This window comes from Esox lucius, chromosome 2 (assembly GCF_011004845.1).
Source record: "Esox lucius isolate fEsoLuc1 chromosome 2, fEsoLuc1.pri, whole genome shotgun sequence".
NCBI lineage: Eukaryota > Metazoa > Chordata > Actinopteri > Esociformes > Esocidae > Esox > Esox lucius.
This window is the reverse complement of record NC_047570.1, coordinates 38,964,088-39,108,266: the sequence shown is the minus strand read 5'-3', so window position 1 is coordinate 39,108,266 and position 144,179 is coordinate 38,964,088. Positions and strand designations below refer to the sequence as shown.

General features: G+C 41.9%; 3 protein-coding genes across 8 annotated transcripts; 1 reads left to right on the top strand and 2 right to left on the bottom strand.

Moving 5' to 3' along the window:
- Nucleotides 1-39,445: 39,445 nt before the first annotated feature.
- Nucleotides 39,446-67,526, bottom strand: wnt7aa (wingless-type MMTV integration site family, member 7Aa). Of its 5 annotated transcripts, XM_020051233.3 has the most exons (7): nt 66,843-67,526; nt 63,135-63,812; nt 62,659-63,028; nt 60,771-60,978; nt 60,005-60,231; nt 50,602-50,873; nt 39,446-40,819 (listed from the first exon to the last, which is right to left on the bottom strand). In XM_020051233.3, the coding sequence occupies exons 4-7, from the start codon at nt 60,839-60,841 to the stop codon at nt 40,340-40,342; spliced, it is 1,050 nt and encodes a 349-aa protein (XP_019906792.1). In that variant the 5' UTR covers nt 60,842-60,978; nt 62,659-63,028; nt 63,135-63,812; nt 66,843-67,526; the 3' UTR covers nt 39,446-40,339. The 5 variants fall into 5 exon arrangements, with proteins under 5 accessions (XP_019906792.1, XP_019906785.1, XP_034143651.1 ...); XM_020051226.3 differs by having other exon boundaries at nt 62,637-63,812; XM_034287760.1 differs by having other exon boundaries at nt 62,659-63,812.
- A 2,661-nt stretch (nt 67,527-70,187) lies between these two features.
- ptpdc1a (protein tyrosine phosphatase domain containing 1a) lies at nt 70,188-94,638 on the bottom strand. Of its 2 annotated transcripts, XM_034297174.1 has the most exons (12): nt 94,447-94,638; nt 85,972-86,073; nt 82,346-82,517; nt 79,313-79,393; nt 78,434-78,552; nt 76,836-76,973; nt 74,980-75,299; nt 74,078-74,864; nt 72,948-74,029; nt 72,138-72,323; nt 71,493-71,603; nt 70,188-71,048 (listed from the first exon to the last, which is right to left on the bottom strand). In XM_034297174.1, exons 2-12 carry the CDS (start codon nt 86,063-86,065, stop codon nt 70,929-70,931), a joined length of 3,210 nt encoding a protein of 1,069 aa, XP_034153065.1. In that variant the 5' UTR covers nt 86,066-86,073; nt 94,447-94,638; the 3' UTR covers nt 70,188-70,928. The 2 variants fall into 2 exon arrangements, with proteins under 2 accessions (XP_034153065.1, XP_028970633.2); XM_029114800.2 differs by having other exon boundaries at nt 72,948-74,864; nt 94,447-94,636.
- Nucleotides 94,639-97,973: 3,335 nt separating this feature from the next.
- On the top strand, nt 97,974-102,057 carry barx1 (BARX homeobox 1). The gene is made up of 4 exons (XM_010906114.2): nt 97,974-98,597; nt 99,967-100,258; nt 100,546-100,630; nt 100,798-102,057. Exons 1-4 carry the CDS (start codon nt 98,390-98,392, stop codon nt 100,963-100,965), a joined length of 753 nt encoding a protein of 250 aa, XP_010904416.1. The 5' UTR covers nt 97,974-98,389; the 3' UTR covers nt 100,966-102,057.
- The last annotated feature ends 42,122 nt before the right edge of the window (nt 102,058-144,179 follow it).

Below are 144,179 nucleotides of genomic sequence, written 5' to 3'. Positions count from 1 at the left end.
AGGGAGGGAGGGGCCCCATATTCACACAGGAGCAAGAGAGAGAGATCATAAACCTCGTTTTGGCCAATAATGCAATCAGACTTTGAGAAATTTAAGCCCATAATGTGAATGATCACCCAAGTTTATGTCGATCTAAAATTCATCCAAGTTTCAATAATGTCCAACAGGTCTCTCTGTCAACAATAACCGTATCCTTAAAAAACATCCAGTTTTGATGAAACAACTGTATAAAGTGCAGTTTGAAAGAAATTCAGACAGGGTGAAAGTCCTGCGGCGTGAAAATGTGGTGGTACGTTTTTGCTGTAGTTCAGAGTTTTGCAAATGGATCGGGAGGAATTCCCACATGAGTTTAAATACATTGATGAGGCTGGATTTAACCTGACAACAGTGAGAAGGGGAAGAAACATCATTGGCCACAGGGCTGTTGTCATTGTACCAGGGCAACATTACCCTTTGTGCTGCCATTAAACAGAATGGGGTCCTCCACCGCCATGCCAACTTGGGTCCTTACTACACTGACCTCATTCTTACATTTTTAGACAGATTACACAATATTGTCACCGTAGCAAACCAAAGGGACCAGATTAAATACATTGTCATTGGGGACAATGTAGCTTTCCATCGTTCTGCTCTGGTCCAAAACTGGTTTCATCAACACCCACAATTTACAGTTCAATACCTTCCACCATACTCCCCCTTCCTAAACCCCTTCGAGGAGTTCTTCTCAGCATAGCGGTGGAAGGTTGATGATCTCCGGCCCGATGTCCAGATGGCCCTCATTCAAGCTATGGAGGAAGCATGTGATAAGATTGAAACAGCATCCATACAAGGGTGGATTCGTCACTCCAAAATATTCTTCCCATGTTGCCTTGCAAATGAAAATATAGCCTATGTTGTTGACGAGGCCCTGTGGTCAGATCTAGCTAGGCGGAGATGTATTATTATTTTTTGGGTACTGAACTGAATATGTAATTTATGTTACGGTATTACTGTAGGCTTACAGTATAATGGTATGTTCAGTAATACTGTATGAAAACTGGAAAATGTTGTGTTATTAATGTTTTGTTGAAATGTTCAGTTTTGACTGACTTGAGTACATGAAAATAAATAAATATTTTCATTAGTCTGCCCAATTGATGTCATGTGGTGTTGGTGAATTTATTTTTCCACTTTCTCTGTATAAATGCTAGAAGTGTTTTAAGTTGAGCACAGGAGTGTTCAAACAGAATCAGACCATATGATGGTTGGGTTTATGTTATGAAAACAAAATAAGGATTTTATAAGACATTGTATAGTTTTGACAAAAGTGATCCATTTTGCAAATGATCTGAGGTGTTGTGCTACTTTGGTGTAGTTTTGTGCTAATTGTGTTAAGGGGTTTGAAAAACTGGTCCCTGTTTTCAAAATTGTGCTTAAGCAATAAAAAAAAACTGTAAATGAAAAGCAACAAAAGAGTTTTGCGTTTTAAAACAAATCAGTATTTTCTGTGGCATCCTTTACAATGAAAATCCAAAGCTATGGTGGATAGTTGTGTAATTTAGTCCTGTGGTAAATTATTTCAAGTTTGCTGGATTTGTAATAACTTCAGTGAGGTTTTTGTTAGTTTCCCTGTTTGAATGAATCCACAAAGCTTCACTTATGTTAAAGTTGTGGCTTTCAGGCATCCAATCTAATGCTGTGAGTGTTCACATCTGCAAAATTCCTCTCCAAGTATGCCTGAATTGTTTTTGCGAAGTGTAAAAGGTGGTTATCTTACAAGGAAGATTTGCTCTTGCTCATCCCAGACAGGGCTGTGTTTTGAAGACAATTCCAGGTATAAGCATTTTCTTGGCCTCCCTAAGGAATCTGTTCCTATTCTTTGGCTCCACCTTGGAGCTCCTATTTTTTGGCTCTATAGTTAATGGCCTGCATTCTCTCAAGGGTGTCGCAGCTGTGTGAATAGTGTTTAGAAATGGCAACAACCATTGATCTGTTATGGCAGTAGGCAAATATGAGGAGATCCAGTGATCCTGGAAATCTACCTTTGATGTGAGCCATGACAATCCTCTGGAAGCATGATGACAGGGGTGAGTGCTTTGGGGTAATAGTCACTGGGACATGACTTGGATTTCTTGGGCTCTTGAACCATGATGGTTTACTTGGAGCAGGTGGTAACTACAACCTTGGATAAGATGTCCATACAGGAGGTGTCCATACAGGAGGTGTCCATAAGGAGGTGTCCATAAGTAGGAAGACACAACCTCTGATGATGCAACACGATGCAATCTTGAATGTAGGGGTGTCTTACGCTGTGTTTAAGGGTGTGGTTCAGTGTGCACTAAATTAGTCCTTTCCCCACTCATTCTGTTGTGTTGTCTGTAAGAGTGTGTTTTGTCTGTGCATGTTTGTGTGTGTTGTTTTCTGTAGGAGTGTGTGTCTGTGTGTTTTGTTGTTTTTAGGAGAGTGTTTCTGTGTGTTTGTGTGTGTTGTCTGTGGGAGTGAATGTGTCTCAGATATCTGGCTTTTATCTCACCTGTTGATGGATAGACTCTACCTGCCAGGAAATTCAAGAGCTATTAATGTCTCATCGTCTTGGTTCGAATCTACAGAAGCAACACTAACCCAACACAGCCCCAAACCTAACCCTACTACCACCCCAAAACCAACCCTACAACCACCCCAAAACAAACACTAAAACAGCCCCAACAACAATCCTACAACCACCCCAAAACCAACCCTACTACCACCCCAAAACCAACCCTACTAGCTACCCCACAACCAACCACACTACCACCCCAAAACCAACCCAACGCCCACAGCCCTCCAACACTAATCCTTCAACAGCCCTTCAACACTAACTCTACAACAGCCCTCCAACGCTAAATCTAAAACAGCAAACCTATAGTGCTGCAAATCCCTCAATATTCTGACTGTCCCGCTTAATTAACATATTCAAACATTTAATGCCTTCCCATTCCATTTCATCTTCCTTAATCTCTCACTCGTTTTCCCTCTCAAATTTTTTATTTCTACTTTGTATGTGTTTTTTGTTGTAATATATGTCTCAACTGTAAGAGAGACCTTGATATCAATTGATTTCTCTTTATGAATGTAAAATAAATACAAATGTTTCAATGTAAGAGTAACCATAGTAAGAAATTGAATGATGCATAAATTACAATTGATAGATGCAATGAATTTAGAACAGATGTGTGCATTGCTATCTCAACCAAAAATCACATATTTTAGGACCTATTACACATGTTTATCTCAACTGTAGAGATAATCCTGGAAGATTTTTTATCTAGACTGGGAAGCACATGTAGGACATGGCATAAAGGAGTTCTGTGTTGAGCTAAATCCAGCTAATCACTAAGCCAATATGTGAGGATAAGAGTAAAGAACAGATCCAACCCCCATGGTGATGCTATTCATAAAAGAAATGTGGTGTGGGCAAAGGCTGATTCAAGCTTGGACTGGCAAACTTAGAAAAAACTGAGAAATATACACTACCGTTTAAAAGTTTGGAGTCTCTTAGCAATGACCTCGTTTTTTGAAAGAAAAGCAAATTTTTTGTCCATTAAAATAATATCAAGTTCACCACAAGTACAATGTAGACATTGTTAATGTTGTAAATGAGTGTTGTAGCTCAAAACTGCTGATATCGACACAGGCATACAGAGAACCCATTATCAGAAATGATTTGCATTTTTAACAGATTTCTGGGCACAGTAGTACTAAAGTAACTAATTTGATTCTTAATTAACTGAACTTAACTAAAGTTGTGTTGCTCTATTTGTATATTTGTCATATGCAGAGTGAACGGACAATGATGGATTTATATTTAAAAAAAAATTACAGCAGGAATATAAAGCAGACAGGCTGGACACACACAAAACACACTCAATAACTCAACAAGGGCTGAACAGAGCTGGGCAGGCTAAATAGGAGACTAACAAGACACAGGTGAAGACAATAATGACAGGAGAAGCTACATTCAAGAACAAAGGACAAAAACTAAACAGAACAGGCTACATTCTAGGACAATGGCAACTACAAAACGGAATAAAACCGAATTTAAGAGGACCCTGTCGCCATCAATATTTTTCTCTGCCTTCCACAAAACACTTGACGTTTTTAAAAAGCATTCTTCAAGGTAATGGAGGTTGAGTTTTGTAGACTTTACTAATTTTGTATTAAATCATATGTTCTATAAAGGTCAAAACCAGATTTTTTTATAGTTAATTTTTGTGGTGTGTGTGTGTCTGAGAAGCTGAGAGGTAGTGTGTGAGTGGTGTGTGTTTGAGAAGATGAGAGGTAGTGTGTGAGTGGTGTGTGTTTGAGAAGATGAGAGGTAGTGTGTGAGTGGTGTGTGTTTGAGGGGTTGAGAGGTAGTGTGTGAGTGGTGTGTGTTTGAGAAGATGAGAGGTAGTGTGTGAGTGGTGTGTGTTTGAGAAGATGAGAGGTAGTGTGTGAGTGGTGTGTGTTTGAGGGGTTGAGAGGTAGTGTGTGAGTGGTGTGTGTGTGTGTGAGTAGTGTGTGAGTCTGAGTAGTGTGTGAGAGGTGTGTGTGTGTGTGAGTAGTGTGTGAGTCTGAGTAGTGTGTGAGAGGTGTGTGTGTGTGTGTGTGAGTAGTGTGTGAGTAGTGTGTGAGTCTGAGTAGTGTGTGAGAGGTGTGTGAGTCTGAGTAGTGTGTGAGAGGTGTGTGTGTGTGTGTGAGTAGTGTGTGAGTCTGAGTAGTGTGTGAGAGGTGTGTGTGTGTGTGAGTAGTGTGTGAGTAGTGTGTGAGTCTGAGTAGTGTGTGAGAGGTGTGTGAGTCTGAGTAGTGTGTGAGAGGTGTGTGTGTGTGAGTAGTGTGTGAGTCTGAGTAGTGTGTGAGAGGTGTGTGTGTGTGTGTGTGTGTGTGTGTGTGTGTGTGTGAGTAGTGTGTGAGTCTGAGTAGTGTGTGAGAGGTGTGTGTGAGTAGTGTGTGAGTCTGAGTAGTGTGTGAGAGGTGTGTGTATCTGAGTAGTGTGTGAGTCTGAGTAGTGTGTGAGAGGTGTGTGTATCTGAGTAGTGGTGTGTGTGTCTGAGTAGTGTGTGAGTCTGAGTAGTGTGTGAGAGGTGTGTGTGAGTAGTGTGTGAGTCTGAGTAGTGTGTGAGAGGTGTGTGTATCTGAGTAGTGTGTGAGTCTGAGTAGTGTGTGAGAGGTGTGTGTATCTGAGTAGTGGTGTGTGTGTCTGAGTAGTGTGTGAGAGGTGTTTATCTGAGTAGTGTATGAGAGGTGTGTGTGTGTGTGTGTGTGTCTGTGAGAGAGCTGTGAGTGATGACAAGGATACACACAGCTGAGACAGCTGAAGTTTGGGATCTGACTCTTCTTTGAGGTGGTAACATTACAAACAACAGCCATAAACAGTTTATCTATCTGAACTTCTTCAAAGAGTGTCTCACCTTGACCCCATCAAACCCAAACCTTTCTGAGTAAAGACCAGAAGCCAGTTAAATGTGTCTTCTCTTGTTCCATTATCCTTCCCAGTCAGTAACAGTTTTCAACTGATATATTAGTAGAATAGCACTTGATGTTCCACAGATTCACACAAACATGTTGGTGTGAAACAGATTATTATTATATTTTTGACTCCCACTGAGCAAGGACTCAGGTCCTGGGATCTGTTATTAATGGCGTTGAACCCTGAAGGCATTGGGATGAAGTGTCTTGCTCAATGGCTGGTGGGTTTCAACATGACTAGCCCAATGCTCCACCCCTCCTCTACCTTTTGTGGAGCCCAGAAAATGGTGGTGGTTATCCCCAGGAAATATGCTAATGTTGTTTTTTGCAATACGTGACATGTTTGTGAATGGAACCACAGAAGCCAATAGTAACAATGTTTCATTGAATTTGTATAATGAATTCTAACGCCCTGAATTCCCACTTCTTTTACATCTGAATAACAGAAGCAGCTTGGGGATCCAAAGTGATTCTGAAAGAATTGTGAAATTGCATTGGTTTTCCACAAATGTGTACTGTTTTGTACCTGTTAAACCTGTGAATTTAACATGTTCAGTATCTTTTAAGTTCCCTTTGGAACATATTCGTCATCAAAAACGTCTTATAATATTTTCTTAAGTATATTCAACAGCCGTGAGAGACTCAAATGGTAGAAGGTGTAAAGGGAGATATGTTGTTTAATTTGCTATTTGACTGTCCAGCTACCGATTTCTGGTGGTTTTATCGGCTATGAAAGCCAGATCTGAAGCAAGAATCCACCAGACCTTCCACAAATTTGTGCAGAATATCTGGGAAATAAATTAATAAACACTGATAGAAATCTGAGCACAAATCAGATCCTGATGCATTACACCTGTCACAAAATGTGGACACAATTTGAATGTGGAAAGGATCTGCACAGCGGACACATGCTGGCGGCGGGTATACATGGGGCTAGAGTGTTGTAAGAATGCATGGTAATGTATGTGAATGGGATCTGTCTGTGTTTTTGTTCTAATAGGAGCATCCTGTCTTTTGCTGTCTTTAAAGCCAACGTCAACACAGAGACGACCCCTGATTAGAGGCATGTCTATCTCAGCCACCACAGAACAGCCCAGCAGAGTGGAGCCAGGGGTGAAAGGTCAGCAGCTGCTCAGGGAGGAGGGAACTGAAGCTAAAGAGAGGAATGCGCCAACAGTGTCACTCTGGTTTTCATCATGTCTCTTTTTAAATAAATCTTTGTAGGTTGATTCTATGGATATATTCAGCTCCTCATACGGCCATATCAACCGGAAAAAAAATAGGTCAAGTCTGTCTTCTAGCCTCTGCTAACTGAAAAGAGGATCGTATTTGAAGCAGGAGGAGAATTGAGGGGAACCAACATTAACAATGTATTCCTGGGCCACCAAATGTCCAACCATCTGAGAGCAGGTCACCGTGGCTGGCTGGTTGCCGCTGGGAACACCGCTCTCTACTGGGAGCTGAAAGGGACAACTAAGAATGCTGGGGGGCTGGATGGGATTGTAATTGTCCCCTCTACCATGCTTTATGGCCAAGACACTTAGTGAAGCCCTCCACTCCTCTGTTCTCCTCTCATCCTCCCTTCTCCTCTCCTCTCTTCTCATTGTACTTCCTCTCCTCTTATCTCTTTCCTCTACCTTTACTCCGCTCATCTCCTATTTACCTTTATCCTCCTCTGCTTATTTCTGCTATTTCTTAGCTCTTTTCCTTACCGCCGATCTCCTCCATACTGCTCCTCTCTGCTCTCCTTTCCATAGACTCCACCCCTCTCCCTAGACCAAGTATAGCTGAAGATTTGTAGCAGTGATAACACGCAAGGCAGAGACATAGACTGCATTCAGAGATTTGAGTACAGAAGCGGAGGCATGCATATATAGTGTATCACCATAATCTAATAGAGAAATTAACATTGATTGCACAATATATTTTCTATGCTGATGTGACATACATGATTTCTTTATTTATTCATGCAAAGGATCCAATTTTATTCTTTTGCTTTTTCACCAACTCACTAAACCCCAGTCTGTCAGGTTAGACAACTCCACCTCCTCCACCCTGATCCTGAACACTGGTGTTCCACAGAGGCATCGCTAGGATCACAATACATTCGGGGCTTAACACACCCTCCCGCCCCACCCAGGACAGAAAGTACAGGGTTTTGAATGTACATGCGGAAAATTTCGATGTACACTCTAGCGGCCTACACGTCCTCATCATCATAATGTGTGATCGTAATAATAAATGAATAGATCAGGGCCTATTTTTTTCTTATTATTTTTTTTGTTCCATTTGAGATCCAGGGCTATAGCCCCGGACACCCAGGGCTAACAACGCCACTGGTGTTCCAAAAAGGCTGTGTGCAGAGCCCCCTCCACCCTGATCCTGAACACTGGTGTTCCACAAGGCTGTGTGCTGAGCCCTTTCCACCCTGATCCTGAACACTGGTGTTCCACAAGGCTGTGTGCTGAGCCCCCTCCACCCTGATCCTGAACACTGGTGTTCCACAGGGCTGTGTGCTGAACCCCCTCCACCCTGATCCTGAACACTGGTGTTCCACAAGGCTGTGTGCTGAGCCCTTTCCACCCTGATCCTGAACACTGGTGTTCCACAAGGCTGTGTGCTGAGCCCCCTCCACCCTGATCCTGAACACTGGTGTTCCACAGGGCTGTGTGCTGAACCCCCTCCACCCTGATCCTGAACACTGGTGTTCCACAAGGCTGTGTGCTGAGCCCTTTCCACCCTGATCCTGAACACTGGTGTTCCACAAGGCTGTGTGCTGAGCCCCCTCCACCCTGATCCTGAACACTGGTGTTCCACAGGGCTGTGTGCTGAGCCCTTTCCAACCTGATCCTGAACACTGGTGTTCCACAAGGCTGTGTGCTGAGCCCCCTCCACCCTGATCCTGAACACTGATGTTCCACAAGGCTGTGTTCTGAGCCCCCTCCACCCTGATCCTGAACACTGGTGTTCAACAAGGCTGTGTGCTGAGCCCCCTCTTGTACTCCTTCTTTACCCATGACTGCGTTCCTTGTACACAGTTCCAACACCACAGTGGTAGGCCTGATCAGTGACAATGTCAAGTCAGCCTACAGGGAGGAGGTCAAGTGCCTGGCAACATGGTGTGCTGCCAACAACCTGGGACTCAATGCAAAGAAAACCATTGTGGATTACAGGAAGTCTAAAGGCTGCAGTGACCCCCCAGTTCTCCACGATGGCACTGTGATGGAGCGTGTACTCAGCTTCAAATTTCTGGGTGTCCACATCTCTGAGGACTTCTCCTGAACCCTCAACACTTCACCCCTGGTCAAAAAGGCACAGCAGCAGCAACTTTTTGAGGAGTCTGAATAAGGCCCACCTGTTTCCGAAGATCCTTTTACCAAACTTTTACCCCAGCACAATCGAGTGCATTCTCACTAACTGTGCCACAGTGTGGTTTGGCGGATGCTTCGTGGCCAACCGGAAGGCCCTGCGACAGGTGGTGAAAACCGGCCAGCACATCCCTGGTGCCCAGCTTCCTGCCATCATAGACCTCCAGTGCAAGCGGTTTCTACCAAAGCACGTGGCATCATCAGGAACCCTTTACATCCATACCAAAAACTGTTTGTCCTTCTACCATCAGGCAGGCAATACAGGTCTCTTTGTTCCCACACTTGCAGGCTCAGGAACAGTTTCTTTCCATCTACTGTAACCCTGCTGAACTCTGTGACGCATCACTTACCATACCCACCTGCCCACTGCTTAGTACTGCCTCTCAGGGACCTTGTTGCACTACTCTCTTTGTACTACTTGCCTTCAATGTACATTTAGAATTGCCATTTGTACGTGCATTTGCCTTCATTGCACATTCCATCCATAACCAGAGTTGGTGAGAAACGGATTACAAGTAATCTGTTACAAAACAACAGTAACTGTAATCCATTATGTTACCAATCCATTATTTTATGTTTATGTTTCATGAGTTCTTTTTTTATTTAATATTTTAAAAACATAGTTATTTGAACCCAAATAACAATTGCGCGCCTCGGGTGTTGTGTGTGTGATCATCATGCACGCAAAGGTGGGTGCACATAACCAGATTACTGACCGATGAAGTGCTTGTTTCATTTTCTCCAGTTTTGGTTGTTTGGTTGGCTCGAGTATATCTACGATAATATTAGACCCATATTAAATGTGATTTAGTTATCTACTATTGATGCATCTTTCTCAGAACAGTGGTAGGCAATAGGCTTACCTGGTGTTATATATTTTTGAGACAGGAATTGTTTAAAAGATTAGGCAACTATTTGTTAGATAACTTTAACATGGCGCTGGCTTCAAGACAAAACATGATATGGAATTCATCACAATATTTGAGGAGAAAAGCGACAAATAATAATCTGTGAGGTGCGTTGGGTTAACAACAGAATAGTGATTGGAAACGTGCGTCCTCAGGATACGCTGCTGCCGTCACTCTCCTGTAGGTGGTTAGTACACCGCCGAGGTGGAGCACCGGAGAGGAAGGGGAGCCGCTGTGCCACGCCAAAAGCAAAAGCAACATTACAATTTATTTTATGTACCCAGTTGTGGAATTTCTGGACAGTATTTTTAAATCATAAATATACAAAATATCAATCCAATGTTAAGTAGCTTGAAATATATTAATGATGAATTAGTACACTGTGATGCGAGTGCTTCAGTTAAACATCATGTCAAAGTATTTTATTTGTCAAGTGCACCGAATAATATGCGTCATTCTGAACAATGAAATTCTGGTGACATGGCACACGACATCTACGTAGTAATTAAGAGATATATAAAGCAAAAATAATAAGATAAAATCCAAAATATACATAACAATAGTGATTAGAAGCAATTTCATATAGGGTAGAAATGCTAATATGGACTGTATGAATAGACATCTTGAATATTATACATGTAAGTGTAGTAGTGCCTATAAATGGATACATTAAAATGTGCTAAAGTACATGAATGTACATAGAAAGTGACCACAGCATATGAAGTGTTCATGTGATCCATAGATCAGTGTTGCTGGTTTTGGAGCCTTTATTGTCTGGGGGTAAAAACTTTTTGTGAGTCTGGTAGTGTGTGTCCTGACACTCCGGTATCGTCTACCAGACGGCAGCAGTGTGAACAGACCACAACCTGGGTGGCTGTAGTCCTTGATGATGTTCTGTGTTTTCCTAAGGCATTGTGTGTGGTAGATGCCTTGCACGGAAGAGAGATGGCAGCCAGTGACGTCCTCCACTGTCTTCATCACCCTCTGGAGGGCCTTGCTGTTGTTGGCACATTCACTTACAATGAAACGTACATTCACATTGTAATTGTTAATGCTCAGATTCCACACTGTCAGCAGCAGAGCACCTGCTGTACCAGGCAGTAATGCAGCCTGACAGGATGCTCTCAGTGGTGCACCTGTAGAAGTTGGTGAGAGTTTTTACAGACATGCCAAACATCTTGAGTCGTTTTCACTTCCAAATTCGCTTGTTGGATCAAGTAAGTTCATCTTTGATGAACTTTGGAGACTCTCTCCACTGCAGCTCCATCGATGTGTATCAATCAAATGTATTTATAAAGCCCTTTTTACAACAGCAGTTGTCACAAAGTGCTTTTACAGAGACACCCGGCCTTAAACCCCAAGGAGCAAACAACAATAGTGTTGAATTTCAGTGGCTAGGAAAAACTCCCTAAGAATGCCAACATTGTGGAAGAAACCTAGAGAGGACCAAGGCTCAGAGGGGTGACCAGTCCTCTTCTGGCTGTGCCAGGTGAACATACTAAGATTACAATTGTAATAATTAATAAATGCATGTGGGCTGAGTCTAGAGTCTATTTAAATTGAGTCCAGGTTGGAAGCATGACCAGATGGACAAGGACAGGGACAACAACGGGGAGGGAGGAGGTGTATGGGGACATGACCCCCCCCGCCACTTCCTGAAGTTCATGATCAACCCCTTAGTCTGGCAGATGTTAAGAGAGAGGTTGTTGTCCTGGCACCATGTAGCCAGATTCTTTACCTCCTCTCTGTATTCGGTCTCATCGAATACAGATGAGACCTAGGATTGTGGTGTCATCCGTAAACTTAAGGATGATGTTAGAGCTGTGTGTTACCCGGGCCAGATGGTATTCCAGGCGATGTCCTCAAGGGGTGCACCGTCCAATTAGCGGATGTTTTCACCTCTATATTAACTCAGTCAGCAGTCACCACCTGCTTCAAACAGACCACCATCGTCCCTGTACCGAAGAAACCTTCCATCACCTGCCTGAATGACTACCGCCCTGTAACACTGACCTCCACCATCATGAAGTGCTTTGAGTGGCTGGTCAGAACCCACATCTGCTCCACCCTTCCTGACACCTCTTTCAATTTGCATACCAGCCCAACAGATCTACAGATGATGCCATCACCCTGACGACACACACCGCCCTCTCCCTCCTGGAAAAAGGCAACACATACGTGAGGATGCTGTTTGTGGACTACAGCTCTGCATTCAACACTGTTGTGCCCACCAAGCTTGCTCCTGAGTTCAGGACCCTGGGACTTAACACCTCCCTTTGCATTTGGATCCTGGACTTCCTGATGGGCATCAGGGCACGCACGTCCAGACTCACAAACAACTTTTACCCTCAGACCATAAAGGCTCCAAAACCAGCAACACTGATCTATAGATCACATGAACACTTCATATGCTCTGGTCACTTTCTATGTACATTCATTTACTTTAGGACATTTTAATGTATCCATTTATAGGCACTACATCACATATACTCACCTAAAGGATTATTAGGGACACCATAGTAATACTGTGTTTGACCCCCTTTCACCTTCAGAACTGCCTTAATTCTACGTGGCATTGATTCAACAAGGTGCTGAAAGCATTCTTTAGAAATGTTGGCCCATATTGATAGGATAGCATCTTGGAGTTGATGGAGATTTGTGGGATGCACATCCAGGGCACGAAGCTCCCGGTCCACCACATCCCAAATATGCTCTATTGGGTTGAGATCTGGTGACTGTGGGGGCCATTTCAGTATAGTGAACTCATTGTCATGTTCAAGAAACCAATTTGAAATGATTCAAGCTTTGTGACATGGTGCATTATCCTGCTGGAAGTAGCCATCAGAGGATGGGTACACGGTGGTCATAAAGGGACGGACATGGTCAGAAACAATGCTCAGGTAGGCCGTGGCATGCCCAATTGGCACTAAGGGGCCTAAATTGTGCCAAGAAAACATCCCCCACACCATTACACCACCACCACCAGCCTGCACAGTGGTAACAAGGCATGATGGATCCATGTTCTCATTCCGTTTATGCCAAATTCTGACTCTGACCTCTAGCATCAACAAGGCATTTTCGCCCACAGGACTGCCGCATACTGGATGTTTTTCCCTTTTCACACCATTCTTTGTAAACCCTAGAAATGGTTGTGCGTGAAAATCCCAGTAACTGAGCAGATTGTGAAATACTCAGACCGGCCCGTCTGACACCAACAACCATGCCTCACTCAAAATTGCTTAAATCACCTTTCTTTCCCATTCTGACATTCAGTTTGGAGTTCAGGAGATTGTCTTGACCAGGACCACACCCCTAAATGCATTGAAGCAACTGCCATGTGATTGGTTGATTAGATAATTGCATTAATGAGAAATTGAACAGGTGTTCCTAATAATCCTTTAGGTGAGTGTATATTTATAATATCTAAGATTTCTATTCATACTGTCCATATTCCAATGTCTACATTATTTGAAATTGCTTCTAGTCACTATTGTTATGTATAGTTTGTATTTTCCGCTATTAGTTTTTCTTTATATATTTCTTAATTACTACGTAGATGTCGTGTGCCATGTCACAAGAATTTCGTTGTTCAGAATGACACATTTCAATCGGTGCACTTGACAAATATAAGACTTTGACTTTTTTGACTTTGACTTTCTAATACATTTTACATTGTGGTCTTCAGGACCTGTTGTAAATGACACCTTGTCCACAATGTAAAGGCACTGTAGCTCCTCTGTCCATCTCCGTCTCACCCAGCTGCTGTGGGAGGGGAGGAGGGGTGTTAGGGAGATGAGAGGGGAGGGGTTAAGGGAGATGAGAGAGGAGGGGAGGGGTTAGGGAGATGAGAGGGGAGGGGTTAGGGAGATGAGAGGGGAGGGGTTAAGGGAGATGAGAGAGGAGGGGAGGGGTTAGGGAGATGAGAGGGGAGGGGAGGGGTTAATGGAGTGCAAGGTCTGAGTGTTGAATGGGAGACTGTCACCAGGCAGAAAAATGTGACAGGCTGCTTTATCACTGCTAGCTGCTTCAACACACAATCTGGTAATGATGGGTCTTTATGTGCTGGTCTGAATGTGGAGGCCTAACCCAATACACACACCAAACACACAGACACACACAGAAGCCAACAGACAGACACCAAACACAAACACACAGACTGACAGACAAACAAACAGACATCAAACAGACACACATAGACCGACAGACAGACAGACACCAAACACACACACAGACCGATAGACAAACAAACAGACACAAAACAGACATGCACAGACCGTCAGATAGACAGACCGACACCAAACACACACACACACACAGCATTGTGACTGGGACCTCCTTGCCTTTATTCTGGATAAACGCTTCTATAGGATAAGAGGATTAGGTTGGGTCGTCCAGGGAGAAATCTACACAATCTTTTCATATTGATTCTATTCACCATAAGTCTCCTGCCCCTGGGAAGAAATATCCTCTAGTTCTGAAAAACTCTTTCAACACAGACTTTATAATTAAACACTTTAATATAGATTTCTTTATAAATGTTTAGGACTTTCATATGGACATCTTCATAAACGTTAAATGCTTCAGTACATATTTCTTTATGAATGTTAAACGGTTTAACATTGGTTTCTTTATAAAGGTTAAACACTTTTGTCACGTTCTGGCATGGCAGCCAGTCCAACACCTTCTCTCTTTCTCTCTCTCTCTCTCTCTTTCTCTCTCTCTCTCTCTCCCTCTCTCCCTCACTTCATCACAGAAACCTGTTTTCAGTGATTATTTCCCGCACCTGTTTACCCTGATTACCGACCCTGTTTAAGTACCTGCTTCCCCATTGTGTCCTCTCAGTCTTTGTTTTGGTTTACTTTACGTAGTGTTGGTCTGTCCTGTGTTTTATTTTTCCCAGTTTGGGTTATCCAGGTTTCTGTGTTTTGGCACATATGTGTATTTTCCCAAAATTTTTATGACATGGAATGTTTGTAATATCTGCTAAATCGGAAAATTACCTGCCAGGTGACATAGTAATGAAATAGGAACCACCAGGAGATTTTTCCCTCAGCAAGGGAGAACATAAGATGTGATGTTGAAGTCCACCAAGAAGAGAAGGGAACTTAATAAGAAGAACTTTATTTGTACAGCGCTTTTCTAGTACAATTACACAAAGTGCTTTACGCACAATAAAAAAAGAAATACAATAAAATAACAATAAAAAAATATATAAAAATACACAATTAAATTTTTTTTTTAGGTGAGATTTAACAGAATGCACTGATGTAGCATCTCTGACATTCTCTGATAGGCTGTTCCAGAGTCTAGGGGCCGTATAACAAAGGCCTGGTTCCCTTTAGCTTTCAGTCTAGACTCCAGAACAGCCAGAAGCCCTTTCTGAGCTCATCTGAGAAGCCTAACAGTGCAGCATGGGCTGAACATGTCACTAATATAATCAGGTACCAGACCATGCACAGTGATGGAAAAAAGTATTTGATCCCCTGCAGATTTTGTACGTTTTCCCAATGACAAAGAAATTATCAGTATATCATTTTAATGGTAGGTTTATTTGAACAGTGAGAGACAAAATGACAACAAAAAATCCAGAAAATGCATGTCAAAAATGTTATAAATTGATTTCCATTCTTCATTTGCATTTTAATGAGTGAAATAAGTATTTGATCCCCTCTCAATCAGAAAGATTTCTGGCTCCCAGGTGTCTTTTATACAGGTAATGAGGTGAGATTAGGAGCACACTCTTAAAGTGTTTGTAATCTCAGCTTGTTACCTGTATAAAGGACACCTATCCACAGAAGCAATCAATCAATCAGATTCCAAACTCTCCACAATGGCCAAGACCAAAGAGCTGTCCAAGGATGTCAGGGACAAGATTGTAGACCTACACAAGGCTGGAATGGACTACAAGACCATCGCCAAGCAGCTTGGTGGGAAGGTGACAACAGTTGGTGCGATTATTCGCAAATGGAAGAAACACAAAAGAACTGTCAATCTCCCTCAGTCTGGGGCTCCATGCAAGATCTCACCTTGTGGAGTTGCAATGATCATGAGAACGGTGAGGAATCAGCCCAGAACTACACAGGTGGATGTTGTCAATGATGGGACCATAGTCACCAAGAAAACAATTGGTAACACACTACGCCGTGAAGGACTGAAATCCTGCAGCGCCCGCAAGGTCTCCCTGCTCAAGAAAGCACATGTACAGGCCTGTCTGAAGTTTGCCAATTATCATCTGAATGATTCAGAGGAGAACTGGGTGAAAGTGTTTTGGTGAGATGAGACCAAAATTCAGCTTTTTGGCATCAACTCAACTCATTTTGTTTGGAGGAGGAGGAATGCTGCCTATGACCCCAAGAACACCATCCCCACCGTCAAACATGGAGGTGGAAACATTATGCTTTGGGGATGTTACTCTGCTAAGGGGACAGGACAACTTCACCGCATCAAAGGGACGATGGGCGGGGCCATGTACCATCAAATCTTGGGTGAGAACCTCCTTCCCTCAGCTAGGGCATTGAAAATGGGTCGTGGGTGGGTAATCCAGCATGACAGTGACCCAAAACACACAGCCAAGGCAACAAAGGAGTGGCTCAAGAAAAAGCACATTAAGGTCCTGGAGTGGCCTAGCCAGTCTCCAGACCTTAATCCCATAGAAAATCTGTGGGGGGAGCTGAAGGTTTGAGTTGCCAAACGTCAGCCTCAAAACCTAAATGAGTTGGAGAAGATCTGCAAAGAGGTTGGGGACAAAATCCCTCCTGAGATGTGTGCAAACCTGGTGGCCAACTACAAGAAATATCTGACCTCTGTGATTGCCAACAAGGGTTTTGCCACCAAGTACTAAGTCATGTTTTGCAGAGGGGTCAATTAATTATTTCACTTATTAAAATGCAAATCAATTTATAGCATTTTTGACATTCATTTGTTATTCTGTCTCTCACTGTTCAAATAAACCTACCATTAAAATTATAGACTGATCAATTTCTTTGTCAGTGGGCAAACGTACAAAATCAGCAGGGGATAAAATATATTTTCCCTCACTGTAGTGCCTTAAAAGTGCCTTAAAAGTGAATAAAAATCTACTCTGAAATTCACTGGTAACCAATGTAGAGCTGCCAACACTTGGGTTATCTGAGACCTTGATTTAGTCCTTGTAAGAAGTTTGGCAGCTGAATTCTTTATAACTTGGAGTTTACATAGTTTATTGTTGAGGCTTGTAAACATTGTTTTCATCAATGTCATGGTGAATTTATGGTGAATTTTCCGCTCACTTTTTATGTAAGAAATTTTACTGGCAACACATTGCTAAATTTACTGCATACATACAAATGTGCATATCCTTATTCTGTGCACAACTATATTGCACAGTCATTTCCCACTAAACCTTTACCTACTGTTGGTATGGAAAAGGCTCAGAGTGATACACAATAGCATTCAACTAGACAAAACTGACATTCTTGTGTAGTACAGTCAGTGTCAACAAAAAGTAGAACGAAACTGAAATGTATATAACAAACATTTCCAGTGCTGACTGCCCTGGTGAAAAAACACAGATACTGCTCGCACAACGACAAATAAAAATCTCATTTTGGTGGCGACAAAAAAAACCTCTCACTGGCCAACACTAGGTTTTGAGGCATGGATTAAATATTCTGGGTGAGTTACTACATTTTGCAGACATGCCATAGAGTGATGACCCATGAAACTGTTGTGACGATTGCACTCACTGTTTAGAGAATGTTAAGACTTTTTCAAAACATTTGCCAAAGCAATAGATAGATAGACAGACAGACGGACGGTCAGATAGATGGATACAACTCTGGAAAAATGAAGAGACCACTGCACCTTTTTCTTTCCAACACAGTCGGAATTATAAAGTGCTTTCATTCAGAACAATAAAAAACAGAAAATTAGTTTCTTAATTTTAACCCTTCTGTTTCTCACTCAAAACCTTCCTTTTCAACTTTTTTGGAAAGGAAAGAAAAAGGTGCAGTGGTCTCTTCATTTTTTCCGGAGTATAGATAAATGTATCAGTAGATGGATGGATGGACAGACAGAGTCACTGACCACCATGATAGACAGACAGAGTCACTGACCACCATGATAGACATACAGAGTCACTGACCTCCATGATAGACAGACAGTCACTGACCTCCATGATAGACAGACAGAGTCACTGACCACCATGATAGACAGACAGTCACTGACCTCCATGATAGACAGACAGTCACTGACCTCCATGATAGACAGACAGAGTCACTGACCTCCATGATAGACAGAGTCACTGACCTCCATGATAGACAGACAGTCACTGACCTCCATGATAGACAGACAGAGTCACTGACCTCCATGATAGACAGACAGAGTCACTGACCTCCATGATAGACAGACAGAATCAATGACTTCCATGATAGACAGACAGAGTCACTGACCACCATGATAGACAGACAGAGTCACTGACCACCATGATAGACAGACAGAGTCACTGACCTCCATGATAGACAGACAGTCACTGACCTCCATGATAGACAGACAGAGTCACTGACCACCATGATAGACAGACAGAGTCACTGACCTCCATGATAGACAGACAGTCACTGACCTCCATGATAGACAGACAGTCACTGACCTCCATGATAGACAGACAGAGTCACTGACCTCCATGATAGACAGACAGTCACTGACCTCCATGATAGACAGACAGAATCAATGACTTCCATGATAGACAGACAGAGTCACTGACCACCATGATAGACAGACAGTCACTGACCTCCATGATAGACAGACACAGTCACTGACCTCCATGATAGACAGACAGAGTCACTGACCTCCATGATAGACAGACAGAGTCACTGACCTCCATGATAGACAGACAGAATCAATGACTTCCATGATAGACAGACAGAATCAATGACTTCCATGATAGACAGACAGAGTCACTGACCTCCATGATAGACAGACAGAGTCACTGACCTCCATGATAGACAGACAGAATCAATGACTTCCATGATAGACAGACAGAGTCACTGACCTCCATGATAGACAGACAGAGTCACTGACCTCCATGAAGCTAAATTCAGTTCAGTCTGTACTGATCAGAAACAGTTTGTTATTGAGAGGATGTCTACTTCCTAAATGTATACCTACATACTTCTGACACCAACATGGCCAGGTCCAAAACAGTGCACTACAGGGTGAAGGGAGGAATTTATATGAGATATCTGTGCTGTTCTCCCGGAGGCCTGGCTGTGCAGATGAGTCATGATGTCATCATGATGTCATTATTTAATTAGGAGTTAATTGGTCCAGATGGAAGTGAGGTCCAGAAGTCCAGACAGACCGTGTTGGTGGAAACTACTGGTGCCCATTTTCCTTCCATATGGAAAAGAAACCCCAACCATTGAGGAAATCATTGTTTCCATTCTTATGTAGCCATTCCCATAATTAGAAAATAGTATTTGGAACTAATAAATGCAATTTAAAAGACTGGTTCATGTTACAACACGATTGAAATGTAAAGGCTACATTCCTGCTGTAGTCAAGGTTGCTACTGTGTGTGTATCTTCTCAATATGAAATTACCTTTAGATTTCTAATATTTAAGCTGTTATGATTGTGATGTACATTAATAGAACACCATATTAATTAATAGAACAATCCAAAAAATGTATTCTGCTGAAGACTGGAAAACACATAAATAAAATAAATACGATTATCATTGTTAATGTTCAACCGTCAAACCTGTTTCCATGCCTCAATATGTTTTGAGTTTGTTGATTAAATATGGTGAAAAAGGTTCTGGTTTTCTGGGATACACAAGAGAATAAAATAGAAATAATATACATAAAAAAATAGAAATTAATATGAATGCATTCAAATACCAATATTTTCACCATATTTTCATTCAAAGTGCATATAAAGGAAAATGTCCCATATTTTTTCACTAACAAAATGTTTATTTTGTTGGTAATGTTTCCAGTAAGTATTGAGCGTCACCAATACACTTATATTTAATGAATTATGGGGCAAACCTCGTTTCTGGACGGAGCCGTTCCCATTTTCTAGTATTTCAAATAGATATAATTGTTTGCTAACTGAATCTCACTATTTGCTATGACTACTGTAGAATACATCCTGGATTTCATGCAGGAAAGATTGCCTGCCATTGGGAGACTTTTATTGTGGGACTCTTTATTTTGATAGCTACTTGAGTGACTGCAAAAATAGCCTTAATGAAGTGACAGGAGTAACAGTAGATGCAGTTTTACTCAGTTAATAAACAGTGAAGTCTACTAGGTCATACAAAGTGCTGCTGTATATTTTAGTGTTCACTTCACCCATAGGTTTTATTTCTCTGTTATTCATTTTTCAGCATTCAGTTCTCTCTCCCCAGCCTTTGTCAAACAGAGTACTGAACACAAACCGTCTGAAAGTGAGCTCTAGATGCTGAAAGAAAAACATCTATCCAAAAAAGTACAATATAGAGCAATAATAGTATCTAACTAGGTTTAGTTTGGGAATAGATGTTTACTAATGTCTGACCGCATACTCCATTGTTTTATACATTGTCAGCCCAAAAATGGCTGAAAAATAAGTCTTGATAGGGTTTACTAAATTACTTCCGTGTAAATTAAGTCTTGGAGTGTTTTCTAAATTACTGTCATATAAAATAAGCCTTGGAGTGTTTAGTAAATTACTTCCATGTAAATTAAGTCTTGGAATGTTTATTAAATAACTTCCATGTATATTACGTTTTGATAGGGTTTATTAAATTACATCCATATAAATTAAGTCTTGATAGGGTTTATTAAATTACATCCATATAAATTAAGTCTTGATAGAGTTTACTAAATGACTTCCATATAAATTAAGTCTGGATAGGGTTTACTAAATTACTTCCATGTAAATTAGGTCTTGGAGTGTTTATTAAATACCTTCCATGTAAATTAAGTCTTGATAGGGTTTATTAAATTACATCCATATAAATTAAGTCTTGATAGGGTTTACTAAATTACTTGCATATAAATTAAGTCATGATATGGTTTTCTAAATTACTTCCATATAAATTAAGTCTGGATGGGGCTTACTAAATTGCATCCATATAAATTAAGTCTTTATAGGGTTTACTAAATTACTTCTATATAAATGAAGTCTTTATAGGGTTTACTAAATTACTTCCATGTAAATTAAGTCTTTATAGGGTTTACTAAATTACTTCCATATAAATTAAGTCTTTATAGGGTTTACTAAATTACTTCCATGTAAATTAAGCCTTGGAGTGTTGGCCCATCAGAGTGCATTAACTATAGAAGCTGGTTTGCGGCACAACTATTCAACCAGGTTTGTACAAATCCAAGAATTCATACCCCTTCACGTTTTGTTACATTAAAACTACATTCTAAAATGTATTGCATACATTTTTCCATCATCAATATACATTCAATATCTCATTATAACAAAGCAAAAACTGTCCTTTTTTATTTTGTAGGTGTTTCTGCAACTTTATTGGAGACAACTTTATTGGACATGATTTGGAAAGGCACCCACCAGTCTAGAAAGGGTCCTACCAGTCTAAAAAGGGTCCTACCAGTCTAGAAAGGCTCCCACCAGTCTAGAAAGGCTCCCACCAGTCTAGAAAGGGTCCCACAAGTCTAGAAAGGGTCCCACCAGTCTAGAAAGAGTCCCACCAGTCTAGAAAGGGTCCCACAAGTCTAGAAAGGGTCCCACCAGTCTAGAAAGGGTCCCACAGTAGACAGTGGATATCAGAGAAAAAAAAAAGTCTGGAGGTCCAATTATTCCAAATTGTTTGTAGAACTTACAAATACCGTGATAGAAGTGTGCAGTTCATACCAGTATACCAGTTCATGATCATACTAGTATTTTGTGTTGAGCCACAGTCAGTTTCAAAGTAATAATCCTATGTTTTTCCCCTCAGGGTATCAGTCAATGACATCTGTAAGCACCATCTACTCTCCGCTGGGCGTCGCTCAAACCACCAACATCACAGACTTCATTAGCTAACATGGTGGACTGGCTTTGACTGACTGACTGGCTGTCTAAACTGACTGACTGACTGATTGGCTGTCTAAACTGATTGACTGACTGATTGGCTGTCGAAACTGACTGACTGATTGGCTGTCTAAACTGACTGACTGATTGGCTGCCTATACTGACTGACTGACTGATTGGCTGCCTAGACTGACTGATTGGCTGTCTAGACTGACTGACTGACTGATTGGCTGTCTATACTGACAGACTGATTGGCTGTCTAAACTGACTGACTGATTGACTGACTGGCTGACTACACAGCCTCTTGGAATGATGAAGTTTCACCTGCTCTGGAGGAAGGTGTGTAATGACAATTGTCTCTCTCAGTCTGTCTCTCTTCCTCTCTCTGTCTCTCTTCCTCTCTCTGTCCTTCCTCTCTGTCTCTCTTCCTCTCTCTCTGTCTCTCTTCCTCTCTCTGTCTATCTCTCACTCTCTGTCTCTCTTCTTCTCTTTGTCTCTCTTCCTCTCTCTCAGTCTCTTTTTCTCTTTGTCTCTCTTCCTCTCTCTGTCTATCTCTCGCTCTCTGTCTATCTTCTTCTCTTTGTCTCTCTTCCTCTCTCTGTCTATCTCTCGCTCTCTGTCTCTCTTCTTCTCTCTGTCTCTCTTCCTCTCTCTCTGTCTCTCTTTCTCTGTCTCTCTTCCTCTCTCTGTCTGTCTCTCGCTCTCTGTCTCTCTTCCTCTCTCTGTCTTTCTTCCTCTCTCTCTGTCTCTCTTCTTCTCTTTGTCTTTCTTCCTCTCTCTGTCTCTCTTCCTCTCTCTGTCTTTCTTCCTCTCTCTCTCTCTCTCTCTCTCTCTTCCTCTCTCTGTCTGTCTCTCTTCTTCTCTCTGTCTCTCTTCTTCTCTTTGTCTCTCTTCCTCTCTCTCTGTCTGGAATCAGAGACTATTTCATAACCTGGCCAGTGTTCCGTTGTGACATCATCGTTGTCATCATGGCAGCTGTGTTTGTCAGAGAGGAAATGACATCGCTACGACCCTCTCACCTCACCCTGAACTGACCTTTCAGCCAATCAGATTATAGCACCAACCGGCTCCTACAGCTGACCGTGACTTGAAGACATAGACGAACACACGGAGACATGTACACATAAACACACTGAAACACACATGGTACAGAGGGTAAAGGGTATGTCATTTCCTGCTTCATCTTTGAGACGTTTAGGAATTCTGATGTCCTCTGACTCTCAGTGGGACATGTTTATGGGTGGGGGGGTGTTTGAAATGCATAGGCCAATGACAACAATATAGTGTTTTCTCTGTTGTGTCTGGTACACATGGACAGCACTGCCTGTCAAAGTTGGGGTCCTCAATTTTATTACAGTTTTTCTCAATTGCTTAGACTCTAACACTGGAACTTGAGACACAATGACCAAAATCTGAAACTCACGTTACTTGAATTACACCAGTTCTTCATAAATACTAACACTTTTTAAAATGTTCAATCGGTTTGCAGTTCTAAACCACATGTTTTGCAAAACACTACACACAACTTTCTACATTTGGCCCAATCTTCATTGATAAAATCTGCCATTCAGAATGCTAAACTCAAACCCCCAATCACACCACTGACTCGTCGTAAGGGCAAACACCTGCTGCTTTTCATTTAGCAAACATAGCTTCAGCTATGGGACCAAAAAGGACCAAAAGTGAGCTCTCCTGTATTGGAGAACAACAGATTCCAAAGACAGAATGCACCTTAATTGTCTTTATAATACAGCTCCGGAAAACATTAAGAGACCACTGCACCTTTTTCTTTCCCTTCCAAAAATGTAGAAATGGAAGGTTTTGAGTGAGGAACAGAAGGGTTAAAATTAAGAGACCACTGCAAATTGAACACTTCTGTTACTCACTCAAAACTTTCCTTTTCAACTTTTTTGGAAAGGAAAGAAAAAGGCGCAGTGGTCTCTTAATTTTTTCTGGAGCTAAATATGAAGACTCATTTTCTATTTGTTATTGTTCTGAATGAAAACCACTTTATAAATCCAACTGTGTTTCAGAAAAAATAAATGTTATTTTCATGTATTTGTGTGTTTTATATTTGAGTATAAAAACATAATAGTTTACAATAGGCTGAAATACATACAGTATGTAGTGTAACACTGAAAATGCAAAAGGCCTACTGATAAGACGATCATCAAAGTGCTTTCCATTGAGAACATTAGAGTTCAGTTGGTTCTTAGAATGTCTATTAATTTGATGTTCTCATTTGAAGACAAAAAATGTTTCATTGTTTTACGACTTAATATTGTTTTCAATGCGAGTTTGTGAGTTTTGAAAAAATGTGTAAGCAATTGAGAAAAACTGTAAGAGAATATTAGCATTGCTGGATGTTTTTCATGTGTCTGTTTTGATGTGTGTTTGGGTGCATAATTAAATGTTTCTATATGTGTTGTGCATGTTATTTTCTTTGTTATTTTGGTCCTGTAGTTGCATCCAAGCTAGCATCTGTCTATTTTCTCCAGTTATTGGTCTATTCATACCAGTTATTGGTCATGGAAATCTAGTTAAAAGTCATGAAATTCCATCTGTCAAAGTGTGTTTGTAACCCTTAACAGTGAATTATCAGAAGTCTATAGCATAATGTCATTTATGCATTTCTATTTACATAGTCTTCTACTAACCCCCTTCCCAGACTCCCCCAGGCTTTTTCAAATGTTGGTTTTAACCTTTAACCTGGCACACTTGAGAGGCTTAGTCAAGGGCTTCATGATTAGTTGATGAGGCTAATTTAATCAGGTGTGCCAGTTCATTTTAAGAGTAGAGGGTTGGTCAAATAGATCGACTTGGAACAAGAAGTCCAGCACCAGAACAGCCGATGACCTCGGCTGTCATCAAGACATTCATGTCAGCGCATGGAGTTTGCTAAAATCCATTAGAACTTTGATTGGAAACAGGTTTTACAGTCACATGTCTTCTATGGTGAAAGTAGAGTCTTTCTTCTGCCAAGCAATAGCATCTTGGTATATTTTGGTGCTAAATGTCAACAGGCTTGGCTCCACTCTGGGCAAGCAGGTCGAGGTAGACTGATTTAATAGTATATATATATAAAAAAAATTTTTTTTATCAATGAGTAAATGAAGGCCTTAGCAAAAAGGTTTCTGTTATATTACCACGGTCTCTTTCAAATAAAATACCAACATGCCCCCCAAGCTGCTGCATACAGAATAATGCATACAGAATGATGCATATGCAGAATAAGCAGAATAATGCATACAGAATAATGCCGGCAGTTTAAAGGTGAATGAGTGAATATCAGCAGTGAACTTAACATCAGCAGTTTACTCAGAGAATTGGCTTAATCTAAAATTGAGGAACTCACATAGCTACGGCCAGAGGTTTAGACAGCAGGCCCTCAGATTTGACCCATCCAGGCCTGTCCTCTCAATGTCTTTTCTCTGTGTCCACTACCTACGCAAAGACATGGGGAGCTTGTGATGTTCGGCCAGGGTGAAAACCTCAACATAAATATAAACTCTCCCTTTTTCCAGTAAGAAACCTTCAAGCTGTCCAAACAAGGAAAAGGGGACAAAACAGCAACAAGCAACATGAGGCAGCCATGTGAATGGAGAATGTGTGAGAGATAGAGAGAACAAAGGAAAGAGAAAAGGAGACAGATTAGACAAAGAAAGGGTGATGGTGAGAAAGAGAAAGAGGGAAAAAGGGAAATAAAGTGAGAAAGAAGGAACAAGATAGATGGAGAGAGACAGATTAAAGAAAGAGAACAAGAGATAGATGGAGAGAGACAGATTAAAGAGAGAGAACAAGAGATAGATGGAGAGAGACAGATTCAAGAGAGAGAACAAGAGATAGATGTAGAGAGACAGATTAAAGAGAGAACAAGAGATAGATGTACAGAGACATATTCAAGAGAGAGAACAAGAGATAGATGGAGAGAGACAGATTAAAGAGAGAACAAGAGATAGATGGAGAGAGACAGATTAAAGAGAGAACAAGAGATAGATGGAGAGAGACAGATTAAAGAGAGAACAAGAGATAGATGGAGAGAGAAAGATTAAAGAGAGAGAACAAGAGATAGATGGAGAGAGACATGAAAAGATGGAAGAGAATTTCCTTTTTATTTGCCTGAATAATGAGATCTCTTTTTTACTCTTTTTGCTTGACTTGTGGAATGACCATATGATGTGTTACACAACGTTCACAGGATGGAAGTAGAAGATAGCAAGTTTACAACCCTGAAAACACCAGAGGCATAAGATCTTTAGGTGGCTGTCTAGTATTAGCATGTTGTATATCCTCTCTCACTCTTTCTTTCTCGCTCTCTCTCTTTCACACACATCACACCCACACACAGACACACACACACACACCATCAACATACAAAGACAGTTTGAATCCAACTTCAGTGTAGTTCATTGATATGATCCTGCTGCCTGCAGCAGAGTGACGACTGGTTGTCTGAAGAGCTACATTAAGAGATTTACATGGAACTCAAATAATCCATAACTGATACTGTATATCATTTATGTAATTGCAGAACCAAGGCCCATCAGTCTTCACACAAAGACAACAGGCCACGCCCTGGGTTCCCTGAGATAGACAACAGGCCACGCCCTGGGTTCCCTGAGATAGACAACAGGCCACGCCCTGGGTTCCCTGAGATAGACAACAGGCCACGCCCTGGGTTCCCTGAGATAGACAACAGGCCACGCCCTGGGTTCCCTGAGATAGACAACAGGCCACGCCCTGGGTTCCCTGAGATAGACAACAGGCCACGCCCTGGGTTCCCTGAGATAGACAACAGGCCACGCCCTGGGTTCCCTGAGATAGACAACAGGCCACGCCCTGGGTTCCCTGAGATAGACAACAGGCCACGCCCTGGGTTCCCTGAGATAGACAACAGGCCACGCCCTGGGTTCCCTGAGATAGACAACAGGCCACGCCCTGGGTTCCCTGAGATAGACAACAGGCCACGCCCTGGGTTCCCTGAGATAGACAACAGGCCACGCCCTGGGTTCCCTGAGATAGACAACAGGCCACGCCCTGGGTTCCCTGAGATAGACAACAGGCCACGCCCTGGGTTCCTTGCCACCCTGACATAGGCCCAGGCTAAGCAGGTAATTGTAGCAGAACAGAGCACAGTGTAATTGTATTGTGGATCAAATCTTCAAACAGGGTTTGATCTCTGCTGTCTCTCTGTGAGGCTCTGCCAGGCTGTCAAGAACTTCACATCCTAGTATTAGCATGTTGTACATTTCTGTCTCACACACACACACACACTCTCACACACTGACACATCACACAACCGATAAAAGATAATGTCCTTACTCATTCTGCCACTGACAACCACACACAAAGACATCAATAGACACCCACACAGGAATACACATGTGTTGACACACGTACACACACACACACAGACACCCTGTCTCTGACAGGTCTTCTTTTAATAAACATGTCGTTAACTGTTTTCACACATTTCTAGGAGTGGAGTGATCTGATGTCAGTGCCCTAGGAGCTTTAATTATCTCAGTGTCCATTTCTTAGACCTGGACTACAATTCACCTTTGTATTTGAGGCCTTCAGCAGATGTTAGTATCCAGAGCATCTCAATAGGTTCCACACCTTCACGCCTCTACCACCAAAGCCTTGACATTTGGTTCAGTCACCTGCTGGAACTTGTTGTTTTCGAAGCAACACAGAAGTGGACTGATTCCCAGGCTGCCAGCTCACAAAACAAATACTCATAATCATCTTAGGGTTCTGTTCTTCTTCTTTTTCGTGACCTGGAGATGACCCCCACACTGTCACAGCCAGGGGACAGGAAGAGACGGATCAACGCCTGGCAACACCTGACCGCACCTGGTAAAACCTGTCAACACCTGGTCAAACGTGACAACATCTGAAAACACCAGGCAACACCTGGCAACACCTGACCACACCTGGCAACACCTGAGAACACCAGGCAACACCTGACAACACCTGGCAACACCTGGCAACACCTGGCAACACCTGACCACACCTGGCAACACCTGACAACACCTGACCACACCTGGCAACACCTGAGCACTTGACAGAGGATGACATAATGAGGAGAAAATGATGAAGCAGTAGATGAGATCTGTCAGACTGTATTGCCAGTCTGTTTGTCTCTCTGTACTATCTGTCTGTCTGTATTATCAGTCTGTCTGTCTGTCTCTCTGTATTATCTGTCTGTTTGTATTACCAGTCTGTCTGCCTGTCTCTCTCTACTGTCTGTCTGTCTGTCTGATTCTCAGTACTATCTGTCTGTCTGTATAATCAGTCTGTCTGTCTGTTTCACTGTACTGTCTGTCTCTCTGTATTATCTGTGTACCAGAATTATAAGTCTGTCTGTCTCTCAGTACTACATGTCTGTCTGTATTATCAGTCTGTTTTCCTGTCTCTCTGTATTATCTCTCTGTCTGTATTACCAGTCAGTCTGTCTGTCTGTCTCTCTGTATTATCTCTCTGTCTGTATTACCAGTCAGTCTGTCTGTCTGTCTCTCTGTATTATCTGTCTGCCAGAATTATAAATCTGTCTGTCTCTCAGTACTATATGTCTGTCTGTATTATCTGTCGGTCTGTCTGTCTCTTTGTGCAATCTGTCTGTCTGCATTACTTATCAGTCGGTCTGTCTGTCTCACTGTACTATCTGTCTGTTTGTATTATCAGTCGGTCTGTCTGTCTCACTGTACTATCTGTCTGTTTGTATTATCTGTCGGTCTGTCTGTCTTATCAGTCGGTCTGTCTGTCTCACTGTACTATCTGTCTGTTTGTATTATCAGTCGGTCTGTCTGTCTGTATTATCAGTAGATCTGCCTGTCTCTGTACTATCTATCAATCTGTATTACCATTACCAGTCTCTTTCTCCTTCTGTCTCTGTCGGTCTCTGTCAGTCTATTTTTGCATAGTGTAACACCGAACCACACCCAGGCACAGGTAAGACAGACAGGTGAGTAAAGAAGAGACAGACAGGGGAATAAAGAAGAGACAGACAGGTATGTACAGAAGAGACAAACAGACATTTAAGAATACCCAAGGGGCCAATCCCATAACTCAGAGAGGAAAACACAGTTCATGTTTCCACTATTCTTTTATACCTCAGGGGGAGGGAGGGAAGAGGGTCTGGTGGAAGTGTTGGCTGGTCCTCTCCTCTGCCTGTGGCTGTGAAATCAAACATGTGGGCGACGTGCCAAACGGCAGCCTAATCCCTACAAAGTGCACTGCATGGTGCTCCGGGGCCTGGTGAACAGTAGTGCGCTGGAAAGGGAATAGGGTGACATTTGGGACGTCGTCAAGACCTTGAACTGGGCCGAACTGAATGACTGATAGCTCACATCAAACATCACCAGACATCAGCACAATTATCCTTCAATAGCAGTTGGAAGCTGGCAGGCGGTTTTCAGAGACTTTGATGTTTGATTTTAAGCTCCATTTGTGCTGGTTTTGTCTACTTGAGTGACAGACAGATAGACGGTCAGTCAGAGAAAGACAGATAGACAGTCAGTCAGAGAAAGACAGAGAGACAGTCAGTCAGAGAAAGACAGAGAGACAGTCAGTCAGAGGAAGACAGATATACATTCAGTCAGAGTAAGACAGATATACATTCAGTCAGAGTAAGACAGATAGACAAGGCAGGAATTTGGACCCCATCCAATTATCAAAACAGAAGCATCTCATTCCAAATGGTTGCCTTTTCATCTGAAGGGAAGGTAGTCCTGGTCTGAAGGGAAGGCAGTCCTGGTCTGAAGGGAAGGCAGTCCTGGTCTGAAGGGAAGGCAGTCCTGGTCTGAAGGGAAGGCAGTCCTGGTCTGAAGGGAAGGCAGTCCTGGAGACACAATCTTAAGCATTTAACAGTTTACTTCTGCTTTCAAAATCTGCTTGAAGAATGAATTTATCAACTGAAATTTGCTGTCTGGATTTGCTGTCTGGACCCTGACCTTACCCTAACCTGACTTTGTCCTGGTTCCTTTGTGCAGGTCCCTTTGTCCTTGTCCCTTTGTCCTGGTTCCTATGTCCTGGTTCTTATTCTGCCCCTGTTTAGACAGGTGGAGACACTTCTTAATCTGATCGGGACGATTGAAAGACATCTTTATTCAATTTGAATCAGATCTAGTAAGTGTAAATGGATCAGAATGATGGTCATATGCTAGAACCAGATATAAACATATATTAAAGTAATTAAAGCAATGGGAAGGGTCTGGGATTGATCATCTGAAGTGATTTGAAGAGGCTGGAATTGGCATCTGAAGTGATATGAAGAGACTGGGATTAGTCATCTGACGTGATGTGAAGAGGCTGGGATTAGTAATCTGACGTGATGCGAAGAGGCTGGGATTAGTCATCTGACATAATGTGAAGAGGCTGGGTTTGGTCATCTGATGAGGCTGGGATTGTTGGACTAAAGTAATGTGAAGAGGATTGATTGTGATTGGCTGTGTTTGGTAGAACCAGAGAGGACTTTGTAAGGGACTAGGATGTAATTTGGCATGCCGGCAATATTTTCGTGTCTCTCTTAGCTCCTGGTCTCTCTTTTTCTCTCTGGGCACACCTCTCTCTCCCTTCATTTTCTACCCATCTGTCTCAATCTCTCTCTACCTCGCTCTCTTTCAGTCTCTCAATGCATACCTCTTCGCAGGCCAGGTGTGAACATCGTGAGGTGCTGAAACACACGGGAAACAGATTCCCCAGATTAATTCACACATCAACACCAACGCCGGAGGTGTGGAGAACAGTCCTGTCTCTTAGAGTGAGGCCAGCGATGTTCACACCCACTGGCTCTCCAGGAAGAGAGGTTGGCGTCTGCCATCCTGGTATAGGTCTCTAAACGTTAAGGATCTAAGCTTGTAAGTGTTTCGTAACCATCAGGAATTATTTACCTTCTTCAAGATGATTATAGTTTAGTGAAATTATAATTAGTGAAGGAAGTAGTTAGTGTGGCTGATATATTTATTCATGATGTTCATGTTAGCGTGCCACATATCACACATCTGTCTGTCTGCCTCCACAACCTCCGACCTCCCAAGAACAACCTCATAGCTCATATCACATGGCTGTCTGTCTGCCTCCACAACCTCCGACCTCCCAAGAACAGCCTCATTGCTCATATCACATGGCTGTCTGTCTGCCTCCACAACCTCCGACCTCCCAAGAACAGCCTCATAGCTCATATCACATGGCTGTCTGTCTGCCTCCACAACCTCCGACCTCCCAAGAACAGCCTCATAGCTCATATCACATGGCTGTCTGTCTCCCTCACTACCTATCTGTCATTAGAACATTCTTCACTCATCTTCCAAGCTAAATGAACTGAAATTAGAGTACAGCAGTGTAGACGTGAAGGCCAACACATCATCTGGTTTCCTCTGTGTTGCAGTACTGTAATAACAATTTGCTAAGCCCAGGATGTGATCTGGTGAGCTGCAGAGGTATGGAGCCAGGCTAACCCAGGATGTGACCTGGTGAGCTGCAGAGGTAAAGAGCCAGGCTAACCCAGTCTGTGACCTGATGAGCTGCAGAGGTACAGAGCCAGGCTAACCCAGTCTGTGACCTGGTGAGCTGCAGAGATACGGAGCCAGGCTAACCCAGTCTGTGACCTGGTGAGCTGCAGAGGTACAGAGCCAGGCTAACCCAGTCTGTGACCTGGTTAGCTGCAGAGGTACAGAGCCAGGCTAACCCAGTCTGTGACCTGGTGAGCTGCAGAGGTACGGAGCCAGGCTAACCCAGGATGTGACCTGGTGAGCTGCAGAGGTACGGAGCCAGGCTAACCCAGGATGTGACCTGGTTAGCTGCAGAGGTACGGAGCCAGGCTAACCCAGGATGTGACCTGGTGAGCTGCAGAGGTACAGAGCCAGGCTAACCCAGGATGTGACCTGGTTAGCTGCAGAGGTACAGAGCCAGGCTAACCCAGGATGTGACCTGGTGAGCTGCAGAGGTACGGAGCCAGGCTAACCCAGGATGTGACCTGGTTAGCTGCAGAGGTACGGAGCCAGGCTAACCCAGTCTGTGACCTGGTGAGCTGCAGAGGTACGGAGCCAGGCTAACCCAGGATGTGACCTGGTGAGCTGCAGAGGTACGGAGCCAGGCTAACCCAGGATGTGACCTGGTTAGCTGCAGAGGTACGGAGCCAGGCTAACCCAGGATGTGACCTGGTGAGCTGCAGAGGTACAGAGCCAGGCTAACCCAGGATGTGACCTGGTTAGCTGCAGAGGTACAGAGCCAGGCTAACCCAGGATGTGACCTGGTGAGCTGCAGAGGTACGGAGCCAGGCTAACCCAGGATGTGACCTGGTTAGCTGCAGAGCTAAGCGCTCTATACATGAAGTGTAATTTTAGTAATATGCCACACATGTGGTGGGGTGGAGAAACCCACAGCAGGAGAGGAGAGGCCCATAGCAGGAGAAGGTGTAATTAAGAGCATTTTGATAATATTTCCTTTGGCTTCCTCTGGCTTCTGAGGATCAGCTAGAGACTGACAGACTGGTTGGAGAGAGGGAGAGAGAATGAAGGATGGAGGAAAATGAAGGGGCGGAGGACAGGAGAATGTATATTGAGTGAAGTTGCCAGTCTTTTAAACATGGTCATTCCTTGTAAGACTTCTTTTCACGTTCAAAGCGTATTTTTGCTGTCAGCTGACTCTGTCAGATGCAGAACAAGCACTTCCACTGATTTCTTTCTGTCCCTCTAGGAAGTGAATTATACATAATATGCAGACAGTTCTTTGCCTTCCACTGCGTTTTCTGTCTTCAAATTTCCCCAGATTTTTCTAATGCCTTTATGATACCTCTTCTAACCATCTCATAATTTTCTTTTGGATGTTTATTTGTATTCATTCTAATGTTATTGTTTTTATGGTCAAATGAACACCTACAGAATTAGCTTTCTTAGTGAAGTGCATCTGCAGTGTTTTTTTTGGAAATCTGCAACTTTTTGGGAAATCTGTTGATCTAGTCTTTACTAAGGCCAGATTTTTCACAGTGATATTTTGAAGAAGTTTCATTCTATTTTATTCTTAAAGGTGTTTAAAAGTGGCATTTTGTTCTGTCAAGTATTCAAATCAATCAATCAATCAATCAAATGTATTTATAAAGCCCTTTTTACAACCGCAGTTGTTACAAAGTGCTTTTACAGAAACACCTGGCCTTAAACCCCAAGGAGCAAACAACAATAGCGTTGAATTTCAGTGGCTAGGAAAAACTCCCTAAGAAGGCCGAATTTTAGGAAGAAACCTAGAGACGACCCAGGCTCAGAGGGGTGACCAGTCCTTTTCTGGCTGTGGTGAGATATTAAGAGTCCAATTGGAATAATTTATAAATGCATGTGGGCTAAATCCAGAATCTATTTAAATTTAGACTAGGTCAGAAGTATGACCAAATGGACAAGGACAGGAACAGCAACGGTACTCCGCAGGTGTGGACCAGGACCTCATGTCCTCCTAAAGTTTAAAACGGGAGGAAACTGGGAAAATTCAGAAAATGCATTCCTCATATCAACAAGGATTTATAGTGGAGAAGGAGAACTTAGTGGGGAAGGAGAACTGACCCAATCCCCCAGCACAATAGTATAGCAGCGTAAGACCTTGGGACTGAGACGGGGGAGGCCCCGGACAGGGCCCAACAGGCAGGAAATCAATCCACCCACATTGCCAGGCATCAACCAAAGGGACACCCACCAACCGCAACCCCCCTGAATGAGGGCCGAGTATTGCCAGCAGCATAAAGCCCAATTGCACAAGTGCCCAACAGAGAGACAATAACAAGCCAGTGACTCTTCCCCCGAAAGGCATTGGAGGGAGGGCATCCCAGTGGCGACGAGAGCCCACCTAGCAAGACAGCAATGATGGACAGTATCAAGCCTACTGGTCACCTTCACGCCCCCGGGCCAGACTACACCTAATCATAGACCGTGCTGTAGAGATGAGTTTTTAGTAGACACTTGAAAATTTGCACTGTTTGCATTTCTAACCTTAATTGGCAGATCATTCCACAGTAGTGGAGTTCTATGAGAAAAGGCCCTGCCTCCGGAAGAGAAAGCAAGTAAAGACCATTCAGGGTAAGACATGCATCTGATTGAGGAGAGTTCTAAGAAATACATAGAAATCAAGATAATGTGTGTGCGTATGTACTGTAAACTGCAGTTCAGGAACCAGAGCCAATCACCTCAGAGCCAATCACCTCAGAGCCAATCACATCAGAGCAATCACCTCAGAGCCAATCACATCAGAGCCAATCACCTCAGAGCCAATCACATCAGAGCCAATCACCTCAGAGCCAATCACCTCAGAGCCAATCACATCAGAGCCAATGACCTCAGAGCCAATGACCTCAGAGCCAATCATATCAGAGCCAATCACATCACAACTGTCTGTAAAGGCTTTAGGCTGAGATATTAAACCTGGGTGGTTTTGCAGATAAACTGTGAAACACAAAGAAAAAAAAGGGTCAAGAAAATAATAATAATTCCAGAGATCCAGCATGATGTGAACATGGCGTGGAAGCCAGATCTCAGACATGGGCTGTGTGTTCACCCATCTCTATGGAGATATGCACCTGGATACCTGGATGCTGTATAGTTACACCTGGAACAGGCCCAACTCACATGAACACACCACATACACACATTCCTTTGCCTATCCTTATGGGGACCTGAAAACCAAAAATGTATGTTCCCTATGCTCTTGCCCTAAACCTTACCATAACCTCAGTAATATCCAAACCAAGTCCCAATGCTGAACCCTAACTGATACTGACCCTATACACAAATGTTTTGGAAATCGCATTTACTTCTAGAGGGGATCTGCCAAAGAATCTTGTGGGGACCCAGTTTTCACTATACTTGTGTGGACTTCAGGTACGAACGCACGCACGCACACACATATACACGCACACACACACACATATACACGCACAGGTCGGTAGCATTCCCAAATTACAACAGATGTTTAAGCTTTCAGGCTGCGTGTGTGTATTGATGTTCTAATATGTATGACATCACTCCTCAAATACCTTTCTGACAGGACATGTGCTGTTCCAGACATGCTGTGCTTCATTTACTCATTCTCTGAACATAGGAAAATTAAAGGCCAACTTGGGGCATAAAAACCCATAAAACCTATGAAGTGGAAAAGGGCATAGACAAAGGGCGTGTCTGTAGTGGTTAATGAATGATCCAGATAAGGTTCTCCACCCAGTACTCCTGTGGTGTCCAGAGGAGGGTGCTGACTGTGCTGCCCACTCATTTTCAGAAGATTCTGTAGAGGTTGTTAATATACGGCACATCAGTCCAGTCTTACCTGATGACATACAGAGCATGTGTCTGCACCAGAGGATTTCACTGGTCTCTCCTATCATTGATATGTAAATGACACTCAACAATTTTCTTCTTCGGCCCTTCTGACAGCCATCTGGTTGATGAATTTCTGCATGCCTGGCAGACGTCTCTGCTACCTCAAGCTCAACATCAACAGGACAAAGCTGCTCTTCCTCTGGGAGAAGTCCTTTCTGCTACACAACCTCTCTAATACAGTTGACAGCTCCACAGTGTCACCATTAGCCCAGTCAAAGCTCTTTTTAAAGACCACCATTGACATTTGTGGCATTTTTTTTCTTTTATCGACTTCTGACTTTGCTAATAGCTACTGAATTCACCTTTATTGTAAGAGAGTTTTGTGGTTGTCCATGTTAGCTATCTGAAGATTAAAGTTTGATAGAGTTTTGTGGTTGTCCATGTTAGCTATCTGAAGATTAAAGTTTGATAGAGAGTTTTGTGGTTGTCCATGTTAGCTATCTGAAGATTAAGGTTTGATAGAGTTTTGTGGTTGTCCATATTAGCTATCTGAAGATTAAAGTTTGATAGAGAGTTTTGTGGTTGTCCATGTTAGTTATCTGAAGATTAAAGTTTGATAGAGAGTTTTGTGGTTGTCCATGTTAGCTATCTGAAGATTAAAGTTTGATAGAGAGTTTTGTGGTTGTCCATGTTAGCTATCTGAAGATCAAAGTTTGATAGAGAGTTTTGTGGTTGTCATGTTAGCTATCTGAAGATTAAAGTTTGATAGAGAGTTTTGTGGTTGTCCATGTTAGCTATCTGAAGATTAAGGTTTCTCAGGACAATCCGCTATATTACTAAAATATTAATATTTATTATTTTGTAACCCTGCCTCTACTACCCAGCTCTTCAAAGAAAAAGAAGGAAATGCCAATTAGTAGAGACACTAACTGATACAAAGCCATTAGCCATCGACCCAATATATGAAAGTACTAAAATGCTATTTCCAATTAGCCTATTGATCGTTTTGTCTGTTAGTCTGTAATCTGTTGTCTGTTAACCTTTTAGTATTCAAGCCTGATTGACAGTTTGTCTGTGTCTGTCAGACTGTGTCTGTAGCTTATTAGCATGTCTGTTAGCCAGTGTACATTAGCCTGATGGTTACAAGCTTTTAAGCTAGGTTACAGTACTTTTAGTCTGTATAGCTCACTTTCTAAGAGCATGGTGCTTGTAACACTATGGTCGTTCCCATGGGGAACCAATACAGAAAATTATGTGTTTCACTACTGCAGGTTTCTCTGGATAGGTGGGTCTGCTAAATTACTAAAATGTAGTGACTCTCTTAAATGGAGTTTGTATGATATTATAGTCGCCTTAAGATCATTTGGCCAGCTTTCTTATTAAAGTGGCCAAATCCAAACTGTATTGATGCAGAGCTAAGCAGAGGAATCTTTGCTTGCAATTATTCAGGGAGGAAAGACCTTCCTCTCTTCTGATGCTCCCATTTACATTCTGGTTGACATCATCCCTCATAGTTGTAAAGCTTTCCTTTTCTTTTCAGAATGCACAACAGCGGGAGTGATGTGCTTTAACATCGTTAACTTTGACCAACGGGGAGTTGCGTTTCTCAGGGCAATGCCACAGCATTTTTGGGGGTGCAGACTGGTTGTTGTGGCAACCAGGGTGAGGAGTGAATGAAGACGATGTCATAGTAATCCATCACAGTACAGCTTGGTTTGGCTTTCCTCCTACTGCAGGAAACCCTACGACTCAGTCTGACCCTGAAGCCTGACCCTGAAGCCTGACCCTGAAGCCTGACCCTGAAGCCTGACCCTTGTCTCAACTGTGTGTGATGGCTGGGAGAGGGGCTGGGGGCTGCTGTCAGGGTGAGGGTTGAGGTTTGGGGGTGTCAGAAGGGAACAGAAGACACATTTCCGTTGTTTTCTGTAACATGGACAATAAAGTTGAGGGGGGAAAACTCTATGGCTTAGCTCCTCACCCCTTCTCCCCTCCTTCACTCACTCCCCTCATCAACATCATCCCTCATTCACTCCCTCTCCTCCTGCTCTCTTCTTTTCCTCCTCGCTCTCCTTCAACTCTTCATTGCCAACCTCTCCTACAACCCCCTCTTTTGTAGTGTTACCATTGAAACTCTCTCACTCCTTCCTGGGGCCTTATCGTTAAAACTCTCTCCTCTGGCCTTATTATTAAAACTCTGTCTTCTGTCGTCTTATCATTACAACTGTCTCTCCTCCTGTATTTGTACTAATAACTATGTTACACTTGTAATAAAACCTATCAAACCAAACAGAAATTCTGAACCAAGAATTGACAACTCTTGTTACTTATGTACCAAAGAAACACAGAAGCAGGCATTTCGTGGTTGGAGCTGAAGCCATATTTATTAACACTGTTTGAAGCAGAACATTATATCTCTGTTAAATCTGACAAGACAAACATAACATCAACTATCAACAGTTTGGCAAATCCTCAGTTCAAAATGACTGTTCCTGTAATCAGGATGACATCATATCCTGCCGGTATTTCAGAGACAGAAATCTTGTGGTTCAGTCAGTCTTTGGTCCCATACTGTCCCAACTGTCCAAAAATCTACTTTGTGGTTCTAATGTATAATCCAACAGTTAAAAAAGGGGATGAGACCAGGATTTTTACACAAAGAAATAAAATAAATATTGATATAAAAATAATCTCTTACAAAATATATTCTATCAACCAATGTCATCAGTGGGACAAACGTTGTTTTGGAATATGTTTTTAGTATCAGTCAGTAAGGTATCAGGCAGTAAGGTATCAGTCAGTAAGGTATCAGGCAGTAAGGTATCAGTCAGTAAGGTATCAGGCAGTAAGAGTCATTAAGGCAACAGTTAGCATGATATCAGTCACTAAAATAACAGCCATTAAAATATCAGTCAGTCAGTTAAAAATAATGCATAAGGTAGCAGTCAGTAAGGTAAAACTTGGCAACAGCAAAGTAATAAGTGAGACAGCAGTGAGTAAGCCCAGAGCCATATGTACAATGTAAAGCTTACCCAACCTGCTTTACACAGAAGACGTATAGCAGCAAACAGGGGGTTAAATACATGGAAACAACATCTCCATCAAGTCCCCATAGTTCAGTAGTTCACTCCCATGGCTGTCCTGAACTGAAGCCATTTTGTCCCAGAACTGTTTTATTTAATAAGAATAAGGAGATCTAAGCTTGTTTTCTGAAATAATGCTGGAAGCAGCAGCATATTTTTGAGTGGTTATATAGTCTGTTAGCTATTCTAAGAATATTTCCAGTTAGAATGTGATACAGTTTGAATGTTCTAACGTTTCATAACATTTAACACAGATTAGCATCCCCCCTCTGACAGTAATATATTCCAGTGTACAAACATCATCGTTCACATTGCGGCTAGTTACAGTAAATCATCCTAAATGTATGATTAGGTGGCATGTACGGTGTGGCATGAGCACAGATGTCATTTAATGGCACTGCCCCCCCCCCCAAAAAAAAAAAAAACACAAACAAATGATGTACCATGTGATATTTGAAGAAAAAAATAGTTAATTAGTTGTCGCTGTCATAGTTGAGCACATTTTCTACTTGCCTGGTTTGAAAAGTAATAGTCAACAAGCTGGTTTGCAGGCTAACTGGCAATCTACATAATTCCATTCATGGATATGAAAGAGTGGATTTGCCAAATTCTCTCCTAAATTAGGATTGACTAACATCACAGGGTGAAAAATGTAACACAGAATCCTGTCAAGCATCATAGGGAGAAGGTCTCAACAAAGAATCCTGTCAAGCATCATAGGGAGAAGGTCTCAACAAAGAATCCTGTCAAGCATCATAGGGAGAAGGTCTCAACAAAGAATCCTGTCAAGCATCATAGGGAGAAGGTCTCAACAAAGAATCCTGTCAAGCATCATAGGGAGAAGGTCTCAACATAGAATCCTGTCAAGCATCATAGGGAGAAGGTCTCAACATAGAATCCTGTCAAGCATCATAGGGAGAAGGTCTCAACATAGAATCCTGTCAAGCATCATAGGGAGAAGGTCTCAACATAGAATCCTGTCAAGCATCATTGAGAGAAGGTTTCAATATAGAATCCTGGCTAACATCAGTAGTTTTCTTTAAATAAATATTAGTCCAATGGTTATAGAAAAGTTTGAGTAGCCATAGTAACATCAAAGTCTGTAATCCAACGGAGCAGACATCCAGCTGTGTCAGACTTTGCAGTGATCCGGCAGGAGTCTTCAGTGTTGGAGTCCCTGGCCAGCAGTCAGGCTCTTTAGCTGCATGGTGAGACTCTGACTCTATGCTACTAGAGTTTCGAACAGTCCTGTCCAATTCTCTGTCCTTACAGTGGGGATAAGGGAAGGCTTGATGGATCATCACTGAGGGACCAGCTTGTTGAATGATTAGCTTGTTACTGAGAGACCAGCTAGCTACTGAAGGACTGGTTCGCTATTAAAGGAACAGCTCACTACTGAAGGACCAGCTAGCTACTGAAGGACCAGCTAGCTACTGAAAGACCAGTTTGCTACTAAAGGACCAGCCCACTACTGACGGACAAGCTAGCTGCTGAAGGACCAGCTCACTACTGAAGGACCAGCTCACTACTGAAGGACCAGCTTGTTACTGAACGACCAGCTTGCGCCTGAAGGAACGGGCAGTAGAAGAAGAAGTAAAATAGGCTAGTACTTTCTAGCTTATTGCTATTGGTTTCATCAAGAAATCAAGACTAGTGAGAAGTATTGTCCAGTGCAAAAGTGGTAAAACTGTCCATAAGTCACAGATTCCCTCTCTCTCGTTGTCACTTTCATCTCTCTGTCTCCCAGGACATAAATAAAGGTCCAATAAATACTGTGTACAGGTGTAAACTGCTCTGCTCTATCTCTCTGTAGACAGGTGTACTTATCTACTACAGTGAGGTGTTTATTTACAGGTGTAGTTAGCTACTACAGCCAGGTGTTTATTTACAGGTGTAATTAGTTACTAGAGCCAGGTGATTATTTACAAGTGTAGTTATCTACTACAGCCAGTTGTTTATTTACAGGTGTAATTAGTTACTAGAGCCAGGTGATTATTTACAAGTGTAGTTATCTAATACAGCCAGTTGTTTATTTACAGGTGTAGTCAGTTACTACAGCCAGGTGTTTATTTACAGGTGTAGTTATCTTCTACAGCCAGCTGTTTATTTACAGGTGTAGTTATCTACTACAGCCTGATGAGTATTTATAGTGGTAGTTAGTTACTACAGCCAGGTGTTAATTTACAGGTGTAGTCAGTTACTACAGCCAGGTGTTTATTTGCAGGTGTAAACCTCTGTCCTCTCGCTGCACGTATTACATTTGACATAACAGCACCAGAGGAACTTGCAGTTGCACTGCCAGACTCTGGAATATTGGTGGGTGTTGTAGCCACGCCCACAACACATGAGGTCACAGCTATTAGTCTGCAGGGCAGTCTTGTTACAGAGTCGTCCCTGGGTGCCCATGCTGCCAGTGACCAGGTCAGCCTCGCAGTAGTTCGGGCTCTTCTCTATGTACACCAGGTCTGTGTCCATGGGCTTCCTATATGAGTGAGGCTTCTTGACCTTGAGGAAGGTGGGCCGTTTGTGACGTGTGGCACGGACTGACTCTACGTGTACTGCCTGGTGGTACTTGTCCTTTAACATGTAGCCCAACTGGCGGAATTTAGGTAGAGTGGTCCAGCAGGTCTTAGTGGTACAGGACCCAGACACTCCATGACACTTACACTCCAGATGCATGCTCTTCTCCAAGACCTGCGGAAACACAAAGGAAATGTCAGGACATGCTCTTCTCCAAGACCTGCAGAACATAAAGGAGGTTTCTGGCCATGCTCTTCTCCAAGACCTGTGGAAACACAAAGGAAGTGTCAAGCCATGCTCTTCTCCAAGACCTGCGGAACACAAAGCAAGTGTCAGACCACTGAATAACAGCAGGGCTCGGCTTCATACTATAACCCTGGAGTTCTGTGTTCTTTCTGTGAAGGTGTTAAATAAAAATAAACATATATGGATAAAATAGTGTCAGACAAATTAAAACTAAGAAGCTAAACTAAAAGGCAAAAGATTAATATAGTGTTAAATTATTAAATTAATTATTAGTGTTAAGTATTTGATAACCTGCAAAATCGGCAGTATTTCCCACTTACAAAGCATGTTCTGTCATTTTTATCATAGGTACACTTCAACTGTGAGAGACGGAATCTAAAACAAAAATCCAGAAAATCACATTGTATGATTTTTAAGTAAATAATTTGCATTTTATGGCATGACATATTTATTTGATACATCAGAAAAGCAGAACTTATTATTTGGTACAGAAACCTTTGTTTGCAATTAAAGAGATCATATGTTTCCTGTAGTTCTTGACCAGGTTTCCATACACTGCAGCAGGGATTTTGGCCCACTCCTCCATACAGACCTTCTCCAGATCCTTCAGGTTTCGGGGCTATCGCTGGGCAATACGGAGCTCCCTCCAAAGATTTTCTATTGGGTTCAGGTCTGGAGACTGGCTAGGCCACTCCAGGACCTTGAGATGCTTCTTACGGAGCCACTCCTTAGTTGCCCTGGCTGTGTGTTTCGGGTTGTTGTCATGCTGGAAGACCCAGCCACGACCCATCTTCAATGCTCTTGCTGAGGGAAGGAGGTTGTTGGCCAAGATCTTGCGATACATGGCCCCATCCATCCTCCCCTCAATACAGTGCAGTCGTCCTGTCCCCTTTGCAGAAAAGCATCCCCAAAGAATGATGTTTCCATCTCCATGCTTCACGGTTGGGATGGTATTCTTGGGGTTGTACTCACCTTCTTCTTCCTCCAAACACGGCGAGTGGAGTTTAGACCAAAAATATCTATTTTTGTCTCATCAGACCACATGACTTTCTACCATTCCTCCTCTGGATCATCCAGATGGTCATTGGCAAACTTCAGATGGGCCTGGACATGCACTGGCATGAGCAGGGGGACCTTGCGTGCGCTGCAGGATTTTAATCCATGACGGCGTAGTGTGTTACTAATGGTTTTCTTTGAGACTGTGGTCCCAGCTCTCTTCAGGTCATTGACCAGGTCCTGCCCGTGTAGGTCTGGGCTGATCCCTCACCTTCCTCATGATCATTGATGCCCCACGAGGTGAGATCTTGCATGGAGCCCCAGACCGAGGGAGATTGACCGTCATCTTGAACTTCTTCCATTTTCTAATAATTGCGCCAACAGTTGTTGCCTTCTCACCAAGCTGCTTGCATATAGTACCAGCCTTGTGCAGCCTTGTGCAGGTCTACAATTTTATTCCTGATGTCCATAGCTCTCTGGTCTTGGCCATTGTGGAGAGGTTGGAGTCTGTTTAATTGAGTGTGTGGACAGGTGTCTTTTATACAGGTAACGAGTTCAAACAGGTGCAGTTAATACAGGTAATGAGTGGAGAACAGGAGGGCTTCTTAAAGAAAAACTAACAGGTCTGTGAAAGCCGGATTCCTTACTGGTTGGTAGGTGATCAAATACTTATGTCATGCAATAAAATGCAAATGAATTATTTAATTTTATTCAGGATTTTTGTTTCAGATTCCGTCTCTCACAGTTGAAGTGTACCTATGATAAAAATTACAGACCTCTACATGCTTTGTATGTAGGAAAACCTGCAAGTACGAAAAATCTGCAATGTATAAAATACTTTTTCTTCCTACTGTAGTTTCTGCATTGCTCAGCTTTTCAGGCAGACCAGCTAGTGGCTGAAAAATGCACGACTAACATTTTGGTTCTTACTGAATCTTACTTTGTTCTCAATGAGGAGCTTTGGTTTTCTAGTAAATCACTGTGTTGTCTATGGGGAGGTGTTCTAGTATAATACTGTGTTGTCTATGGGGAGGTGTTCTAGTAAATCACTGTGTTGTCTATGGGGAGGAGTTCTAGTATAATACTGTGTTGTCTATGGGGAGGTGTTCTAGTAAATCACTGTGTTGTCTATGGGGAGGTGTTCTAGTATATCACTGTGTTGTCTATGGGGAGGTGTTCTAGTAAATCACTGTGTTGTCTATGGGGAGGTGTTCTAGTATAATACTGTGTTGTCTATGGGGAGGTGTTCTATTATAATACTGTGTTGTCTATGGGGAGGTGTTCTAGTATATCACTGTGTTGTCTATGGGGAGGTGTTCTATTATAATACTGTGTTGTCTATGGGGAGGTGTTCTAGTATAATACTGTGTTGTCTATGGGGAGGTGTTCTATTATAATACTGTGTTGTCTATGGGGAGGTGTTCTAGTATATCACTGTGTTGTCTATGGGGAGGTGTTCTATTATAATACTGTGTTGTCTATGGGGAGGTGTTCTATTATAACACTGTGTTGTCTATGGGGAGGTGTTCTAGTAAATCACTGTGTTGTCTATGGGGAGGTGTTCTATTATAATACTGTGTTGTCTATGGGGAGGTGTTCTAGTAAATCACTGTGTTGTCTATGGGGAGGTGTTCTAGTATATCACTGTGTTGTCTATGGGGAGGTGTTCTATTATAATACTGTGTTGTCTATGGGGAGGTGTTCCAGGATATTAAATAGTTAAACAGGTTGAGACAAAGGCTTTTGAACATTCCAATTGATCTTCAACATTCCAGACGTCTTCAGCCGGCTGCAAGTGAAGCTAGTGGTCTTCACAGCAAGTTTCACTTCACCGATTTTGAAATGTGTTACGTGCTACTTAAAGATGTGTGCAATATTTAAGGCAACAGTGGCATGAAACAGTATAAAGCATGACTCCAGTCTACCTTACATTATAAACTATGGCTCCAGTCTACCTTACAGTATAAAATAAGGTTGCAGGCTACCTTACATTATAAACTATGGCTCCAGTCTACCTTACAGTATAAAATAAGGTTGCAGGCTACCTTACATTATAAACTATGGCTCCAGTCTACCTTACAGTATAAAGCATGGCTCCAGTCCACCTTACAGTAAAAAAAATAAGGTTGCAGGCTACCTTACATTATAAAATATGGCTCCAGTCTACCTTACATTATAAACTATGGCTCCAGTCTACCTTACATTATAAAATATGGCTCCAGTCGACCTTACATTATAAACTATGGCTCCAGTCTACCTTACATTATAAAATATGGCTCCAGTCTACCTTACATTATAAAATATGGCTCCAGTCTACCTTACATTATAAACTATGGCTCCAGTCTACCTTACATTATAAAATATGGCTCCAGTCTACCTTACAGTATAAAATATGGCTCAGGGCATAGAGACTGAGACCCACAAAACACAAACAGTTCTTATAAAAAAGCTTCTTGTTTGTATTGAAAGCAAACAGTACAAGATACATGGTTTTACCGAGACGCTAGGCATCATTGAATGCAGTAAGCTGTCCTACCTGTAAGGTGGTAGTTAAATGTAAGACAGACAGGCTACTTGCTGTTGTTAGCTGTAAAACAGACTCCAGTAAGACGCCAAGTGGATTTAGCTATCATATCAACACGGTACGAATGATGAGCACACCGTGACTAAAACAACAGCCTTGTAGAGAGACGTGCATGTGTGTGAGCGTGTTTGTGGAGGTGTGTTTTGAGTAAAGATGTGTGTTTGTGTAGAGGCGTGTGTCTGTGTTTGTGTGTATGTATGTTTGTGTATAGATGTGTGTGAAGAGGTGTGTTTAAATGCGTGTTTGTGTGTGGTGTACACAGATTAATCCCAGGACTCAGGTTCCTCGTACTCTGTGTTGGTGGTTCTATCTCCATTAAGCTGGTTAAGGGCTGTTAGTGTTCAATTTCACTGTAGTTATACAGGAAGATTTGAACAAAAAAGGCAGTGAAATCATTATTGAGCTTGATCTTTTAATGAGAAATAAATCATATGAATCTAAACTTTATTGAGTGAAAGTTGAAGAAATAAAATCCCCAGGGGCTGCAAAAAGGAAAACCACCTGAACCGGGGCTGCAAAATGGAAAACCACCTGAACCGGGGCTGCAAAATGGAAAACCACCTGAAACGGGGCTGCAAAATGGAAAACCACCTGAACCGGGGCTGCAAAATGGAAAACCACCTGAACCGGGGCTGCAAAATGGAAAACCACCTGAACCGGGGCTGCAAAATGGAAAACCACCTAAACCGGGGCTGCAAAATGGAAAACCACCTGAACCGGGGCTGCAAAATGGAAAACCACCTGAAACGGGGCTGCAAAATGGAAAACCACCTGGCAACTCTTTCCTCAATCTAGTTAAGAGTGTTCAGGCATTAGTCTCAACGGCATCCGAAGTGACACCCTGGTCCCTGTATCGTATTCTGAGGTGCCTTGAAGACACCCTCTGCACCCTGGAGTCTAACGGCTTTAGTGAACAGCTGGAGCTCACTGAATGTCCTCTGTTTTTCAGTCCAATCCTCAACCACAGAATGCTTTGGGACAGGGCTATTCTACTCTGATCCTGGAGTGCCAAACAATTAATTTTTTCATCCTCCCCTTTTAATCAGGGATGGATTGAGACCAGGGATAGCAGATGAGTCCTATTAACTACAAGGTAGAAACAACACTCAGCAGTGATTTATCCTTCAATGACCATTAATTACAGCATGCTGTAGTAACCCAACAACAGAATGCAGTAGTAAATAGTAATGCTACACCACTATTAGCCTACAGTGTATGACTAAAAAACATGTAAGGGATCTGGAAATGGTTCTTCAGATTAGTGGTGTTTGCGCTTTTGAGCACAACCTTTCTGGAGGAAATCCGGAAATTTGCCTTCTCCAAATTATTGGGCTCACCTCTTTCAATTTGGCTTAAAATCAAAATGTGCCCAGAGCTGTGCAGTTGTGTTTGGCTTTGGAACTACCACTAAATCAATGCTGTTAATGATAGCTGCTCACAAAACGCAGCCGCAAAGCAAAGACCATGACATTTCAATGCGCATCGCGCCATTTCTCCTCTCGCTCTGCTGCAAATATTATAGCCTAGTTATTTGAAATAGCCTTCCTGATGTAGCAAAAAGTGTTTAAACGTTCAATATGCAATGAGACAACATATATATGGAGTCAAATTAAGCTCACATTTATTGACTGTAAGAAAGAAAATCTTAACTGAAATATTTCATAGTAAGAAAAAACTAAATTAAACGTATGATTTTTTTTTTTTATTCAAGCATGGAAAAACTGTATGCTAAAATCATGAAATGGATTTATGCATCCAATCTTAAAATGTCTTCATTCATACACGTCTTCTTACGATTACAATTCCTTCCCACCAATTTCTTCCTTCGTTCAAGTCATGTTTTCTCAAAACCAAGTTTTGAGCGTCCATTGGCGTGGGGGCGGGGCTTTATCTGGGAATTGAATTATCACCCCCGATTAGCCATGAATGACACCATTATAAGGTGGAATCACAGCCTTTCCATGCACTGCTGTCCCAATACAACCTGTGGAGAGTTTAAGAATTGTATAAACTAGGCTAAATGTGTACATTTAAACAGAATAATAAACTGTTTTCTACAGGTTGCATCGACATCACTGTTGCCATGGTCACAGACACAGATATTGATGAAAGTTTAATGTGACTGGGTCAGCCTGAGACGATTGGGCAGCCTGAGACGACGACTGGGTCAGCCTGAGACGATTGGGCAGCCTGAGACGACGACTGTGTCAGCCTGAGACGATTGGGCAGCCTGAGACGATTTGTCAGCCTGAGACGACGACTGGGTCAGCCTGAGACGACGACTGGGTCAGCCTGAGACGACGACTGGGTCAGCCTAAGACGATTGGGCAGCCTGAGATGACGACTGTGTCAGCCTGAGACGACTGGGCAGCCTGAGACGACTGGGCAGCCTGAGACGACGACTGGGTCAGCCTAAGACGACGACTGGGTCAGCCTAAGACGACTGGGTCAGCCTGAGACGACGACTGGGTCAGCCTGAGACGACGACTGGGTCAGCCTGAGACGACGACTGGGTCAGCCTGAGACGACGACTGGGTCAGCCTGAGGCGATTGGGCAGCCTGAGACGACGACTGTGTCAGCCTGAGACAACTGGGCAGCCTGAGACGATTTGTCAGCCTGAGACGACGACTGGGTCAGCCTGAGACGACGACTGGGTCAGCCTGAGACGACGACTGGGTCAGCCTAAGACGACGACTGGGTCAGCCTAAGACGACGACTGGGTCAGCCTGAGACGACGACTGGGTCAGCCTGAGACGACGACTGGGTCAGCCTGAGACGACGACTGGGTCAGCCTGAGACGACGACTGGGTCAGCCTGAGACGACGACTGGGTCAGCCTGAGACGACGACTAGGTCAGCCTGAGACGACGACTGGGCCAGCCTAAGACGACGACTGGGCCAGCCTGAGACGACGACTGGGTCAGCCTAAGACGACTGGGTCAGCCTGAGACGACGACTGGGTCAGCCTAAGACGATAACTGGGTCAGCCTGAGACGATAACTGGGGCAGCCTGAAACAATTACTGGGGAAGCCTGAGATGACGACTGGGTCAGCCTGAGACGATAACTGGGTCAGCCTGAGACGACGACTGGGTCAGCCTGAGACGATGACTGGGACAGCCTGAGACGACGACTGGGTCAGCCTGAGACGATTACTGGGGCAGCCTGAGACGACGACTGGGGCAGCCTGAGACGACGACTGGGGCAGCCTGAGACGACGACTGGGTCAGCCTGAGACGACGACTGGGTCAGCCTGAGACGACCTGCTGTCTCTAGATGAGTCTTCGGGTAGCAAGTCAGCAATGGATGACAACTTAGTCTGATGGCAAATGTATTCAGCTTTACATGAAGCTTATTGGTAGATCTGTTCCTATAGGGATGTATCATATCCTCAACAGCTCTGTCCAAATGGTAGATCTGTTTCTATAGGGTTGTATCATATCCCCAACAGCTCTGTCTTAATGGTAGATCTGTTCCTATAGGGATGTATCATAGCCCCAACAGCTCTGTCTTAAAGGTAGACCTGTTTCTATAGGAATGTATCATAGCACCAACAGCTCTATCTTAAAGGTAGACCTGTTTCTATAGGGATGTATCATAGCACCAACAGCTCTGTCTTAAAGGTAGACCTGTTTCTATAGGGATGTATCATATCCCCAACAGCTCTGTCTTAATGGTAGATCTGTTCCTATAGGGATGTATCATAGCCCCAACAGCTCTGTCTTAATGGTAGATCTGTTCCTATAGGGATGTATCATAGCCCCAACAGCTCTGTCTTAAAGGTAGACCTGTTTCTATAGGGATGTATCATAGCCCCAACAGCTCTGTCTTAAAGGTAGACCTGTTCCTATAGGGATGTATCATAGCATCAACAGCTCTGTCTTAAAGGTAGATCTGTTCCTATAGGGATGTATCATAGCCCCAACAGCTCTGTCTTAAAGGTAGACCTGTTCCTATAGGGATGTATCATAGCATCAACAGCTCTGTCTTAAAGGTAGACCTGTTTCTATAGGGATGTATCATAGCCCCAACAGCTCTGTCTTAAAGGTAGACCTGTTTCTATAGGGATGTATCATAGCCCCAACAGCTCTGCCCAGAGCCCTGAACAAAGAACTAGAAGGAAGGATTGTGTTTTTACAGTGCTGAAACACTTCCCTAATTTTTGCGGAATAAAGACCTTACATTAACACAGATCAAGGAAGACATCTTAGTCATTAAACATTCCTTTTCTATCTTCAAGCACAGCTGGCTGTTTAAAACACAAAGATCAAAAACGTCTGGTGAAGCTTAACAGAAACCATCACATTGTTTCCTTAAATTATCTCGTCTTCAAACAAAATTACGCCCTTATGGAATGGAAATTACTCAATTTCCATTCCAATCTTCTGTGAGGATGTATTCTTAGGTGAGTCACCTGAACCTCACATCAAAAGATGCACTTGAACATTACCTTACAAGAGCACTGCTCCAACTAGACCACAGCTCCAACTAGACCACCACTATAAGTAGACCACAGCTATAACTAGACCACAGCTATAACTAGACCACAGCTATAAATAGACCACAGCTATAAATAGACCACAGCTAGATCAAGACCACAACTATAACTAGACCACAGCTATAACTAGACCACAACTATAACTAGACCACAGCTATAACTAGACCACAGCTATAACTAGACCACAACTATAACTAGACCACAGCTATAGCTAGACCACAGCTATAAATAGACCACAGCTCTAGCTAGACCACAGCTCTAACTAGACCACAGCTCTAACTAGACCACAGCTACAGTTGGACCACAGCTCTAACTAAACCACAGCTATAACTAGACCACAGCTATAACTAGCCCACAGCTATAACTGGACCACAGCTCTAACTAAACCACAACTATAACTAGACCACAGCTATAACTAGACCACAGCTATAACTAGACCACAGCTATAACTAGACCACCAATATAACTAGACCACCAATATAACAAGACCACCAATATAACAAGACCACAGCTATAACTAGACCACCAATATAACTAGACCACAGCTAAAACTAGACCACAGCTATAAATAGACCACAGCTAGATCAAGACCACAGCTATAACTAGACCACAGCTATTACTAGACCACAGCTATAACTAGACCATATATAGTAAACTACAATTCCCTCTATAGTACACTACTGTTCCCTATATAGTACACAACTATTCACTATGTAGTACACTACTATTCCCTATATAGTACACAATTATTCAATATTTAGTACACTACTATTCCCTATATAGTACACAACTATTCACTATTTAGTACACTACTATCCCCTATATAGTACACAACTATTCACTATTTAGTACACTACTATTCCCTATATAATACACAACTATTCACTATTTAGTGCACTACTATTCCCTATATAGTACACAACTATTCACTGTGTAGTATACTACTATTCACTATTTAGTACACAACTATTCACTATTTAGTACACTACTATTCCCTATATAGTACACAACTATTCACTATTTAGTATACTACTTTCCCTATATAGTACACTACTATTCACTATTTAGTACACTACTATTCCCTATATAGTACACAACTATTCACTATGTAGTACACTACTATTCCCTATATAGTACACAACTATTCACTATTTAGTACACTACTTTTCCCTATATAGTACACAACTATTCACTATTTAGTACACTACTATTCCCTATATAGTACACAACTATTCACTATGTAGTACACTACTATTCCCTATATAGTACACAACTATTCACTATGTAGTACACAACTATTCACTATGTAGAACAATACTATTCCCTACATAGTACACTACTATTCACTATTTAGTACACTACTTTTCCCTATATAGTACACAACTATTCACTATTTAGTACACTACTATTCCCTATATAGTACACAACTATTCACTATGTAGTACACTACTATTCCCTATATAGTACACAACTATTCACTATTTAGTACACTACTTTTCCCTATATAGTACACTACTATGACACCCTATGGTAAACACAATGTGACTACATGTTGTTTGTGAGTGGAAATGCGTCCTAGATGATGTCACTATGGTGGAAGAGGGCAGGCTGGGATGTTACCATAGTTACATACCTTGCGTCCCACCTCATTGTTATGGAGGTTCATTAAGGTCCTGGCATTCTGTTTAATCTCTCTGGCATCTACAAACACCTTGGAGAAGCCCAAGCCATAGCGCACGTCAGCCGAGCAGCCTCCCCACTTCCAGCCCTCATCCTGGCTGTAGGTCCCCTGCTTGTCTTTGTCACAGCCGCAGTCAGACAGGTTTCCCTGTGTACAGGCTGCTGTGATGGCGTGGGCCACTCCTGCTGCGATGATGGCATAGGTGAATGCCGCCTCCTTACTACCTGGAGAGAGAGAATTAGTCGATTGCATGATCGATTGGAGAATGGTTTGGTTAAGTGGTTAATTAATGCATTGACTTGCAAACTGATGGGCAGGCTGGCCTGTGAAAGACTTGCTGGTTGGCTGGCTGACTGATGAACACCTTAATTCCCCCCAAACATAATTTGTTTTTGTACACTATGTGCACAGCAATGAAGTATATAAGGAAAATAACATTTGTAACCAGAATTGCTGACAACAAGATCCTCTGCTAGGGCGCTATAAAACCTCCTCACATACCTGACATAGCTCGCTCCAACCAAATCATAAAATGTGTGAGCCGAGCCAAGTTTAGTTCATTTATTACGGCTACTTTAAACAGATTAATGACAGTAGGGAAAGGGAGAGGAGAGAGACAAGGAGAGAGAATAGGAGGAGAGCGGAGAGGAGAAAGGGAGGCTGGGACCGAGGGGAGAGCATGCAGGAGAGGGAGGTGAGAAGGGAGAAGGGCTGCAGGGTATATTGTAGTTTAGGATCTCCAGCAGATAAAATCAAAGCTTAGTTTACGATACAGAAGAGACAACGTCAGAGGGCGTATTACAGAAACTACAAACACAGCCTTTATAATGATGCCAAACATGACACCAGCGGTACACCAAGTTACTCCCCAGGTTAAATCCACAGGTCAACTCTCCAGGTCAACAGGAATGACTAGTCCTGGTATTGCAATACTACGACGGCCTGAGGTTTATTTCAAGGGGCATCCAGAGACAGAGCTGGTGTTGTAATGTTTAGAGGGCTGGCCTGCCGCCCAGCTTCTGTCACGTAGCCAGCAGCTCTCTGAGGTGAGACTGAGGCCTGAAAGGCAGGAACACCCTCCCTAGATGGACCAACTGATAGCACGCAACCAAATACAGTCCACTAACAGGTTAGTCACATTCTTCATTATAATGAAGATACAATAACTAGCAGACTTCCCACAAGATAGCCATGACAGCGTGGTCTACACCCCTTAACATCGCCAGGACAGTGTGGTCTACACCCCTTAACATCGCCAGGACAGTATGGTCTACACTCCTTAACATCACCATGACAGCGTGGTCTACACTCCTTAACATCGCCATGACAGCGTGGTCTACACCCCTTAACATCGCCATGACAGTGTGGTCTACACCCCTTAACATTGCCATGACAGTGTGGTCTACACCCCTTAACATCGCCAGAACAGTGTTGTCTACACCCCTTAACAGCGCCAGGACAGTGTGGTCTACACCCCTTAACATCGCCAAGACAATATGGTCTACACCCTTTAACATAGCCATAACAGTGTGGTCAACACCCCTTTTCACATTCATGACAGAGTGGTCTACACCCCTTAACATCGCCATGACAGAGTGGTCTACACCCCTTAACATAGCCATGACAGAGTGGTCTACACCCCTTAACATCGCCATGACAGAGTGGTCTACACCCCTTAACATCGCCATGACAGAGTGGTCTACACCCCTTAACATCGCCATGACAGTATGGTCTACACCCCTTAACATCGCCATGACAGTATGGTCTACACCCCTTAACATCGCCATGACAGAGTGGTCTACACCCCTTAACATAGCCATAACAGTGTGGTCAACACCCCTTAACATCGCCATGACAGAGTGGTCTACACCCCTTAACATCGCCATGACAGTATGGTCTACACCCCTTAACATCGCCAGGACAGTGTGGTCTACACCCCTTAACATCGCCATGACAGTATGGTCTACACCCCTTAACCAAGCCATGACAGCGTGGTCTACACCCCTTAACATCACCATGACAGCGTGGTCTACACCCCTTAACATCGCCATGACAGTGTGGTCTACACCCCTTAACATCGCCATGACAGTGTGGTCTACACCCCTTAACATCGCCATGACAGTATGGTCTACACCCCTTAACATCACCATGACAGAGTGGTCTACACCCCTTAACATTGCCATGACAGTGTGGTCTACACCCCTTAACATCGCCATGACAGTATGGTCAACACCACTTAACATAGCCATGACAGTACACACTAAAATCATAAGTGTAAAATTGCAGTGTTGAATTCCAAAAATGTTGTAAAAGTTACTTTTACATGTGAAATAATCTGTACATGTGAAATGACCCCCGGAGTAAGAGTTCATTATTTCAGTACAAACATCTTTGATATGAAGAGAGTAGGAACCTGTTTGAAACCATGCCTCCACAAGAAGTTAAATAATATCAACAATCATGAGTGTAATTGTCAACACTATTAGTGTTCCTTTGTAACACTATTCCATGTAAAATTTGCTCTACATAATGAACACTAATATTAGAGTCATTTTAACATTTAATGGGATCCTATATGCTTAGAATCTTTTTTTAAATCAACTCATACTATGTATGATCTACATCCCTTAACATAACGATGACAGTCTGGTCTGCACCCCTTAACATAACGATGACAGTCTGGTCTGCACCCCTTAACTTGTAGACATGGCAGCGGGGCTTCCATTTCATAGTGGCCACGACGGCCATGGCCGCCGATGCCTCCTTGAGTAGCCGTAATACCCTCGTTCCCCAATAAATTATTTCGGCCAAAGTTGCGGTTCTACCCTTGTTGGGCTGGGGGAAAAAATGGCCATGTTGTGGGGTGTAGACCATTCCGTCTGGTCTACATTCTGGGGTGCAGACCATTCTGTCTGGTTTATGTTGTGGGATGTACACCATACAGTCATTGTTATGTTGTGGGGTGTAGACCATAATGTTATTGGTATGTTGTGGGGTGTAGACCATTCCGTCTGGTCTACATTCTGGGGTGCAGACCATTCTGTCTGGTTTATGTTGTGGGATGTACACCATACAGTCATTGTTATGTTGTGGGGTGTAGACCATAATGTTATTGGTATGTTGTGGGGTGTAGACCATTCCGTCTGGTCTACATTCTGGGGTGCAGACCATTCTGTCTGGTTTATGTTGTGGGATGTACACCATACAGTCATTGTTATGTTGTGGGGTGTAGACCATAATGTTATTGGTATGTTGTGGGGTGTAGACCATAATGTCATTGCTACATTGTGGGTGCAGACCATACCGCAGACCATTCTGGTCTACATTGTGGGGTCCAGATCATACTCTCTGGTCTACATTTTGGGGTGCAGACCGTACTCCTGGTCCGCTTTGAGGGGTGTAGACTACTGCCTTGTCAATGGTCTGTTAGTGGCCTGTCACCATCACATTATGAAGAGAGCAGTCGGCTCCTGAAGAAGTAAACCCTTGTTGCCGGGATCTGACCAGCAGCTTCTAATAATTTATTGACACCCAGACCCTACTGCAACCAACTACCAATCCTTAGTCTAAGTAACCCAATAACAACCATTTGTCCAACTTACCCTGTAACAATCAAATTTTTATAATTATACAATTCTGCCAGTGCCAGAGCAAAATCTTAGAATATATTTCAAATATTCTAAGATCAATTGAGATTTTGATCAGAAAAAACTTCTTTGCAAACCAAAAAAGCCATTTGACTAGAAGCACAGACTATTCCAACAGCTGCAATAAATCTGAGTTATAAACTAATATTTACAATATTGTCCAAATGTTTCCAAATATCTGTGGATTGCACAATGAGAGTAAACTCCCTCAAGCAGAACCTACTTTCAGTAAAATGGGCAAAGTATGTATGAGTGATGAGTGGATGAAGACAAACTTGATTTTATAGCTTGTAAAACGTGCATTTATAAATAAAATTAAAAGAGACCTACGATCAGATTAAAAAAATATATTAATTTCAAAAAGGTAGTGTGAGGTTGGAGGTTAGCGAGTGCGTAAGGGAGAGGCAAAAAAGCTCGTAACAAAACTTCACCGACACGAAGAATGACGATTCTTGACTTCATAGGAAAAAGCTCACAGCACCACACAGTCTCAAACAGACACAACAGCCCGTTTGGGTGCACTGCGGCCAGCCGAAGGTAAGGACACCGGCGAGGTGGAGCGCAGGAGAGGGAGAGAGCACGCAGCGCAAGGTGGAGCAGCCGTCACAGGTAAGTTAATATAAAGGAGAATTTCAGCGTTTTTGTGTGGACTACCTACAACAGAATCCATCGTCCTACCAAAATAATTGTACAGGGCTAGATGAAAACATGATATTTGGTACCTAATACTTTCTAATATGCCTGTATGTTTTACATATGTCTTCTAGTATTAAAGGAATGGCCTGTATGCCAGATGAGTGTATGTTATGACAGGGTGTACTAGGGTTATCCTGTGCAGATGATAGGGAATCTGGTAACAGGGTGTACTAGGGTTATCCTGTGCAGATGATAGGGAATCTGGTAACAGGGTGTACTAGGGTTATCCTGTGCAGATGATAGGGAATCTGGTAACAGGGTGTACTAGGGTTATCCTGTGCAGATGATAGGGAATCTGGTAACAGGGTGTACTAGGGTTATCCTGTGTTCCTGACAGGGAATCTGGTAACAGGGTGTACTAGGGTTATCCTGTGTTCCTGACAGGGAATCTGGTAATAGGGTGTACTAGGGTTATCCTGTGTTCCTGACAGGGAATCTGGTAACAGGGTGTACTAGGGTTATCCTGTGTTCCTGACAGGGAATGTTGTAACAGGGTATAATACGGTTACACAGTTCAACCATTAGAAGTCTCATAAGAAATTACAGAAATATTATTTCAGCTTGATAATTACCCTGATCACATTGAGCCCTGTAGAACCATTGCTGAAGCTGTGTGGGATCACTTGATCAGGAAAAAAAACAAGAAGCAGCCCAAGGCAGAAGAAATGTTGGCGAATCTGCCTGAAGCTTGAAATAATTCACCACAGGAACACTTGAACCAGAAAAGGAACCAAGCAAGCCAAGTTTAGCCTGCACACGATTAAAAGTGATGATTGTTGTTGTTGCCCTCACTGGATTCGAACCTGGGTCTCCCACATCGTCTTTAACCACTACACCACAGAACTATACATTTGCTGAGTGTCAGTATAGCGACTTGACGGTAGATCATTAGCATCATGCCAAGTTTGAATATTTTGCTAGACACCATTAAGCATTGTGTTAAACTGACAAAAGTTTCTTATGAATTACACCTCCACCACAAATAGCATTTTATGAAATGTGTGGCTTTTGCCACTCGCCATTTTAACAGCTTATTAGTCAGTAATTGACTAAATAGTATCTATTAACTTATTACTTGAAATAGTCATAAGAACTGAGACATTTCTAGCGAGACTGAAGATGAACTTTGCACTGCCAAAGCTATTTCATATCATGACACAAATTAATGTTAGTTTTTCTTTCATTCGTGAATGACATTGATACAATAACTATCAATATAACTGACTTTCGTGTAGTGAAAAGACAGGAGAATCGTGGAAACCCCAAATCTTATCCCCAAGTCTACAAGAAATAGTTGCAATATAACCGTAAACAGTTTTATTTTAGGCATACTCTAACGTAGCTACTGAAGGTGGTAGCCAGCAAAGTTTCTGACTATCCTGAACAAATCTGTACATAATATCCTGAACATAATTTGTTGTGACTGTGACAAGGCTCGAATATGGGACCTCTGGTTTGCCAGTCCGCGTCTCTAACCACTACGCTATTTAACAAGGGGTGGTCAGTCAGCCAGTAAGAGACATTCGCTTTTCTTGGCCGGCTCCGCTAGATAACATTTACCAACGCACATTGCTTGACTTTGCATTGTAATGGATATCACAGAAAATATTTGCTTGTTTTACATAAAACAGAGTTTTTTCTTTCTTTGAATTAACTTTGAAGTTATGTATTTTTTCTATTTATCAATAAACACTGATTAATGGCATTAAATTAATTTTTCAGGTGGGATAAGGCTCTTGCACAGTACTGTACATATACTTAGTGAGTCAGTGTGTTGCCTAATGCAATTGGTTTATTTATAAACACAGCAAATATGTCAGGTCTGGACTTGAAGCATTTATGCTTTTATGGGGAAAGCATTTGCTGAACTTATAGAAATCTGGTTAAGCAGAACTGGCAGGGAAACTATAACACACACTCTCTCTCCCTCTAGTCAAAATAAACATTGATTGCAATTATCAGTGACAACTTGGTTACATACAATCTAAATTTGCAGATACAGCAACTTACACAAAAATGCATAACAAGGCATTTTCCAAAATCTAAATCCCAAGGTAAAAAACAAAAATGCTACAATTGAAATGTGTAAACAACATTTGAACACCCAGTTGCGTGGACGTCGTACCACGAACGTTGGGCTGTGGACGTTGTGTTGCAGACGTTGGGCTGTGGACGTTGTGTTGCAGACGTTGGGCTGTGGACGTTGTGTTGCAGACGTTGGGCTGTGGACGTTGTGTTGCAGACGTTGGGCTGTGGAGGTTGTGTTTCAAACATTTTGTCACGGATGTTGGGCAGTGGCCATAGGGCTGTGGACGTTGTGTTGCAGACGTTGGGCTGTGGACGTTGTGTTGCAGACGTTGGGCTGTGGACGTTGTGTTTCAAACATTTTGTCACGGATGTTGGGCAGTGACCATAGGGCTGTGGACGTTGTGTTGCAGATTTTGTGTTGCGGACGTTGTGTCCTGGTTGTTGGACAGTGGCCATAGGGCTGTGGACGTTGTGTTGCGGACGTTGTGTCCTGGTTGTTGGGCAGTGGCCATAGGACTGTGGACGTTGTGTTGCGGACGTTGTGTCCTGATTGTTGGGCAGTGGCCATAGGGCTGTGGACGTTGTATTGCGGACGTTGTGTCCTGGTTGTTGGGCAGTGGCCATAGGGCTGTGGACATTGTATTTCAGACATTGTGTCCTGGTTGTTGGACAGTGGCCATAGGGCTGTGGACGTTGTGTTGCGGACGTTGTGTCCTGGTTGTTGGGCAGTGGTCATAGGGCTGTGGACGTTGTGTTGCGGACGTTGTGTCCTGGTTGTTGGGCAGTGGTCATAGGGCTGTGGACGTTGTGTTGCAGATGTTGGACATTGTTTCTTGGACGTTGTGTTGCAGACGTTCTGTTGAGTTGAATATAATCTGTGATCTGTGTGTTTTTTTTTGGCCAGTTCAGTTATTCGAGCATCCCTCCCCTGCAGCCATCTTCCACTCATTACTCTCTTCCTTTCCCACCAAACACACCCACACGCAGGGAAGCACACACACACAGACTCAAAGCCATTCGTCAATGTGTCAGCGTCTCAATAGCTCTGAAGAAACTTCACAAAGATCAAATTTGCAGAGGGAACAACATACAACATAACCAAAAGAAGGACAAATCACAGAGTTTGTTTTCATCTCTTTTTTAACATTAGGACACTTTGATGCTTAAGACCTGTATTCCTGTTTCATTCGGCGTTGGTAACCGACACCCATGGTAACAAGGTAACAGTGGTAACAAAGTGGCTGTGGTAACGATGTAACCATGGTAACAGGGTAACCATGGTAATCTATATCTTTGATCAGCAAAGCCCATTTGGCAAATTATCTGCATCATTACAGATAAAACATTTCAAAAACACTAAACTTGTGTTTACATACAAATTGGTAGAGACTTGCCACACTCAGTGATCGTAAGTAAAATCTTCATGTTTGGGTCATATCCTCAAAACCTTGCACTGGGGTTCAGTGTGGTTCTGAAGCATTGGGACAGCGACACAGGATTTGTCTCTTTCGTCCTACATTGTACATTGTAATTTTGGGGTATTTTCATCTTTATCATGTAAACCATATTGAAACTACAGAACATTTTGTACACATTCGTCCCTAAGTATTTAAAAATATTCACAGTATTTGTATTTTCATTAGTTATGACTGTGGTCCTATATTCCTAGCAACAGTGATAGCATTGCAGGCTCTTGATTTTTATCCCGTACTTTGGTTCTATTTCAAGAATGATATGGTACATGTTTAGAACTTTTAGTATAAAACTGCAATTTTCTAATTGGTTAAGTACAACACTGAAAATCCTACAGTCATTACCAAGCATAATCAGCATTTTGTTTAGAGGTGTTTCACATTACAATACATTATTATTATAAAAATCTGCTTTTATGCTGCATTTCTCACTTCTTTTGATTGTGTTGTTGAAATACTGTACATTTCACTATGACTTTTGACTGTTCTTTTAAAATAAACACATAACTGGTAAACCTTTTTTGTCTGATACAGATTTTGAGAACTACATAATGAAAATCTATCATGGGATCCCATACCAACAGGGACAGAGACAGTTTCTATTAGCAAGCCATTAGACCGCTCAAGACTGGTGCTCGACAGAATTTTAACATCTCCACTCAAAATTACATTTTTTACAACAACCATCTTTATCAGTACTGTGTGCTTCTAGGTATATTTAATATATTCATTTACTTGATTTTCTATTTTACTTTTATGTTTGAGAGAACCGACGGTAAAGCATTTCTTGCATGCATTACTTGAAACAGTATATCCTACTCTAACTATTATGCATATATACTATTATTATATTTTTTATTAATTTACTGTTACAAAATTGTTATAAGAAATATAAGAAATATAAGAAAAAGCACTATAACAACGTAATATATAAGCAAAACAACACAAAGAAACTCTATTGGCCTACATAACAAATGTAAACACATTTATTGTAATCTGTCTGTACATTAATCTTGAATGTTTACAAAAATCGACAGAGATGGCCAGTCTAGGTGTGCTCACTGTTCCAGGTGTAACTAACATTCATTCAGTTGGCCCAAACTCAACATCCCGATTTCGGAGCAGACAGACGTTTAGACATTGCCTGATTACTCAACACTTTGATCTGAGATAACAGCCCGAGGGCATGAAACCATGACAGGAATAAACAAGGTGAACTAATGAAAGACGAAGTGTATTAAACCACAGAAATGTGATGTTTTAAAGCGGATGTTTCTGAGAATACTGAAGTCATATAAATGCTTCAGAAAGTCTTGTGTCCATATAAATTCATTATTTATAAAAGGTTGGACATTCGTTACACAATTTTTGGGTACTGAAAGTAACCCAACCTTTTTTGATCACTGGGGGTTGATGGTTAGGTTCTATTTGGCAGGTGCAGTCATCCTAGTAAAATAGACTTTTTATTGAATCGTTTTTGGCGGCGGGAACTGTAATGAAAGCGTAACATACCCACTTTGAGCTCTTTTCCGAAGACAGTCCTCTCTCCCAGCGCAGAACAGTTCCATCGTCCGTTTTTAAACTGAAACTGGCACTCGTTGATTCCCATCTGAGCCCCTTCTCCGATCACTATAATGGCATCGGGTCGGCTTTGACAGATTGTTCGCTGTCGAGGGGCTAAACCCGGGATTTTGTTACAGATGATACTAGCACCCAATGCCACTACGGATGAAAAGCCTCTGTGAAATTCCAAGAAAATAATGAACAATTAATTTACTCTTAAGCTACCTGTGATTATATACTAAAATAAGAAATTATGATTAGGTTGCCTGTCTGTAACAATTGTTGTTGTATTGAAATATTTCACAATATTCCTTCAATTTGAAATACTTGGGTATATTTGGGACCATAGTAAATTATTTGTTAGATTAAATTTTTGCCACATAAAAAACGTTCGTAGCTATAGTTTGTTGTAATATTTGGGGTTAAATTGTATGAAACCAACATGAATCGTGGCTGTGAGTAGGCCTAGTATAAGATTTAATGTGTTCATGATAGATCATTAAATGGCAATAGTTAGCCTAAGCGCCACGATGCAGGTAAACATTATATTTTTCGTTTTGAATAAATAATTATGGTATTCCTAGCCAATAGCCGTTGTATCATAGGATCTAGTAGTTCATAGCTATCGAATGACAGCATGCCCCGGCTTTCCTCCCTAACTTCACACCGTCAGGTCCCAACATGCACAACCAGGCGCAATGTGCGGGCTACTCACCCTATTTTCAAATACACAATTCCCAAGCAAAGAAACATGTGGAAAATCCACCGGCGCGTTTTCCTGCTCATGGTGTCCAGTCAGTAAGCTCAGATGAGACTGTTACAAATCAGTCTGTGCTGGTTTCTCCACCCGCGCCGGTAGCCTACACGGGCAGCCAAGCAGCCTGGAACTCCAGGTAAAGTTAGCGGCGACAGAAAGACCAAACCTGGGGGGGCAAATTAAAGTTCCATTGCATACGAGTCGGAAATATCCTAGAGTAGATCTGGAGATGGAGTTTGTGTCGCATTGGTCGGCCTTTCTCATATAACTTGAAAGATAAAGTTTATAACTGTTACAAGTCCGTACGCTCTCAGAGTCCGTGGTATCTATCTCTTGGCGTGTTGCCAAGACTGGATACAGCCGCAACTCACTCACTCCTGGGATTCTCTGCAGCCAGCAGTTACCTGTCCGGAACCAAGTCACCGCTCCTACGCGTTAAGATCCCCGGGAACAGTGCCCGCATCACTAGCGTAGTATGAACATGCAATATCTAGATATTTAAAAGATATTGATAGGCCTACCAAATAATTAAAGATGTAAATTCTAAATATTGCATTTAACCTCGTACATAGTAGGCTATATCAAAAGTGAATAACACTAATAACGAGTATATAAACTGTACCCAGATGTTTTGGTTGTATGACTTGCATAGGTCATTAGTTAAAGCCAGGACAGCTGCTCTACCTTGTGACAACCTAGTAGGTAGCGTGCACTCCGATATTCACACTGTCGAGACGGTTTTATTCATCGTTCAATAGTGATGCTCCTCCCATTAACCAACAATTCATCAGTTTGATACATTGGCAGCCTTCCATCTCCCCCGTGAGGACGCGTCACAGAAGCACAGACAAGCGTGGCTGTGAAGCGCGAGCCGAAACAGACGGATCTGTTTCTCACGTTACACTCAAGATTTCATTTAACTGTTTCTGACCAGCATATTAAACTGAGGGGCTACCCGAGAACCAGCATGTTGTAGACAGGCCTGATAATTATTTCTCGAATATATACAAATATCCATTTATAATTTAGGGTAATCAAATTATCAACCAAAATCCTACCATCTGATAAGTCAGACTTCGGCAATAAATTATGGGTGTAAAAGACTACAAAACCGTTAAGACAGCACCGTGTATCCTTGTGTAGCGCCTATTAACCGCTGCACACCCGAACCGACTAGATTGATTGCTAGTGTTATCGGAGTGTTTTTGGAGTACGGCCATTGGAAATTAGTTCCCTTTGAACACGTAAAAATTTAATACACTTCAGAGGCAGATGTGTTTTAAGAATATCTCCGGTATACCAAAATGTGACAAGTCATTTCAAACAAAAACTACTTTTGGAGATCTACCCCTTTTGCTTTTACATTGACGCCACCTACTGTCTAAACTATACGGTTACGGAAACAATTAAGACCGTTGATGACTACATCCAATACCTCGGGCTCAATATAAAATGCTTTTCAGCAAAATACATATCACCTATGACAGCCTTATGAGGCTTGTCTAGACACCATTGAATGCCATTATAGGCTTGTTGGAGTGCCCCAAGGAGATCTTATGCAGTGACTTGCGTTTTTGGATATGTGCCATTTTACAGATGCATTAACACAACTCAAGGACATAAGTTTTAAGACAAAAAATTACCGGTTATATAAAAATATCTTGTTTTTTTTATAGACCGACAATACCACCTGCTGGAAAAACATTACAACATACAAACCAAAAAATTCCAGCTTGAGTGCCGTTTTCTCAGACAAATGTGAACGGCTACAGACGTTGAATACCAACCAAAGCTAAGACTCATCCAACACATTAACATGCTCACTTCAATGAAGGTAGAAGCATACCCGAGACTGGCATGGTGGAGACTGGAGGTTTTAGTACACAAACCAAAACCCAGGTCAGTCCTTTTGCCCATTGGAAAATGGGCCATTGTGTTACACTGCAGTACAGGTTTGACTGAATTCAGCCCTATGGATGTTTTCACTAGAAACCCTAGAGGGAGAAAAAAAACATACCTACATTCATCAAATTAAAACATTAATTTTAATACTTTTTTTATTGGGAGTAAACAGTTTCCAATAACATGACATAAAAGTGCAGGGCACTAGACCAAGTAGAACTGGTGTGGCCCAGGGATAGGCAACGGTCTGTAGTTATCTCCTCCCAGACAAGACCAGCAGCACACAGCCCGTCCTCTGCATGTATACATCGTCTCTGCATCAAGAAACTACAAGTGACTTTACCAGCCATTTTCAACCATCGTTTTCACAATGACTGGAAATGAATACTAGCTGCTAGAATGCCAGTGAATAGCACAAACCTCCAGTCACTGCACAATTACGATTGTCCACCATTGCTCATTAAGGTACCTGTGACTTTCTTTATGATGAAGAAACAAAAACGGTCACCACACATTCATCTGACTCTGGGGGAATAGATAAGTAGACACACTCCTGCAGGGCAATTGGATGAGATGTAGTATTTCATATGACAAAGCACATCACAGGACAGTAGATACAACTGGGACTGTTAACAGACTAACTGGAGGTAACTGTAAAATAGGAACTCTTATGAGCCTGAAGAAATAAAGACACTTGAAAGATGCTTTTCTGCTTGTCAGGGAAGGCAATAGATTGTATAGTTATCTTCTGATCAGGGTAAAATCACTACCCCACAACTATACAATCTACTACCTCACACTGCCACAGCAGGGACTGGTGTTCACTAAACATGCCGCAGAAACACATGAGCACCAATGACATTTGTAGTTCCTTCCTGTTCATCAATTACGACAGCAGCCACAGGATGGGAGTGAAGTATCCTGAGCAGTATTATGGTCACGTTGGGAAAGAGAGTAGGGTGCATAGTCATCTCCCAGTTTGGGTGTGACCCTAAAACTATACAACCTACTACCTCATCCCACAGTGCTGAACGCTGAGGAGAAACCACGAACAAGTCCAACAGGCAGGCAGAACACCTGGTCCTGATGTCATAGCATCTGTTGAGAGAAAGAAAGTGGATTTGAACAAAAACGAAAAAGCAGTAGTTAATTAGATCAGAACTCATAAAAAAAAAAAAAAATTAAAATATGTTTTCCATAAACACCCAACAAAGACGTGGCAGCGCAGCGAAGCCTCGTGGTCTCACATGCGGTAAGATGGACGCCGACCACGAGAGCCGACCTGCCCTGCAGGACCGTTAGTCATGACATCCCTCCACTAGCTGGCTGCCTGGGTCACGTTTACACCCGTAGCAAAAAGTTTTAGAAACAGAAATAACATTTCTCATTGCTGAAGTTCAGGTAGACTGGGCAATCTCTGTTTCGGTCGATTTTCTTCACCTAGAATTGACGCCATGTTGTTTCTGCCCCTTCCTCTATGATCGAGCTAACTGGCTGTCTGCTAGCATGACTGTCCACAGCCCTGGTCCACAGCCCTGGTTCAGAAGAATACCCTCTACTCCTTAGTCCAGACCAACTCCAGTTGGAGCCGACACGCCTGTAGAGACCAGCGAACACGGTGCCAAAAGACTCCCCCCTCCCTCTCTTTCTCTCTGCTGCAGTCTGCCTATTTCACCACTTGCTTTATCCTGCACCGTCCGTCGGCAGGACGCCATCTTGTCTAACATTGGAGCCGTTTGCCGCAGTAAATCAGTTTTTAATTCCTGGTTACTTTACTTTTAGAAGTCTTAACCAAACTGCCAGGCCTTAGAAAACAATTGCCTGTCTTCAGATACACTAATTTTTTACCATGCTAATTAAATCTAGTCCTACTTACAAAACAAGTGTTTTAAAAGATCTACACCATTATAATATACATAACATACAAGAGAAACAGAGATAAATAACAGAAATGTAATACCCATCAGGGTTTGGACACTGCACATGGTTTTATCACCAGCTGCCTTTCGGTTGAGCAACATATGAATGATCATTTCTGTTTGGGCTGTGTGGTGTGATGGTGGTGCCAAGGCTTGGCCAACATCCCAGACCGTTCTGATCCGACTCACACTGGAGGACACATTAGTATTCCACAGGGCAGACGGCCCGAGACACCCCCCAGACAGCTTTAAAGACAAGGGGGAGACTGTCCCAAATGGCAACATTTCGCCACCTCAGAGAACTACTTCTGACTACAGCCCTGGGCAGCAAAGGACACTACATAGGACACTACATAGGACACTACATAGGACACTACATCAGCCCACAAAGGAAGCAGAGTTGGGTGCCAGCTGGATGTCTGTAGGCCTCCATTACACTAACCAAATCAGGTACCTGGAAAGACTCAGACCACACCCCCCCTGCAAGGACAAATAACGTCACGGCCTTCATCGTCGGTGACGATGTCTCTGTCCCAGGCTGATTGGGGGTTAGGGATAGAAGGGTATGGGGATAGAGGACGCTGTGTGGAGGAATAATAAACCTACAGTTTCTTTGTGGAGTACTTGGGGTATGGACAACTTCCCGTTTTAGCCTGTTTGTTTCTGTTTGGTTGCAAGTGAATTAGCTCATGTTTACTAACAACAATAATTTCAATCTCCTCTCTTCATAAGCCGCCCCTCACATAGAAATATCCTGTTACATCAGCATGGGCTTGGTTTCCCCAAATATGCATGGTATAGTTACAACAACAATGAACAAAGCCATTAGATGTTTTTGGAAAACTGGTCCTAGTCATGAACTCCACTTGTACAGATTTATTTAAAAGGTGTCAGTCTACTACAGTATCGTCGTAACTAGGGGATGCTAGTTTGAAAGTGTCAGCGTAAGAGGACAAAAAAAAAAAGGCTGGTAAATGAACAATCAACGGGTGTGGCCACCCTGGAATGAACATTGGCAAGCTGAAGGACTTTGCAAACAACCAGGCTGATACTGGCAACAATATATTTGATGCAATCGCTTGTGCTGTGTCTATTTGATGATCATCTCCACTGCTGACTTTAAGGCAGTTTCACTAAGAAAATCATTTTTGGGTGAAACTACCCATTTTTGGAACCTGGACTCTGTAGTTCACCAGATCGTTTTCATTTTTCATAAATTTTAAGCCATACCTAACACATTGTTAGCCAATCTGTCAAATGGTAGTGTTCTTACTTAATTCCTTTAGCAACTGTAGATGAATATAACTTTTAAGTACACAACCAGCAAGCTATGAACCAGACTATTCGTTTTTTTACGTAGGCAACTTTACATAAGATAATTTACCAGAGACCTCTGATTCTGGTTCTAAATAAGCCACAGGCAACTGCAGCTGACTGGTGGTGGTTAACTAAGTGTCTGTTAGCTGGTTGCCGCACTTGCTTGCCCAGCTTCGGAGACGTTACTCTAGTTAGTTGAAAACTACATCTTACTGTAGCCTGGAAGCAATACTTTAAGGGGAGTGACACCCACACCACGCGATTCTAGTTGGCTAGCATGTAGCTAACGTAAGTCAAGTAGTTAGGTAGTTAACTAGCAAGAGCAATAACTTCATCACGTACATTTTGGGTCACAGTGAAAATATATTTTTAAAAAGGAACCACGTTTAGCTCGATGGTCCATTGCTCCAGTTATTTGCTGCTACGGGTAACTAGCGTACCATACTAGCGATATGGCTCAACTTGAATTTCCCTCGCTTAGGAAAAATGGCGGTTTCTCCTCAGCCAGTCACGAAGTCCAGAAAGAGATTTTAGATAATAAATCCAAATTCCTTGGGTTGCTAATGTTAGTAAGTTCGTTAATTTATCCCAATAGGACGCAATTTGAAGTACTTTGATAAAAATGGAGGATAAATAGCTAGCCATTTGTTGGCAAAGTTAGCTTGCCAGATACCACAGCTAGCTTGTCAAATCGACGTAAGGCAAACGAAACGGCTTGTTAGCTAGCTAACCGTTAGCACGTCAAGATCCAGCCAGGAATCAGGATGCAGATTTGGTCTCACCATATTAGTAATAGCTTTGTTAGTATGTAGTACCTGATGAGGTGAATTCTAACTACATTCCTTGTTTTATCTAATAAAGTCCAAGATTATATCTCTCTTTGCAGACTTACCTGACTCCTCTCCATTTGGCCAGACTGCCCTGCTGCCGTCGAGTGTTACAAGCAGCAAACTGGTGGGAGTAACATTTCTCCAGGACAGTTGGGCACGTTCAATGTCCCCTAACCAGCTAGGGCTGCGTACTTCTTAATACATTTTAGCAGCTCAAACCGATGAGCAACCTACTGGATGGGATGACTACTACGTCGGTAACAAGGTAAAAATATACTTAGATTAATCAAGATGTAAAGAAAGAAACTATGAAAAACCATTCTGTCCGTAGAGAGGACTAATCAACGAGTCATAATCACCTCACAGCCTAGCATCAAGTCTCTCTTTTGGCATTACACCATGTATTTTGCTTCAAATAAGGTCTGTGTTTAGTTTAGGCTTTCCCAGGCTCTGCATTTTGATTGCAGACTTAATCTTTTCAGGACAAGGTCATGTTTGTCAACCCATCAATTCACTCATTAACACCCATTAGTTAACATGGCAATAACATCCATTAATTAACATGGACATAACACCCATTCGTTAACATGGAGATAACACCCATTCGTTAACATGGAGATAACACCCATTCGTTAACATGGAGATCACACCCATTCGTTAACATGGAGATCACACCCATTAGTTAACATGGAGATCACACCCATTAGTTAACATGGAGATCACACCCATTAGTTAACATGTAGATCACACCCTTTAGTTAACATGGATATCACATCCTTTAGTTAACATGGAGTTTACATCCTTTAGTTAACATGGATATAACATCCATTAGTTAACATGGATATAACATCCATTAGTTAACATGGATATAACATCCATTAGTTAACATGGATATAACATCCATTAGTTAACATGGAGATAAAATCCATTAGGTAACGTGGATATACAGTTGTGCTTGTAAGTTTGCATACCCTGGCAGAAATTGTGACGTTTTGGCATTGATTTTGAAATTATGACTGATCATGAAAAAAAACTGTCTTTTATTTAAGGATCAATCAATCAATCAAATTTATTTATAAAGCCCTTTTTACAACAGCAGTTGTCACAAAGTGCTTTACAGAGACACCCAGCCTTAAACCCCAAGGAGCAACAGTAGTGTTGAATTTCAGTGGCTAGGAAAAACTCCATAAGAAGGTCAAATTTTAGGAAGAAACCTAGAGAGGACCAGGCTCAGAGGGGTGACCAGTCCTCTTCTGGCTGTGCCGGGTGAGATATTAAGAGTCCAATTGGAATAATAAATATATTTCTCTGGGCTAAATCCAGAGTCTATTTGATTTTAGACTAGGTCAGAAGTATGACCAGGTGGACAAGGACAGGGACAGCAACGGGCCCCCCAAACCAGGTAATCCGCAGGTGTGGACCAAGGATAGTGATCATATGAAGCCATTTATTATCACATAGTTGTTTGGCTCCTTTTTAAATCATAATGATAACAGAAATCACCCAAATTGCCATTATCAAAAGTTGACATACCCTATGTTTGGACTTGTTACAGACACACAAGGTGACACACACAGGTGAAAATGACAATTAAAGGTGAATTTCCCTCACCTGTGGCTTTTAAAATTGCAATTAGTGTCTGTGTACAAATAGTCAATGGGTTTGTTAGCTCTCACATGGATGCACTGAGCAGACTAGATACTGAGCCATGGGGAGCAGAAAATAATTGTCAAAAGACCTGCAGGACAAGGTAATGGAACTCTATAACGATGGAAAATTATATAAAAATATACCCAAAGCCTTGCAAATGCCAGTACTGTTCAATCACACATTAAGAAGTGGAAAATTCAGGGATCTCTTGATACCAAGACAAGGTCAGGTAGACTAAGAAAGATTTCAGCCAAAACTGCCAGAAGAATTATTCAGGATACAAAGAAAAACCCACAGGTAACCTCAGGAGAATATTTTGAGTGAGGAACAGAAGGGTTAAAATTAAGAGACCACTGTAAATTGAACGCTTCTGTTCCTCTTTTCCTTTTCAACCTTTTTGGAAAGGAAAGAAAAAGGTGCAGTGGTCTCTTAATTTTTTTCTGGAGCTGTTTATTACCAATTTTCCAAGGGTATGCAAACTTTTGAGCACAACTGTAACATCCATTAGTTAACATGGAGTTAACATCCTGTAGTTGACATGGTTATAACATCCATTAATTAACATGTAAATGACACACTGGTTAAGATGGAGTGCTTCAGTCAGTTCAGTTTTGTGTTTCTTTTCTGCAATGAGACAGCACACCTATTCTCCAGACAGTACACCTATTCTCCAGACAGTACACCTATTCTCCAGACAGTACACCTATTCTCCAGACAGCACACCTATTCTCCAGACAGCACACCTATTCTCCAGACAGCACACCTATTCTCCAGACAGCACACCTATTCTCCAGACAGCACACCTATTCTCCAGACAGCACACCTATTCTCCAGGCACTGCATCTACTCCCCAGGCACGGCATCTACTCCCCAGGCACGGCATCTACTCCCCAGGCACTGCATCTACTCCCCAGGCACTGCATCTACTCCCCAGGCACTGCATCTACTCCCCAGGCACTGCATCTACTCCCCAGGCACTGCATCTACTCCCCAGGCACTGCATCTATTCCCCACACCATAAAAGAAACACAGAGCTTCTGGGGCACAGTGAGGTCAGAGTGTTCTTAGTGGGAACAGTGTTAATTCTCAACAGGCAGGTTTGGATTAGACAGGTGTACACAACTCTTGACAACAGTGACAAACACACCCAAGAATATTATAGATTTACAGCAGCAGAATAAAAATAACAACACCAGGCCATTTAAATGCAGAGATGGTATCTTATGATCTAAGTCTTCTGTGTATTTGATGTCTTATTTAGATAACAATACAATTACAGTATTGCTTTAAAACACAATCAGAGGGCAGCTAGTTTGCATTAAAAAATAAAAAGCATTTTAAGTTGCATGTAATCTAGCCAAAACATTAATTCACACATCGCCAATGTTGCATTTAATATGCATGTGTCCCAAATGACACCATATCCCCTATATAGTATACTATTTGTGACCACGCCTGACTTCAGGATGAAATGACTGAGGGGGCCTTTTTTATGAATAAGGGGGCATATCTAATTCATGTATAATTTGCAGTGTTTATGGGGGGCACAGATTCTATCTGGAGGGGTAATGCCCCCCGTAGCGCCGGGCCTGGCTGTGACCAGAACACATACACATATGGGGAACAGGGAGTCATTTGGTTCTATTGTTTTCTAGCTCCACTTATTCATGTGAGCAGATTTTCATAAGACAGTTCAGTTTTAAAACAGTAGAAACAGCTTTTGGTTAACAATAAATTAAACTCAGAGCTGAGCAACGAAATGTTTAAATTCTCCATTGAAATAAAATAACATTTACATTCATTTCATGAGGATTCCCTTTCCAGTCATTGCTGACCAAACATGTTGTTAAAACATATCACAAGAATTCATCCCAAATAGCTTCCTATATACAGTGTTCATACTTCTGACCAGGACCCACAGTGCTCCAAGGTAGTGTACTACATAGCGGAAAGGGAGCTAGTTAGGATGGATCCTATAAAACAGTAACATTTCCACATCAACACAGACAGCAGAATAAAGGCAGACCAGGACACTTTAAGACACATACTGATCACTGAGTGGCACATAAACATAGTTATGGCAATTATTCAGCAAATAAAAAAACACACAGTAATAAATAGCTTCAAACAAACTAAAATTAAGCTTGATGGAAAAATCACATCACATTGTCATTATTATTATCAAATGTGTATTAAGAAAAGGCAGCAGCTGTATCATGGAAGTAGGAATGTATTAAATAATGCCCGTTAGAGAGACAGGACAGTGTTGGGTTAACATGGGTAGAGGCCAGGAGGAGAGAGGAAAAGAGCAGAAAGAAAGGGAAGGTGGAAGAGAAGATACAAGAGGAGTAGAGTGGAGGAGAGAGAAGAGGTGAGGGGAGGTGAAGAAGAAAGGAAACTATAGGACAGAAGAAGAGAAGATATGAGAGGTTAGCTAGACAGGACAACGCTAAGTAAACCTCAGGGAAAATAACAAGGAGTAAGGGGTAAAGGAGGTATCAGGAGTAGTGATTGGTAGTCTCCATCTCCTCCCCTGCCTTCTTTCTCAGCTCATGGAGAATAGGAGTCAGGATAGCTGTCAGCATCTGGTACAGTGTCTGGTCACTCTCTGAGTGGATCTGATGGAGATCAATAACACTACATTACACTGATGGGATCTGGTGTAGATCAATAACACTACATTGAACTGAGGGGATCGGGTGGAGATCCATAACACTACATTGAACTGAGGGGATCTAATGGAGATCCATAACACTACATTGAACTGAGGGAATCTGGTGGAGTTTAACAACACTACATTGAACTGAGGGGATCTGATGGGGATCAACAACACTACATTAAACTGAGGTGATCTGGTGGATTAAACAACAATACATTGAACTGAGGGGATCTGATAGGGATCAACAACACTACATTGAACTGAGGGGATCTGATGGGGATCAACAACACTACATTGAACTGAGGGGATCTGATAGGGATCAACAACACTACATTGAACTGAGGGGATCTGATGGGGATCAACAACACTACAGGAGACTAAGATGTTATGTTAGCAGCATCACCTTAGTGAAGACCTCGATGGTCCGCTTGAGGAGATCAGTCTCCACCTGATCAGGCAAGGCCACGAGGTGAGCAGCACAGTCCAGGATGCACAGCAGGGTTAGTCTTTGGCCCTAGAAGAGGCGGGACAGAGAGCCACCGGGCCATCATTATACCACAGCTTAGGACTGTTCATCACAGACTATCAGCCAATCAACATTCAGCATTCAAACCACCCGGTTCATAATCCACTGTTCATCACGGACCAATCATCATTCAATATTCAAACCACCCGGTTCATAATCCACCCAGAGAATGTAATATTATAACCCCAGTATAATTCACCATAATATTGTTATAAGAGTAATGGCAAGATCTTTCATCATTTATTTGTGACTAGAGGAGTCTGTGACTGCTTGGCATTGAGATTATCCTGATTTTAAAATAGTATTTTTTTATTCCGTTTTTTGTTGGTGACTGACCTGTTTCAATAATTTACTATGACCACTAGATGGCAGTGTCAAAGCCTTTCACAGCCCATAGCACCAAACCGGAAGTAATTCAGTTTTCTGAATTAAAATAGAGGAAGCCCTTAGCACCAATGTCAAATGCTCAAAAATATTACTTGAAAAGTGACTAATTTATCCATTTACATACGTTACATTTACCTTCTCGAGACAGGTGAGAGCATTCTGGGAGTTGAAGTTGTTCTGGCCCAGGGTCTGGATGTCCTGAGAGGAGATAATTGGTTCTTTGAGCTGCTCCAGCCAGGACCACATGAGGCCAGCCAGCACCACAGGGTCTCTCTCCAGCTGCAGTCTCTCCCAGGCTCCTTCTCTGCTGTTTAGCTCTCTCTGGTGGCCATACACACACACATTACAGAAAGTTAATGTCTACATTACTGAGCTTGACTGTTACAATGTAACGAAGAGAGAGTCACAGACTGTCCAGTCGGCACTTTTAAACAGTAACTCAACCTGAGTCTGGTCAATACCACATATACATTTAAGCCCTTTATCCAGCGCATCTTACAGTACTAAGCACATCATCAGTAAATCAATTTTCATCCTGTCCCCCAAGGATATCGAACCCGCAACTCTGACGTCTGACTGGGGGATTTTGCTTAGAAGTAGTACCTAAAAAGTGTTCAAAGCTTTTGATCATTAACAATTTATAACTAGATCTTTCTTGTTTTTCACGTACAGTGCATAAAAAATGTGAGCACACAAGTAAAATACATATTCTTGTATTAATATCAACAAATAAACAATGTCACTTTTTTTGCCAAAAAAACGAAACAACTAAAGAAGATATCTGACACATCGTGCTAAATAAATGCATTGATGAACCCAGGGTAGAACTTGATTAACCTCCCAGCCCTTCCTGAAATTACAAGCTCCATGCTCTATCAACCGATCTCCACTGGAGTTAACACCAGGTACCTTTTAAAAAGTAATTGAAATAAAAGGATTAAATACCTGCCACACTGAGATCTTGGCCTGGAGATCCTCGTCCTTCTGGTTCACAGCCAGAGCTCTGGCCACCAGCAGATGTCTGGCCTTCAGGGACAGATCAGTATGTAGACTAATGACTGGGACCTCCTCCAGACACTTTCTGCTCTCCACATCCTCTCTCTCTACAGAATTCCTCCTCTCCCTCACGCCATCCTCACCTCTCTCCCTCACTCCATCTTCACCCCTCTCTCTGTCCTCGCTGTCTCCAAGCCTCTTTTTTTCCTGTCTATGTTCTCTGACTCCAGTCTGTTCCAAATACACGCTCTCCTCTCCTCCTGTATGACTTTTCACAGCCCTTTCTCCTCTCCACTGACCCTGTGACAGCTCTTCTCCTAAGGGCTTGGTTAGGGCTGGTTTTGGGGATGAGGCTGGAGACGTGTTTAACCTTCCATCCTCTGCCTTCAGGGCCAACAGTGCTGCAACGGCCCTGCAACTGCTGCCCTTCCTGTCTTCCTGTGAGGTGAAGCCAAACCCAAAGGACCTGCTGCGCTGGACAGCATCAAGATGCCTTCGCCTCTGGAACAGAGGAGTGGTGTTCTGGTTCTGGTCGATTCTCTGTTCTCTCCCTGAGAGAGAGTTGTTCTGGGACTGTTTGCTGTCAGGAGGGTATGGAGACAGGGGAGATTGGTGTGGGGACCTGGGCGTCTCCCAGGCTCTGGCTGGGTGTTGGGGGCTCAGGGGTTTTTGTTCTGTGGCTGCAGGAGGCCTTGTGGGGGGCAGAAGGCGACTGATCCAAGACAGGTCCTGGTTCTGCTCCCAGACCGGGACCTGTTTTGGTTCTAATTTATACAGAGCTGAATCGCTGAAGCTCAGAAAGCGTTTCCCTGGCTGCAGAGACTTCAGGACGGAGATTGGCATTTGGTTCTCTCTTGGCCACAGTGAACCCAGTTCCTGGTTGCTGGACAGGGGCTGGTCATGAACCGGGCTCGGGCTAAGCTGAGGGTTGTGGTGTAGCCACGGTTCTAGGAGTCGGGACTGTTTTTTTGGAGTGAGAGGTTGTTCCATGTGTAGTGTGTGGGTTAGTGACCCTTGGTCTCTGGGTAGTGGTGATTCTGGATGGGTTAGGAGTAGTGACCGTTGGTCTCTGGGAAGTGGTGATTCTGGATGGGTTAGGAGTAGTGACCGTTGGTCTCTGGGAAGTGGTGATTCTGGATGGGTTAGGAGTAGTGACCGTTGATCTCTGGGAAGTGGTGATTCTGGATGGGTTAGGAGTAGTGACCGTTGATCTCTGGGAAGTGGTGATTCTGGATGGGTTAGGAGTAGTGACCGTTGATCTCTGGCAAGTGGTGATTCTGGATGGGTTAGGAGTAGTGACCGTTGGTCTCTGGGAAGTGGTGATTCTGGATGGGTTAGGAGTAGTGACCGTTGATCTCTGGGAAGTGGTGATTCTGGATGGGTTAGGAGTAGTGACCGTTGGTCTCTGGGTAGTGGTGATTCTGGATGGGTTAGGAGTAGTGACTTTTGGTCTCTGGGTAGTGGTGATTCTGGATGGGTTAGGAGTAGTGACTTTTGGTCTCTGGGTAGTGGTGATTCTGGATGGGTTAGGAGTAGGGACTGTGAGACAGGCTGGTGTTGATCACAATGTAGTGGCGATTCTGGATGGGTCAGTGTAGGAGATAGGTCAAGGTCTAAAAGAGGGTATGGTGCCCCATGTTGGGTTAGGGTTGTCTCTTGTTGGGTTAGGGTTGTCTCTTGTTGGGTTAGGGTTGTCTCTTGTTGGGTTAGGGTTGTCTCAGGGTGGGGACCAGCCAGGTGGAGTGAAGGCACAGGGATGCCCTTCCCTCTCATCTCCTTCCCCAGCAGCTGGAGAGCCTGCTGTGACACCATCTTCTCCACCTCAGCAGTCAGGTCTGGAACCTCCACCATCACCTCCTCCACCACCTATAACAAACAACACCACCATCAACACCATCATAAACATAATCATATTCAACAAACAACCAGAGAAACAAGGCTTTCGTCTCCACCACCTTCAGAAACCATAAACATGATGTACCTGTCTGTTGGAAGCAATGTCCAGGAGCACCTTACAAACCAGCTGGACGATCTTTGGCACGTTCTTCAGCTGCCTTGCCTCGTACCCGTGCAGCAGATGGCGTTGGCGCGTCAGGTACTGAGACAGAGTCACGGTGTGGGCCCGGGGTTCAGCGCAGGAAAACACGTTCCTCAGAGGAACCAGGAACTGAGCAAACTCCCGGACACACAGGAGCTGGCCCCGGGTCTGAATGGAGTTGGGCCTCTTGGCTCTGACGAAAAGAATGGCCTGGTCTGCACTCATTCGAGAAGTGAAGACCAGGTAGCATGCCAGCAGCACACCTGGGGAAGAACACTTAACTTAGAACAATAGAACATACACTTGGAACGACACCATGGATGTGCTAGTGGACTGTGGGGGAACGTAACCTGGCGGTAGGACCACTGGCACATTAGGGGAAGGGAACATTGGTGTCGCTGTATCTGTGAATGTCTCTGTAAATGTAAATGTCTCCGTCTCTGTGAATGTCTCTGTGAATGTCACTGTCTCTCTTAATGTCGCTCTCTCTGTTAATGTTGTTGACATTGTTAATGTTGTTGACTCTGTGAATGTCACTGTGAATGTCGCCGTCTCTGTGAATGTCGCCGTCTCTGTTAACGACGCCCTCTCTGTTAACGTCGGCCTTCTCTGTGAATGTCGTAGTTAATGTCGCAGTCTCTGTGAATGTCACTGTCTCTGTTAAGGCCGTTGCCTCTGTTAATATCGCTGTCTCAGTGAATGTCGCTGTCAATGTTGCTGTGTCTGTGAATGTCGCTGTCTCTGTGAATGTCGCTGTCTCTGTGAATGTCGCTGTCTCTGTGAATGTCGCTGTCTCTGTGAATGTCACAGTCTCTTTTAATGTCGTTGACTCTGTGAATGTCGTTGACTCTGTGAATGTCGTTGACTCTGTGAATGTCGTTGACTCTGTGAATGTCGTTGACTCTGTGAATGTCGTTGACTCTGTGAATGTCGTTGACTCTGTGAATGTCGTTGACTCTGTGAATGTCGTTGACTCTGTGAATGTCGTTGACTCTACATAGGCGTATCTACATAGGCGTACAGAGGGCCATTATCAGCAACCATCAGTCCTGAGTTGCAATGTATGGAAGAATATGGTTAACATAATTAAAACGTTAATGCAATCCTACATTGCATTTTCATTTTCCACTTTTTCCTGCATTATTTCAGTAAAAATGTAAATGCAATCATTCATATGCACATTAAAATGTTAATGAAAAGCTATTTGGCATTTCATTTTCAAAGTCATGCCCTGCTTTGTGGTTAACAAAATTCTAATGTGAAAAGTGAGAAACAGCGACACCCTTTGAAATTGAATTTCCACACTCTAAAGCTGTTTTCCTAACTTAATTAAAATGACATTGCAATGTCAGTCATTCTCTGAAGGTGGGACACTGTTTTACATCCCAACCGGAAATAGGTAGACCACAATTATAGATGTATGGGTACAATGGTAATTGCAGGGCTGGTGCAAGTAATGTTGTATTTCACAGATCGTATTGAAAGCAATGGTTCAGACCAGCCCATTCACAGGCGGTGTTCAGACGAGGCCAGTTACAAGTGGTGTTCTCCCCAGGCCATTCACAGGTGGTGTTCAGACGAGGCCAGTTACAGGTGGTGTTCAGACGAGGCCAGTTACAGGTGGTGTTCAGACGAGGCCAGTTACAGGTGGTGTTCTCCCCAGGCCATTCACAGGTGGTGTTCAGGCGAGGCCAGTTACAGGTGGTGTTCAGGCGAGGCCAGTTACAGGTGGTGTTCTCCCCAGGCCATTCACAGGTGGTGTTCAGGCGAGGCCAGTTACAGGTGGTGTTCAGACATACCTGTTCTTCCCAGGCCGGCGTGGCAGTGAACGGCCATCTTTCCCTCCTGGATGGCAAAAGACATCACTTTGACCATGTCCAGAATGGTGGTCAGGGAAGCTACACCGTAGTCCTTCCAGCCAAAGTTATAGAAATAAACTGAAAACAGGGAAAGACAGATTAGGGTACTACAGCCTGGTCTGAGTACCCCCATACAGTGCCCCTTCTTCTGAATAGAGAACTTGAAGCTGTTTGAACTTAGCCTTGAGATAAACTGATAAGGATGTATATATTTTAAAATATATTTCCATACCAAATACCTGAATCTGTTTCTGTTCTTAATCAATCTTGAAGAATCCTGTACATTATGTTCCAAATGCCCAAGACTGAAGGATATAGCCCAGTCAAATAAACAATAGGTACCATCCTTCCAGACATATACTATACTGTAGTTATACCTTCTGAGACATATATAATACAATAGCTAGTCTTGTTTGGTAGGGGAAGTGGAGACATGTTATTTTAGTTATTTTTTAAAATTGGTCTTTTAAAAGTTAGATGCAGGATTCTACACAGAGCCCCTTAAACCACATCTGAGACTTATATAGCTCTGGAAAAAATGAAGAGACCACTGCACCTTTTTCTTTCCTTTCCAAAAAAGTTGAAAATGAAAGTTTTGAGTGAGTAACAGAAGCGTTCAATTGGCAGTGGTCTCCTAATTTTAACCCTTCTGTTCCTCACTCAAAACCTTCCTTTTCGACTTCTTTGGAAAGTAAAGAAAAAGTGCAGTGGTGTCTTAATTTTAACATTTCTGTTCCTCACTCAAAACTTTCCTTTTCAACTTTTTTGGAAATGAAAGAAAAAGGCGCAGTGGTCTCTTAATTTTTTCTGGAGCTGCATAATGTTCGAGTCTCTAGGTAACATCATTATACTGTCAAACACAGGTTGTGTTGTTAGGAATCACTGGAAAGTCCTGACTTTCACGTCTAGAATCTATATTAGACTGCTGTCTGTTTGCGTTTCTGCAGAGACCCTCACCAGGGATCTCATTAGCTGCAGGATGTCAGAGGGTTGTTAGGTAACCACAAAGGACCCACTGAATAAGTGGCTAGTGATAATCAGACATCATATGTCGTGTGAAACCGTGGGTCAGAACAGAAATGCACGAGCAAGTGCTGAGGCTAACGTAGTGAGACAGGAAGAGGACAGCGAGGAAGTGCTGAGGCTGACGTAGTGAGACAAGAAGAGGACAGCGAGCAAGTGTTGAAGCTAACATAGTGAGACAGGAAGAGGACAGCGAGGAAGTTTTGAGGCTAACGTAGTGAGACAGGAAGAGGACAGCGAGGAAGTGCTGAGGCTAACGTAGTGAGACAGGAAGAGGACAGCGAGGAAGTGCTGAGGCTAACGTAGTGAGACAGGAAGAGGACAGCGAGGAAGTGCTGAGGCTGACGTAGTGAGACAAGAAGAGGACAGCGAGCAAGTGTTGAGGCTAACATAGTGAGACAAGAAGAGGACAGCAAGGAAGTGTTGAGGCTAACGTAGTGAGACAGGAAGAGGACAGCGAGGAAGTCTTGAGGCTAATGTAGTGAGACAGGAAGAGGGAGCAGAAGCGGACTTACTGCCAGCCTCCATGAATATCTCTGGTCGGTAGGTGAATCCTGAGTCCTGTTCCAGAGAGTTGCCACAGCTCGCGTGTTCACCAGGACGCTGCAGGTTGATCACAGTACGAAGGCCATACCTTCAGATAAACAAAAGAACCAGCACCACAATGACTATTCACATAATGAATGACTAGAATACACCTGGAGACCAGGGACAATATCCTCAGGAATACCCAGGACTAACATATAAACCACACCTGGAGACCAGGGACAATATCCTCAGGAATACCCAGGACTAACATACAAACCACACCTGGAGACCAGGGACAATATCCTCAGGAATACCCAGGACTAACATACAAACCACACCTGGAGACCAGGGACAATATCCTCAGGAATACCCAAGACTAACATACAAACCACACCTGGAGACCAGGGACAATATCCTCAGGAATACCCAGGACTAACATACAAACCACACCTGGAGACCAGGGACAATATCCTCAGGAATACCCAGGACTAACATACAAACCACACCTGGAGACCAGGGACAATATCCTCAGGAATACCCAGGACTAACATACAAACCACACCTGGAGACCAGGGACAATATCCTCAGGAATACCCAGGACTAACATACAAACCACACCTGGAGACCAGGGACAATATCCTCAGGAATACCCAGGACTAACATATAAACCACACCTGGAGACCAGGGACAATATCCTCAGTTTGAGGAAAATTATTTGTAAGCATGAGTCAGCGAATTTGGATCCAAATAAACAAAGGAATGGAAGCCATTTTGTTTTCAACAGGTTTTGTTCTATGACAGATTAAAACAAATTTCAAGCACTTTACATACTGAATGAAAGAATCTGTAATACAGCAATAGCATACCTTTGAAACTGCTCAATGACATTGTACTTCTCTATGATTTCAGTAGAAGGCCTTGCCATTGCCAACAAGTTGTCAGTTATCCTGCAGAGAGTAAGAGAGCAAGAAAAGTTTGGAAGTTTAATAACATAAATTGCATGAGCAAAGCAGCTGCGATAATAAGCAGAAACATATAATATATGACTCTCAATTATTTGTGGGGAATTGGTTACTGGTCAGTGTAATATGTTGAGAGTTGGTTACTGGTCAGTGTAATATTTTGAGAGTTGGTTACTGGTCAGTGTAATATGTTGAGAGTTGGTTACTGGTCAGTGTAATATGTTGAGAGTTGCTTACTGGTCAGTGTAATATGTTGAGAGTTGCTTACTGGTCAGTGTAATATGTTAAGAGTTGGTTACTGGTCAGTGTAATATGTTGAGAGTTGCTTACTGGTCAGTGTAATATGTTAAGAGTTGCTTACTGGTCAGTGTAATATGTTAAGAGTTGCTTACTGGTCAGTGTAATATGTTAAGAGTTGGTTACTGGTCAGTGTGATATGTTGAGAGATGGTTACTGGTCAGTGTAATATGTTAAGAGTTGGTTACTGGTCAGTGTGATATGTTGAGAGATGGTTACTGGTCAGTGTAATATGTTAAGAGTTGGTAACTGGTCAGTGTAATATTTTGAGAGTTGGTTATTGGTCAGTGTAATATGTTGAGAGTTGGTTACTGGTCAGTGTAATATGTTAGGAGTTGGTTACTGGTCAGTGTAATATGTTGAGAGATGGTTACTGGTCAGTGTAATATGTTAAGAGTTGGTTACTGGTCAGTGTAATATTTTGAGAGTTGGTTATTGGTCAGTGTAATATGTTGAGAGTTGGTTACTGGTCAGTGTAATATGTTGATAGGTGGTTACTGGTCAGTGTAATATGTTGAGAGTTGGTTACTGGTCAGTGTAATATGTTAGGAGTTGGTTACTGGTCAGTGTAATATGTTGATAGGTGGTTACTGGTCAGTGTAATATGTTGAGAGGTGGTTACTGGTCAGTGTAATATGTTAGGAGTTGGTTACTGGTCAGTGTAATATGTTGATAGGTGGTTACTGGTCAGTGTAATATGTTGAGAGGTGGTTACTGGTCAGTGTAATATGTTAAGAGTTGGTTACTGGTCAGTGTAATATTTTGAGAGTTGGTTATTGGTCAGTGTAATATGTTAAGAGTTGGTTACTGGTCAGTGTAATATGTTGAGAGTTGGTTACTGGTTTGTGTAACATGTTCAGAGTTGGTTACTGGCCAGTGAAATTTGTTAAGAGTTGCTTACTGGTCAGTGTAATATGTTGAGAGTTGGTTATTGGTCAGTGTAATATGTTAAGAGTTGGTTACTGGTCAGTGTAATATGTTGAAAGGTGGTTAATGGTCAGTGTAATATTTTGAGAGTTGGTTATTGGTCAGTGTAATATGTTGAGAGTTGGTTACTGGTCAGTGTAATATGTTAGGAGTTGGTTACTGGTCAGTGTAATATGTTGAGAGTTGGTTACTGGTTTGTGTAACATGTTGAGAGTTAGTTACTGGCCAGTGAAATTTGTTAAGAGTTGGTTACTGGTCAGTGAAATATTTTGAGAGTTGGTTATTGGTCAGTGTAATATGTTGAGAGTTGGTTATTGGTCAGTGTAATGTGCAGAGTTGGGTATAGGTCAGTTGTAATATGTTAAGAGTTGATTATTGGTCAGTGTAATATGTGAGAGTTGGTTATTGGTCAGTGTAATATGTGAGAGTTGGTTATTGGTCAGTGAAATATGTTGAGAGTTGGCAGGTAGGGGAGGGTGAAGTGTGTGTCTTGATTGCTCTTTGTTAACTTATTGATTAGGTATCTGCTGACATTAGGATCCATGACCTAATGTGATTAAGAGCACCACAGTAGATCTCACCACAGTAGATCTCACCACAGTAGATCTCACCACAGTAGACACGCCGCTAGCAATACTCTGCCCTCATTCAGGGGGGTTGCGGTTGGTGGGAGTCCCTTTGGTTGATGCCTGGCAATGTGGTTGGATTGATTTCCTTGGATTGATTTCCTGCCTGTTGGGCCCTGTCCGGGGCCTACCCTGGGTAGGGCCACAGTGTCACCGGACCCCCCAGTCTCAGTTCCAAGGTGTTACGCTGCTATATTATTGTGCTGGGGGATATGAGGGATGTACGACTAACTTTTCTCAGTTTCCTCCAGTTTTACATTTTAGAAGGAGATGAGGTCCTGGTCCACACCTGCGGATTACCTGGTTTGGGGGGCCTGTTGCTGTCCCTGTCCTTGTCCACCTGGTCATACTTCTGACCTAGTCTAAAATCAAATAAACTCTGGATTTAGCCCAGAGAAATGTATTTATTATTCCAATTGGACTCTTAATATCTCACCCGGCACAGCCAGAAGAGGACTGGTCACCCCTCTGAGCCTGGGTCCTCTCTAGGTTTCTTCCTAAAATTCAACCTTCTTAGGGAGTTTTTCCTAGCCACTGAAATTCAACACTACTGTTGTTTGCTCCTTGGGGTTTAAGGCCGGGTGTCTCTGGTCAGTGTAATATATGTAATATGTGCTGTTGTAAAAAGGGCAACTGCTGTTGTAAAAAGGTCTTTATAAATACATTTGATTGATTGATTGATAGACACCCTACCAAAGTAGAACCCCACTACAGTAGACACCCTACCAAAGTAGAACCCCACTACAGTAGACACCCAACCAAAGTAGAACCCCACTACAGTAGATCAGTAGCACTCAGATGACAGACAGAAAACTTCAAATTAAAAACCTACACAAGCCAGACAAAGGCTACACAATTTATAACAGACATACACACAAGTTACACATTGTTTACAACAGACAAACACAGGCTGCACACAGTTCACAACAGATATACACACATACTACACATAATTTACAACAGGCATACAAACAGGCTACAAACAATTTACAACAGGCATACAAACAGGCTACACACAATTTACAACAGGCATACAAACAGGCTACACACAAGATGAGAGGAGGGCGAGGAGGAAGAGGAGACTCACCATGAGGAGTAGATTCCCTTAACGGCCTGATCTTCGTCCCTCCAACGGGCAGGGTTCTCGTATTTACAGCCCCGCCCCCCACAGGCCATGGAGCACTGCATATGCCCAGGGATCACGTGCCTCAAAGTCTCCCCCATCTTGGTGTACCTCGCTGTGGGAACCCCACCACTGACTGAGACAGACAGGCCAGAGAGAAAGACAGGCAGAGAGAAAGACAGGCAGAGAGAGGGGAGAAAAAAAAATATGAAACATCCCATTGGAGCCGACAAGGCTACATCACAGCTTGGGATTCATTTGACCTTGGCTTTTCTCTTTTCCTTCTGACAGCTTTAAATCCAACATTTTCCTATCAGCTAGAGAAACCTTGCAGTGGGTAAGCATCTAGCCCCACAGCAACATCCCTGGTGAACCAAACACAAGCAGAGTCCCACTGAAGTGCCGCCTGGGGCTGTGATCTATTCTGGAACGTGTCTGTGCTTCCACCAGATCCCCTGACCAGCTGGGTCACATCATCACAGTCTAAACAACCACCTAGCAGACAACCAAAGAACAACAGCTCCATTTAGCCTCTGGCTGGTCAAATTTCTGGCTGGTGAAACACTGAAATCATTACATGGTTTTGGCGCAGTGCTGGTGGTGCTGCCGTCGGACGTTTCCTCTGCCATGGTGACGGCAACCATCACTCTGTGGGAGGAGCAGGAGAGGATCTCCAGAGCAGAGCTCCTCCTCCGCTGAAGCACATTCAACAGGACCTCTGACGCCGAGTGCCTCCTGCTCCTCCTGATGCTGCTCAACAACTCCCCCGCCAGGGAGCGTCGCCCTCCGTGACTACACTGACGATGCATCCCACCGACGGAGCCCAAACCCTGGAGGCCAAACCCTGTACCCTGGAGCCTGGAGCCCAAACCCTGGAGTCTGCTGCTGTCCTTACAACACCTCTGTCTGGGTGACAGGTCTTCTCTCAAGGTGATGCAGCTCTGTATGCTGGCACAGTGCCTGTCACCGTCGATGCTTCGGTCTGGACTCTGTCTCCCTCTCAGTCTGTATCTCTGTGTCTCTCTCTCTCTCTCTCCCCCTCTGTCTGTCTCTCTCTCTCTCTCTCTGGCTCTCTCCCTCTTTCTCTCTCTCTCTGTCTCTCTCTCCCTCTGTCTCTCTCTCCCTCTGTCTCTCTCTCCCTCTGTCTCTCTCTCCCTCTGTCTGTCTGTTTCTCCCTCTGTCTGTCTGTTTCTCCCTCTGTCTGTCTGTTTCTCCCTCTGTCTGTCTGTTTCTCCCTCTGTCTGTCTGTTTCTCCCTCTGTCTGTCTGTTTCTCCCTCTGTCTGTCTGTTTCTCCCTCTGTCTGTCTGTTTCTCCCTCTGTCTGTCTATTTGTCTCTCTCTCTCTCTCGGACACTGTCTGTCTCTCTCGGACACTGTCTGTCTCTCTCGGTCACTGTCTGTCTCTCTCGGACACTGTCTGTCTCTCTGTCTCTGTATAACACTGCCTCCTCCTCAGATGTTGCTAGCTGCAGTCCTGCTATTTCTCTACCTGTATTGCAGCCCAGTCCAGCCCAGTCCCGTGCCCATGTGACTAAATCTTTCACTGCCTCTGCATCTCTCTCCTCGACAGCCCTGTGGAGGGTGTCTCCAACCAAGCGGTTGTTCTGCTACCTGTGAAGCCCACAGCATCTAGAGCAGCATCTCTCCCTGTACTGCCGGCGTCTAAACCCCCACACCCTTCACTTCTCCCATGAAAACTGTCCAGCTGCTCTCTCCTTCTCTCTCTGACGGCACAAATCCTGTGACCAGGTCCTCCACCTTACAACACTGTTCTGTGCTGAGGCTCTATAGCCTGTTTCTGTATTCTACAGCACCATTTCAGCTATGCTGCATCTCTCTCTGCTCCCTCTGCTAGCTGTTCCTGGGCTGTTGAACCTCTGTATGGTCAAACAGTAAGGCTGGCTGCCAGATGGTTAAACTAGACCAAGTTGAGCTCAGCAACACTGTCTAGTGAATCATCATCACATCTCCCTACAGAAGCCTGCTGGCTTACAGAGACATGAGAGGCCAATACAATCACTCTTTACTTTCATCACACGCTCAGCCGCTGTCGCCATGACAACCAACTCAATCCAAGTCATCATCAGTGGGAGGGAGGCAGTGTGTGTGTGTGTTCACACTGGCTGATACACACACACACACACACACACAGACACAGCATGTTGTGCAGAGCTCATTATGGGCTGTTGTGATGATGCACAGTGTTCCTCTAAAGGGTAAAAGGTATATCTGCATAACCCACCTACAGAGTGGCTGGCCTCCTCAACAGCACCCCTCTCCCTATCTAGTATTCCCTGCCCCATAGGCTCCAGGCAGAAGTAGACCACTACATAGGGCAAGGGTATTCAATGAAGGACCCAAAACACCTCTGTACCTAATCAGGGACTGATTCAGACCCACGTCAGTCCTATTAAAACCCTCAGTGACTTAACCACACAGATATGGAGTTGAGCAGACTTGACACAGGGTGAGTAAATATATAATGGTTAAAACCCTAACCCAACAATAGCCAAAATGTTTTTTTTAATAATATATATTTAATATAGAACCAGAAACAAACACTAGTTAGATAAGGTGTCTCTCCCTCTAGTTGTCAATAATAGAGTGGACAAGGGACCATAATGACAGTTACATGAAGACACTGTTTAATCTCTCTTATTTTTTATTTGCTTTCACAAAAGGCATCCCCAGTACCATAACATGTGAGATCCACTGATGGTTTTCTGTTACTTGCAAAAATAACATCCCTTACCAGGAAGTGGCAGAAGACTCAGTGATTAGAGCTGACCAGGACCCAAGAAGACCTGTCGTTCTGTCCTTGAGCAAGACATTTAAACACTATTTGCTACACTGGAACCCAATGTGGCAGCTTTCTAAAACTCTCCACTTGGAACGTTTGAGTTAATACCACCTCATCACTTGGAGAGGTTGAGTTAATACCACCTCATCACTTGGAGAGGTTGAGTTAATACCACCTCATCACTTGGAGAGGTTGAGTTAATACCACCTCATCACTTGGAGAGGTTGAGTTAATACCACCTCATCACTTGGAGAGGTTGAGTTAATACCACCTCATCACTTGGAGAGGTTGAGGTAATCCCACCTCATCACTTGGAGAGGTTGAGTTAATACCACCTCATCACTTGGAGAGGTTGAGTTAATACCACCTCATCTCTTGGAGAGGTTGAGTTAATACCACCTCATCTCTTGGAGAGGTTGAGTTAATACCACCTCATCACTTGGAGAGGTTGAGGTAATCCCACCTCATCACTTGGAGAGGTTGAGGTAATACCACCTCATCACTTGGAGAGGTTGAGTTAATACCACCTCATCACTTGGAGAGGTTGAGTTAATACCACCTCATCACTTGGAGAGGTTGAGTTAATACCACCTCATCACATGGAGAGGTTGAGTTAATACCACCTCATCACTTGTCAGCACAGCAACATTACTGGCCTGAAGAACAGTTTAGTTGACAAAGCTGATTGCTAGTAAATACTACCCTGTAGGTGAAGAATATGGAATGTTGTTTTAGCCTATCTAATGTAGAGACTAACAACACACAGAGATTAATGTGAATGGTTCATTACCTGTGTTCATGCTGTTGACCCTGTTCAGGTCTCCACTGCCAGCCTGGGGGGAGGGGTGGGGCAGATCTGTCAGCAGGCTCACCCCAGCCGCCATGGCAACAGCTGAAATGACAGACAGAGCATTGTGTCACAGAGACAGGTAACAGCGACGTAGAGACAGACTGGTGAGTTTTGAAGCAGAGCTGCTACCGCTAAAACACAGAGAAACACATCTGTCTGGCCAGCCAGATCTGCTACTGTTAAAACAGAGGCTGAGCTGAGAGAGGAGAGTTCAACAAACAGACTGACAGGGGAGGGGCTGTTACCACCTTGGGAGGACAGCCCAGGGGGAAAGAGAGGAGGGGGGAGGGTGTGGTGAAGCACTCTACCAGGACTCAGGTGTCTCAACCTGTCCAAACAGAGAATCAGGAAGGAGAAATGGAGGAGGGAGGGGCCTCTGAGGTCCAGGTGCACAGTTACAAACCTCAGAGGTCTGTCACACACTCATGTAATTATGCACACAGGGACCTCAGAGGCCCCTCCCTCCGCCATTTCACCTTAGCATGTTTCAACTAGTCAGGGAGGACAGAACCAGCTGGTTTACTTAGATACACTAATCAGGGAAGATAAAACCAGTGGGTATAGTTAGATACACCAGTCAGGGAAGATGGAACCAGCTGGTTAAGTTAGAAACACCAGTCAGGGAAGATGGAACCAGCTGGTTAAGTTAGAAACACCAGTCAGGGAAGATAGAACCAGTGGGTATAGTTAGATACACTGGTCAGGCAGGATAGAACCAGTGGGTTTAGTTAGATACATTAGACAGGCAGGATAGAACCAGTGGGTTTAGTTAGATACATTAGAGAGGCAGGATAGAACCAGTGGGTTTAGTTAGATACACAAGACAGGGAGGATAGAACCAGTGGGTTTAGTTAGATACATTAGACAGGCAGGATAGAACAAGTGGGTTTAGTTAGATACACAAGACAGGGAAGATAGAACCAGTGGGTTTAGTTAGATACACAAGACAGGGAGGATAGAACCAGTGGGTTTAGTTAGATACACAAGACAGGGAGGATAGAACCAGTGGGTTTAGTTAGATACACAAGACAGGGAGGATAGAACCAGTGGGTTTAGTTAGATACACAAGACAGGGAGGATAGAACCAGTGGGTTTAGTTAGATACACAAGACAGGGAGGATAGAACCAGTGGGTTTAGTTAGATACATAAGACAGGGAGGATAGAACCAGTGGGTTTAGTTAGATACACAAGACAGGGAGGATAGAACCAGTGGGTTTAGTTAGATACATAAGACAGGGAGGATAGAACCAGTGGGTTTAGTTAGATACACAAGACAGGGAGGATAGACCTACCTGGTTTAGTTAGGCTAGATAAACTAATCAGGAAAGATATACCTAACTTGTTCAGTTAGCTCCACAATATGATTTGTACATTTTATTTATACAGGAAAACCAACTGAGAACAGGATCTAACTGATGGGGGTTCGCTGTAGGGGTGGGCGGGATAACAAAATTAAACTGTGAATAAAATTGTAAAACTTTATCCACGATATTTGATAGAGAATCGAGATACAGTTTTAATTTACAAATTATCAGTTGTGCTTTGATTGAATGTTAAATATTTGTCACAATGTATTTCTCTGTATTGATTTTAAAATGTCTCAGCGCAGTATGGCTGCATGCAGTAGGCTATTGGTTAACGCCTGTGGCATGGCTAGCAACACTGAGTTGGTTGGAACAATATAAAAAGTTCAACAATAGACAGATTTGAAAAATAGAGAAGACTAAACTTACTGAATAATGGTAATTCAACAATTGTTTAAACTGCGTTAGACAGGCACAGTAGCCAACTTCAGGTGATCCCCTGAGAAGACCTATATCTTGCTATGTGCAGTGTGGTGATCATATGCTAATTGGAAGAGATGGTAGCTCAGCTTTTCAGGGATAAGTGAAGATGCCCCAGCATCCATTATTGATGATGTCACCACAGGAGTGAGCCAGCCTCCACTGTGGTGCTTGTGTGTGGGGAGTGTTTCAGGCCACACATCAACCCACGGGCACCACTGTAGTATCAATGGCTAGCTGCTTAACTCTCTCACATTACACACACACACACACACATGTCAGGGTAGTGTGTGTGTGTTTGTCAGTACAGTTGGACCTTGGTGCTCTTCTTTTGTCTAGGAACATTGACAGGAGTCTCACTCCTATAGCTTTAACATGAGATAGGGTGCAGGTCAGGCTGCAGGCTGTTAGCCAGCCTGCTAGCATAGTGGAGTCTGTCAATAGCATAGCCAGAGTAGTTAGTACAGCTTTACCTATTGCCACTGTGACTCGTTCCAGGCTGAGAAAAGTTAAACAAGGTAGTGCTAACAAAAACAACCTTATTAAGATAAAGCCTTCCTCCACCTCGGTCAAAAATAAAAATAATTGTATCACTTCGCATCTCAAAATGGGACTCCTAAATATTAGATCTCTTGCTCCAAAGGCAGTTGCGGTAAATGAATTAATCTCTGATCATAAACTAGATGCTATTGGTTTATGTGAAACGTGGCTAAAGCCTAAAGAATTCACTGCCTTAAATGAGGCCTCTCCTCCTGGCTATACTAGTGATCATATCCCTCGTGCATCCCGAAAAGGAGGGGGTGTCGCTAATATTTATGACAGTAAATATAAACTTACTCTCAAACATATCACAGAGTTTCATTCTTTCGAAGTTTTACTCATGAAAGTTAACCAGGCCGAAAAATCATTTTACATAGCTACTATTTATAGGCCCCCCGGGCCATACACATTGTTCCTCAATGAGTTTCCAGAATTCTTGTCTAACCTTGTAGTCATGGCAGATAGTATTCTAATTTTTGGCGACTTCAATATCCATATGGAAAACCCCCATGATCCTCTTCAAAAAGCCTTTCAAGCCATAATCGACTCAATGGGTTTCATCCAACATGTCTCAGGTCCAACACATTGCCACAATCATACCTTAGATTTAGTCCTGTCACGAGAAATAGATATTGTAGATCTAATAATTTACCCCCAAAATCCTGGATTATCGGATCACTGTCTTATTACATTTACCGTTAAAACAAGAAATTCACTTGCCCCCCAAACAATGAGTTTCAAAAGCCGTACTATAAATTCTCGGATTACAAATAAATTCCTTGATATTCTTACTAGTTCGCTCTTAAATGACAGAGTAAATAAATCTGTAAACGATCAAATCGAGGATCTAAACTCAATACTGCGAAATACATTAGACATAGTTGCACCACTAAAAACTAAAGAAATACGCAACAAGAAACTTGCTCCTTGGTACACCGACAATACTAGAGCACTTAAGCAAGCCTCCAGAAAATTGGAGCGAAAGTGGCGCTCCACCAAGTTGGAAGTATTTAGACTAGCCTGGATAGACAGTACAGTACAATACCGAAAATCACTCACGTCTGCTCGATCAGCTTATTTCTCCAACCTGATTGAGGCGAACAAAAACAATCCAAAATTTCTCTTTGATACAGTTGCAAAGTTAACAAAAAAGCAAAGCTTAGCATGTGAAGTGGGTCTTCACTTTAGTTGTAATGAATACATTAACTACTTTGATGAAAAGATCGTCACCATTAGAAAACAAATAACTGAATCCCTAAATAGTTGTGGTCCTAAAAATCTCGGTTGTCCGGAAAATTTCCGGAGCCTCCCTGATCAGGTGTCAATGGGGACACTTGAGTTTTTTGATACCGTATCGCTCGACACATTTACAAAATTTGTAATGAGTTCTAAACCCACAAACTCTCAGCTAGACCCGATTCCTACAAAATTACTTAAGGAGTTATTTCCTGTGCTAGGTCAGCCAATGCTGAACATAATAAATTGCTCCCTTTCCTCCGGATGCGTACCAAACTCACTAAAAATTGCGGAAATTAAGCCTCTTCTAAAAAAATCCAATCTAGATCCCGACATATTAAACAATTATAGGCCAATATCGAACCTCCCGTTCCTCTCAAAAATCTTAGAAAAATGTGTTTCCCAACAACTGAATGCCTTCCTAAAGACAAAAAACATTTATGAAATATTCCAGTCTGGTTTTAGATCCCATCATAGTACTGAGACTGCACTCGTGAAGGTAACAAATGACCTTCTAATGGCCTCAGACAAAGGTTCCGCATCCGTCCTGTTGCTTCTTGATCTTAGTGCTGCTTTTGACACTATTGATCACTCCCTTCTCTTAGAGAGACTGGAAACCAATATTGGGCTACGTGGACATGTTCTAGCCTGGTTTAAATCTTATTTATCTGAAAGATATCAGTTCGTTAGTGTGGATGGCATATCCTCTGACAAGTCAAAGGTATGCTTTGGAGTTCCTCAAGGCTCGGTTCTGGGCCCATTACTTTTCTCACTATACATGCTCCCTTTGGGCGATGTAATCCGAAATCACAATATTAACTTTCACTGTTATGCTGATGACACACAGTTATATATTTCAATGAAGCATGGAGAAGCCCCTAAATTAGCTATTTTGGAAGCATGCGTTTCAGATATTAGGAAGTGGATGACAGAGAATTTCTTGCTCTTAAACTCAAATAAAACAGAAATGCTCCTTTTAGGACCCAAAAAACAAAGAGCGTTGTTAGCAGATCTCACTGTGAACCTCGACGGCTGCATGGTCGTATCCCAAAAAACTGTAAAAAACCTTGGCGTTACCCTTGACCCTGACCTCTCCTTTGAAGAACATATAAAATATGTCTCAAGAGTTGCTTATTTTCATCTTCGAAACATCGCAAAAATTAGAAACTTCCTATCAAAAACTGATGCAGAAAAATTAATCCATGCTTTCGTTACTTCTAGATTAGATTACTGCAATGCTCTTATCTCTGGTTATCCAGACAAATTAATAAATAAACTTCAATTAGTGCTGCACACAGCTGCTAGAATCCTAACTAGAACAAAAAAATTTGAACACATTACTCCTGTCCTGGCATCCTTACATTGGCTGCCTGTTAGGGTTAGGGCTGATTTTAAGGTTTTACTCTTAACCTATAAATCAATACATGGACTTGCTCCTACTTACCTTGCTGAAATGATCCAGCCATATATACCTACACGTAACCTTAGATCGCAAGACGCAGGCCTTTTAATTGTACCTAGAATTTCTAAACAAAACAAACAATTGGCGGCAGGGCCTTTTCTCATAGAGCTCCACTCCTGTGGAATGATCTGCCAATTAAGGTTAGAAATGCAAACTCAGTGCAAACTTTCAAGTGTCTACTAAAAACTCATCTCTACAGCACGGTTTATAATTAGGTGTAGCCTGGCCCGGGGGCGTGAAGGTGACCAGTAGGCTTGATACTGTCCACCCTTGCTGTCTTGCCAGGTGGGCTCTCGTCGCCACTGGGATGCCCTCCCTCCAATGCCCTTCAATGGCTTGTTGTTGACTCTCTATTGCGCACTTGTGCAGTTGGGCTGTACGCTACTAGCAATACTCGGCCCTCATTCAGGGGGGTTGCGGTTGGTGGGTGTCCCTTTGGTTGATGCCTGGCAATGTGGTTGGATTGATTTCCTGCCTGTTAGGCCCTGTCCGGGGCCTCCCCCGGGTAGGGCCACAGTGTCACCGGACCCCCCCCGTCTCAGTTTCCAAGGTGTTACGCTGCTATATTATTGTGCTGGGGGACATGAGGGATGTACTACTAACTTTTCTCAGTTTCCTCCAATTTTAAATTTTAGAAGGAGATGAGGTCCTGGTCCACACCTGCGGATTACCTGGTTTGGGGGGACCGTTGCTGTTCCTGTCCTTGTCCACCTGGTCATACTTCTGACCTAGTCTAAAATCAAATATACTCTGGATTTAGCCAAGAGAAATTTATTTATTATTCCAATTGGACTCTTAATATCTCACCCGGCACAGCCAGAAGAGGACTGGTCACCCCTCTGAGCCTGGGTCCTCTCTAGGTTTCTTCCTAAAATTCAACCTTCTTAGGGAGTTTTTCCTAGCCACTGAAATTCAACACTACTGTTGTTTGCTCCTTGGGGTTTAAGGCCGGGTGTCTCTGTAAAGCACTTTGTGACAACTGCTGTTGTAAAAAGCGCTTTATAAATACATTTTGATTGATTGATTGACCTTATCACGTACAGTGCTAAAATATTTGGTGAAACACACAACCCTCTCTCAACAATGAACCAGAATTAATATTCCATTTCTCTGCTGCAGCCTACATCGGACTGAGGTGCTCATTTAGCTGTATACATCCATCTGATATGGTAAATGTGCAGTTAGAACCCAGACAAGCAGTGTTTTCAGTCAGAATTACCATAGTAACCTAGACTTCTCTCCTGACATTACGTCTACTAACAAAGACAGTAGCTAACGACAGTGAAACAGGTCAGACGAAACCAGCTAACAAGGCCAGCTGAAACCAGCTAACTAGGCACGCCGAAACCAGCTAACTAAGCCAGCCGAAAACCAGTCAATCAGCTGCTATATGTATAAGTCAGGCTTAATGTCGCTGTGGAATCTGACGCTGGAACAATCAGGACCCTGTTCTGTTCAGTATGGCTCTATGGAACAATACAGTATTTTTAAACCCTACATATTCAGCACCCACTGGCCTCCACTCACACATGGCAGGCAAGAAAACAGGCTGCCCTTCAGCCTAATACATTCTATTAGGCCGAGAGGTAGTGTACAGTTATATTGTGTGTGTCATCCCATTTCTTGATGTGTTATTTGTTGCTTGTGTGAACCAGAGTTATTAGGAGCATGTAGGAGGTAGCCTTCAGTCAGTCAGTGCATGAGTGTGAGGCCCCGAGGCTCAGAGCGTAGGATGTGTTGTGAACAGAGTGGTGCTGTAGACGTCTTGACCCACAGGGCTTGTTAATAAATAAACATGGTGTGCCTAACACCACTCCTCTGTCTGTCCCACATTCTAACACCACTCCTCTGTCTGTCCCACATTCTAACACCACTCCTCTGTCTGTCCCACATTCTAACACCACTCCTCTGTCTGTCCCACATTCTAACACCACTCCTCTGTCTGTCCCACATTCTAACACCACTCCTCTGTCTGTCCCACATTCTAACACCACTCCTCTGTCTGTCCCACATTCTAACACCACTCCTCTGTCTGTCCCACGTTCTAACACCACTCCTCTGTCTGTCCCACGTTCTAACACCACTCCTCTGTCTGTCCCACGTTCTAACACCACTCCTCTGTCTGTCCCATGTTCTAACACCACTCCTCTGTCTGTCCCATGTTCTAACACCACTCCTCTGTCTGTCCCACATTCTAACACCACTCCTCTGTCTGTCCCACATTCTAACACCACTCCTCTGTCTGTCCCACATTCTAACACCACTCCTCTGTCTGTCCCACATTCTAACACCACTCCTCTGTCTGTCCCATGTTCTAACACCACTCCTCTGTCTGTCCCATGTTCTAACACCACTCCTCTGTCTGTCCCATGTTCTAACACCACTCCCCCTCTGTCTGTCCCACATTCTAACACCATTCCTCTGTCTGTCCCACATTCTAACACCACTCCTCTGTCTGTCCCATGTTCTAACACCACTCCTCTGTCTGTCCCACATTCTAACACCACTCCTCTGTCTGTCCCATGTTCTAACACAACAACTCCTCTGTCACTCCCACTTTTTAAAACCTTCTTGTCTTAAACGTCTGCTGTGTCTCTGAATGACTGCTAAGTATCAATACAATAACAGAGCCTACTGTACATACCCCTGACGATCACAAGAGGGCTGGTGAATCCCTTCGCTATATTGAGCATTAATAGCTTTCAAACTCATTGTCCTTATCGACCACACTGGTGCCCAACTCTAGCCCTCAAGTAGCCCCAACAGGGCCCTGGACAAATATACCCAACCGAACTAATGAGAATCTGAAGAGTTGAATCAGGGGTACTTGTCAGAGGCTTGAGAGTAGGTTTGGGGACCAGGAATGGAAACCATTGAAACTGGCGATGTTTGGGCTGATAGCCTCTAACAAGCAGGTGGCATCAATGTGGATGGCATATTGTTTCAATGCAATGCTTTACAGTGGAATCGATCAACTCACAGACGTTACTGGTTTGATTCATAGGATATAAAGCAATGAGAAAATCAACAAAAATGCAAAAAGCAGTGGAATCCAGAGCTTAGCCATCTGCTATTAATACATTTAATCACGTTTTGTTCTCTCAGCTGTCAGATACAGTACTTGCTTAGTCAACAACGTTAACTAACCGAATAACTGACTGGACAAGACAAAGAGAACTTAACATTAGCAAAATCGAAAACGGCTGTGGAGTATTTAGCATTTTTCTTTTACAGAACATAGTTACGCACAGTTTATAACAAAGTTAGCCACCGTGGTACATCATCATTCACAAATGTTAACTGGTAAGTTAACGTTGCTTTTTTAAAAGTATTTCACAATAACTAGCCCAACGCGTTAGCTAGCAGCTACTACAAATAGTACTTCTAGCTACCTTAGTCTTCTATTTCCATTGCGCTGCCGTTAGCTAAACGGAAGGTCATCGTTCACGTTGCAATACACATCTTCTCAATCACAGTTAATAACATGAATCAATTGATTTACTTCCATCATTAATTTATTTAGCCAGCTGGCTAACTAGCAACATGACATGTTGTCAAATGAAAAGCGCTGTTTTCATTGGCCATAAAAGTATAACGTGACCACGCTGTGTAGGGTGCGTTCCAGGGTGACTGCATTTAAGCGCTGGTGTTGCGTTAGAGAAGAATAGACCCATCCAGAACAATCCAATCCATCCAGAACAATTTCTCTTTATGGCGGTTGTAAACATTACCTGAAAAAAAAAATCGATTACATATTAACAATACATATGACAAAGGAAACTTTAAACGCACAGCAAGCTTCATTGAGGCCTTGTGCATTCAACTTCTTTGGGGGGACTCATTGCCAACTGCCCAGCTGAGTCAAAGCTTTTCTCCCATGGCACCCTATAAGTAGAACTAGCTTCCCCTGAATGGGGCCATATGTTAGATTTTTACTGTACTATTAGAATAAATCACCAGAATAGACTGAAATAGTATGAGTCATTATCCCCATAAATCAATGCTGCACAACAGGAAAAGTGACTCTTTTGGTTCTTACACCATTCATTTCTTCCATGGGGAATTATTAGATCCACTTCAAAGAAAGTCTGTGTTTCGTGAAGGCTTTCACTACCTCACCATTTTGATAGTTGTGTAAATATCTATAAAGCAAGTTTACATTTATCAATATTGGATAAATATAAGCAAAGAACCTAAACAAAACACAGGCCTTATTTGAAGCGATTCTAAACTTCGTTATGGAAGAAATGAATGGTGATTTGTGAAAAGAACCATTATCACATTTTTCCGCTAGGCTTTATGGAGATTGAGGCTTCAACTATTTCAGTCTATACAGCTTCAGTTAATGTTAAAAACATAATTTTCTACAAAATAGTTCAGAGTGCCTGAGAAATGTTGTTTGGTATGGGAAGAGGAGTGGGGTGGAATCAAATGATGATATTGCTTAAATTATGTTTTGTTAATATTTGAGACAGGATACTAGACACTTTCCCCTTTAAAGCAAAAACAGCAGTCTTTGTGTTTTGATCTTCAGACCTGGGAGAGGAGTGTCCCCTACTGGCCCTCCAAAATCACTTCCAGCAGCATCTGGTCTCCTATCCAAGAATGAGCCAAGACACAGATTGTTTTGCTTTTATAAGCAAGTCAGAAGTAAGTTGATGCAAGATGCTATGCTGCTACCTACCAGTCATTTATCCCATCTTGTCCATGTTTTTGCCATTTACATGCTTCATTCCCTCTCCTGTACAGCCAGAAGAGGAAATGTGTAAACATTGTGGAAATGCGCTCTAGCTGGCAAATGCTCAAGCCTAAATTTTGGAGTGCACAGGTGCATATGGAGAAGTTATTACAGAATATTTAGTTATCACTTTTCCTGACATTGACTGAATGTGTTCTTTCATTATAGAGACAACGATAAGTCATTAGGAGGCAGAAAGATACAGTAACTGGGGTTGTCAGGTTTTAGGCTTCATATGGAAAATGGCAGAAAGATAATTGGAATCATACAGAGTTTTTTGGATGTACCTGGAGAAGGGCAAACTGTTTTTTTTTCTTGGTTTACACAAATGAGATTCCCAAACTTCAACAGTCTGTCACTCTGACACATTTACACTAAAGGCACCAGAGAAGGCATGATTACCCTAGGCTACTATCAACACAAGAGTTACATAAAATTATGCAGTCAGATTATTGTGGACAGAATCGGCGTGGTATAATCCCTACAATGCACAGCTATGCAAACGAGACACTTGACAGTTGCAACTTTAAAGGCCATAGCAGAACAAACGTTGGTTCTTTAGTGCAACCTAGTGGTTGGTCAAAAAATGAAACCCCCTTCCAAATGAAATGTGTAGTCTTCGTAATTTGACCTAAAGCATTCTCAAAATTTTAACAATTTATGAAAGAACAAAATGTTAAAGAACCTATTCGTCGAATTCATAGATGCACTCAAATGAATTACAATATAGCAATTAATGAATCAATTGGTGTTACAGTAAATACTATTTTGTTGTTTTATTAGGATATTAGTGGTCAGTATACACTATTACTTTAAACAATTTCAAGACTCTAGAGTAGGCGATATGAAGATGTATGTGTAATGATTAAAAATGAATATAATAAAACTGGCGAACCCAGTCGTGTTACACAGCGCTGGTATTCTAAATCAGTTTTATTTTATTTTCAAAACAAAAAAGTGCCATTCTGTAATGCAAGAATTTCGATTACAATTTTTTATTGACTCTAATATGACTCGATTAATATTGTCTTAATTATTAGGATACTCGTCATATTCTGAAAATATGGATGCTTTTTGCTTTAGTATTCTGTTTTTATTTATTTACACATATCGGCTCAGATCAGGCTCAAATTCCAATGGAATCTCTTTGTGCTGGTTTGCAACTGTTGGTCGCTGGTTTACTCTTAGAATGTTATGTATTCATAAATGTTAATAATGGGGGGGGGGGGGGGGGGGGGGGGGTTAAGACCCCAGGGGATTTATATTATATATCTTATTCTGAGTGTGGAGTTTCGTTTAACAATTTTATTGTAGCTTATAACGCCATAATCGCAGGCACATGTGAATATGACGAAATATAGATAAAGGCATCTTTTTCTGAGATTAGTGGTCTACTATTCCCGTACGATCTTATGTTAGGCCCCAGGTCTGACGTTAGTCCTTTGAAAAGCTGCTGCTGCTAATTGAAAACTGTAAAACAATTAATTAGTGATTATGCCAATTTTCGGTACAGACAGCCATGGCAAGTAATTGTTTAATTTATTCCAATGTACAGTCAGTGGATGAAGGGTCATATCCAAGCTAACTTGTAGGTTTATTTTACTAAAATGTAAATTTATGAAGGACCAAATAATGATGGACCTAGTGCTGACGAACACTTTGAAACTTCTCTGGGCTTATTTCTACACAATTGTGCATTATTTATCTGTAACTATTCGAGCATGAATGGTGTGTGTTCATACCAGTAAAAAATGTATTATTTAATTGACACAACAGTTTCATTCCAAATGCTAACTACTTATTGCCGATTCAACGTCGTTCTCTTCTAACTTGCGTGTTGACAGTTTTTCCATTAATTTTCAAATGTACTTCAAAAATGTGCCATAGTCCCTGTATGGTCTCAATGTAATGCCAGCATTGTGCACAAACAACGCTTTCTTCCTCTCCCTCTCCCTTTCTCTCAATCGATTGCTGCGTTCCTCGCGATTGGTATGTAGGCTAATTTATCCTAACCAAAGATTAACATTTGTATAAAGATTGATTTAAGAATGCAAATTCATGTTAATAGATGTTGCCTTCCATACAGGGTCTGAGGCAGGCTCGTCTGAATGGGAGGGGCATAGTAGGGAACTCTTATAAACCTTCAACTGCATTTCGTTCCACAATCCATAACCTCCGTGACGCACAATTCATAACCTCAGTGACGCTAGCTTGGTGCTCTAGTTTAGGTGCTCTGCGTTACTCAAAACTGGCCGGAAATTAGACCTTTCGAAGACACCGAGGACATTTGGTACCTACATGTTGCAGTCTGAGCTTCTGAAAAGAAAAGTTGGGAGAATTTTTAATGTAAGGAGATTTTAAGAATAACACAAATCGGATTCGAACACGGCGCAAGATCATTGACGGGTTTCTATTTTGCTGTCCATTTGAGGATGTTTTTTTTCTAACTCTGAAGATTGAAGTAAGCTCTCCCGGAGTCGTAGACAGAGGAGTACGGGTGAATGCATGTCTCTACGGTAGACAGAAATTAAAGCAAGGAGGAAGAAAACAGTGACAATTTTATTGCACTCGGTCTATCCAGCGGCCTGAACCAAATCATGCAGCATCCTTTGGATTTGGGTGCTCATTACTATCCTCCGGAGGCGAACCCGGACCACCGGTCCCACTCACACCGCTACAGGAGCTTTATGATCGAAGAGATTCTTACCGACCACCCGGACCACAAGGTTTCTAACCCCGCCGGCGAGCTGCTCAAGTTCGGAGTACAAGCGCTGCTATCTGCGCGGCCGTACCATAACCACCTGGGTGAGCAGTGATGCTGCTGGTTGTCTCTTTTGTTTATAACAAAATATAACTTGCCTTGGTTCAAAATGTATATATTTGATTGTCTGCTATTTGTCTTTAGGATATCGTCCTTTCTTGGCGATGCCTTTCGTTTTTTTATGAAAAGCTATTCGTTCAGTCAGTAGCCTAAGCGCTCCAAATGGAGCGTGTAGAAGTTGATTTAATGGTTATTTGCATATGAGCCTATTTACATTCATTTGCGTGGTAATATTTTCTCAAATAAAGTCCTAGCAATAGAATCATTGTAAATGTATCTAGAGTTAGAGCCAATAGGCTTTTGGACTGGCCTACGGACGGCTTCTTTGATGTTTCCTTTAAGAGAGAAGTGCGTAAGACCAGTGAGTGCCGTAGGTCAACATTTAATTTTTAAATAATAGCATTATTAGTTTGGAATTTAAATACGGTTTATAAATAAAGAAAAACAATGTATTGAAAGATAAATTGTAGTTTGTAATATACAGAAATGTATATAAAATCTTTTTGAGCTGAGTGTTTCAGCTCGTCACGAGAACGGTCACACTGGGTTACCAAACCCTTCAACTGAAGATGAGAATCTAATTATTTATGCAGGTGTCCACAGAGCATTGAGCTGATGTCGATGTGTAGGTTTCATTACCACCTAATTGCCCTATGCTGTTAGCTACAGATGTTTACACTGACCAGCCATACAACTTTTACAACTGCATTCCTTGTTTGATCGAATACCACAATCTTATGGCTATCAGCGAAATGGGCCATGAGAATTGTGCTGGTGCGTAACGGGCTGAGAAGTCGCTCATAAAATCAATATTTAGTTATTACATTTCCTGACATTGACTGAATGTGTTCTTTCATTATTAGCACAACGATAAACCATCATAATCAACAAGATGAAGATAAAATGAATACAAGGAAATTACTGTTATAATTATTATTATTTTAAGAAGGCCTAGTAATTATACAATACATATATTAAGTATATTATAGGGTACTACTATTTAAAACTACAAATAATAGCTTATTTTCAATGGAAACACAAATAATAATGATTTAATAATATTTTTGTTACATGTTATGTATGCATGTTAACCTATATTTTATTAGATCATTTAGGTATCTCCGAGATTCATGTAAAATGTGTAGGCTACATGCATTGTTTATACCCAATTATTATTTTTATTATTATGTAAACAGCTCAGAAATAACCAATAATTGAGAAGGAGGGGAAAGCTCACCTAGTCCACCACCTATGTTGACAAACACTTCGCCAGAACGCTCATCACTCTGAACGTATTAGAGTCCGAAAATGAATGATCCAACATCCATAGCCCCAATATGTTTTATCTTGCAGTGTTGAAGGCCGACCAATCGGGTATTTTGAAGTTTCCCCTGTCGCCTCTATCCTGCTCGATTGGATCACCATTAGGCTCGGCTCTTCTATCCGGGCCTCCGGGCCTCCACGGCGGCTCAGCCTCTCATCACCTCCCGCTGGACCTTCACCTCCGGAGCAAGCTGGAGCACGGTGGGGACGGCAACAGTAAGGCCAAGAAGGGCCGTCGGAGCAGAACAGTCTTCACTGAACTACAGCTTATGGGTCTGGAGAAACGATTTGAAAAACAGAAGTACCTGTCAACACCAGACAGGTAAATCAGTAAACCATTCAATTAACTTTATTTACTTACAGGGACTAACAGCATGTACTGCTGTGCTTAAAAGTGACAAGCAATTAGGGAAGAATAACACAAATACAGGCCTTCATTTCTTGTTTAATCCTCAGTCCTCCACAAAACTGATTAAACGAATCGCACTTAGCATGCTAAATACTAGCAACACTGATGTTATTGCAAGTTGTGTTGTGATTTTGGCGTTAAATGAAAGAAAATCTCTTCAATCACACCAAAGAGGATAAATCGCGTCTGTGTTTTTTCAGGATAGACCTTGCCGAGTCGCTGGGTTTGAGTCAACTACAAGTCAAGACCTGGTACCAGAACAGGAGAATGAAATGGAAGAAAATAGTACGTTATTATTTCTTATTTTAAATAGTTTCCCCAGTAAGATCAGATGTATTTGATGAATAAATATAAAAGTTCAGTTGTTATTTAATGTTGTCTTATTGTAGGCTTAAACAGTTTAATTGTTGAGTGTTTAGTTGTTTTAAAATGTAATTGTTTCCACTATGCAGGTCCTACAAGGAGGGGGATTAGAATCGCCAACCAAACCGAAGGGACGTCCAAAGAAGAATTCAATCCCCTCAAGCGAGCAGCTTTCTGAGCAGGAGAGGTCTCGAGACGTCGACCGTCAGTCAGACGGTTCCACTTCGTCACATTCTGACACTAACCAAGAGGAATAACAATGTCGGTGCTCCGACCCGGACTACTCTCTCACGACGTACACCAGACGTTTATACAGCATCCGGGATGCGTAATGGTGGTGGTCGATCTTTGGTTCCAAGAGCCTTGCCCTTTTTGGCACTTCAACCAAGAGACTGATGTCGGCGTCCCGTAGGAGAGAAGGAACACTATTTTTTGTATTACTAATCACGTTCTCCAGACACTTCCTCTTGGAAGGAGGTAACTTTTTATATGCTATTATCACATTGTCTTTCATCATCAATGTGTTCCCAATGCCACGCTTCACGCCAAAACTGTTACTGCCGTGGAGCGGTAGAGGCGAGACGAGAGAGGGGACGGGGAAACGAACACCGACCAGTAGGTCAACTCTTTCATTGCCTCCATTCGAAGGACCCACGTAACACACACCGCTTTGGTTCTTCCGCCTTTGTTTGTTCGCATACTTACATGGTTCATTGTGTTTTATTATCAGGAAATTTTTGGATGTAATTAAATATTTTTTTCACTTACATATAAATGTTCTTTTATTTTTGTATATTCTCAAAGGAAGTAAGAACACATCTGATATGCACGGCAATGTATCGTCCAAAACATAATTTATCGTCCAGAACATTTTTAATCTGCTACATTTATTGTCTCTTATCCCACTGCTTTATTTGTCAGAGCTAAAAGAAAATCTTGCCCAAAACAGTACGCACAATTATGGCAAGCTCATCAATGAGCAGATTTGGATGAAAACTACATTTGAACTAAATCTGCATCGAAATAGGAAAATAACTGTTGGTCATTAGACACCACGTGCTCAATTTCCATACTCAATTTGCATAATGTGACTGATAAAGCAAAATCCAATGATCTGACAATTAGGTCTCAATTCAATCTAATCGGCATTTACGCTGAATCTTTATCCAAACGGTAAATCTAAGGCCAATTAACAGACGGTTCTTGGGCACTACCACTGCAATACGACCCCCTCAAAGATCTGCTTACAGAATTAGAAATGTGTGGGCATGAGAAGAATATTTCTAAATAAAGACACTGCGTAAGCATTGCTATGGCTGCTTTGAATGAATCCCAGACTTATTTTTGTCACCAACTGCTTATGACAGACTATATATATATATATAGTTACACAGAATGCATATATAATTATATTTTTTCCACACATTGTTGATTAGATAACCATTTTAGTTTAACCATTTCACCAGAGAGTTAAATGGGGGCATGAGGCGACGAGGCCCAACTCGCAATTCAAACAGACTTTGAACCGTGTATTATTTAATATTTTAGCAGGATCACCCACAGCCTCTGTCAAGGCAGCAGCCACTCTTCATGCCCCCCAAAATTTAAACAGTACAGCTCATTTAATACAGTACTTGAAAATACACAATATATAGCCTATCAGGCCCAGCACAATCCAACAGTAAACTGACAATAAAATAATCAATAATTCATACCAATGTCTGTGTCTGTTGTTCGCTATATCAGCTAAAACCAAGGAGGCAATCAGATGTAAGCATATATGGAATAGTGAGAGTTTGCCATAAATAACTAGAACCTAGAACCTACAACATTCGTTTTTGTCCTACCAAACTATAACGTTATCCGTACTATATTCTCACTAAGAGAATCATCCGTGTCTAAGCAAAGATCCTGAGTTCTCTGGACGGCTGACCATGAATGTGGTCTGTCCTTGACGCCTGTTGTCTAATTTAGAGAAGACTGTCTGGTTAATTAGATAAGGTAAAGCTTACTCCCATGTAAAGCCCTTTATGCCTAGAAAGGACTGTATGAATCTAATCCATTTTAACTGTGTATGGACTAATGAAAGTTTAGCAAGATAGTGAAATATAGACTGTTCACACTACATCCAGCCCGCGCAACAGAACGCAACAGGTTCTGAAAGATGAACAGCATTCTGAACAAACCTAAGAAAAGTCAATCGATGTAACATTTTCATGTTTAAAACACAGTAATGAGATTGAGTGTGGTTTGAAAAGCATTCTTCACATTTTCCTCCTTTCAAAGGTTTATATTTATAGTGCTTGTGTATAGGCCAAAAGAAAGCTGTAACCTCATTCAGCCGGGCTGCCGTTGAAGCTCTTCAAATAAAGCAGTTAGTTTGAGCCACATCACAGGAAACGAGATTTTTAAATGTCCCATTTCAGGAAGAAGTGTTTAGCAATAAAGTTGGTTGAGGGAGATCTTCAATTTTCATTAAACCCTCCAGTTCTGCGAGGCCGCGTTTACCCTGACTGGTAGCCTAAATATGTGGTAACACGAGAATATTTTCAGAGATTCGAAGTTATTTATTCTTACAGAAATATTTACAAAAGTCGTCACATCAAAGGAATTGAATGAAATGAACTTCTGTTGATTTGAATATAGGCTAATTGACCGTATAGATTCCAAGGCAACGGACGGATTGGTTAAATAACATTGGTAAACATTTCTTCATGACCTTCTCCAGAATCATTTGGTTGAAATTTTCCGCATGTCTCCACCATGTTTATTGTTTTAGTTGATCAGTATTGTTTTACTGGAGGATTTTTTTTTTAACCTATTCCTCATAGTATCCAGGCGCGCGACCACTTTTACGCACAGAGACGCATTTCTGTGAGAGCAGGTGTGCCAATCCAACCTAATATATTAGATTTTACAGACACGTATTCACATTATCTAATGTGCTATCTAGAACCTAAATGGGTTATTTGATTGTCCTTTTTAGGGCAACCCTTCGAAGTACTTTTTTAAAATTCCACGTAGAATGCTGTTTGGTTTCCTTTAGAAACGTTTTGTGTATAGGTACATCCATTTTCGTAAGTTTCTACGTGGAACTCAACAGGATTCTTCCAAAGCACCAATTAAATTTCTCCTATGGGGTTCTCCTATGGGGACAACATCATACATCTGCGTTCGAAGTGTGTATACTCTAGCCCTACAAACCAAGCCGGTTTTACACATAGTCTGCAGGCTAAACACCTTCTGAATCACACCAGCTCGTGAAGAGATTACACGGACCATAGTTGATCTGACCACGGAGCAATAAAAGATGGAATCGTTCAACAATATACATTCATGCCAGCTGCCCTATGGTCGTTGTTGTAGGCATGCTTTCTCTACATGGAGGCCCATAGAACGCACCTGGCTAATAGACATAGAGCGTTCATGAATTACACAGAAAGGAAATGCTGATCTAAAACAACCTAATCTGTTTTAAGCACCGGTTAAATAGTGGACTTCCTGGGATATTTTGACTCAGACTGTTGGGGTGCTCAAAGTGCTGGTTTGTTTGGATTACCTAAAAATGGGTGACTAACCATCATTTGGGTTTTTTAATCCTCAATTGGGTTGACCCAGTACGTGCGACTTTAAACAAAATGGAAACCATAGGATGTTTCCAGGGGCATGGCCTATTACGGACGAACCCCTCTGTAAATTTTGTTGCACACTAGGTATCCTAATATTACATTCATATCGCATTGAGATGTACGAATACGATCTAGAGGAAGGAATACACGTTATTTTATTTCCATACATTTATATTAGTCAGTTTACGCACTTACACTTAACACACACTTACCCAGAGCGACTTACATACGTGAGTAACTAAGTTTTGTTCAAGTGCATCACAACTGAGTTATTTTACCTCGCATTGGGGATTATAAACGTTGACCATGCATTTACTGGCCAAGCATTCTTTACCACTAGATTATCTGCTGTCCCGTGCGACACCAATGTAAACCTTGTTTAAGCTACAGAAGTACATCTACCTTGCCACTTACTATAACCTAATAAATTAGCTGGAATTATGTACACTACTGTACTGTCACGGGTGACCAAAGTGGCCCAAGAATAACAATCTGAACTTCGCGCCGCCACTTAGCCACGTATCTTAATATCCTATCTTCAAAACCCCCTCAGTAGCCATTTTAGCAGTTTTGAAAGAAAACAATCCAGGAGACTCAAGTAATCTAGCAGTTGGATCATCCAAAACAATGACATTTTTTACAGTGTAGATGACATTTCTAATGAAAGTTAAAAAAAAAGTTACATCTAATTGTTTCTGATAATATATTGAATTAAGATAATAATAACAGCTGTAGACTTTCTTATCACATCGAAAAGGGCGCAGGTTGAAAGCTTTGAATTTGGCTAAACATGTATAACACCCGAGCCCCACAACATATGAGTAATAAAGCGACGCTATTTTTCACTGTTATGACAGGAATTACTGGGTTTTTTTCCCACCAAGTCCTTTCAATTCACACCGGCGCAACCACTGCAACACCGACGCCACAGAGCAATTTAGAAGTGAATTTTGTCATACGTTTTGGTAACAGAAACGCCGATTAGGGAAATTGCAGAGAATAAAAATCTTAGTAGAGTGGACTGCCATGTATATTAAAAAAGAGGTTGCCCTTCGGCCCTGAAGTCACTACTTCAGTAGGCCCACATTAACCAATTCAAACTGTAGGCCTACGTTTGTACCATGTCGCGTTTATGGAGATATGTTGAACTGACTCTTTATTATAACTCTTTAACCTAGTTGGATTCCCCATGAGCGGAAGGAAAACGTAAACGAATTTCAATCAATATTTCAATATCAAATATCAAATATTTTATACATTTTTATTAAAAACAATTTCAATCGAATACACAACTAATAGAACCTAACTAAACACTTTGTGAATATTATGAATTAGCTATATAAAAGTTAATTATTATTATGTAAAACCGAGGTGTGATATGATATCTTTAATTTAACATAACACAAATAATTAACGATCTTACCGAAAATAGCCTACTACAATATATTTGCACGTTATCGTTTCTACTGCACTGCATGGTTTACCCTGACTTGGATGTCATTTACTTTTTTTCGCACTACTGATGCGGAACCAATCACCTCAGCAAAACAGCCAGTATGTTTCTGACCTAATCCATGAGTAATTTAAGAAACCTTTAAGCCCCCTCACCAAAATGTGATACAATTTAAAAAGCACTTTTCAAGGCGTTCGATAGGCCTAATTAACACTGGCTGTTGTTTGGTTTCAAGGTACAGACCCAAGCTTCCTACCTTGTGCACAGAAACCCCTTTGAACAAGCATCAATGTACCAAAATCCCTAACGGATAATGACATGGAACATCTGTAGAAGAGTCGCTAAAAGTATACAGTTGCAGGTTTCACCCGTCTCGAGACCCTGTCTAATCCAATAGACAACTTTACTTAAACATACTAAGTGTCGTTTATTTATGATCTTTGATTGGTGTGGAGGGGATAGGAACAAAAATGCAAGTCACAGAAATGTCATACTTACGAACATGTATGAAAACGAGCATTGTCTTCGGCAGGGCGTTGTTAAAAAAATTGCTTTGTTTTGATTAAAAGGTCAATATTTCGGTTAAATTACTATTAACTACATGCTATGTATTGTATGTGGTCTGGAAGCAATAATAATTTATTCGGATTGATCAACAGGCTTGGTTTGATGTTCATGTGAATACATCACCACAGGCAATTCAATTGATATAGTTCCAGTGTAGAATACTTGCCTCTAAATTACTTGTAAGTCCACTGAGATGTCATTAAAATTCACCCTAAAGATATAAGGTATCTGAAAATAGGACGATATTTGTTTATCCAACGAAATTACTGTCGTTAGATGCGTCGGTGACAGGGAACGTAAGGACTCTAGGTCTCCTAAGCCTAATGTAGCCTATGATGGCATCCGGGTCGAGTGAATAGAGTACATTTGTGTCTCTTAATGTTATAAGTGATTTTTACACCAATATTGCACTTTGCCTAGTCTGTTGTAGTGCCCCTAAATATACACGTGTACAAGTCCATAAATGTTTTATGTTAATAAAAATATCATTGGAAAATAAAATTATACATTTAAATTGGGTAAGCTGATTCAACTCGTTTTGATTAACATGTGGACTCTGTCATTTATATGCAGATAGACGAGAAAGATGTGAACCCGTGAGCACGTAGCCTAACCCCGGCGTGAAATACCCCTCCGTGTTGTTCGCTTGCATTCCCCTGTCACAAAAGGATTATATTCATGAGTGGGTTTAGATGAAAACTTCAAGCCTGGCATCATTATGCTTTAATTAGATTTTTATCTGGTTGATATGAGAAAACACGTTTTTTAATGAAGTTGAAAATGTACGGTGAAAATGGGACAATAAGATACATTTGCAGGGAGTACCAGAGTTGACTAATTCCTAATTCAGCAAGGAGAAACATCTGCCGTTCTGTCCCTGAGCAAGGCACTCAACCCGGAATGCTCTCAGGTCCTTACTGAAAACAAAAATGTCTTCTTGGTAAAAACCGATCTGTTCCATTTTCACAATAGGCTGCTCACCCTACTGTTTATGATAGAATGTTTTAGTTTCTTAACATGTATACACCTTTTGAAGATATATATATATATATATATATATATATATATATATATATATATATATATATATATATATATATATATATATATACATTCATAAATGTCACAATTTATGACCTTGTGGGACATCTATTTTATTGACCACTTTCAAAAGGTCTTGTCCTTTTTGTCACCTGACTGAAAAAGCGCAGTTGTTTGCAAGCCTATGTTGTAACCACATTTCAGAAGATTAAATATTTGTTAAAGTTTGTTATGAAAGAGCCACTTTTATTTGATTTATTTTAATACAAATTTATATAATGTATTATCTGCGTCTTTCTATGCTAGAAAGCGTCCAAATGCGCCAGACGAAATATTTAGACTGTGAGTTGCACAAATCAAGGCCTTTATCATTACAGTAAAAGTACAGAACATGCCTTTACATGGTTGCAGAATTTATAAATAATATATTATTCATCGCATTGAAGGGGGCTCGGTCACATTCCGTTAATAGCTCACAGTGGTATTGGTTTGCATACAAGACACCCCAGAGGTAGAATCATATTGGCCCGTAACCTTGAGGAGTAAACGACCATGAAAAGTTAATTAGCCTACAGTAATTACAAGGCTTTAATGGTTACAGTATTAGGTAACGTACTATTCTTCTATTAAGGCCCCTTCAGAAGCCTCTCTCATTACGCAGTATTTAATCAATCATTTATATGTAATACATATTTTGAACTGGATCCCCTTTACTTCTCCGATGCAGTCACTTGCAACGCTAAGAGAAAATATAAACTGTTCCGATCTGTCCAACACGCACCTTCCTCAGCGCAGCTTACTTCACGCAGCTTAATTACGCATAATAACTTCCTGCCGTTAATTGATAGTTGGCCAGTTCGGGCTATACTCAGAGGAAAAGACACATCACCATGGCGTCGTATAATGGGTTTTATTGTTGCTGCAATGTAAATACTGTGAAAGGCCCTTTGAAAAACAAAAACGCTCTGGCTTTACCGAAAATGATCGGTGGGGAATTGACTAAATTGCCTAAATTTAAGACCTTACAAGTATAACCGTTTTAACAAGTTACATGTTATTTCATAGCAGCAGATATCCAGCATAATCTATTCAGATATAAGTATCAATAGTTTCCAGCGATTTAGGGGCCAGTCCAAACAGTTCCATCTAGACAGGGCCATCCGTTTACCTTTCAGGCCAAACCAGGATACGATACCAACACTTGACTGCCCAGAAAGAATTTTAACTAAATGTCGTTTCAACAACTGTTAGTGAAACTTCAAAAATCCAACTAGTAAATACTAGTTGAGAACGAGCAAGCCAACAAACCGTGGTCAGTATCAGGACAAAATTAAGATAATAGAGACTGTATGAAAACTCAAATTTAACACGTAACAAGATTTTTCAACACAACAGAGTTGAAGAAGTCATATCATAAATTTGTTCTGTGTAGTTTTACGTGGGCCACAGCCAAACGGGACTTAATGGTGGAGCAAATCATATGCGGCCCATTCATTTTTATAGCTGTTAGATCCAACGGGCTTAAACACACATTGAGTTGAAGTGCAGGAATGAAACACCCTATTTGAACTGTGTCTGGTTCTGTTGGAATGTTACACGCAGTAGAGACCCTTCTAAAATATTCTCAATTATCTGGGATTGGAACCCTTGAATGCTTGGAATTCCTCCTAATCATCCAGAAAGGTTCCGTTTTGCCAAGTGCACCTTTCCGTTGCCTGGTGGTCCTCCCGCGCTCGGCAACACGATCAGTTTCACTTAAAGAGCTCTCTGTGACTTGTACATCTGCTGTTCCCCCTTCCCCCTTCTCTCAGTCTCCTCCTCCCCTCCCCCATCTCTATCTGAGGCCCATGGCTAATCAGCCCCCCCATCCCAATAATGACAGGTCGGTCCAAACAGCAGTCTGGTGTGGTCCCGTGGCCGTGAGGTCTGGCATCACCTAGGAAGAAAAACACCCCTATTCATGAATTCAAGTGGCTCTTTTTACTCTCAAAGGCACCCCTAAAATGTGTGAGGTTGTCTGTGACTCCACCGTATGTACTGAATAATCATTGTAGCTATTGGACCTATCTTCGGTAAGGGAAAATACCCTGTCATTTTTTTAAATCGAACTTCAAAAAACAAATCACCGACTCACAGCATCACGTGTTTGATTTATGGTCCGACATACAATCTATCTCTAAAAATCAAAGGAGAGAAACTTTGATTTTTGATGACATCCTATGTGAATCAAAAAGGCCTGAGCCACAGCAAGAGCGCAGTGGATTTCAAGAGGGGCACGCTTAATTAATTTAGAGTGCCTGAGCGGTTTAAACAGTTTTCTTTATCACCTTCCTAAATTTCAACATGGCTACAATTATCTGTTGAAATTTTGAGCGCATCTTCTCAGATAAACTACTTTTAATGATAGTCTGAATAATTACACGAATAGATGCAGTGTTGTTAAATTATGTTTCAATAAAATCACTGAGCGAATAAAGAGTGAGCATGGAATGATTTTTAGCGAAGCGGGAAAATTAATGTGACGCGCCGGAGAGGAGAGCGCAGTGAGTGGAAAGTGGGAGAAACTTCCCTCACATACTCTGCAAGAGAAAAGTGGAGGGAGAATAGTGGAGTAAGCGCAGAATAATGCGACAGCACCGACACCCACAGTGTCCACTGACCAAGCTATTGTATAACCTGTGTTAACATAAACCCACTTAGGGTCATGGACAAGAATGATGTGACCGCTATTGTCCCGAAGGGACAGTGTCCACATTTACTCCAACAGGACTGGGTACATTTTATTCAACAGATCAACCAGGCCGATAAAAAAGACTAAATTAATTGAAAAATATATAAGTATTCATTGGATGTATGTAAGTAATCCTTAATCATGTCAATACAGATGTCCAAATCGAAATGCGCAGAAACACATCGGCTACTGTTTTCAGCCAACAGCAAGACAGCTGCAAAAAACGGTGAACATTTTGATGTTGATTCATTGTTGAAAAGACATATTTTTTTAAAAGTTGATACCATATAGATCTTTGGGGCATAAATGAGTTGACAAAAATTATTTTGAAATGTCAATGTTTGTTTCAATGACCTTAAATTGCGGTCTTGTCAAATTTAATTCATGCACCTGAAATCAAAATAGAATCAACGTCATATAACGTTCCCTTTGTGCAATAAGATGAGAATCAAGAATGTGTAAATGACAGAAATGCAATGTAAATGTCCTTATTCAATAAAACAGTTTATTACAGTTTTCAATTTTCACGGAAATTGGTCATTGTTGTGAAATGCTTAGAATTGTAGTGTAAAATGGCCACTTTCCACTCAATAACCTTTTTCATATTTACAAGTCAGATGTTAACAAATTTGCTACATAATGGTTGATATTGCGAGCCACCAACAATGTCAATGTTTTAGTGACTTGTCCATGAGCCGTATGAAAAAAATCCCACCCATTGCAAGTCAAATTATGATTGGTTGATTCTACCGTAATTCCAAAATGCTTGTCTATCATTTGCTAACTCAGTTGAATGGCTGATTTCTCCTGTCCAGATCCTGAAGGCCTAGCCAATACCAGCTGGCTGAGCTTCATACAGACCAACAAGAGAAAGTTCTGATTGGATGTTTTTTAATTTTTTTATTTGGTAGTAACCCTTCTCTTTCCGACCCAAACTGCAGAACTTCAATCAGAACAACATTTTAATGACTGATAAGAACTAAATAATCCAACATTTTCAAATAAATAAAAAAATAGAATAAATAAAAAAGTACTAAGCAAAATGAAACAATAAAATAATTTAAAAAATTCAAATTTGTATCAACCCTATTTATCACTCTTTTGAAGACATAGAAGACCTTGACAGTTCCTCCGCATAGAATGTTCTAGTAGGAGCCAATAACAATGACGTTATAGCTGCAACCCAGACATCCCTCAGTGCTCCAGAAGGGCGCACTTCTTCACGCCACCGTCATCGATTTCAAACAAAATGATTGGTCTAAAAATGATAATGGAAAGCTGCCTACGTCTGCCCCAATGCTCCTGGGTAGTAGTGTAGGAGGGCCCAGTTGAACGTCATGGTCCTCTCCAGGAGTGTGTTGGATAGCTCCAACTTCCGACATAAATTACAATCACAAGGAAGTCAGTTGCCAGGAATACGCTACCCCGGAACATTCTGGAAAAGCCATGTTGGAACTAATTTAACCATTAGGGGTGCTGGCATGATAATAGGGGGACGAGGAGAGGATGAAGGGAGGGAGACGTGGGGGGAGGAGAAGGGGGGACACTAATTTTGTGTGCGGGTGTTTATGGAGTCAAAAGGTACATACTTAAACAAAGCGGTGGGCTTGAGGCACCTGGTTAAATATCCTGCCAGCCAGTCAACCAGCCAGTTAACCAGCCTGCCAGCCAGTCATACTGGAGTTTTACGCCAAGCCACTACACAAACACACACACACACAAAGAGAGAGAGAGAGAGAGAGAGGGAGAGGGCTTCTCCACCATTAAATCTTTGCTGATTAATCTAACGTATGTGCCAGAACTGCACATGCAGCGTATGATCCCCATTATACTGAAACCTAACTCTATCCAGACACACACACACACACACATGCACACCCCAGGCCCGGGTCTCTCCTGCTACATTAGCACTGCCCACTCTCTTCTCCCTTTGTTTTTATTGGACCACCACAAACAATGACGTTTTTGTCCCAATGTTCAAAATGACATTTCAAGCAGTAATTATCAGTGAGTGATGCAGAGATGACTATAGACGTGTTATTACTCTGTTATTGTAATGGTACGACATGCACAGTGTCTGGATGAGGAAAGCGTTCTCTGAACCTCAACCTGTCCCAGAACCTCATCCTATTGCTAAACCTCATTCTGTCTTCGGGCTGGAGGTAAGGTAACCTTGTCCCCTGGGCGATGGATGAGACAACAGAGGAAGACAACTGACATAACTAGTTTACTAGGAGCTGAGAATGTAGAAGGTACACATTATTGATTACATTACATTACTGATTACATTACAGTACTCATTGCAGCCAGAACCTTGACTGTTACTTAAAGTGACAAGACAGAAAATAGTTTGTCCCCAGTGACCGAAATGAACTTCTTGGCACACCTGCCAGGGGGACTGGTAGATAAAAAATCCACCAAGCCAAGCACAGATTTTTGCCATTGCTTTTTTGTGTCACATATACATTCATTTCAATACATTTAATTAAGATAATAAAGAATTATATTGAATACAAACTTTGATGACAAATTAGTTGTTTCTGCTTTTAACTTTAGCATACTGGCCACATACAAAACAACTGGTCACCACATCCTCAGCATTAATTTAACCAGCCTCTTGAAACTCCTTTATCTCCAAACCTCCAATTCTCACAAAACATAATTTTTCTATGTGATGCTACAAAAATGTTTTTAAGTATTGCAATAACGTCATCCCTTTACACCAGTCTCTCTTCCTTGTCAACTATCTTAAAATGTTTTCACAATACATCCATCCCTAATAATAACCCCCACAATCACTCTCCAAAGCTAATGAGCAAAAGCAAATAAACAACAACATCAAATATGTTTTTATATTACAAAGGTTCTCTAAATTAACATACTTAAGCTCGAACCATTTCTCAATGTGCGCCACCTTATAATATTCTTCACATTATATAATGTATTATTTAAATAGTAATATGTCTAAAATATATTTTACCACACATAGTTTTCCCTTTGAAAATATACACAATACACATTGCATACTTCAACTTTGAATGCAAAATACGATATTTGGAAGTCTTATTGTTGCTGTCCAATGCATATAACATTTCACCGCAGACTTTATTTTGAAAGCCAAAATGAAAACCGGAGGATTGTGGCTGCCGAATCTCTAATATTACCTGCATGATGCTAATCCATTGATGCTACCGATTTGAGACAGTTAGCTAGCTAGCTTCTTACCTTGGTTTTTTGTCGCTCAGTCGTTGGCTACCTTTGCTTTGGTCCAATCCCAATGTCCTCCTTAAACCCTAAACCCAGAACCCTCGCAGACTAAACTGATGCCAAATGGTAAGTGATTGCAAAATGCTTTAAATAGTAATGGGACAGCACTTTATCATGTGACGCTGAAACATGTTGCAATTTATTGTGGGTTTGGGACTTTTTACATAACGTTTTTTTCTTTCTTCGTGGCCAAGGCACTTATTAGGAACACCATACTAATACTGTGTTTGACCCCCTTTTGCTTTCAGAACTACCTTAATTCTACGTGGCATTGATTCAACAAGGTGCTGAAAGCATTCTTTAGAAATGTTGGCCCATATTGATAGGATAGCATCTTGGAGTTGATGGAGATTTGTGGGATGCACATCCAGGGCACGAAGCTCCCGTTTCACCACTTCCTGCTGGAAGTAGCCATCAGAGGATGGGTACATGGTGGTCATAAAGGGATGGACATGGTCAGAAACAATGCTCAGGTAGGCCGTGGCATTTAAACGATGCCCAATTGGCACTAAGGGGCCAAAAGTGTGCCAAGAAAACATCCCCCACACCATTACACCACCATCACCAGCCTGCACAGTGGTAACAAGGCATGATGGATCCATGTTCTCATTCTGTTTATGCCAAATTCTGACTCTACCATCTGAATGTCTCAACAGAAATCGAGACTCATCAGACCAGGGAACATTCTTCCAGTCTTCAACTGTCCAATTTTGGTGAGCATGTGCAAATTGTAGCCTCTTTTTCCTATTTGTAGTGGAGATAAGTGGTACCCGGTGGGGTCTTCTGCTTTTGTAGCCCATCAGCCTCAAGGTTGTGCGTGTTGTGGCTTCACAAATGCTTTGCTGCATTTGGAGTTCAGGGGATTGTCTTGACCAGGACCACACCCCTAAATGCATTGAAGCATTAGGTAATTAGATAATTAGATAATTAGATAATTGCATTCATGAGAAATTGAACAGGTGTTCCTAATAATACTTTAGGTGAGTGTATTTGTCAATAATCAATGTACTATCTTTGGTCAAAACAGCATTTTAAATAAATAGTTGAATAAACTAGGTGTGTAATAAGGTGACTGCATTCCACTTTATGTGTTCTATGTGCCATCTCATATCCTTGTTAATGTAGGTTTACTGTAGTTGTGTAGTTCACCCTTCTTCTTTCTTCTCTTATAAGGCAGGTTTGCCAGAATTTTTCTCTGGCTTCTGGGCTTCCCCCGGTAACCCCCGTGTTTCACGTCACAACGCTATGAACAGTGGGTAATTCCCTCAGGCAAAGTCTGCAGTAATGCAGACTTCCGAAAAGGTTGCATAAATGTCTGCGAGGGAGCCCTCGTGCACTTGACAATTTGACAGCGAGACAGCCCTAAGCCCTCACAGACAGTGGGACAGCCCTAAGCCCTCACAGACAGTGGAACAGCCCTAAGCCTTCACAGACAGTGGGACAGCCCTAAGCCCTCACAGACAGTGGAACAGCCCTAAGCCTTCACAGACAGTGGGACAGCCCTAAGCCCTCACAGACAGCGGGACAGCCCTAAGCCCTCACAGACAGTGAGACAGCCCTAAACCCTCACAGACAGTAAGACAGCCCTAAGCCCTCACAGACAGTAAGACAGCCCTAAGCCCTCACAGACAGTGGGACAGCCCTAAACCCTCACAGACAGTGGGACAGCCCTAAGCGCTCACAGACAGTGGGACAGCCCTAAACCCTCACAGACAGTGGGACAGCCCTAAGCCCTCACAGACAGTGGGACAGCCCTAAACCCTCACAGACAGTGGGACAGCCCTAAGCGCTCACAGACAGTGGGACAGCCCTAAGCCCTCACCGACAGTGGGACAACCCTAAAACCTCACAGACGTGCTTCAAAGTCTTTATATCAAAATGACAGTTCAACACAAACACGCACGTGCACGGACGCCTCACTCACTGGCTTGATACTCCAAACGTCGGGTGCAGTTGTTGCTCTACTCTGATGTTCCTGCTGTTTGTAAACTGAGCTATGCTAAATGTGGTAAAAAAAGCTTGTGTAATAAATATATTCTGTTTTTCTGTTGTGGCAGCATCACAGCTTAGCAGCGCCGCTCTCCACAGCTCTAATTATAATAAGAGGGAAACATTGGATAAAAACATAATAAAACAGGGCTTTCTGGATGACAGGCAGTGTGTCAGGGTTTTCTGGACGACAGGCAGCGAGGGTTTTCTGGACGGCAGGCAGTGTGTCAGGGTTTTCTGGATGACAGGCAGTGTGTCAGGGTTTTCTGGACGACAGGCAGTGTGTCAGGTCTTTCTGAATGACAGGCAGTGTGTCAGGGTTTTCTGGACGACAGGCAGTGTGTCAGGGTGTTCTGGATGACAGGCAGTGTGTCAGGGTTTTCTGGACGGCAGGCAGTGTGTCAGGGTTTTCTGGATGACAGGCAGTGTGTCAGGGTTTTCTGGACGACAGGCAGTGTGTCAGGGTGTTCTGGATGACAGGCAGTGTGTCAGGTCTTTCTGAATGACAGGCAGTGTGTCAGGGTTTTCTGAATGACAGGCAGTGTGTCAGGTCTTTCTGAATGACAGGCAGTGTGTCAGGGTTTTCTGGACGACAGGCAGTGTGTCAGGGTTTTCTGGACGACAGGCAGTGTGTCAGGGTGTTCTGGATGACAGGCAGTGTGTCAGGTCTTTCTGAATGACAGGCAGTGTGTCAGGGTTTTCTGAATGACAGGCAGTGTGTCAGGGTTTTCTGGACGACAGGCAGTGTGTCAGGGTGTTCTGGATGACAGGCAGTGTGTCAGGTCTTTCTGGATGACAGGCAGTGTGTCAGGTCTTTCTGGATGACAGTCAGTGTGTCTGAGTTTCATCCACAATGAAGGGGAACAACTTTCACAAATAAATCCCTATTCAAATGTCTAAGCACCTTGATGTACCAGGGCATTTGGGTAGGATATGAGCAAATCATTTTTATTTAAATTCCACTTCATGTCAGAGACTGTAGTCAACTGCCAGCTCAAGGAAAGGTTGTAATTTGAGAGGAAAGTGTAACCCAGGTGAATAAAGGGTTACCTGTAATATAAAGTAGTTATTAAACATAACCTAAGCCAGTCATTAATTAGAAGATTCTGAACAGACAAGCCTAAATAAACAAATAATACACTAGCTTTGGAATTTGTCCCACCTTCTTTTCGTTCTGATTCATCATACTGAAGGCAGACCCCATTGGCACAGCCGCTGGAGAAAAATCTGATATACACTCACCTAAAGTATTATTAGGAACACCTGTTCAATTTCTCATTAATGCAATTATCTAATCAACCAATCACATGGCAGTTGCTTCAATGCATTTAGGGGTGTCGTCCTGGTAAAGACAATCTACTGAACTCCAAACTGAATGTCAGAATGGGAAAGAAAGGTGATTTAAGCAATTCTGAGCGGGGCATGGTTGTTGGTGCCAGACGGGCCAGGTCTGAGTATTTCACAATCTGCTCAGTTACTGGGATTTTTACGCACAACCATTTCTAGGGTTTACAAAGAATGGTGTGAAAAGGGAAAAACATCCAGTATGCGGCAGCCCTGTGGGCGAAAATGCCTTGTTGATGCTAGAGGTCAGGAGAATGAGCCGACTGATTCAAGCTGATAGAAGAGCAACTTTGACTGAAATAACCACTCGTTACAACCGAGGTATGCAGCAAACCATTTGTGAAGCCACAACATGCACAACCTTGAGGCGGATGGGCTACATCAGCAGAAGACCCCACCGGGTACCACTCATCTCCACTACAAATAGGAAAAAGAGGCTACAATTTGCACGAGCTCACCATAATTGGACAGTTGAAGACTGGAAGAATGTTGCCTGGTCTGATGAGTCTTGATTTCTGTTGAGACATTCAGATAGTAGAGTCAGAATTTGGTGTAAACAGAATGAGAACATGGATCCATCATGCCTTGTTACCACTGTGCAGGCTGGTGATGGTGGTGTAATGGTGTGGGGGATGTTTTCTTGGCACACTTTTGGCCCCTTAGTGCCAATTGGGCATCGTTTAAATGCCACGGCCTACCTGAGCATTGTTTCTGACCATGTCCATCCCTTTATGACCACCATGTACCCATCCTCTGATGGCTACTTCCAGCAGGAATTGGTGAAACGGGAGCTTCGTGCCCTGGATGTGCATCCCACAAATCTCCATCAACTTCAAGATGCTATCCTATCAATATGGGCCAACATTTCTAAAGAATGCTTTCAGCACCTTGTTGAATCAATGCCACGTAGAATTAAGGTAGTTCTGAAAGCAAAAGGGGGTCAAACACAGTATTAGTATGGTGTTCCTAATAATCCTTTAGGTGAGTGTAGCTGAACAAAACTTAAAAATATACCGTAAGCTGAACTCAAAGATCTAAGACTTTCTCTATGTACACAAAAGGCCTATTTCTCTCAAATATTGTTCACAAATCTGTCTAAATCTTTGTTAGTAAGCACTTCTCCTTTGCCGAGATAATCCATCCACCAGGTGTGGCATATCAAGATGCTGATTAGACAGCATGATTATTGCACAGGTGTGCCATAGGCTGGCCACAATATAAGGCCACTCTGATGCCAGCAACACGTTTCAAAAAAGTTGGGACAGGGGCATGTTTACCACAGTGTTGCAGCTCGTCTTCTTTTAACAGCACTCTGTAAGCGTTTGTGAACTGAGGAGACCAACTGCTGTAGGTTTTGCATTGCACCAATTGCACTGAAATGTTTTCCAATTCTTGCTTGATATAGGATTTCAGATGCTCAACAGTTTGCCGTCTCCTTTATCATATTTTTTGTTTCATAAAGTGCCAAATGTTATCAATGGATGATAGGTCTGGACTGCAGGCAGGCCAGTTTAGCACCCAGACTCTTTTATTACGGAGCCATGCTGTTGTGATTCATGCAGAATGTGGTTTGGCAATGTCTTCCTGAAATAAGCAAGGCCTTCCTTGAAAAATATGTAATCTGGATGGCAGCATATGTTTCTTCATGAACTCAGGTCAGCTAGTAGAGCCCAGAGTCCAAACTAAACATGGAGAAGCTGCATTTAGGAGTTATGCTGCACACAACTGGAATAAACTACCAGAAGACCTTAGACGTGCCCTAAATGTATACATTTTTAAAATCCAGGTTAAAAACACTTCTCCATTCACGTGTCTATGACTGAGCACTTAAACTTAACCACACTGCTTCCTCATGGAATCTACTACAGAATCTACCAGTTATGTTTTTATTTCATTGTTATTCCATTTCTATTTTCTTATTCTATGTAAACAGTTGTTTTATTATTATGGTGGTTAGAGTCCCCCTTGTTTTATTATTATGGTGGTTAGAGTCCCCCATGTTTTATTATTAGGTGGTTAGAGTCTCCCTTGTTTTATTATTAAGGTGGTTAGAGTCCCCCTTGTTTTATTATTAAGGTGGTTAGAGTCCCCCCTTGATTTATTATTAAGGTGGTTAGAGTCTCCCTTGTTTTATTATTAAGGTGGTTAGAGTCTCCCTTGTTTTATTATTAGGAGGTTAGAGTCTCCCTTGTTTTATTATTAAGGTGGTTAGAGTCCCCCTTGTTTTATTATTAGGTGGTTAGAGTCCCCCTTGTTTTATTATTAAGGTGGTTAGAGTCCCCCTTGATTTATTATTAAGGTGATTAGAGTCTCCCTTGTTTTATTATTAGGTGGGTAGAGTCCCCCTTGTTTTATTTTTAAGGTGGTTAGAGTCCCCCTTGTTTTATTATTAGGTGGTTAGAGTCCCCCTTGTTTTATTATTAAGGTGGTTAGAGTCCCCCTTGTTTTATTATTAGGTGGTTAGAGTCCCCCTTGTTTTATTATTAAGGTGGTTAGAGTCTCCCTTGTTTTATTATTAAGGTGGTTAGAGTCACCCTTGTTTTATTATTAAGGTGGTTAGAGTCCCCCTTGTTTATTATTAAGGTGGTTAGAGTCCCCCTTGTTTTATTATTAAGGTGGTTAGAGTCTCCCTTATTTTATTATTATGGTGGTTAGAGTCCCCCTTGTTTTATTATTAAGGTGGTTAGAGTCTCCCTTATTTTATTATTATGGTGGTTAGAGTCCCCCTTGTTTTATTATTGGTGCAAAGCACATTGAATTGCTTGTTTGATGTTTTAATTCGAGTATTTGTTTTTATTATGTTGTATATTTATATACATATATATAGAATTGTGTCTGTTTTTAACACAGTGCCGCCTGAGGGCCCAAAGATCATGGCCATCCAATATTGGTTTTCAGCCTTGTCCACTGCATCCAGACATTTCTCTGGTTTCTCTAAATCTTTTAAATTATGAACCGTATATGATGAGAATCCCAAACTCTCATCATATTGCACTATTTGCCTTTGCAGTCTATCACAGTGGTGAACCCCTCCCCATCCTCACTTCTGACACACCCATCCTCTCTGGAATGATCCAATCATATTACTGACCTGTTGCCAATTGACTTAATTAGTTTGATATTCCACCAAGTTTAGTTTTTAGCATTACACAACCTTTCCAGTCTTTTTTTGCCTCTGTCCGAACTTTTTTTGAAACATGTTGCTAGCATCACATTTTTCAAGAAACAATAAAATGTCTCAGTTTCAACATTTGATATGTTGGCTTTGCACTATTTTCTGTTGAATACAGGGTTTAAATGGTTTGCACATCCATGCATTCTGTTTTTATTTCCATTTTATGCATCATCCCAACGCTGGTGTTGTAGAAGTCACCTGAAACGTTAAAACAATGTTATGTGGATTGTATGTAGTTTAGGCATCATTAAGTTTTATAGAAATATTTTGACATGCTCTGGTGTAAAAGAAAACTAAGATCCACTTGTTGTTCTGACGTTCCTTATCTCTGTGAGGACAGGGCAGGTCTGGTCCTGTATGTTGCCAGATTTCATTGACAGTAAACTGCTTATCATCCACGGAACTGCCTAAATGCTGTGTTTTCTATACAACCCCCTGTTGGTCGATCTGTTAAAAATAGCCCAATTATGCAGGAAACCTCCCATATAGCAACACTGCCAATATTAAACAAGTTTCCTCCTGCAGTATTTCAATGGTATTTTACGTATGAGCACAAAATTCTGTTTTACCATGCCGACACACAGAGGCGGTGCAAGACTTTGGGAAGGCAGTCGCCTTTGGATTTTATATTCAGGCAAAACCCCTATTGTTATCGTTTTGATATAGTGGTTTGTTCAGCCGACAGTGACGGTTGACGGAAATTTAACACAGACTCATCAGGTACTTTGCAAAGATCTCGAGCCACCCAGAATCAACGATTGGAAGAATTGCAAAGATTTATATATTTTTTCCATCAACTGAACAGGACTGGATTCACACTGCACTCTTCAGTGTGGTAGGAACACAACTTACAGTTACACTGCATAACTGGAACACACACTGTGGCTTGACTGACTTGGGGATTTATTGTTTTCATTTATTATTTCACTGATGTGAATTCAGATTTATTCACAAGATATCTAAACTTTACTCAGGACCATTTAGAAAATGATTTAGGTTTCACTATATGCCATTTTTACCATAGCATTGTATATGGTAGTCTTAATCTTTTGTAAAATTGATCTTTGTGCATTTGGAAAACAAAATGATTTCAAATGTGTATGTTTTGTCAATACAAGTAGCTTTTATTTTTCCTGCTCTCATTTGTCAGTCATTATTTACACCATCAGGCTCTGTGGAGAACCTAAATTGGTCTATCTTGAATGAAGCACTTTACTAGTGCAGTTACACATTGTTTCTAGTTACAAGTGCTACAAAAGTCATCCTTTTATTTATCATCATCATCATGTGTTGTCTTGAAGATGGCAATGTGACCAAGGTACAAATTGGATAGGATCTGGTCAATGAATCTGAGAATGATAACATTCACCAGCCTCATCCCTTGATGATAGACCAAAACATTCACCAGCCTCATCCCTTGATGATAGACCAAAACATTCACCAGCCTCATCCCTTGATGATAGACCAAAACATTCACCAGCCTCATCAATTGATGATAGACCAAAACATTCACCAGCCTCATCCCTTGCTGATAGACCAAAACATTCACCAGCCTCATCCCTTGATGATAGACCAAAGCTTTGACCATGTTCATTAATTGTTTGATTGAACATTAATTTACAATATCTATTTATAGAGTTGTATTGTAATAATTTGTCGGTTATTCAACATTAAACCTTATTGTTTATTTAAATAGTGTAGAATTAATTTACTATTTTGGGGGTGTTAGAAATAAAAAATGTGTGCTATGTATTTGAATATACATATTTCATCATAACAGCTACTAATACATTTAAAAAATATATATTTGATCTAAAGTCTGGTCCTTCTGAGTTCTTAAGTCTGTGCTTGACATTTTCCTGGCAACTAGCAGCAAAATGTTAGTGGTGATTTGACAAACCACCATTCATGAAAACCTTTAGCCATTAATCGGACTGACATGGATCCATTACTCTATTTATCACACAGACACACACACAGCTCTGCACACCCACACGTTACACATTACCCTAAGCATTAAGACTTTTATGAAGCTTGACAAACAGATAAACAGGCCCTGATCTATCACACTGCCCTGCTCTGGGCTGACAGCCTTCTACACCCACTGCTGGGGACATTTTAGTCATACTAAGACCCAGTTCACCCCCCCAGGCGTGCCGAGACAGGCGGGGACTTGAACAGGATGCCTATATGGCTATATGTTCCAAATGGCACCCAGTTCACCATCTGGGCCTCTGGTTTTAAGGGAATAGGGCATTTGGGACGGATATATTGTATAGTTTGAGGAGTAGTGAATGAGAACACTACTCCTCAAACCACACACACACACACACACACACATTACCCCCCCCCACACAAACACACACAAACAAGTTTGCACATACACACACACATAATCCATCCCCCCCACACACACAAAAACATATGCACATACACCCACACACATACATACACACATAATCCCCCCACACCCCCCCCCCACACACACACAAACATATGCACATACACACACACACATACATACACACATAATCCCCCCACACACACACCCACACACACACACAAACAAGTATGCACATACACGCACACACATTATCCCCCCCCCACCCCCCCTCCACACACACACAAACATATGCACATACACACACACATAATCCCCCCACACACACACCCACACACACACAAATGTATACACACACACACATAATCCCCCCGACACATACACCCACACACACACATAAAAACGTATACACGTACACACACACACAATCCCCCCACATACACACACGCACAGCCACATAACTTTATACTGTGATTCATGATCAATTATTATGAGTGATTGACTATATGATATGTGATGTATTTCCACATCAAATCCATGGGAAAAGGATTAACATCTCAATAGGCTGACATATTTACAGGACTATATCCATATTCACAGGACAATATCCACATTGACAGCACTATATCCAAATTTACAGGACTATATCCATATTTACAGGACTATATCCAAATTTACAGGACTATATCTATATTTACAGGACTATATCCGAATTTACAGGACTATATCCATATTTACAGGACTACATCCAAATTTACAGGACTATATCCATATTTACAAGATTATATCCAAATATTATTTGTGTTGAGATAATTCTGGTAATTCACATCAGTGCATCATTATATCACCATTGGGTCTAGTGTTACTGTCTCCGTACACATTCTGATCATTTAGAGAACCTCACCTAACCAGTTTCAGTCTCATATCAAACTAAGGTGGTCTGCTCTCTTTCAAAACTGAATAATATGAATGAGAAAAGCATAGGGTTTTAAAAAGCAGGATTGTTGTAAAGATAGATACTGTAGGAACTTGCTAAAAATACTGCAGCTATAAATCCTAAACAGAGGGTCATTTGCACATGTATGTGAGTATGTAAGCCGTGAGCTTTTCCTTTTATAAAAATTATATTAAATAATATTCACTGTCCATCCAATTGTCAGTCGAAGTTGCAAACGTCTGCAGGGTTTTTCTGCAGGGTTCTTCTGCAGGGTTCTCCTGCATGGTTCTCCTCAGCAAATCAACTGTATTTCTATTTTCTACAGAAACGTGCCGCGTTCAGGAAAGGAAAGATATTCTTGGCACCTACAGTGTTTTCACATTAAATTTTTTCAGCGCGTTAATGTCCAATTATCCGTTTCTGAATGATTCCTAAATGTAACGGTAACACTAAACACTGAAAGGTGGCTACGCTGGCCGGCAGGGTGGCCTGCCTCTGGAACAAAAAACACCTTGAACCTTTTTTTTCACGTCCAACTCATGACGCCATTCAGAGCGAATCAGAGTGAACGCTTGGAATGTGGTTTGGCATCTCAGCTGCAGAACTTCTGACTTGATTCATTCATTTCCTTTTCAGAAAACATTATGTCTTCCTGAGTGGCCTTATAAATATGACATTACAGTCATTAGTAGGAGTTAGCATCAGTTAGATTACTAATGGGTTTCTAATGAGGCAGTTAGCTGGTTAGTGTTTTGGAAGACTGACTCATCTCTTATCAACATGCAAGCCCCCCCCCCCCCCCCAGCCTTCAATGCACTACTTTTGACCAGAGTCCATTAATATTAGGGTGCCATTTGGGACACACAACTGTGTTTGTCATTTCCTATTTCTCCTGAACAACACGTGGACGGGATTGGTGGAAACACAACAGGAGCCAGTGAAAGGCCTGAGAGGAAAGTGTGTCAAGAACAAACAAAACATGAAGTGGGCCTAATGTTGTAATGTTGGGTGGTGTTAGTTTGAGCTGGGGTCATTGTTCTCATGTGGAAAATATCCACACACACACACATACACACACACACACACACACACAGGGTTATTAGATTGTTCAGTGTGGCCATTGCTTCTCATTGTGAAGCACAGTAATTATAACGTCAGCATTAGTTATTGCTCTTTACCGGATCATTCCAACAGTTACCGAGCCAACTGGGTCTGACTGGTTCCTCTGGTCAGAAGAACATTCCCCTCCCTTCCACTTGATACACATCTGGGAACCTACCAAACATATGTCTCTACGGCACACACACACACACACACACACACGCACACACACACACACAGACACACACACACACACGCACACACACACACACACAGACACACACACACACACACACACAGACACACACACGCACACACACACACACACGCACACACACACACACACACACAGACACACACACACAGACACGCACACACACACACACACACAGACAGACACACACACACACACACACACACACACAGACAGACACACATCCTCTGCTGTTTTAATCCAGTATGAATATTTCCATAGCCTTGCAATCAAACGCTAGGAGAAAGGGTTTGACATGCGGAGGAAGTTAGGGGAATTAAAAACAATTGCCTTGTGAGAGCAGGGAGGGAATGTAGCGGCTCTTTTTATGCCTGTCCAATCCAACTCAGTGACCGGCCGACCACCATGCCTCTTTAAAAAACCATCCTGTACATTCTTTATAGTACATGTTCTTACATACACATTTTAGGAATTAACAACTATTATTGTAAATGGTAATGATATGGAGTGTGCTGTGGGTCTTTGTGAGTGCGTGTCTTTCCGTGTGTCTCTGTGTGTGTGTGTGTGTGTGTGGAGGGCCTATGCTTGCATAAAATACCAGAGTTAGGGTTAAGGTCAAAGTTAGGGATAATGTTAAGGATTTAATGTTAAGAAATGCTTAGTGTTTAAATGAAAATCATTAGTGTTTAAATGTTGATTATTTGTGTGAAGCACGAATGGGAGGCTTAATTCTTTTTTTTAAATGCATTAATAATTTGCATTACAATACACCACAGCTTCGCACTCAAATAACTTTACTAATTATTATATTTAATCAATATTATATACATTTGTATTATCCACATAAAAAGCCTATAAAAACATGTTTAATTAACTAATTAAATTCAAGAAACACTGTAGATGATAGCAGATGACAGGGAACTCCTAAACAAATTATCTAAAATAAAATTAGATAAGGAAACAATAACACTATGCTCCACTTTTTTTTGTCTTGAGCTTTTTTCAGGGTTCATACACATTTTGACAAATGGAAATACTTGACTTTTGACCAAATATACATGATAAATAATTTAGTGGCATTTACATAAAATTAATTACGTAAATGAACCAAAAAACGCAATCTTTTAAGTCCCACTATTGCCAAACCAATTAACAATTGAGGAATTACACAAATAGGTTCATTCAAACATATTTATTAATAGTTTATTAATAAATATAAATAAGCTATAACATCAGTATCAATATGTATGATCATAAATATGTAAATGGTACCTTCACAGATTTAACAGTAAACATTGAGGCGTTGTATCCCTGACTGGGATAAAGCCTAGTTCAAAAGTAAAAAAGCACCAGGCCTAATCCCTGTCTGGGAAACCGCCCCAAAATGTACATACAACGGGTATCACTACGCATGTGATGTGGTTGATGGTCGCTTCGGCTGCCACGCGGCTGATGTGTTTTACCTCATCTGGCTTGAAAACACAGCCTCACCCATATCTGAAACTCTTTAACACATACCTTGCATTTTGTACACCCTGGTTCTGCCTATCCGCAACAAATATTGTGGCGTGTAGCCAGGCGTTGTTGAGGAGCTTTTTCCCGGCATTGCTTCTTAGCGACTTGTATCTAGCACGCTGGCTACATTCTGTTCGCTGGCTACTACTGGATTGCAGTAGAATGTATGTGTGAGGTATAAGATATGACAAGCTTGAGCAGTGAAAGGTGGCAAGCAGTCAATATGACCAGCTCCAGAGTTGATCAGAGACAAACTGCGGTTCAGCAAGTACACAAACGTCAGGTTTTCACCCCATGAGATGAGAACTCCAGCAGTTATTAGAGGCAAGGTGCACGAAGGATTCAGATTCAGCGTAACATAACGAGCTCGAGCACGAGCAGTGATACACGTTCAGGTCCAGGCAGATATGTAGATACTTTTTATTAGAATTAGAATAAGACATAAAATACTATTAAAATGAAAGACTTTTATGTAGTTAATTAGTAATTAACTACATATAAAAAAAGAAAATCCATGACTAACGTTTCATTTTTTTTGCAAAAACCTTTCCAGGCCTAGAAAACACACATTTCAAATTCTATTAGCTTTCTAGGATTTCCTTGACCACACAAACCCTGCTTTTTACTTCCAGCCTTACTTGACAAAAAATATATAGAAATGTTCAACAATTCAAACAATACCCACTGGGTACTTTTTCACAAATGTCTGCTGAGGGTTGTGTGGCTCTCAATTTCCACTCATCTAACTGACTAGGTATTTATTAGTCTGGTAGCTCCACTGGTTAGAAAACAACAACAACTACAGCATGAGAAAGGAACCCAACAGGCAAGCAGTATAACTCACCTGACTCTTGCTAATTTAGGTTCTCAGCCCTAAATCAGGGACAACCCTATCTGGATTAGGGTGAAGGTTTGAGATGATGGTGATGTTAGGGACTAGTGTTAGGTATTAGGGTTAAGGTTAGGGATTAGTGTTGAATTTAGGTTAGGGATTAGGGTTATGGTTTCCAAGTTCTCATCACTGTTCTACACTTATTAACCATGATTAGCATACCCATTAAAAATGATACAACACAACATAAAATTCTATAACTTGTCCTAAATGATATAACAGTAAAACCATCTCATCTACATCTCAAAGCCATGTAATCTACAAAACAGATCTGTGTTGTCTACATAAAAGCTGTCATCTACATAGCAATACACTGTAATCTTAATAGTCATCTACATATCAGAGCTGTGTCATCTACATAAGAGCTGTGTCATCTACATATCAGAGCTGTGTCATCTACATAAGAGCTGTGTCATCTACACAAGAGCTGTGTCATCTACATAAGAGCTGTGTCATCTACATATCAGAGCTGTGTCATCTACATAAGAGCTGTGTCATCTACATAAGAGCTGTGTCATCTACATATCAGAGCTGTGTCATCTACATAAGAGCTGTGTCATCTACATAAGAGCTGTGTCATCTACATAGCAATGCAATGCAATCTTAATCGCAGAGACGTGTCATCTACATAACAGACAGTGGCTATTGGAGCTAGGCCCTCAGTAGCAGAAAAATATCTGACGAAATACATATAGATAGAGAACACAGATGCCTGTTTATACAGAGCGTGACGTGAGCCCTTTTTGTGCAGAACTTTGTAGTAGAAGCAATTTGATGACAGAGTAAAAGGGTTGTAAGCCACGCCCCGGCTGTGTCTCAGAGAAGCAGCACACGTACACAACAGTTACAAATATTGATAGCAGGAACCATGTTAGAAGAAAACACAGTTGTGTTGTTTGAAAGAAACATTTGCCAAAACAGTCACTCAAATAGTGGAGGAATAAATTCAACCACACAACTACTTGCATTGTTTCGAGACCACAGAAAGTACATGCTGTCAGAGAGAAAAAGTTGCACTGTATTTGACGTCCAGCATGCAACAATAAAATAAATACACCACAACATGAAAGTTGATGTAGCCATGATTTCCAACTGCAACTTCATTACCTTTTATTTATTTATTTTACCTAACAACCTGTATTCTAAAGTTTAAATAATATTTTACACATTGTATTCAAAATGATATATACGAGACACCAAAAAAAAGCAACAAGATGTAGATGAAAACAAAAAGTCCACTCACCATTATGATTATTATTTAAAAAGTCTATTCTCCTGTCCTTGTTTATTATGAAATGTTTAATGGCAGGTTCATGTAGCTTGTCTTTTGATTTATAACCTGAAAGGAGTTCTTTTTCAATTGAAATCAAAGCCAGGGCTGACAGCTGGGCCATCGTTACATACACTCACTGCAAAGAGCTTGTCAGCTAGCTAGGCTCAAGCACGAGAAAAGTTAAGGCTCACTATTGGCTCTGAATTAGTGACGTGAACTTAGGCCGTCTAGAGGGCCTTGAGGCGTAATACAATTGTCCCACCTATTACAAGACAATGTGATTGGTTGATTCTACTGTCATTACAAAATGCTGCTCCAATTGAAGTCAATGTCAATGGAGTTGTATGGTGCCTTCTATTCAAAGCCTGAGGGCCTAGTCAACAAATGTTGATCACAGCTGTATAATACCTACCAGGATACTACCAAAGAAAATTTCTGACCTGATATTTTTTTATCTTGGATATTAACCCTTCTTTGGGTTAATTAATCCTTCTTCAACACAAACTGAAGTAATTCAATAGGAAGATCATTACAATCAAGACAAAAGTAGATTATAAAAAATAAAAAATGCTACTAATATCAGAATATATATATAGATTTGTATCTAACCTTAGGCCCACAATTAGGTCATAAAGGGCCCTGACAGTTCCCCACTGATAACATAGCTATTTCCTCTACATAGCAACACACTGTAATCTAAATAGCAGAGACATGTCAACTACATAACAGAGCTGTGTCATCTACATAACAAAGCTATGTCATCTATATAACAATACACTGTAATCTTTAAAACAGAGATATCTCATCTACATAACAGAACCATGTCAACTACCTAGAATCTCTGTAGACCATTAAAGAAAATACATTAGAAGGACTGAACAGGAAAAAGGAGAATACATTGTTTTTCTACCAGTCAGTCCTCTGATAAACAGCACATAACAGTTAGAATAAATATATAATTATGATCATGAGTTCACTACCATTACTGTTTACAAATGTATTGGCGGAAAAGGAGGTACGGAATTAAAAAAGTAATTTGAGGACTTCAGATAGCATCTAGATGAATAAACTGCTGAGCATGAAACAAAAAACAATAATGTATTTTCTCAAAGCTGGCGGTCACTAATGGAGGTTACAGCCTGTAGACCCAGACCACAAAGGCAGAGTTCCAACCAATCCCTGGGAGTGCACTACTTCTGATCACAGCCCCTTATGATTCAGGTTAAATACAGTGCACTCCTCAGAGACCAGGTTGTCATTTGGGACGCGGTCAGTGAGAAACTGACCCACAGACCAGCATTATGAGAAACTCACCAGAATAAACCACTGGTCGCTAACTTAGATTTACGGGAAAAGTTCAGTGAAAAGCTGAACTTTCTGGGTTTTTTTTTTTTATTTGTGGCATGGCATAAAAAATGTAATACTTTTGAATAGCAAATGTAATTGTCTAGCTTATTTTTAAGTTTCTAAAAAGTGCATTAATGTACCCCCCAAATGCTCCAGACTGTGTTAATACAGGATATACTGTACATTTATGTCAGTGTAAATACAGGATATACTGTACAGTTATGTCAGTGTAAATACAGGATATACTGTACAGTTATGTCAGTGTTAATACAGGATATACTGTACAGTTATGTCAGTGTAAATACAGGACTTAATGTACAGTTATAACAGAGGATACACTGTACAGCTATGTCAGTGTAAATACAGGATTTACACCCAGTCGTTTTAACACTCAGTCTTAGAGTGTTAAACATAACACTACAATGTTTCCGCTTAGATTATGTAAATCTCCTAGAAACGTTTAATAAAAAAAAGGCCAATACAAAACCTCAGGACTAATGGTTGGGTTTGACACAGTAACTGAATCCTCCAGACGGTTGCAGCTGGCCAAGTCCTTGTAAGCCGCCTGTTACAAAAACTAGAACACAATAACAGTTCTTTATCCCTCTTACATGACTTAACGTAGTCAGAACCATAATACCTGTCATTACTGTTCACAACTCAGTCAGAACCATAATACCTGTCATTACTGTTCACAACTCAGTCAGATCCATAATACCTGTCATTACTGTTCACAGCTAGAATGGGTTAAGCTTGTTGGTTCAAAATTGACAGGGAAATGCTCAGAACAGCTTGGGTCTGCTTACAATTAAAGTTATAGCACATTAATTAGCACATGAATGGGTCTGTGCTTAAGATGTGACACTCAGCTGATTAATCATATTGATCTATCTATCTCTATGTGTGTGTGAGTGTGTGTGTGTGTGTGTGTGTGTGTATATATATATATATATATATACACACACGTTTCACTGATATATATATATATACATATATATATATATATATTTGGACAACATGGCCTGTATTAAAAGACTGTAACCATTAAACACAACATGATGTTTGAAAAGCTCCTCACAAGGAAAGCATTTTTGGGCTCAGTTCCAAATGGCAACCTATTCCCTATACAGTGCACTAAGTTTGATCAGGCCCGTAAAGGATATGGTGCCAATGGGGATGCAGCCGCAGAAACATGCATGAAAGCCCTGCAGAGCGGCATGTTGGGAAACACAGAAGACAACACAACCAGAAACAGAATCCTGCTTTGCCCTCTAAGTCCATCTGTTCCTGGTTACTGCAGAGCAGAGAACTGGGCAGCAGGGAAGTTCCTATCCTCTCCTCCACTCCTCTCCCCTCTTTCTGTCCTCCTCTGTGCTACTCCTCTCCCCTCTCTTTTTTAATGTCCTCTCTATCTCACTGCCTTTCGTCTCTTTGTGGCAATCTTTCTCTGTCACCTCTCTTTTTGTGCTTGTCTGTCTTTTTCTGCCTGTCTGTCTCTGAGAGTATCTGTATCTCTCGGAGTTCAGTTCTCTCTTCTCATATATTCCTTCTAAAAGCTCTAACAACTCAGATTGACTTTCAAGCTGAATATCTGTAGGAAAGATTTTCTGAGCATTAATACCTATATAATGACCGTTTCACTGACCTTCTGCCTCAACTCTACCACAATGTTTTATTTGCTCCTCTTTCTTTCTGCTGAAAGCTAACAGTTCAGTTAAAAAGATGGAAAAAAGATGTCTCTCCTCTGTCTTTCTCCAGCTCCTGGCTGAAGGAATTTGATTCCCCCGGCAGTGAGCAGCTGTCTTGCTTTACACAAGCATGAAGTCAGAGCAGCTTCCATCAGCCACATCTCCAATCAATCACCCGACTGAAGTTTCCTGCACCAGACGGATGGGCAGGTTTCCTACAGAACGGAACCCAAGTCCCGGGTGTCATGGTCAAAAGTAGTGCGCTATAAAGAAGAGGGTTCCATTTGGGATGCACCCTCAGACTTTCTAGAGTGAAGGAAGCAATGTGGGGGGGGGGGTTTGCAGAGAAGAACCCTGGCAGAGACAGGAGCAGTGTGGTGGGGGGGGGGTTTGCAGAGAAGAACCCCAGCAGAGAAAAGAGCAGTGTGGTGTGGGGGGGGGGGGGGTTGCAGAGAAGAACCCTGGCAGAGAAAAGAGCAGTGTGGTGGGGGGGGGGTTTGCAGAGAAGAACCCTGGCAGAGACAGGAGCAGTGGTGGGCGGGGGGGGGGGGGGTTGCAGAGAAGAACCCTGGCAGAGACAGGAGCAGTGTGGTGTGCGGGGGGGGGGGGGGGTTGCAGAGAAAAACCCTGGCAGAGAAAAGAGCATTGGTGGGCGGGGGGGGGGGGGTTGCAGAGAAGAACCCTGGCAGAGAAAAGAGCAGTGGTGGGCGGGGGGGGGTTTAGTGGAGAAGCACCCTGGCAGAGAAAGGAGCAGGGGGGGGGGGTTAGTGGAGAAGCGTCCTGGCAGAGAAAGGAATACTGAAGGCCCCTTTATTTACTTGTTTGATTTACTCTTATGTATAAGGTAGATTATCCAAAACCTAGCAAGAATGTTTAATCTCCATATTACTAAAACATAACTCATATGGGAAATATAAAGATTAAATTAATTAAAAAGGCCTCTTACACTTCAATGCTGTGATGCTAAATTTGTAGCAAAATGCATTGCACTTAAAAAAATGCATAGCAGACATTATTGATCCTGATCAGACAGGTTTAATCCATGGACGATACACTAGAGATAATATATATCAATTACTGGAAATAACAGAACAATAAGAAAAAGCCAACAAGCCTGTAACCATCCCAGTTCCGGTTCCGGTTTATGTTTTCTGTGTCTCTGTGGGTTTGTAATGTCCTTGTTTGGTCTTTCCTGCTCACATTTGAGTAAAGGCCATTTCACGCAAATTACGTACCCACCCATGCGTGCGAATACGCAGCAGATAGAATGCATGGGAACGAATGAGTATAGACGCGACGCGAGCGTCAACACCTCAAGGCATCACAGCGCTTTAAATTAGAAACCAAGTATTACAAAAAGTAAAACATTCACTTACCCATGATAAATACCATGAATTCCAACAAGTTCCTAGCTAGTTGTGAATATAGCTAAAAAAACTAAGAACAAGGATTGCAGTGTTGGCGCGCTTAATGTGAACTGACCACTTCAAAATTACGCTCAATAATGATGCTGTTGACGTTCGTCTATCATGTGATTTGGGCTTTAATCAGTTCATTCTGTTCACCTGTGTTGAGCTCTCAACTGTTTCTATTCTCCTTGTTAGTCTGTGTATTTAGTTCAGCCCTTTTTTCCCCAGTCCCTGGATCATTGTTATGTGTGACATTCTTGTCTGTCTGGTGTTTTTGGCATTTGTTATTCAGCATATCATTTCTGTATATTTCCAGCGCATGGTGCTTGTTCTTTTTTTAAGTTTCATTAAAACCTCCTCAGTTGCTTCTGCCTCCCATCCTTCAAACATTACAATACCCGGCCTGATCTTCATAGTGAAAAGGCCTTTGATAAACTACAATTTTATATATAACTGTCAGAACCATTTTAATTGTATTTAATCTGCCATACAATGGTTGAAGGTGCTGCATAGTAACCCCAGATGCAGAATTATAAATAATGGCCATTACTCAGACAGTTTTAAAATATCAAGAGGCTTAAAACAAGGATGTCCATTGTCCCCATATTTTTTCATTATAGCCTTTGAATATTAAGTATCAAAATCAGACCAAATTATAATGTGAATTTGTTTAGAAATACAGGGGCTAAAACCAAAGGTCTCCATGTATGCGGAAGCTGAGTCACTGTTTGTCTCATTGAGGACCTAGATTCTTCTCAAGTCTTTCTGGACTAAAACCCAATTATGATAAATGCACTATATGACGTACTGAATCAGTAAAAGGTACTGGCTTAAAACTGCCATGTGGTCTTCCTGTCAAATGGGCTGATGGTGAAGATGTCCTATACAAATCCCCAAAAAGTTTACTTTTAGCTTGTGCAACATGGTTAATTGTGCAGATGGTACCTCCTCCTACAGTACCTAATACAGGGCTGGAATTTGGCCAATGAAGAGGCCACCTCCTCCTACAGTCCCTAATACAGGGCTGGAATGTGGCCAATGAAGAGGGCACCTCCTGCTACAGTACCTAATACAGGGCTGGAATGTGGCCAATGAAGAGGGCACCTCCTCCTACAGTACCTAATACAGGGCTGGAATGTGGCCAATTAAGAGGGCACCTCCTCCTACAGTACCTTATACAGGGCAGGAATGTGGCCAATGAAGAGGGCACCTCCTCCTACAGTACCTAATACAGGGCAGGAATGTGGCCAATGAAGAGGGCACAGTGTCATGAATGAAGAACATAATGAAGACAATTATTATAATGTAGTATACAGGTGCTGGTCATATAATTAGAATATCATCAAAAAGTTTATTTATTTCAGTAATTCCATTCAAAAAGTGAAACTTGTATAATGTATACATTTTTCTTTCTTGGACCACTTTTGATAAGTACTGACCAATGCAGACTGGGAACACCCACAAGGGCTGCAGCTTTAGAGAAGCTCTGACCCAGTCGTCTAGCCATCACAATTTGGCCCTGTATTTTTTTATTATTACAGCTTGTACTCTTAAAATTCACCCCTCTGAGCCTGGTTCCTCTCTAGGTTTCTTCAAAAAAAGATTGCATATTTAGGGAGTTTTTCCTAGCCACTGATATAAACTCAACACTGTTGCAGTTTGCTCTTTGGGGTTTCAGGCCGGGTGTTGTTGTAAAAGCTGCTTCATAAATACATTTCATTGATTGATTGTAAGATGACTTTTCTAGAATGCCGATTTCCAGCCTTTATGATTTTGATACAATTTTGAAAAAATATGATTAGATCGAATTTTTGTAAAAAGTTTATATGCCAGTGTTATTGTAAATGTTTTTGTAGACATCAATGTGGTCCTGAAAAAAATACATAAGGCATTTGATTATTATTATTTTTTAAATATACTGTATATTCAAGTGATAGAATTAAATCTCTAATATGTTTTTCAATGACTATAGATTAAATATATATATTTTTAGAACGTATCTTTGTTTTGTTATGTTTATAAATTACTGATTTTGGGATATTGATTTATGTAAAAATTTATAAATTTACAAATGTTAACTGTTAATAATTAAATAATATATTGCATTTGTTATTATACAGTGGGGCAAAAAAGTATTTAGTATCAAAATATCAAAATGATCACAAGAAGGGTGACTAAAAATCCCAGAACCACAAGGGGGGACCTAGTGAATGACCTGCATAGAAGGCTACCATCAGTAACACACTACGCCGCCAGGGACTCAAATCCTGCAGTGCCAGACGTGTCCCCCTGCTTATGCCAGTACCATGTCCAGGCCCATCTGAGGTTTGCTAGGGAGCATTTGGATGGTCCAGAATGAATCATGTCATATGGTCAGATGAAACCAAAATATAACTTTTTGGTAAAAACTCAACTCATCGTGTTTGGAGGAGAAAGAATGCTGAGTTGCATCCAAAGAACACCATACCTACTGTGAAGCATGGGGGTGGAAACATCATGCTTTGGGGCTGTTTTTCTGCAAAGGGACCAGGACGACTGATCCGTGTAAAGGAAAGAATGAATGGGGTGATTTTTTGTGAAAACCTCTTTCCATCAGCAAGGGCATTGAAGATGAAACGTGGCTGGGTCTTTCTGCATGACAATGATCCCAAACACACCGCCCGGGCAACGAAGGAGTGGCTTCGTAAGAAGCATTTCAAGGTCCTGGAATGGCCTAGCCAGTCACCAGATCTCAACCCCATAGAAAATCTTTGGAGGGAGTTGAAAGTCCGTGTTGCCCAGCCACAGCCCCAAAACATCACTGCTCTAGAGGAGATATGCATGGAGGAATGGGCCAAAATACTAGCAACAGTGTGTGAAAACCTTGTGAAGACTTACAGAAAACGTTTGACCTCTGTCATTGCCAACCAAGGGTATATAACAAAGTATTGAGATTAACTTTTGTTATTGACCAAATACTTATTTTCCATCACAATTTACCAATAAATTCATAAAAAATCCTACAATGTGATTTTCTGGATTTTCTTCCCTCATTTTGACTCTCATAGTTGAAGTGTACATATGATGAAATTACAGGCCTCTCTCATCTTTTAAAGTGGGAGAACTTGCACAATTGGTGGCTGACTAAATACTTTTTTGCCCCGCTGTACATTTGACAGAAACTGACTGTTATTTTACAGTTCAAATTGTATTTTATTAGAACATTTTTGAATTTGGCTTTAGGTTGAAATATTAGTTCAGAAAGAAACAAGAAAATTGTACTGTAATCCTGAAAACACTGTTACTGTATATAAAACAAAGTAAAGTTCTGGCATCCTCAGCTGCTATTTTTATTATGTAAATTTTACAGAATTTTTTGCAGTACACCATAATCCTGAAAAAAATAATCTACAGTAAAGTTCTGGCAACCCCAGCTGCCATTTTCTTACCGTAGATTTTACAGCTTTTTTTTTACAGTGTTAAATGGAAGTGTGGTGGATTTGCAGTGGCAGGGTTAGAGAGAAAGATGAATGGAACAAAGTGCAGACACATTTTTTACAAAAACTTGCTCCAGAGTGCTCAGGACTTGAGACTGGTGTGAATGTTCAACTTCTAAATGGACAGTGACCCTAAGCTAATAATCATACACATGGAGACTCAAGGATGGGATCGCTGCCAAAGGTGCTTCAACAAAGTAAGTAGGACACAGGCGTAAGGAGAACAGAGGACATTAATAAAGTAACAAAACAGAAACTACAACTTAAAAACAGAACAATGGTATGAGAACCAAATAATGATCGACAACAAAGACTGGGAAAAAAGCAACTTAAACAGGTACAGAAATGAGGAACACAGGTGAGGGCAAATAAAACAAATGAGGGAGAGAGGCTTTTGGATTCTACTGACGTGCCAAGACATGTCATTGAGAGGAAAATCAGGGACGTCTTCACTGTCCCAGTTCAGCACATGCCTAATCTGTCCTCCCAGACAAAACGTTCAGAAGAGTTAAACTCCTGAACAGACCAGTTGTAATCCTGTAATCATTTGGTGTCGTAGTTAATGTGACAGTAGTTAATGTGACAGTGAAGCTGACCCTGATTGGTCAAACACAGGCAGGATCTAAATAGCATGATCCTCACATCCATCCAAATCCACAGGAAGTAGGGGTGCTGGGGTCACCCCCCCGGTGTAGTAAAGTTTTCTTTCAAAGTTTGTAAGATAGCTAACAACACAATGGCTAAATACCATTACATTTCCTCTCTTGACCATTTCTTGCTGATCCTATTAAGCCAGTCTCTGCATTGTATTTCTCTGCATTTTCTGAAATGGTCTGTTCTATCTGGATTGCTGCCAAATGTTGCAATTACGATTTTAAACACTTTAGTGTTAAGTGATATTTTCTCAATATTAACAATGCTTATCGTAAAGGTCAACTGATTACGATTTGTCAATGCCGATACAGATTTAGAGATTATTTGACTATTATTTTTATAGATGTATATGCAAAAATGACAATTACAACAATAATGAATGAACAACACTTATTTGAACATAATACATAATTACAATCAATTTAGTCTCAAATCTAAATTTTAATTATTGTCCCCCCATCTAATTTGGATGGAATTTGTTTGGCTCTGGGATCACTAGCAGAACATATTGTGTGTTTGGGAGAAAATTTGGGAGAAATTTGGGAGTTTTCTTTAATTTGGGAGTATTTGGGAGACATTTGGGAGTTTTCTTTGGGAGTTTTTGGGAGTTTTCTTTAATCCAGAATTACATTTTGAATATAACACAAAGAAACTGGTACATGCTTTAACCAACTTATAAATATTGCCAAAATAAGATTGGTTTTATCTTGAGGACGTTGAGATAATTATATTTAATCTCGCCTAGATACTGTAATGCTTAGTTCACATGCCTCAACAGTAAGTCCCTGGTTACACTCCAAGTTGTACAGAATTCAGCTGCCAGCCTTTTACAAGGACTAAATCAAGGTCTCATATAACCCCAGTGTTGGCAGCTCTACATTGGTTTCCGTTGAATTTCAGAGTAGATTTAAAAATTCTACTTAACACTTTTAAGGCACTACATGGTCTGGTACCTGATTATATTAGTGATATGCTCAACCCATACTGCACTGTTAGGGCACTCAGATCAGCTGTAAAAGGACTTCTGGCTGTTCTGGAGTCTAGACTGAAAGCTAAAGGGAACCAGGTCTTTGTTATACGGCCCCTAGACTCTGGAACAGCCTATCAGAGAATGTCAGAGATGCTACATCAGTGCATTCTTTTAAATTTTACCTTAAAAACTAATTTTATAAGATGGTTCTAACTAATATTTTATCATTGTGATTTTATATTTTGCTGATTCTTTGTTAAAATAATATATATACAGGTGCTGGTCATAAAATTTGAATATCATCAAAAAGTTGATTTATTTCAGTAATTATACAGTATATTATATTCATTCACTACACACAGACTGATATATTTCAAATGTTTATTTCTTTTAATTGTGATGATTATAAGTGCCAACGAAAATCCCAAATTCAGTATCTCAGAAAATTTGAATATTATTTAAGACCAATACAAAAAAAGGATTTTTAGAAATGTTGGCCAAACCATCACTGACTGTGGAAAGTTTACACTGGACTTCAAGCAACGTGGATTCTGTGCCTCTCCTCTCTTCCTCCAGACTATGGGACCTTAATTTCCAAAGGAAATGCAAAATTTACTTTAATCAGAGAACATAACTTTGGACCACTCAGCAGCAGTCCAGTCCTTTTTGTCTTTAGCCCAGGCGAGATGCTTCTGACGCTGTGTCTTGTTCAAAAGTGGCTTGACACAAGGAATGCGACAGCTAAAACCCATGTCTTTCATATGTCTGTGCGTTGTGGTTCTTAAAGAACTGACTCCAGCTGCAGTCCACTCTTTGTGAATCTCACCCACATTTTTGAATGGGTTTTGTTTCACAATCCTCTCCAGGGTGTGGTTATCCTTATTGCTTGTACACTTTTTTCTACCACATCTTTTCCTTCCATTCACCTCTCTATTAATGTGTTTGGACATAGAGCTCTGTGAACAGCCAGCCTCTTTAGCTATGACCTTTTGTGTCTTGCCCTCCTTGTGCAAGGTGTCAATGGTCATCTTTTGGACAGCTGTCGAGTCAGCAGTCTTCCCAATGATTGTGTTGCCTACAGAACTAGACTGAGAGACCATTTAAAATTAGCTGATTAGCACCAGGTGTCTTCAATATTGAACCTTTTCACAATATTCAGATTTTCTGAGATACTGAATTTGGGGTTTTCCTTAGTTGTCAGTTATAATCATCAAAATTAAAAGAAATAAACACTTGAAATATATCAGTCTGTGTGTAATGAATGTATACATTATACAAATTTCACTTTTTGAATGGAATTACTGAAATAAATAAACTTTGATGATATTCTAATTTTATGACCAGCACCTGTATATAGCGGTACACAAAAAGTTATTATTATTATTAAATAAATAATGAAACATGTTCAATTTGGTTTAAATAATGCAAAAACACAATGTTGTAGAAGAAAGTAAAAGTTCAATATGTGCAATGTAAAAAGCTAATATTTAAGTTCTTTGCTCAAAATATGAGAACATATGAAAGCTGGTGGTTCCTTTTAACATCTTCATTATTCCCAGTACAGACATTTTAGGATGTAGTGCAGAAAGCAGAGTCTGACTGCATGTTCCCCTGTCAGTCTGTTCCTCCGCTTATCTTAAATGATCCCTACCTCACTGAACACTCTCTCGCTTGGGACCAAAGAAAGTGGGGGACAGAGAAACGTATTTGCCAGTGAAGCGAGTGATAAAAGTCTGTCCTCATTCTGCTTCCCCCACTCCAAAGGCAAGACGCGCTTTCTGTCAGTGACAAGCTTGAGGTAAAGAGTATGAGGTAAAGCTCATACTGAGTTTCAAAACTGCACTGGACTTCAGTCCTCCCCTCTTGGATTCCAAGGATTCTAGTGTAGAGGCTGTCCAGACTGGGTGGCTGATCTACCTGGATTGTTTGCACCTGGATCTGGGTCCTCCTCTTCACTAATCCCTTCCACTGTGGCTCTGGGATTTAGTTTCCTTAGTAGGTCAGATTTCTCTTTCAGCCTTTATTTTCTCTCTTACTCTGCTGCTGTCCTTAAGGTGAAGGTGTAACTCTTGTAACGTAGATCCAGGACATTTGGCAGCATCAGGCACTTTGTCTCCACGGCCTTGAAGAACCGTCTTGTCAGACTGTCCAACATGGTCTTCTGAAAAGTGTTGATGGAGAACTGTCTTGTCAGACTGTCCAACATGGTCTTCTGTAGAGTGTTGATGGAGAACTGTCTTGTCAGACTGTCCAACATGGTCTTCCGTAAAGTGTTGATGGAGAACTGTCTTGTCAGACTGTCCAACATGGTCTTCTGTAGAGTGTTGATGGAGAACTGTCTTTTCAGACTGTCCAACATGGTCTTGTCAGACTGTCCAACATGGTCTTGTCAGACTGTCCAACATGGTCTTGTCAGACTGTCCAACATGGTCTTTTCAGACTGTCCAACATGGTCTTCTGTAAAGTTATAATGCCTTGAGTAGAAAAACTCTCCTACTGCAGCATCAGCTTCAGCACTGACACACTGGGGATGACTGTAGTGTTGGATTGGCTCATCTCTAGTGTCACCTCATCTCTAGTGTCACCTCATCTCTAGTGTCACCTCATCTCTAGTGTCACCTCATCTCTAGTGTCACCTCATCTCTAGGGTCACCTCATCTCTAGTGTCACCTCATCTCTAGTGTCACCTCATCTCTAGTGTCACCTCATCTCTAGTGTCACCTCATCTCTAGTGTCACCTCATCTCTAGTGTCACCTCATCTCTAGTGTCACCTCATCTCTAGTGTCACCTCATCTCTAGGGTCACCTCATCTCTAGTGTCACCTCATCTCTAGTGTCACCTCATCTCTAGTGTCACCTCATCTCTAGTGTCACCTCATCTCTAGGGTCACCTCATCTCTAGTGTCACCTCATCTCTAGTGTCACCTCATCTCTAGTGTCACCTCATCTCTAGGGTCACCTCATCTCTAGTGTCACCTCATCTCTAGTGTCACCTCATCTCTAGTGTCACCTCATCTCTAGTGTCACCTCATCTCTAGGGTCACCTCATCTCTAGTGTCACCTCCGCCACAGGTGCCAGAGTCTCAAAAAGGTTAGAGACAAACAGACAAACTGTTGATGTGTCTGAATTCACTGGCATACAGATCCAGTGCCTCAGTTCAAACATCCTCTGCAACATGTGTAGTGTTGAGTTCCAGCGAGTTTAAACTGCTTGGGTGATGCTGTGATTGGGAAGGCCAAGCTAATCCTGAATGGCCCTCAGCCAGTATGGAGTGGTCAAAAGGAGTTGCACAGCTCTTCAACATGTCTAGCACAGCTCTCTGTCTGGATTGTCTGCCATTGATTAAAAGCAATAGGCTGTATGCACTGCAGCTCAAGTCTGGAAGCTCTGCCAGTCTCATAACTTACACCATGTTTGTCCCACTGCCACTGAGGACCCGCTCTGGACATTCTGTGTGGATTCCATCATCAAAAATTGTGAAAAACATCTCTCTGGTGTTTCCTGTGTGTGATCCAGTCATAGTCTTGACATTCAGCACAACCTGCTTTCTTGTCCAGACCCTGTAAATGAAGTGTCCAGTAAGGCTCATTGGGGGCCCTGACCACCAGTCTGTTGTTAATGTCATATGTGGAGCATGTGTGGGAGAGTTCTCCATCTTTGATCCTGTACCAGGATTCAGCAAGAGTAAACAGCCACTAAAAACAATGTCACACCCCAATGTGAATGGCGGTTTGTCAGTGGCAATCACTTCAAAAATTGCCTCATCCATCTTCTTGGCCCATGGGTTTTTTCCTGCCATTTTGATTGTTTATTAAAAAGTTGGAAGATGTGTGTTTCTATCTGTTTTTCCTTGTGAAAAATGTGCACATTCCCTATGGGTTTTGGATGGGTCGTTGCTGACACTATGCTTACATATTAATCACAAATAGAACACCTTGTTTTCCCTGGTGCCAATTCAATGTAATACTCCCAAACAGGTGCTCTGCTTTTTTCTGCCATCTGTAAAATGTAAATAATTGTAAAATATGTACACACTCTCACACACACAAATACACACACACACAGCTCTCTGAAGTGACAAGGATACAACAGTCTGCTTAAGAGACACAAATTCTCTCAACTGTTTGAATAATAAAATGGAAGTAACCTATGATGAATGTTGAAAACAAAGACTGTAATTTCTCTATGCAGGACATTCTATTTTAATAATATGAATTTGGCTACCAAGGAGTAGTATAATTGCCATAACACCTTCTGGCAAAATCTGAAAAGACAGTTCCTTCATTCATTTATGCCATTCAATATTTTGCCAATTTGATAAACTGTAGATATCTAAAGGACAAAGTAACTGATGTGGGGGAGGAGGGGGGGGTGCAGTGATTAGACATGCCCGCTCATTGATACAAAATTCCCCCTCAGTCACGTCATCCTGGTGCCGGCCCTGGAAGGAACCCTTTTCAAGTTCAGCTATAAGCTATAGGAATTATGAATCGGCAACTTTTTCTCTCTATACCATTTGTTTCATATACCTTTGACAATTGAATGTTCTTATAGTATTGCCAGCCTTATCTCAGGAGTCATAAACAGAGCTGGGCATCAAGCATTGCTAAGAGCTGCTGGCAAATGCAGTTTAGTGCTGTTTGAGTAAATTCTTACAAGCCTACCACTGCTCAGTCAGACTGCTGTATCAAATATCAAATCATAGACTTGAAAAATCATAGACATAATATAATAAACACACAGAAATTCAAGCATTTGGTCAATGATGGTCAAATCTGGAAATATGAAAACAAAACATTTATTCCTTCATCATTTATTATATGCAACGCAGGACAAGCTAGTTATCCTAGTAATATCATCAGACGTGTTTTAACTAGTGACTATGTGTAGATTGACTGGTTTCTATAAGATAGGTTTAATGCTTGGTAGATACTTACCTTGGCTCCTTGCAGCCACATGGTCCCTCTGACAGCTGGTCAACCTGCCTTGTAGTCCCATCGTGGATTGCAATGTAATTCCAAAAAGGCTGATTAACTATTGTTGTGAAAACTTAAAGACGTGTCCTGATCCTTCGGTCTACCACCAGGTAGCATTGTGAACACACCATAGCCTGGGTGGCTGTAGTCCTTGATGATGTTCCGTGCTTTCCTAAAGCATTGTGTGTGGTTGATGCCTTGCTCAGAAGGGAGATCGCAGCCAATGTTGTGCACCACTGACTTCACCACCCTCTGGAGGGCCTTGCTGTCAGCAGCAGAGCAGCTGATGTACCAGGCAGTAATGCAGCCTGACAGGATGCTCTCAGTGGTGCACCTGTAGAAGTTGGTGAGAGTTTTTACAGACATGCCAAACATCTTGAGTCTCCTCAGGAAGTTTAGTCATTCTGGGCAGATTTTTCTCCAGAGTCTGCATGCCTGAACGAAGTGAGGTCATCTTTGATGAACACACAGAGGAACTTGAATTCGGAGACTCTCTCTACTTCAGCTCCATCAATGTTTATGGGGGCGTGACCCCATCTCTGCTGCTTCCTAAAATCCATGATTATCCATGATTAAGTCTTGCCGATTTTAAGAGAGGTTGTTCTGGCACCATGTAGCCAAATCACTTACCTCCTCTCTGTATTGGGTCTCATCGTTGTTGGAGATGAGACCCAGGATGGTGATGTCGTCTGCAAACTTAAGGATGATGTTGGAGCTGTGCGTGGCCACACATTCATGCATGAACGAGGAGTACAAAAGGGGACTGAGTACGCAGCCCTGTGGAGGTCAGTGCAGAGGAGGTGAGGTGGCCCATTCTCACCACCTGGGCTCTGCTCGTCATGAAATCCAGGATCTAGTTGCAAAGGGAGGTGTTAAGACCCAGGGTCCTGAGCTTAGGAACGAGTCAGGAAGGGTGGAGCAGATGTGGGTTCTGACCAGCCCATCGAAGCACTTCATGATGGTGGAGGTCAGTGCTACAAGGTGGTAGACATTCAGGCAGGTGATGGAAGGTTTCCTCAGTACAGGGACGATTGTGGTCTGTTTAAAGCAGGACGGGACTGCTGACCGAGTCGAGGAGAGGTTACAGCAGACGTCTTTGCTAGCTTTTACAAAACACCTGGCCTTAAACCCCAAGGAGCAAACAACAGCAGTGTTGAATTTCAGTGGCTAGGAAAAACTCCCTAAGAATGCCAAAAAGAAATCTAGAGAGGACCCAGGCTCAGAGGGGTGACCAGTCCTCTCCTAGCTGTGCCAAGTGAACGTATTAAGATTATAATAGTAATAATTAATAAATGCATGTGGGCTGAGTCCAGAGTCTATTTAAACCTAGTCCAGGTCGGAAGCATGACCAGATGGACAAGGACAGGGACAACACAGGGGAGGGGGAGGTGTCAGCACAGTAGCAGCTGAAATCGTCAGGCATCGTCTCGATCTGCAACACAACCAGGAGGACTCTGGACAGGGACAGCAACGGGTCCCCC

Excerpts from the sequence above, each read along its gene's own strand:
- wnt7aa (XM_020051226.3), bottom strand. The coding sequence starts at position 60,841 with ATGAGCAGGAAAACGCGCCGGTGGATTTTCCACATGTTTCTTTGCTTG. Across the intron at positions 60,232-60,770 it reads ATTGTGTATTTGAAAATAGG|AGGCTTTTCATCCGTAGTGG; the intron begins GTGAGTAGCCCG and ends GGAATTTCACAG. Across the intron at positions 40,820-50,601 it reads ACAATGAGGTGGGACGCAAG|GTCTTGGAGAAGAGCATGCA; the intron begins GTATGTAACTAT and ends GTGTTTCCGCAG.
- ptpdc1a (XM_029114800.2), bottom strand. The coding sequence starts at position 86,065 with ATGGCGGCTGGGGTGAGCCTGCTGACAGATCTGCCCCACCCCTCCCCC. Across the intron at positions 75,300-76,835 it reads CGCCGGCCTGGGAAGAACAG|GTGTGCTGCTGGCATGCTAC; the intron begins GTATGTCTGAAC and ends GTTCTTCCCCAG. Across the intron at positions 71,049-71,492 it reads CCATCGAGGTCTTCACTAAG|ATCCACTCAGAGAGTGACCA; the intron begins GTGATGCTGCTA and ends GATCTCCATCAG.
- barx1 (XM_010906114.2), top strand. The coding sequence starts at position 98,390 with ATGCAGCATCCTTTGGATTTGGGTGCTCATTACTATCCTCCGGAGGCG. Across the intron at positions 100,259-100,545 it reads TACCTGTCAACACCAGACAG|GATAGACCTTGCCGAGTCGC; the intron begins GTAAATCAGTAA and ends GTGTTTTTTCAG. Across the intron at positions 100,631-100,797 it reads GAATGAAATGGAAGAAAATA|GTCCTACAAGGAGGGGGATT; the intron begins GTACGTTATTAT and ends TCCACTATGCAG.